Here is a 139,509-nt window from a genome sequence, read left to right on the forward strand (position 1 = left end):
TTTTAATGAGGTTTTCTTCCAGGGAGCCTCATCTTAGTGGATTGTGTGACTTCATACATAATTATTGTGGTAACTACATGATAACAGCTGTGAGAGGAAAGTGAAACCTCATCAAATCACTTTGATGAATCATCTGTGAACCTATTGACACGAAAGTGGAAGAGTGTCAGCCGAGAAGGACGTGAAACTCCAGGATTTCAGGAGGTGTTTACGTCCAGTTGTGTTTGTTGGAGGAAGGGTAGATGTCCTCGTATGCAGGTGGACGTGAACGGGTAGAGCCTCTGTCGTCGCCACGTTGTCTTTCCTCTTCTGTCCTCTCAGTCCTACAAGGAATCAAACAAGGTGTCTCAGGCAGGATGGATTTAAAGGAAAAGTTTGTGCAAAGATCAAAATTCAGTCTTTATCTGTGCATCAGCAGGACAGTGGAAAGCAACATAGCGTTGCAGCATTCTCCTAAACAACTGAAGTAGATGGGAACAAGTCTCTGAAAGCCATCAAAGTCCCAAACTGACTTGAAAAGATATTATTCACACCCTCCACGTGCGGTCGAGCTTGTGCACCCACTTCAGACAGTGCGGTAATGCTTGAAGCTTAGCCGCTACAATGAAGATTTCAGCTTAAAAAATAAATAACATCTTTAAAAATCACTTTGGCATCTCAGGGCGACCGGAGACTCAGATTACACCGGACGAGCAGTTTGGAGCCATTTTATATATCTGTTTTTTTATTGTTTTTTACGTTTTTAAAACAAGTCCCCATCTACTTCAGTTCTTTAGGAGGTTGCCACAACGCTGTTTTTCTGCAAAGCTCCAGAAATGTTTCGCGGACTACCAAACATCACCTGACTTTCCTTCTGCGTGAGTCGATAACGGCTGAATCTTTCATTTTTGAGTGAACTTATCCTTTAACAGAACAGCTGGCTAACATCCAAATGTTTACAGGCCCAATTGGTTTTTGCTTAAAGCGAGCGTTAGGAAGCCGATTGCCCTTTAAAGGAAAACACTGAGGTTGAGCAATCTCTGCCTTGATCATTCCTCCTTTTGGCATTAACCACTGGAAACATACTGAAACAGGTCAGAAGTTGTGACAACATAAGTGAGAGCTGGTGAGCAGAGCATGTGTTCATGTGATCGGGGCAGCAGTTTATAGTTATCCTAGGTTAACTGTATTATTCCTGCTGTCTGCTTTTATTAAAGCGAATTACTTTCCTGGAAACCTGCTGGGAGTCATCGTCTAAAAACAATAAAAGAAAGTGAAAACTTGTAACTTTCCACTAATGGAATGCAGCTTTGTGTTCAGGCAGGACGTCGGTCCAAGGATATTTGATTGGATTTCAAATAAATCCTGCAATTATTGGAAAGAAACTGTTTTTTAAGACGATACATTGTGTTATGTTTCCCTCGGCATTTCGGTTCAAGGAACAGGTGGGAAAATATGAAAAACTCTCGCCACAATTTGCTTTTCCTTTGCTAAGCACATATACACTGTGAAATGTCTTTGATATGACGCTACACTGCCAGTTCCACATTTCGATGATACGGCTGAGCTACAAAAAAGGCTGCAGTGAATTTCAACACAGCACAGGTGGATTAAATGAGAAGGTGGGCAGCTATCATGGTCCTAATTGTGCTCATTCCAATGGCACAGGCTTATTTAAGTCATTTTTATTTGAAAAACGTTTATTTTGGTAGTGCGACAATAATCAGTACACGGTAATCAAAATACGCTAATTTATGTGAATCAGCCAAGAACACTTTGAGCCAAGCGGAAAGGAATCTTGTGGTTAATAAGAAGTTAACTGCGGCACACTGTCTGTTAGTGAGCGCTGCGAGGACCTGTGATGTTTTAACTCTCAAATCGGATTGAAGATTAACCATCTACCTCTGCTGGCTTTACTTACGGCAGTGTCAACAAATGGCATGCTGGGTAAAAACCAAGCCCCGGCCTCACTGGGATCCGCTGCGTGTGGATAACCTGTGGTAACAGCATGTTTGAGTAATGGAGGAACCCAGCAGGAATAAAACAGTGTTTCTGAGAGGTTCCTCAAAAAGTTTGACAAATGTCTGTCATGTAAGAGCTGCTCCCCGGTGGAGGAAGAAGTACTCAGATCTTTTACTTAAAGGGGAAGACTTGAAGGATTCATTCTCAGTGGAAGTTTTGGAATAAGTCTGACTGATTGCCTCAGCTGGCAGCCACGACAAGGCTGCAATGGCTGCAATGAAATCCTTCGGGGCAACTGCAACAGTCAAAGTAACGCCCACTTAAAGTGCTTGTTTATGCCACTGACATGCTGAGGTTGTTATTCTAAGTCTGACAACATTTCAGAAACACTTCCTACAGAGACAGGCCTTTTCTGTCTCCAACATCTCTCAAAGTCAAGAGGTTCAGCTGCTAACCGAGTAGCACAAAGCACACAGCCCCTGAGCTGAACAGAACCACGGCAGCAGCAACACTTCTTCAGCAGCTAACGTACACCTTAAGCGACTAAAGCACTCCTTAAGCGGCTAGGGTTAGCAAGAAGCACACAGCAGCAGAGCCAAAGAACAGAGGCGCTGCAGCAGCAACAGCCTCATTCGGCAGCTAGCGTTAGCACAAAGCACACACCCACAGCAGTGAGGACTAACTGTCGTGATTTATACAGTGAAATCTGAAATGTTGTTTTCCTTACCTGCTTGTTCTGTGGCCTGTTCCTGTGTTGCGAGTGGAGCTTTCTTCTTCTGCGGTAAAAGCTGCGTTATCCACACAGCACACAGAATCATAAGAAGGAGCTGCTGCCGGGATCACAGACCTGCCAGGCTGGAAGTCAAAGGTCTGGCGTACTTCCTGGTTTGTAAAGTTATACACAGGTTGAACGCACAGCATTGTTGTGGTACCACTGAACATGACTTGCTGATTTATGCAACTTAACGTAAAAGTGCGTCCTGCTGAGGTTTCCTCCATCACGGGCACTTCTTCATCCCACTGTCTGAAGGGCCAACAGGAGTTCCCAAACTTGCAGACGCTGGTAACAATGAAAGCGCCTCCGATGGAGATAAGGATGGGGCCCAGGACTTGGGTCCACTTAAAGACGGGGTTGGTTCGGTAGTGTTCCCAGCCCGTGACAGTGAAAATAACACCCACAAGTTCTACGAAGAGTCCAGTGAAGAAGAGGGCAGCTCCAAACTTCACCCTATCCAGCAAAGTGTCAGGACTTTCAACCGCCATGTTAGACAAGAAGGTCTGGGGTGCTGGTGCTAGTTGGTCCATGAGTCCCCTGGGTGTCGTGTGTGTGAAGACACTCAAACTGAGCCACAGTGAGCGCCAAGTCAAACTGAATAAACACTGAGTTAAGAGGAGTTTAAAGGTTAACCTGCACTTGAGTTCTGTTTGCCATAAAATTATCCAAACGGCAACTTGAGATTTTCAGCACGCTTGGATGGAACAATTTTAATGAACATAGTACTGACATACAGTCAAATGACGGGACTATATATTTACAGTAAAACCTGTGTGGTTTGTTGTTTAAGGTCTGATGGGGTAGAAAAACAAGAAGAAAAGAAGATTCCCGCACGCAAAGAATGTGAAATCCAACTTGTCACATGTCATTTCTCACGGACACGTTTCCCGTCTGCCCTCTTATGCATAACTTATTAGCAACAGCTCATGCTGCAATAGCTGAACAATCAGTCCAGCATGTTAAGTGGAAAGGCTTAAAAACACATCACGCTATACGTGTTACAGTCAGAGGGGTAAATGAGCTGCACACAAAGTGAAAACCACACGTAGCACGCAGACTCAACACTTCACTGAGGGTGTCAGCGGAGCCCGCTAAAGCTGACTGCTCTCTCAACGTATGGCATGCCTTGCTCTCTCTGTTAGTTTTATGGTTGTGTGACAATTAGGGCAGAGTTTGCCTATCTATCCCTTCACTATAGTCTCATTTAGTCAGTGTATCTCCTCCATAGGCTGCAGCAGGGCTGTCTGTAACACAGCGAGACATGTGTCTGTGCGCTACAGTAGAAAAACACCTACGTTCATGAATGTTTAATACCGAATGCAAACACAGTGACATGCAAACATGTTTTTTCAGTTGCATTTCGTAGCAGTCTGCTCCTCTCCCGGCGGACAGCTTGCATTCGCCTGCATAAAAGCACATCCGCACTGCATTGCGTGTCTCGAGCCTGCCGATCAGAAAGCAGGATCATGCGCCCCTTATGGCAAAGCAAAACAAAAAGTTCTTCTGAGGGAAACAACCGACTATCAAACACAAAATGCCAGTGGCTGATCAAACCTAACCTGTGTGTGTCGGTGTCCTTGAATGCGTGTTTGTGTCTGTCTTTGTTTACCATAGCCACAGCTCATTTCACTTGGCACTAATGAACAAAGGGACAGATAACTATACAAAGAATCCATATGAGTGCCGTGTTTAAAAGAACCCCCCAGAATCGAAGCTGCACAGATTCTTTCAATTAGCAAACTCCAAATATTTATGGACTGAACATTTCCTCTCTGGAAGGAAGCAGAGTTCTGTGTGTTTCTCCTGTTGACTCACACCGGGGTGTATTGATCCCCTGGGCTTATGCTTCATTTCACTTGAGTTCTGCCACTATCCTTTAAACCACATATGTCCGACATCTATACGGCACTCTGTCTTTTTTTTATTTTCTTTTAATTAGGAATGGTCACAAAGTAGCTCCATGTCAAACGAGGACCACTAATCAGCATTAAATGATGACGCCAGTTCACAGATGATGTCCTTTAAAGGATAAGATGCTAACAGATATGGAGAAACCTAAACTCCACCCACATACCTCCATTTCCTTCATGCACCAAAGCATCAAATCTGCACGCTGTGGCCCCGGATTCACCCCAAATTCCACCTGGTTGAATCTGGAGCTTTTAAAAAAAAAAAAAGTGATACTTTCTAATCTTCCTCTGTGTGAATAGTGTCCTATTCTTTCTCGTTCTGTGTGAATGGCGTCTGTCTCACTCTCCTTCTGTGTGAATGGCGTTTGTGTCATTTGTCTTCTGTGTGAAATGTGTCCTTGAATCTTCTCCCTTTATGTGAATGGTGTCCATCTCGCTCTCCTCCTGTGTGAACGGTGTCCATCTCGCTCTCCTCCTGTGTGAACGGTGTACATATCTCTTCTCCCTCTGTGTGAATGGTGTCCACATATCTTATTCTCTTACTCTGTGTGATGGTTTTCCTGTCTCCGTCCTTCTGTGTGAATGGCGTACTCATCTCTTCTCCAGCTGTGTGAAAGGTGTCCTTGTCTCTCTCCATTTGTGTGAAAGGTGTCCTTGTCTCTCCTCCCTCTGTATAAATGGCGTCCTTGTGTCTTCTCCCTCAGTGTGAATGGTGTCCATTTCTGTTGCTCGTCCTACGTTTTCTCCCTCTCTGTCCTTTCCCATTAAAGGTTTTCTTCCTCTCTGTATCGAGGGTCTAAGGGTAACGGATGTCATATGATATACAGATTGTTAAGCCCCTTGCAGTCAAATGTGTTCTTGGAGATATTGGGACGATATAAACAGAATTAATATGACCTGACTAGAAAACAGCCAAGATGATGATCTTCCCATGAGGATGATTTTCCCCATATATGCTGTTTATAGTGTGCTCGCCTGAAATTATAAGGAGTGTTTCTCTATCATATTCACGGAGGGAGACAGGCAATTGCAGTGGTATATTCTGCTGGGCCAATAAAGAAGGGCAGAGGGATCACCACAGGAATTAAGATGTGACCATTTCTCAGTCATCCCCCTCCCCCAAACACACTCACACACACACACACATGCTTACCATGACAAATAGCCTGTGACGTGCCTCTGTGAACATGGCACGAAAGGGTCCACTCCCTCTCCCCAGGGCTGTGGAGTCTATCAGTGGACGGGACTCTGAGTGTCTCCTCACAGCATCTCAATTTTACCTCTGGTGAATCGTTTCATCTTTCTAGCAGCAGTCAGGAAGAAATCTGTGATGAAATCACAACAGTAGCATTTCTGTTTGTGTCTGTTAGCAGTTGCCGGGGAACAGCAATTACAACCACTGCAGTGCATCGTGTTTACTTAACCCCAGGCTGCACGAATCACCTGACTCAGCGTCCTGAATGTGCAAAAGAAGAAGAGGGTGAAGGGATATACAAACCAGTCAGCTTCCAGCTAAAATCTAAGTCTAGATAGCGTATTTTTAAACAAAAAGAAGACAGGAAGGCGCTCATTGTTAGATGACAGCTTCACAGGAGAGCAGTGTAAAAATGTAATTGCAAAGAACAAGTAATTAAGATTTAAGGTCCCATAGATATACCCGAAGGTTTCAACCCCAAATGGTCCTCAGGGAAAGGTGACACAGAGGTCTCACATACATTGTAAAGCCCATGTAGCAACAGTTGGAAAAGAGATAGCACTGTATAAGATTATTGTTCCCCAACAGCTGTAAAGATTTTATGAACGTGCGTCTGTCTCTAAAGCTTGAGGCCTCTGATGACTTACCTTAAGCCTAAAACAGGAACCTAATGAGACAGCCATCAGCTGTTCTGGTCCTTTGCTTGGATTTAAGGTAAGGCGACCAGATGTTTGACATTCTCGGTATTAAAGCCACAATGTCTCCTGTTCCAACATATCTGCAAAACATATCAACGAATGTCCCGTTTGTGAATACTGACGTGTCTATTGGAGGGTTACACAGTTACAGAATGAGCAGAGTTGATCATTCATTTTCTATTTGACGATTTTACTTTGGTGTGGGAACTTTAATGTCACCCGCTGGTTTGTGGACTACCTTTCTTGTGTTTGGCGTTAAAGCCGATGGCATCTTGGTTGTTGGAGCCAGGGGTGGCCATATTGGGTCAAGAGGGTGGAGCCTATGGATCTAATAAGGAAAAATGTGGATAAAGTGCCAGAGGCGGAGCCCCGAGGACACGTTGTGGTGGTTACCTGTCAATCACAAGGTAGCCACACCCTAAAGCATACCTTGCTTTCTGTATATTTTTTTACCTTAAATGGGATAATGATGAACAAAATGAACATCATGCTGTATTGAAGACTTGAAACTAGCGATTGAGACTATAAACTCAATAGGAAACTGACCTCTGACCAGTAAAAAGGTTTACTGAGGTAATAAATCAAGAGAGACTTAGGGAATTTTTTGCATAGGCTTACATAAAATTAGATTCTTCCTGAAACCAGTGGAGTTGCCTAATGCTGGCAGGTTGAAGACATCTCATCTTGGCTTTGCTTCTCAGACACAGGAACCGTCCATATTTTCTAAGGTAAATGGTGGAAAGAATACAGTAAACAGGCACAGTTTCATAATCAACCATAGTAATGTGCAAAAATCTGTTTTTTAAGGAATTTCATGGTAATGTGAGACTTTTAAAACATGGTATGGTGGCACACAGGTTAAGATGCATATCATGTTACTGCAGCATATCTGGTTCGATACTGGCCATACTATCAAATAAAGGCAGAAACTGTCTCTTAAAAATACATTCATCGATCGATTGATTGTAAAGCCGGTGTGATTTGCCAGATAACGGCAGCCTTCAGCAGTGATAAATTCCCTGTCAGTTTTGTTAACAGTGAATTGTGTTCATATTTGTATTGCCTGGGGGAAACGGTTGACGGAGTTCTGCTTGCCGAGTGGAAAATGTGACGGATGCCGTTGGATGCGAGCTTGACGTGTTCAGGGTTTGAGTTATTCTAAAGAGGTCTTCTGGGTTTTGGACTGAGCAAGAGAAGCAGAGGAGAGGAATCCATATTAATGCAATAAACTTACACCATCCTTGTTTGTCCAGATGGTTTTTCTCGTGGTGAAGAGGGAGATCAAATGGGCACATCAATTATAAATTGCCCATAAATGTTACTGATGTGGGGCTCGCTCTCTGGACTGTAGAATAACTCAACTCTATGGCTCCAGTGGGCCTTTGGACAAACACAAGTGTGATGGTGGACAACAAAGAGTAACTGCTCCCTCTGCTCCGACTGTTTCACGGACGTGATTCTGATGTTCGGACTAACTCAATCGACACCAGACACAGGCGGCTCAGCAACACAAAATTCCTTCTGTTTTTAGGACTAGTTTGTCATCCTCGTTTGCTTTCTGGCCAAGACTTAGAGGAGAAATTTGATGCTTGATGTCTGTATCCAATGTTAAGTATGTGGCTTTAGCGGCTGCTTAGCTTAGCTTAGCATACAGACTGGAAACAGAGGGAAACAGCAAGTCTGGCCAAATGTAAGAAAATGTCATTTTTTCAGTTTTTGTACAAATGCTTTGTACTAATGCTAAATGCTAAGCTAAGCTAACCAGCTGCATATTTGGCATGCACACATGAGAGTGGTATCAATCGTCTCATCCCTTCCCCAAAATGGTAAAACCTGGGTTCAGGAATGGTTGGGCTTTTACAGGGGGGTTATGTGCAGGGCTATTTCTTGGCAGCATTAACCTCCTGGAGTTATTTGATCACTGCACCCAGCCAAGAAATAGTTCCACACAAGGAGCTATTACGTTCTTGTCATTTTAACACTCCGGCTTATGTACAAACGGGATAAAACGTGTCAATTATTGAGCTTTAGTCGTGCTGATAGGCGGATTTTGACACCTTTGGACAAAGCTGGGCAAGGCTGTGTGCCCCTATCTCATGCTAAGATAAGCTAGCCAGCTGCTGACAGTGATATCAATCTAATCTTGACAAGAAAGTGAATAAGCGTATTTCCATTGTGGTTTCCATTGAGTGTTTAACTATTTTTTAAAAGAATAGTCCGACACATAAGCTAATGTCTTGTAAATCAGCTTATTCTGATTTTTGCACTTTAGGTTTTGTATGTAATAAACAAGATAAAACATGTTTATTGAACTTGAGAGGTGCTGGTAGGTGGATTTTAAAACATTTAAACTCAGCCAGGCTAGCTGTTTCCCCGTTCCCAACCTTTGTGCTAAGCTAACTGGCTGTAGCTTCATATTTAGCATGTGCTATACATATGAGAATGATATTGAACGTCTTGTCCAACTCTTGGAAAGAAAGTAAATACGCCCCAAAATGTCAAAGTATTCCTCTTTGTTAGTCTGCTACCTGCACACTCTCAAATACACACTCAAACTCCCTGATCCTCTTAAGATGTATAAAATGTCTGGCCACACACAAGAGTCTACATATGGACCAACGCAGTTTTTGGATGTGACTCCAGCTCACATATCTCACTTTGGCCTTTGAGAGAATAACATCATACACGAGAGACCCTAAGATCTCTTCCTCTCCGTCTGAGTGAGGCGGACAGGGAGAAGTAGAGTCAACACTGATGGCTCACACATGTGGCTGTGAAAAGGAAGCTCAGACTTTGTAATTCAAACAGCGAGGAGGAGGTCTTCAGGCGGAGGGGACACAAGGCATGACTGAGTGTGTAAATATGCACAAGGTGTTGATGTAGTGCTGAGCGTACACGCACCGTCATGCATACATCCTCCTCAGCGAAGCACTGCATGAGGCTCTCGCAGTGCAAACATTACATTAGTAACACATGTATGGTGGTGTCTTCAAGCTTTGTTTTCATGCTGTATCATCCTGCGTGTCCTTAGAGGGCTTAATACAAACCTTTTGACATGGATTACAGGAATAAAAAACTGACAATAGATTTAGTGTTTTTTTTATCTTTTGGTAGTTCAACTTTTGACTTTTCAGTTTACATCATTTCATCAGTAAAATCTGTATATTTTAAGGGGATTTAGGGGGCTTTAAAGGGCCAGTTCACCACGAGACGCCCTTTTTTTTTTTTTAACTCTATCCCCGAGTGCTGTATATGTCAATTCAGTCCATGTCCAACCTTCCCACTGAGCACAATTTTCTGCGAAAGCACATCCCCCATGTGTCTGCACACAAAAGCAATTGGGAAGTGTTCACACAACCTTTGTTGATTAGAGTGTGGGGTCATATTTTTTATCTGAGAGGGATGTTGCCGTTGAGTCATTCAAACGTGATTTTTGTTGCTTTGTGATACACTGTACTGCAGTGAAAGCAACACAAGTGCCTCTAACACTCATACAGTAGCCTACATTTAACCGTCTAAATGGAGAAATACTGGAACTTTCTGGGTTAAAGAAGAATACAATAAGTTTTATTTCCCTTTTTAGGGACGTATTGTGCATCCCATGATGACCTGACAATGCAGAGGAGCTACTCAGGTGGCATTATGGTCTCTGTGAGAGCTCTTCAGCTGCGTAATGTTTCAGGAAAACTGCTCTCCTGTCTTCACAGATTCATCTTTCAAGCTCAAGCATCAATATATTTGCTTATTTTCCATACAGCTTCTGGTGTTAACAAGACTTAAAGGGTAACTGCACCAAGTTACACATTAAAGCGTGTTTCCAGGTCTTGGGGAGTGCTACTGCATATATGAAAACAAAAAAGCAGTATAAAGCCTTTTATCGCTCCAGAAGAAGCTGCATGAAATCTGATAAAATGCCTCTAATGCTCTGTCAGTCAGTGGCTAAGTTGTATTATGGGTAATGTAGGCACCAGGTGATATCTCTGGTCCTGCTGTATCAATGTTGATCATTTCCAGCTAGACATTAAAAGAAAAGCACTGGATAAGCTCTGCTGGTGCCACTAAAGGAAAAGTCAGTCAATCACCAGGCTCCATTTCTGGGGACCCGTCCATGAATGTTTGTACAAAATGTCACAGCAATCCGTCAAACAGTTATCGAGACATTTCAGTCCCTATCATTATTGACGTTCTTACTTTTCTATCACGACGAGGCGTAAAAGAATCACACAGAACACATTTAGTCATTTTAATATATTTGTATATATTCATATATTACACATTTAATACAGGCACAATGAGAAATCATAAAGTAGAGACAAAAAGTGGCTGATATTGGTAAAAATGTACAATTTATGAGAATCATTTACACAATTTTTTGCTCTCTTTAAACTCTGTTTAATACAACATATAAAGACAGAAAGACAGAATGTGAAAGTGACTGAAAAAGAAGCCTTGTAAGTTTATTTTGAAAGATTTTTAAGGGACAGCAAGAACCAGCTTGCTTATACTGAATACAATTACAGAATCTGTGTACTCTTTTTTTTGTTTTTTTAAATGCTTTCGACTCATCTGACCAAAACCACTGATGTAATTAAACACTGTAAAAAAATGTCTGTTGCTACAATTTTAGGATTTCATGTAAACATGTTCATTTAAACTACCTCCAAACATTTGGCTGATTAAAGTTCAGAGTGAGATACAAAATTTAAAACAGACACGATTTAAATGGACATTTCCATCGTCTAGTTAAGATGTCTGCTTCTAAATTATTATCAAAGGCTTGAGTTAAACCAGGTATTGTACGAATCATACAAAACCTGGTTAGTACATATAATCACCCTGGTCAGATATGATGAATGAAATCAAAATAAATGATTAGTTTCCAAGAGATCAACTATGGATATGAGTTTAAATGCAAAACTACAATGAGCCCTGTTTCACAGCACAGCGGACTGTAAAAAATAAGCCTCGTGTGAGAAGTTATTTCCTAAAATCTTATCTGAGAGGTCATTTGGCCGTGTGATGCACAGTGTACGAAAACTCCTGCCCTGAAAGGTTTCATCAACTTTCAGTCACAGCTTCCAGGCAACTAATCGCATCTCCAGACATGTCACAAACCAACACAAGCTAAGGACCATTAACACGGCTGAGGTCAATGAAAAATGTCCTACACAACATAAAAATACTCCGTCAAGAAATCCAACAGCCTCTACAGCAGCAGCCTTCATTAGTATAAGACAAGAATGAAGCACCAAGAGTCAAACACGGCATTTTCAGCCCAGTCGCCAGGATAAGATGTTGGCGGTTAACGTTTCTGCAAACCAGGGATACGTTCAACATTTGTTAGCATGACTCCAATGGATGTTCCTCGAGACAATTTCCAGCTGTTTGTGGGGACAAAAACCTGATATCTATGACGGGGTGTCAGGCTATCTGCAGCTGTGTTTGTGGCAACAAAACCGGGTGTCTGAACAAGACCTCGGGACACCTCTGGCTGCTTTTGTGGCAACAAAACCAGATATTTTAGACGCAGAGTTGGGTCATCTTCAGCTGAGTTTGTGGGGACAAAACTGGGTGTTTTTAGACAAGACCTCGGGACACCTCCAACCGTGTTTGTGCCGACAAAACAGGTATTTTAAGCCCCATCCTTGCACAGCTTTGAATGTTGAATGTAAAGTTGAGACGTAACGACATGTTTAGTTTCAGCGTATCTGTGGTTTGCAAAAACGTTCATTACCAACAGTTATTCGGACGACCGGGTTGGGCATTTTCTCATCCATACATACATTTTCTGAACCAGCTTGTGCTGTTTATAGTTGCAAGAGTCTGTATCCCAGCATGCACTGGGAGAGAGGCATGGCAGGTCACTAATCTATCACAGGGCAATGGCAGTACTGTGTCACAATATCAAACCACGGTCAACAACACCGGATTACTCAGTGTCGAGTAGTTGTGATAAGGCATTTCCATCATTAATTTGGCCTTATTGTGCTACTGCTCACTCACATCGTCTGCTGCACAGTGAGCTGGCGAGAGGTGGAGGTCAACTGACGAGCGCTGAATAGAAAAAAGGCGCGATATAAAAGAGTTCGATGATCAAACTCAATCACAGAAGGCAAACATGACTCATTCATCGCTGGAAGACAGTTGGGTTGTATAAACAGTTTCCCTTCAACATCCAAATAAAGGTGTAAAAAACACAACTGGCACATTGTTGGTGCTATTCTCATTAACTGTGCTGTAGTATATATAAAAAAAAGATTAGAGAAAAGTTAACAATCAGGCACATTTCTCCATTAATAGAGCACAAAAGCTTGATTAAAAAAACACTGCCAGTTTCTTTAAAAAAAAAAAAAAGCTTCTTAAATTTGGGTTCACATCCTTTGATTTTTTGAAAGCATCTTACATTTGACACAATGTTTTACAGTCAAGAGTGCTGAATCTTTTTTTTTTTTTTGTGAAGACTAAAGATCAAAAGTTTAAAAGTGTAAAAAAAAGACGAGCCGTGACTGAAAAAGGGGAATTTACAAGTTCAATTCTAAAAAATTGATTGTTTAAAAACGTAGCTCAAAATCAGGAGACCCAAACTCAGGTTAGAAAAACATTGACGCACGTTTGTTGCCTAGTAAACCACAGTAGAAGAGGAGGCACTGAGGTCAGTATCTTTTCTTTTTTGCATTTGTTTGAAAGCACTTGAATGTTGTTTTAAAGGTCAAGCTTGTGCCACAGGTTCGTGAGTACTGTCTAAGACAGATTCTACCTTCATTGCTCCATTGCACATGATCAAAAAAGACAAATGGTGAAGAGGAGGAGAAAGGAAAAAATCAGTAAACCAAACTGATTTGAGAGTTGAGTCAGAGCAGAAGATTCAGTGTTAATATTTACAGTTCAGAGGGAGAAACCTTTTGATTTTTGTTTTAAATTCCTCGTAGGCTCTTGAGAAAATGAATATAAAGAGGAGAAAGAGCATCTGAAAGATTGTTAGTGCACTTTTTTTTCTTTCTTTTTTTTTTTCATGATTTCAAATACAATATAGATTTATATAAAATCCATAAATTGTTTCTGACTATACAAAAGTGAATTGATCAGAAAGCATTATTAAACTTCATATCTACACATTTCCTGAAAGCTCATCTTCTTTTTTTCTTTTATTTATTTCTTTAAACAGTGTTCAATACTCAGTGCTGTTTTATTGTAGTGAGATCCTCGCCTCCTGGGCAGAAGCCTGACTGTGCTCAGATGGATCCAGAGGTCCAGGAAGCCTCGCAAAGTTGCCAACCTTTGTTTGAGGCCAGATTTGTTTTTTTGTTTTCTGTTTGAGAACCAGAGTGGTGGGTCACCTCAGCAGTCTGCCATATAACGTCCTAAAGAAAACAGATGTGCACTTTGAGTCGTTGATGCATTAAATATACCAGTATCAGTTACGTTTGGATGTACTGCCTACCTGTGGCAAATCTCTTCTTGTTGAGAGAAAGTCTGTACCCGCTCCCCAGCAGCTCCATGTCCACCCCTGACAGGGTGCTCCCATCGCTCATAAACTGCACTGCCAGGGTGGAGGGGCTCGAGGGTCCGTTCGACAGCTCAAACTTGGCCCTCAGGGACCCGGCACCTGGGGTCAAACGCAAACAAACACACTCACTTGCCAGCAACTAATCGAAGTCTTCATTCGTTATGAGTAGGATTTCAAACACGCTGTCTCAAAGAAGAAAAAGGATGATTTACCTTCATTTTCAGACTTTTCTGAGATGTCACTCAGCTTCCACAGACATTTATTTTGCTCTGAATTCCTAAAATAAGAGGAAGAAATAACATCTTTAGCTGTTTTTGTTTAAAAGGTGCAATATGTAAGAATTAGCCACCTGTCGAAGGTCGCTCGGAACAAATAGGGGGCAGCATATCACCAGCGGCTAACTGCTGCTCACTAAACATCTTGCTGTAGCTACCGCTGTTAGCTAATTAACTCACTTAGCGTTACAGCTAGTAGCCCTATCAGCTGACCGAGTCAGCCTGGGCTAATAGTTAGATGCACCGGGAGTGTTTGCGTTTGCACCACAGGTAACAGAACTGGGCTCAGTGAACGCTGCAGGAGGGGGGCTGAGCACAACCTGAGGTCAGTTTGACGACAAGTAATAAAGCACAGAGGTGATTCACCAGGGTCTGAACAGGACTCTGACTCCAGAGATGATGAAGACACAGCAGGTGGGGAGAGTAGAAGTGTGAAGTAGGAGAGGACCAGAAGTCGGCAGAATATTTTCACATTTAACTCAGTAAATCAAGCATTTTTTTTGGACCAACAAGAGTTGGTGATTGTTGGAATAGGGGAAAGACAAACCAAAATTTTATGATGAGTTAATGAGGCAATTAAACTCGTCTTGGTTTGGTGAGAGAGAGAAACCTCAATTCAGAAGAAGTACAGCCGTATTTATTTATTTATTTGTCTAAATAAGATAAGAGAGCTTTTAAAACGTTGCATAAATCTCCATCTGAAACTACAGGGGGCTAAACCATCAGATTATCTCGAGGCATGAAGTGGTTATAGGAGACATGATGGTGAAGGCTAGCTGGACAGCATGCTAGCTACAGTAGATCTCCCTGCAACACAATACATACAGCTTTTTGACATAACATCAACGTTGTTATTTCTTTACGCTCTGTTGATAATGTTAGTTCAACTGAGATTAGAGAGAATATTTTCAGCATGTCACACTTTTTATCCTCCTGCCGATGTAAGAAGCGCCACATCTTACCAGATGGAGTTAGGAATAGACTGCATGCCGGTGACTCCTCCATCAACAGGCACTAAGATCTGCACATTGGTGAGCGGACCAGGGATGGCCATGGACTCTGGGTTGTATCGGTAGTCTACCCGCAGGTCTGATGTACTCTGTGAGCACTTCCAGTAAACGGTCAGGTTGAGAGGAGTGGAATGGATCCCATCAGACAGCACCTGAACGCAGCGCACAGAGTTTGCAGTCAAACTTTAAATATGAATGAAGCCGCTTTGAGTTGGAGCTATCAGAGTGATGTTCCCAGTATCCCTATGAGACCACGTTTGAAGTACAATACAGAAGTCTGACTCTCAGTTTCAACATAGTTTTGGCACAAACATGTTTCGTTGGTTTGCTGAAAGTGCAAAAGCAACTTAAAAACAAAACACTCATGTTCCTCCAGAGCTTCCTGGAAGGCTCAAAGACAGAAGCCAAAACAAAAACTGACTCTTCTTCTATCAACAAAAAAGTTGTTTGTTGATCTGAATTCACCGTTTGTTTTACACCTCGGTGAGCTTATATTTCATTATATACCTACATGTCTCGATCCACCACATGTAAACTAAAACTTTATTTGTCAAGAGAAAAAACAAAAAAGTGGGTCTGATTATGGGGTGGCAGGACGGCCTTTAGTGGTTTGTGAGGTTGTGTGCAGACTGGAGGGCCAAAGCTTGATGCTTGATGACAGTGAGGCCAAACCAGCTGAAGAATATTTAACCCTAACTTACTCCAGGATGAGAAATTATGGATCAATCTATATATAAATGAACACCAGTGACTAGTTTTTTATATCTCAGATCTTAACCATTATGAAGCCTTGAGTCTGTCATTACGACCTTGGCCATCTTGATTTTTTGGAGCCAGAAGTGACCATATTTGGATGAGAGGGTGGAGCTGGAGAGGATATCCTGATTGCCATGGTAGCAATCTGTCAATCACAAGGTAGCTACGCCTCTGATTGGCAGGCTCTCCTGGGTCAGAGCTCTCAGCCTGTATATGTAGTGTGCTGGCAAGTTGGATTTGCTGGCTAAAGCTTTCACAATACAGTCTTTATGTAGGAGGACACACAATATAAACTCATTTTATCGTGTAAATAAGCCAGTTCGAAGCTATAAAACAAGCTTTTTTAGGGTTTGTTTTAAAAATGATGTTATCTCGAGGTGGCATTTCACCTGTGTGTTTGTATGACATGAGGACTAAGCCTTCGATATATCGCTGTGAAGGTTTAAACCAGACGGGTGCAAGAGAAGAGAACAGGTTTTAGAATAGTAAATTCAATTATAAAGACTGGTGCAGAAAGATTGGGAGGCTGTGTGAAAACTTTTGGGATATTTCAAGAATTGCATTTCTTTCTTATTATCACTGATGTTGTTTAGGCTGCGATATCATTTCTTTATCTTTGGAACATCAAAAATAAAATAAAAAATAAATAAATAAAAATACATTCTGCTTATATTTCCACACTGCTCACTCCCTGACACTCATGTACACTTTTGCTTCTTTCTCAGACTCGTCTGGAGGGTGAAGCACTCTGGGAAAGCATTCTTTCAACTGCAGTTATTTTATCTGGATTAGGTTCTCGGCTCGACTTTGGCTGACTGACCTGGTATTTTAGGATGTCCACATTATAGTAGGAAGCTGATGGATTCTGATCTGAGGCTTTTCTGAGGTAGGACGTCAGTGCTTGCATGTTGAACCAGAAGTCCTTGGTATTAGAGTCACTTTGGGAAGGATCACTGGATAAAAGACAAACAGTCAGAAAGATACACACCCACACAATAATCAGAGGCTCAATTATTCATTGCTCTTCTTGGCTTTGTGTGTAAAGCTCCAATAGCTAGGAAAAAATGACCCTGTTATATCCAACCAGCTACTAAATCATGAATTCCTTTTGATTCAATTAGTACAGCCATGTGGTCTTCATGGTCATTAGAGACAAAACAGTGCACAACGCGTTAAAAACAGACAGAGATGTTATTTTTCTTGACTTTTTGGGACAGGATATAAACAGGCCACATCAAGATTTAAAATAGGACCAACACATTTAAATATGCATTCAACACATCTGACTAAAGAGGTGAGAGGTCCGTTAAACGAGGCAGCTGTTATATGGAGTTTGCTGTTCTTTGCTATTTTAGGGGCGTGAAGTGTTTCAGAAGAGACATGGGCTGTTGAGAACCTGGCTGTTAAAGTCTGGTGGAAAATACTTCCCCGACAGCCTAATGATAGGTTTATGTCAGATTACTAATTGAATTTCCTCTCACTGACGCAGACTACATTTCCTCGGTCCTCGCTCGCATCATCGGGTCCAAATCCCTCTTCCACTTAACCACGACTATGACAGGTTATCGACTCATCAGCTCTGCAGAGCTCTTCACTCGCAATGCGAACCGGCTTGTTTGTGTTCAAGCCGTTTGTGGGACGACGTCTCACCTGTATAGTAGCTGTTGGTTGGGTAGGATCTGCTCCAACCTGCTGGTGTTCTTCAGTTTGAAGGTGAGCACGGCTGGGGAGGGGTTGTTGGTGAACACCTTGATGATGCCCATGGGGAACGAAAAGGTCATGTCTCCCGTGATCTTCACAATGCACCTGGGGAAAGCAGCCAGACGAATGAGGGATGTCTCAGATAGCATTTGCTGGTTATGTTTTCTTCTTATTTGTCATGAAAAATGTTGATCAGTGTTTCCCAAAGCCTGAGATGACATCCTCAAATGTCCTCCGTCTTTTGCTACAAAGTACAAACTCATAATAATAATAACCCGATATGTGAAGATCCACCCGAGGCCCCTTTTTAGAGTAGACACATGGCTTTGTGTCACAGGTGTAAGACATCTCCACTTTTCTTAACATCAGAGCTGCACTGATTAATTGATAGAATAATAATGAATGTCTATTTTGTTAATCAATTTCTCCCTTCAGTCATTGTTCAAGAAAAAATAAGGATATAGGGATTTGCGGCCTTTCTTTGCCATTCATGAAAGCAAACGAAGAGTCTTTGGGTTTTGGTACATTGTTTGGACAAAAGATTGAAGACGTCACTTTTTGACATTCTATAGATTTAACAGTTAATCGTGAAAATAATCATTACTTGCAGCCCTACTTTATATACATCTGTGTGCTTCTATAGTCTAATATACATTTCTGACTAACTCCGGGGCAAGATGAGTCTTCCTCCAGTTGCGGTCGGCCTGTGCGGCGGTGGTTACGGCCCACAGCGGGTCTCAACCTGCATTGCTTATGAAATGTTCCATTTGCTAATCCCTGCAAAAATAAGCCTTTTGCACAGCAGCAATTTAGCAGCAGTTAACCAATAAAAGGCTGTATGTTTTCTCTGCCCCGGACTATAATCTGCCCCATGTAGGTTATCCACTCTGAAAGAATGGTGTCAGACTAACGCAAAACATTCCACACATGCAGGGCGAGACGGAGATCCACTCTGCAAAAAGGTCTACCGAGTGTAACGCACGTCAGGCTAGAGACAAGTACAACAGCGTGTTGTGTGCAGCTCATAATGTCATACGTGTTGTAGTTGAAGTTCAAATATGGACAAAAATGTGTATGCGTGCAGGTCCATGTCGGGGCCTTTGAGCAGCAAGGTCATGTGAGACTCACTTAGTGGGATCAGCTCCTTTGAAGTAAGCATTAACCGATTCTGTGAAGGCCACGGCAATGGGCAAAGCATCTTGGGATGCCAGGGTCACAGGGCTGGGACCGCGAGACGTCCCTGAGAACGAGAAAGGCACAGAGTTTGAGGTCTGTTGACTCAGCTGCAGATCAGACTTTTATAACAGCGGGGTCCGGAGCTCACATCAGAATCAGGAAGGTCTCATCATGCACAGATGCATTATATAATATACAATATCTTCATTATTGCATTTCATGTCGTCAGTCATTCACACGTTGCAAATCAGTACATTCTGTTATTTTTCAAACAGAAATAAAGTCTTTAAGAGTAGATCGTGCTACCGCTGCTTTTAGTTTAAACTGTTTTAGTTTAAAAGACAGCATATTAAAGGAACAGCACGACCGAAAATGAAAATTCTGTTATTATCGACTCACACCCATGACGATGAAAAGACAGGTGAAGTTTCGTATTCTGCAAAATGCTGCAACTCTCTTTTGCTTTGAAGCTCCGGAAATGTTTTGCGGACTACGAAATTTCATCAGACCTTCCACGTGCATCAGGGTGAGTAGATAATGACTTATTTCTCATTGTTGGGTGAACTGTTTCTTTAAATTAATTTTAAAAAAAATTATGCACTAGTCAAGTTATTCATTACTTCATTACTCTAACAATCAAACCTTTACAATGTTAGGAGTCGATGCTGTTGACAGTAAGACAGATGTGAGAAAAGGTGAACATGGAGAGGACACAAGACAGAGAAATGAAATCACTGCAAAGCAAGATATCCAGTTGTCCAATCCATCCCATCCAGCAGACTGGTGTTAGTTTGAGTTAAACACAGAGGAGAGTCCTCTTGTATGAACTTCAACTGTACCTGCTGGTGTTTCACACCGCTTCTCAAAGGTAGGCAGCTTCGCTATGAACAAATCATCCTCTTTACGCCAAAATTTACAGGCATAAAGAGGAAAAAGAGGAGAAAAAACAAACCCAGAGAGCACAAATGTGAGAGGGAGATGAAGCCAGTTTCCTAAATGTGCGAAGGCAGAAGTTGAGCCCTAAAGCTGACAACACTGATATGATTGCACAGAGATGAACGAAGAGCTAACACTCCCTAACAATGACATTTCTTAGCATCAGTGAAATGTATGCAGAGTAGAGATGACTGACACCACAGAAAGGAGGAGTCTCTTTTACGGAAACAAGAGTTTGGAGAGGCAGACTCACTTTGGCTTAGTAGAAAGAAAGGAGAGAGGGAGAGCAGCTCTGGCTCTGGGGAGGAGAGGGAGGGGGCAAAGGTGTGCTCGGCTCCTGTAAGGAGAGGAGTTAAGGAAAGGAAGGAGAGAGGAGTGAGAAAAGAGGGAAAAGGTATGTGGCAGGTTGGTGAAGAGCTGAAGAAAAGGAGAAGAAATAGTCAAAGAAAAGGGAGATTCTGTACAAATGCAGGAGGCAGAGGAAGCTTACCAACAGTGGGCGTGTTACCAGCGCTGAGCGAGGCATTCGAGGACAAGGAGGAGGAGCTCTCCGCCCGGGCGAGTGGTGCAGTAGGAGGAGGGCTGGCGTTGGATGTCTTGGGTGGGCTGAACGGCCGTACCTGAGCGAAGGGAGTCGATCAGAAAGGATGATGTTAGAAATATCAGATCAGTAATCAATGTTGTGCTTCACCTATAAGGATAATAACTCACAATCTCATTGATTCCTGTGAGCTTCCCAGTGGGGAGTTTGGGCCTGGACGAGGGTCGTGGCGGGGGCACCAGGGCTCCAGCTGTCAGCGGGGTTGTGGGTCGGTTTGGTACCGGCACTAAACGGAAAAACACATGAAAGTTTTACTGGTTAGTGGCAGAAAAACACCGTGGGAATCTGGAACAAATAAACATGTATACACGTGGTGCAAACTGCGCTACGTTCAAGTAGATGCAAAACAAACATGCATCGATACAAACAATATCAGCAGAACATTTTTACAAACATGAAAATCATAAAAAACGCATTCCAAAATTAAATTCACACAACTCAAAGACAAACATGTTGCAAACCAGGCAGAGTTAGATAAGCATCTGGAAAATAAAATAATGAAAAAATAAAATAAAAATGCAACTGTCAACTTCAAACAGAAAACAAATGCACGATATGAAAAAAGTTCAAATAAAACAAAATATAAAACCTCAAACCAAACCTCAGGCGTAACACACACGTCTCTAGCGTCAGTAATAATGTTACCAGTGAATATTTTGCTTGATGGAGCAGCAGCAGCCCTATCTGTAATCCCAGAGAAGACATCAGAGAAACAGCCGTCCTCTCTGCTGCTCGCCGCTTTGCAGTAGGCGTCAGCGGAGTCATCAGAGAGGAAGCGGCTCGACCTGCCGGAGCCGGACGGAGGCCTCTGGAGCTCCCTCACAGACGACCCGGAGCCCTGCCGGCGAGGCGGGGCAAAGTTATCACTGAAGGCGATCCACTGGCTCTGGGACCAGGACACGGAGGAGAAGGCATCGACGCTCTTTGGGGGGCTGGCGGCCGGCAAGCTTTTGATTGGGTCGACTGGCTCAGTTGGCAGGGTGATGGGGGCGCTCTGAGCCCTCGCTGGCACAGGCTTGAGTGCTTGGAAAGGGTTTTCTGGTGAGTCCCAGGGGGAGGATGTGGCGGAGGAGAAAGAGGAGACTTCTTTGGATTGGTGGCTCTCCACCAGGGGAGGAGAGCACTCCTGTCGTGGCACCGTCTCAGCTGAGGGGGGCGATGTGTTTGACGGAGGCGATAAACATGACAGAAAGTACAGTAGGTAAACTGATCTGACAACACAAGAAAAATACAAAAGCGACCACTCAACAGTAAGCGGCACCTTATCGGTATCACTATATCGAAATTAAGGCTTTACTGGGAAGAAAAGCCAACTTCACAATTCACATTGTGACACTTTTTAGACGTCTTTTCGACGTTCACTGGTGATGTCCAAGTGACATCCTTGCAGGATTCAAAATAAAGGTTTTACAATGTAATTTTAGACGACTTTTCAACTTCAGTTACAGACTTGTGGTTCAAATTTGACTCAATGCAGCAAAAGCTTCAGGGTCTAAACCTCAGTAGTCTGAATGAGGCATGCACTTTACCAGGTGAGCTATTCATCAGCTTTATTACATACCATGTTTTGGTCATCCAACCTTCATCAAGTAGGCTAATATTCCAACATTGGATCACCAAAGCATGGTATATAATAAAGCTGATAAATAGCTCACCTGGTAAAGTGCACGCCTCATGCAGATTGAGGAGGTTGAGACCAGGGTTCAAATCTCTCCCGTAGCTTTTGCTGCATGCAATAAATATTTGCTGTCATAAACACTTTCATTCTGACTCTCCGCTGGATTTCTTTCCAACGTTCAAGACCAAATTTCTGGGTTGGTACGTGGAGGCAAAAAATATCAAACGGTTCAGGAAAAAAAGAATGTGAGCCTTTAAGTAACTAATCCACCAGAGCACGAATTGGTACAAAGCCGGGTCATATAAGGTTTCATGCCAAAATGTTGACTCTATGTATATACTGCACCGTCTTGTGAGTGTTTTAATTGTTGTTCCTCTTTTTAATGCCGTTCACCGTGTTTAGTGTGTGCTGTCATGTCTAGGCTCATGAGGATACACACCAAACACAGTAGACAAATCAAATAATTCTGCAGTTTTTCTTCAGAAACTTCAGAATATAGAAGCAGCAGTAGTTACAATTTATCTAAGCTTTATAATATTACCATAAGTGGAAGTTTCACAGAATTAAATCTTTGTATAGGTTATTTAAGTTTCTAATTTACATTTGCCCTATTATTCATAAGTCAGTCTGATTATCATAGTGACATGCATTTGAGGTAAAGAAAATTCCAAGGTTTACATAAATCAAAACACAAACTCAAACATAAGTCTCATGCAAAACAGGAGTTGATGAATGCTTTCGCCGTTTCCAAACAAGTTTTCCTTGAAAGCACTGTCACACACATTTTACCTGATGCCTCTGGCAGAAAGACGTCTGAGTCATTCGTCAGAAAAGATGGAGATGGAGGGATTGAAAGGAAGATAGAGGCAAGGTCTAACGAGAGAAGTTCAAATAAAATAATGAATCAAACCAACAAAGCATCCAACAGGTAATTCAAACTCAGACAATGGCATTGAAATGAAACAAAAAGTAAACAAAAACATGTAAAACAGATGAAAATGCAGGAACAAAATAGAAAAGGAACATACAATAAATAAATACAATTTATGACTTACAATACATACAAAAATCAACACATTTTAGCACTCTGCTCCCTGTTCAGTGAGAGTTTAATCTTTTTAATTCCTCATGGACTAGACTTGTTTAATGTGCCATGTGTGCATTGGGGGCTGCTAATTCTGCTGCACTGTACACAGAGAGATTTAACAGGCGGTAAGCGGGCACTTAATTCCCATCACCGTATCTTAATCAGGACACTCTGAGCTGCTCTTTTGACTTTTAAGCCGAGACCTTTGACAGTAACGAGACACTGTTTGACAACATACGTGCCAGTGGGCTTTATAGCCGACCCTCTGACCTCCACTAGGTGCCAATTAACTGTGGATTACGCTTAACCTAGGCAATGGGTCAGCGCTAATGTCACTCTGTTTAAACACTGGTGTCATGCACGAAAAGCTATGAGAATCACACTATCAACACTTGGTGTGTTTAAGAAACATGGAAAGTAAAACAAACACTCAAAGGTCTCGTAGAGGAACGTGACTGGAAAGACTTCTAGAGGATTTATAAGGAACAAAGGGCATTTTTAGCTCACATATATAATACAGAACTGGAAATACTTTAAAATAAGGAAGCACCATTTAAGCTTAGAGAAAAAGTGAACAGTGGAGAGCTGTACAAAATAGGAAAATGATTGAAAAAAGCAAACTGAGGTAGAAAAAGTCTGGCATTTTAATTCCCTAAAGTCAGATACTCTGTTGACCCTCGGGGGTCAGTTTCTCCATCTGGGACGGCCCTGAGAGGAACGACCTCCAACTGAGCGGCTCGGAAAAAGAAAGGAGAGGGAAGGGGAGAGACTACATAGTCATAGAGAGATGGTGAGATCAAGGAACAGAGAGCAAAGAAGACAGGACCACTGGCTCTACAGAGTGAGTAAAACCAGAATGTTTGTAGTAAAGTTATAATTTCATGAAATCAAACTGCATTTCTGTTATTATCTACAGTCAGCATTTGTTCTGCAATCGCCATTCAATGTGTTTATATTCTGTAATTAACAGTGTTGGGGAGGAACTTGTTACATGTGACGCCGTTATTCAACGCAATAAAACATTCAGTCTGTTGCAATGCATCTTGTTGCCAAGAGCGTGGGTTAGCAAAGCCATTGAGACAATTTTTAGGGCACCACCATCAATGGTAGGATGGCTTACAAGGAGCAGCCTCTACGTCTAGACAGGCTCCATTCACCGGGCAGCAGGCGCTCAAACTCTGATTGGTTCCCTCTTTTAAATGTGCACCGCCTCTCGTGAGCCAATCAGATGTTTTTTTAGCTTCATTGCCCAGTCAAAAAATGTTTGTTAGAAAATAAATAAAAAGGTAATTAAATGTAATGCTTTGATTAAGTAATTAAAAGTTAAATTACTTTCATTTTTAACAGGGTTACTTTCTGCAGTATTGAAACTGGTAATAGCTGCGCTTTCTCGCTCTGTTGTCTCCAACAGCCACTCAACACAGACACACATTAGATTTAACGGGCCTGATCTAAAGAGGAAAAAACAAATGTTTCCTAAACGTGTTGTTCCGTAGTTCTCGATTTAAGAAATTCCAGTATTGTAACAAGTCTAACCGAGGCGAAATGAATGTATGTCATCCCGCACAATTTTATTTTATTGATATCAGCCTCACTGTTTACTGTTCACCCTCTTTACACCGCGTCAGAGTTGTATATCTATTTCTAATGCAAACCCAACATTTCCTGCTGCTTCACATTAAAAGTTTAACTGGCAAAACAGCGAAGCAGCCGAAGACGACGAGTGATGAGCAATAATCAAAAGTGTATCTACAAAACAACACATTTTTGGCATCCTTTCATCAGTGGATCATTTTTAACCTTCACTCAGCAGCATGGATGTAGATTGCTATTGGATTTATTACTGACTGACGTCTTCATGAAAACAATGTGAGTTTGTTTGGCTGCACTCTAAACAGATATACCACTCGCTCTTCTGTTGTATTTCCGACAGAGTAGCTGCTCAACACATGTTTGCTGCAGTTTAAATTTGTTGTTACCACCAGCAACCATGAGTGTCGCCAAACCAACCGAGGACTGAAATCGAAGAAGTACAACTTTAAAAAGGAATGACAGCAATCCCTTATTGGCGGTACACATTTTGTAAATGTAAAACCTTGAGTTGTGGAGAAACATCCAGGAATCAATGTGAAATTAGGTATTACCTGTCGATGAGGACACCGAGAGAGAAGAGCCTGCTGCCAGAGTCGGGCTGAACGGGTCCAGAGACAAAAGGTCGTTGTTGGCCAGTCTGACGCAGGACAGAGTGAGAGAGAGTCGAGTCAAACTTTATTACATGTCAAGCAAAAAGCAGCACAATCAGCTTCAGAGTCAAAATATGCACAAACATATATAAAACAGAAAGTAGTAGCAGTCATGAGTCGCTTTCATACATACTCGTATGACGTTGGCACTCTGCTTTTTGCCAGCTCATCACCTGCAGAGAGAGAAAAACAAACAGAGAGTTAGGACTCACAGGCCTGCACAGAGCGATGACAGCACATACTCTTTCAGAGCAACTTAAGAATAAAATAAAACCCAACAGAGGAGGGCCAGCATTCAGTGACATTTGCCAAAAGTCATGTTTTAACTACATCACACCTTAAACCAGAAACATAAACTGAGGTTTTGACTCAGCAAGTGAGAACCAGCATCTGCCATGAAAAGTCATAGAGATATATTTGCAGTAAGATTCAGGTTAGATACAATATTTTTCATATTTTTGCCTCAAGCAGTAAAACTTTAAAGGGACAGTTCACCACAAAATCAAAAATTCACATTTTATCTCCAACCTGTGGTTCTATTTATCCATCACAATTGTTTTGGTGTGAGTTTCTGAATTCTGTTGAGATGTCTGCCTTCTTTCTACTGAACCCACTAACTGTTTGGCAACGCAGATGGAACCATGCATTTACTCATCGACAAGAGGGTCGTTCCTGCTGATGGCGTCCTCCTTGGCTGAGCTGTAATGTGAGCTAGCCTAGTTAGCTTAGAAAGGTAGCTTCTTGTCCATGAGTACATGCACGCTTCCCTCTGCACATTGATACATTTGGCAGGTGCAGTAAAAAGAAAATAGTTCCTACATGAAACTGCTCACACAAAGGACTCAGGATTATTTTAAGTAACCGAGTCTGCAAAAACAAATTGTTGTTGAGTTTTTCAAATGTATTTTTTGGCGCTTTGAGCACTATAAGACGAATGTTGTCTAGTTACATAATTGGAGAAAAAGTAGAAATCGTTAGTTAGCTAGCTTTCAGTCATTGAGTAGTTGCTCACTTCCTTCTGTGCAGTGATACAATTGGCAGGTGTAGTTTGGTAGTAACTCAATGGACAAATAGCTCTACATGTAAGATGAAAAATATGTATTTTTGCTTTTGGGGTGAACTGTCCCTTTAATATCTTACCCAAATACTGCAAAGGGTTAACTTTAAAAGTGATTTTAATGTGATGGTAACACTTTACAACAGGGGATGGACTGATTTTGCATCCAACAATAAAATCCGGCATTGTTTTGTTATTTTGTGCCCCTTTTTTAAAGTGTTACAAAACATTGCAAAGATCCGTACAAGCATCCTGAAGCAGCACCAGAGATAACAGGACCCGAATATAAAAGAAAACAATAAATATAAATATCTCAAAATGAACTGAAAGATTGCAGTGAGAGAACACAGTGTCAGTGGTGTTAGCTTGTGTCAGCCGGCTGTGCGAAAGGCTCCAACGAGGGGACACAGATGAGGGCTGTGGCAGATATTATGAGGGGAGGGGAAGGCAGGGTTATAGGCTAACTACTGTAGTGAAAACATACTCACCAGGCCTCTGAGCCTTAGAGCTTAATGTAGATACTCCTGTGATCCCTAAGCGTATGTAGAGTATACATCTATCAATGCAATACCTTGTGTAAATCGATCTCAACTGTACCAGTGTTTCATGTGCAGAATGTGTGTATTATTACCATTTATTTACATATGAACATGGTATGTGAGAGCAGCTTTTGAAAAGAAGAAAAACATTCACTTTTAATGTACTTTTTCAAACCTGCACTAAGACCTCACGGAGCATGATACATGACCTGCATGTAGAAAGACTCTTAAAAGCATTTTCTCAAGCACTTGGGCAAGAAATCAAACTCTCAAAAACAAAACTTCCCTTCAACAAACTGTGCCAGTTTGCAGAATGGAAAAGATAATTTCTGACATGTCTAAACATCAGCAGCTAATTAAGCGGTTAATCTTATTTGTACCATTGGGAGGGAAATATCCCTCAAGCTCACATTTTACAGAAACGAACACTTATTTACTTTTTCTCGGGACGTGTTGGTTTTGGCTCGGTTGCTGGATTTTCCTTTTTTAAAAGACAACCTCTTTAAAAACAAGCCGTGCCAAGAAAAATGTAGTTGAGAAGTCGCAACAGTCGACCCCCCCTTTTTCACAGTCTTCCAGCAACACGCGGATACAGAGAGGTCAGACAGAGAAAATACTCACTGGATTGGTTCCTCCGCATCTGTCCCTGAAAACAAAAACAGACATTAGTTAATTAATCAGAGACGCGGGCGGCCCACCACGAATTTTCAACCTTTACTTGCCAGGGGTTTTGCTGGACTGACATGATTTTTGCAAAGTGAAACAAAGTATTTCGAGTCTTGAAACCTTAAGCCTTTGATTGTGTTAATATAACAATATATAAGATTTCAACCACAATGAAAACAGGACGGTTGAACTGTATTATTAATTATTCCCAGTGGCCGAGGGAATTTTCCACTTCAGAGTTGAAGACAGTAAATCACAGGACTACTCTCGACTCGCACATACCAGACGTTAAACCTAGGGTGAAAAATTCAGCGGCGCAAAACCGTGCATGGAAGCCCATACACCGATCAGTGAGGGACAACAGAGAGCGTGCCCCCGACACTTCACCAACTTCCTTTACAGAGCCGCCTTTTTTTTTTTCTTTTTCGGCACATAAATCTGCCGTGTCATGCTGCGTAACACAAGATATGCAAGATACACTCCTGAGGGTCACCAACCCGATGGAAACTTAGAGCATCAATTTCAATAAAGAATTTATCCGCACAAGGAGAAACGTTGGGGGAGGTTGTCAAAGCGAAGGGAGGGGGGAGAAAAAGAAACAAAATGGGTTTAAGGAACACAGCAAAAGCGTTTAACCACCGTAGAGCTGTGAGGCCAGGGTTTAGTCCCACAGGCGCTAAGCGGCAAATGGGTTCAATTACGGCTCTTGCTGGCCACACACACACGACTTCCATTGCTATTTCAATAAAGGGAACACCGCAGAGGGGGAACCGAACAGGAGGAGAAATGAAAAAGACAGAAAAATGAGCACGGAGGAGGGGAAAAAAAGAGAAAAAGAAAATCTCTCAATAATTCACACCAGATGATGCAACGTTCGTCATCACCTTGGATGTATGTTTTAACTTCCAGAACTTTTTTTCGGTAAATATGAAATCGGAAAAGGGTGCGAAGCAGAAATGTGAACAGACACGGAGGAAGGCAAATTTTATGTAATGACTATTCTGGTATTTAAATGCAAATCAGAGTCACAAACAGCGGTCGGTGTTTTTTTGTACTTTTTAGGATGAGAAAGTAATTGTGGGTTTGAGTCTCGACTACAAACCAAAAACCAAACAGCAATGAACAAACTCAAAGGTTTAAAAGAGAACATCTTTTCCTCCTGAATCTTGTTACATTAAAGAGAAAAAAACATCCTCTATAAACTTGTAACTTATCTTTGCCATTAATTCCAAGGGTGGAAAAAAAAAGAAAACATTTGTAAAAACTAGGCAACTAAGCCCATAAAGTATTCATAAATAACCACAACTGAGTCCTGTCTAGAACGAGTGGGCTCCTATAAAACACAAAGAGTGAAAGCAAACAAAGAAACGAGGAGAAAAAAAAAAAAAAAAAAGGAGTGAGGTACAACACAAACAGTGGTGAGAGCAGAGGAAGGGAGAGGCTGAGCTGAGAAGATGCCGTGACTTTCGTTTAATGTTGCAGCCGGTGAAACCCACTAGACCCCCTCCGCGACACCGAGCGTGCCCTCTCAGCCGCTCCACAACAACATTAACAACAACAGCGGCTCAGTGTGCATGTTTGCACACAAGCAGTAGTGGTTTGAAATTTTAATGGCAGCGGCTATTTTCATAGAGCAGCGGGCGGAGAGTGATTCAGAGATTGAGTGATGGTGCGGGACGGGGAGCTGAATGAAGGGCTCCATGACTTAGGTCACGGATCAGACTGGGTTCTGTGCGTGTGTGTGTGTGTGTGTGTGTGTGCTGCAAAGCTTTCCCTTAAGTGCCTACAAGGAGGACAGTGTGTGTGAGTCTGCAGTAAAGGCCAACAACATCAGAAACTTAACTCAGAAGTGATTGTTTCTGAGTTCATAATATTTTTTCTTCGAGCAGAAATGTTGTTTGACATGAAACTGAATTTGAAGCAAAAACAAAACATGAAGTGTGAGCAAACAGACATCTCACTGAATCAGAAGCCAATCTGCCGTTTGAAATAAATGAGACATAACACATATGCCTTTCCAATGTAAATAAAATAAGCTTCAAGAAAGAGTGACTAATGGAGGGATGGTACGGTTAAATGGCGTTTCCCATCCACCCTGACGAAGGTTAGACATTCTCCTGTTGCCCTCTAGTGTTGCAGAAGCAGAGCAGACTTCTCCTGCAGCAGAGCAACAGGTTTGTGTTTTGTCAGTTTTTGGTGTGTTAGAGCCGTACCGAGGTCGAAGGCGATAAGATGATGTTCCCAATGGAGGCTTTGAGCTCGTCGATGGTGGCTCGGTTCTGATGCGTGCCGTTGTTCGGCTGAACGGGCTTGATTTCTACGTGGAACTTCCTGGGTTCATCTTCGTCCTCTGAGTCGCTGGACGAATAGAAGGAATTTTCTTTGGCATGTGAGCAGAACAAAAGTTAAGGAGACAACAGGGACAGAACAGAAAAACTGAAAGAGAGATCGTCGACAGGCCATTTTTATTTAGTAACAAATAGTAACAATTCCTGGATGTCTTGTGAAGAGAGGGAACAGCATCAAAATTAGTGTAAAGGATATCGTTTTCATTGGCTTCTGGTCTGATACAGAAGCCCTCTGCATCAACTTGGGGAACATTCTGCAAAACACAAACAAAAAAAAAAGTTTAGAATCAAACTTTGTTCAATTAACACAAAGTTATTATAAATATATTGCATGTGTATCCTTTATAAATACATTTTAAAGTCACTAAATGATACCCAAATTGTATTTATCATTCTTACCATCTTGAAAAGGGATTTTATTTATTGTCAAACTACATTTAAAGTGATACGGTCAATTAGATTTTAGGCAAGAATTTTATTTCAAACTGATTTAAATTAGTAATAATTTAATTCAAAATACCGCTCATAATTAATTAATTCATTAACTGGCTAGCACATTTTATTCATTTATTTGTTGTTTTGTCAGGGACAATGCAAAAAATCATTATGACAAGTCACAGTAACATGATACAGATGTGCTGCATATTGGATTTATAGCCAAAGTTAATTTGCAGCCTCTGTCCCTGGTTGTGCTTTTCTCAACACAACATATCATTATCACCAAGAGTACATTAAATCGAAGTTGATTAAATCGAGCACCTAATAAATAATGACATTCTCATACATGTGGCTTGATAATCATAATATTTACATAACATTGCAATAAGTGTTATTTATATGTTTTAATGATTTTAACCAATTTGTTCTTTCTGAATATTAATCTTTCCCTTTAGACTAAAGTCAAAACTTTCAATTTAAAGTAAGTTTTTTATTTCAATTCAATTTAAATGTCACTTGTCATAAGTTCATAAGGTGTAGATCATGTTGGTGATAATAGATGGATAGCTCTTCTTTCAACTGGTGGCATTTTGTTCGTGAGGTTTTAAACAGACAAGAAGAAATCACTCCCTCATCTGTAGATTCATTCAAGTCTTTACCTCACTTACAGACTGCACGATCTGCTTTTGTATCTGTTTAGAAATGTATCTTCAACTTGCATTTAGTTTATATCATCCAGAGTAATAATTATTCCTGCACTGTTTTTTTCATTTACTTTTAAATCAGCTCACTTTTGCAATAACTGCACTGTTATTTAGCTCATGGAAGAGATTCAACTGCACTCCCATATGCACAGATTATTTTATTCTTTTGTGTCCTGGCATTTTTGTAATTGTTGTAGAAACTTCTGAATGCCTACATTTCCTTTAGGATCAATAATGTATCTTTCTATATATAGTGTCTAGAATTAAAATTCATCCGGTGTGTAAATAAGTAGTGACTGGCAAAATTTTTACAACTTTAAACCCACTGAAAATCATTTAATTCACAGATCTAATTCTGCAGCCACAAAGAGAAAGCACTGGAAATTGTCTAGATAAACTTCCACACATAATATTTGGCTGAAACACGTCTGAAAACAAGTCATCATGTGTAAAAAGAGAGCTTAGTGGTGCTAACATTTTTACAACTCCATTATACATTAAACATTTATATATGATACTTTAGAGGAGACATGGCAGTTAAAATAAGTTTGCACAAGGTATTGCATTGAAAGGAAATAACAACCCCTGTGTTTTTTTATTTCTGTATGTTTATAAAATTTAATTGCTTTTTTTTTAAATTATTTATTTAAAAAGTTTGTCTGTGTATGTGTTTCCATGTGTATCAGCTTGCTTACAGCATTCTGGATGTCTATGGCCCCGTAGTATCCAGGGGGAGCGCCATTGGCAGTGTTCTACAAGCACGAACAGAGAGAAATGAATGAATGAATGAATGAGCAAATCTACAAAACAAACAGGAAGCAACAGAGGGAGCGAAAGTGAAGAGAGTCACATGTTCAAGCTGCAGAATACAAAGCAGAATAACATGAACTAGGCACTTTTCCACTACCTCCTTCTGTTTGAACATAAAAAAGCTGAAATATAAACTCAAAGTTAATGAGAAACTGGTTGTTTTGATGAAAATTATACTCACAGCAGCTTCGACTTCTGTAGACTCCCTGGAATACAAAAGCATCATATCGTGATTAGAGATTATTTCATTTTTCAAACAAGAATATGTTGCATAGATTGTGTCAGTGGAAATCTTCACTCACGTAGAGTCTGTGTCCTTGTCTTTCCTACGACCAGGGATGCCAAATGGTTTTCTCTTTCTGGGTTTGGCACCTTAACACGAAAAACAAACCACCAAAATGACATTAAATCTGTTCTCGCTCCCGATATCTAAAGTATGAGATTTAAATCGCTTTAAAACATTCAAGATTCAAGGTTGCACGTGGGCCCAAAAATCTGTGAAGTTCCAAAAATATTATTTTACTATTAAAAAATGTAAGAAAGTATTAAACAAGCACCAGCTGGGTGTTTATACAGCTGCCTCTGAACAAATATTAACCTATAAACATGTTTTCAGTAGATTAGATTGCAAACTTTTATATCAATTAATGTTTTTTAGAATACCCCAATAAAGTTTGAGGTTGCCTGTGAGCTGTCATTTAAGTGAAGAAAAACATTTATCAACACCTCTATTTCCTATTTGCAATAATATACATATTAAGTTAAGAAATGTAATTAAAATCCATTAATGGGAGCACCTAAGTTATATGCTAGTGCACCTAAATGAAAAAGTTTGGCGCACTGTTGCAAACAGTGTTAAAAGTTAGCCAAATCTTTGGCTGGGATGTATAGAAAAAGTAAAATGTAAAATTGCTTTATACTTTTTATTATTTTTATATATTTAAACTTACTTAATTGAAATACCACGTGTTGTGTATTTGTTAAAATCTTAAATAAATGATAAGAATTACCTTCAGTAGCGATAGCTGCATTGCACTCCTCAAACTCAATGGGTCCTAATGAGACAAAGAAAAATTCATTTAGGTTCATTTGGCACAGAAAGGGTCAATGACCCACTGCTGCGAATGCTGTGAATGTACATCACGCAATAATCACACACACATACACACACACCACAAACACACTCTGGCAAATACACAACATGCAGTCTGGCGTGCCATACAGAGTGTGTGTGTACAAACAGGGCTGGGCTGGTCCCAGAGGGTAGACAGGGTCAATAGCGGAGTCAACTGTGTGTCTGGTGGCCCTCGCAGAGAATTGACACTCCCTCCTGGGAACACAGAGCGCTACTCTACGGCGAAGAGTCTTCCTCGCATATAGAAAACCCACCTGAGACAACGCAATCATCAAACAAATCTACATCAATGCGGGAGCTTTGGTATTCACAGAAAACAGCAGGTATTAAGACTAAACTCAGCTGAAACTAAACCTCCCCACATGGGACACGCAACAACTCGCTAACCCTATTACAATAAGACAAACAAGTCCAAGATTACACGCAGTGAAGTGTTTAAAGCCACATGGACAAATCTGCTCTCAGGCTTAAGAGATGCCCTTCTCCCCTTCCTCCTCTCTGGCATGCAAAAAATGACCAGAAAGAAAAAAAAACAGACAAACAAAAAAATACCACGGTGACCTCGATTATAAGATCACATTAACAAACTGTCATATCCGTACTCGCCCACGACCATAATATGACTCGGAGCAGAACCAGCCGTGGATTTGTTTGAACGAAAAATAACATTGCTTTTGGTTATACGGATGTGTCATTCAAATGACGGGAGAGTGGCGAAAAACAACTAAGTTTACACTTAATTTAATGCTCATCAATTATACACATTTACCTCCGAGGCCCCACACTTGGATTGTCACGCGTTCAAGTGTGCCTCCAGAAACCATTATGAAGGCCTTTCAAAGGGAACAGTGCCTTAACATACACTCGCACACACACTAAAAGCTGTAGGAAAACCAGAGGCAAGACATGCGATGTGTGTACATGTCAATCAGAGACATCCCGGAGGTTGGGCTGTTTGTGTTTGTGTGATCTTATCATCTTTTAGTCCATTAATCCATATGTTTTACTACAAAATTCAAACAGCAGTTGTGTGTCTCGAACTGGCTGTTTGACAGGAAACAACACCTCAAAGATCCAAAGATTTTTTCCCTAAAAATCCATGACCTAGAAGACATGCAGTCAGTGTCTGTTATTAGCTAGACAGATACACTGCATATAACTAGAAAGCTTAATAGCTTGCGAGATGAGCAGGAGGGAGAGAGATGGGGCAGGACCCTCTGGCAAGATTTCCGATACACTAACATGCCATGACCTGAAAACAACAAAGCTAATGATATTTTAACTGAAAACGTATACAGTAGCAGCGGTCCAATGCGCTCTCCCCAGAGGAGGCCAGTCGCGAGCAGAATTGACGCATTGTTTGGCGTGTGCAATGCCGAGTGAAGCGCAGGGAAGCGGCGAGTCACGAGAGGCATGCATCACGCCAAGTGAAGTGGATAAAGTACACCAATGACCGATCTACTCTACTGTGCAATATCGGGCCTCTTCACCGCCGGCGAATGCACAAAGACAGCACGAACGACTGCTTGTGTGTGTGTGCGGTTTTCATGCCAATCAAAACAAAATTGGCATGCTCATTCAAGAACTTGCTCTCATGGGAGGAAGCGGGAGAGACGGTAATTTCATCGCCGCTCAATTCGGTCACTGTACTGACATAAAACAGGTGAAGAATATCTGAACTCCTGAGGTTAGTCCTTTCCTGCAGAGGAAGCTCATAATCTTTATCCAATTTGACATCATCATTCATTAAATGCATCAGTTGTCAAACAAAAGAAGAAAAAAAAAAGGGGACCCAAAAGTGGGGAAATTACTGGAAAATTACGAATTGCATTCTTTATTCAAGCTCTGGGATGTTTAACAAATGCTGTCGATCTGAGTGAGGGCTCGGGCAGAGCAGGAACTCTTTGCCGCAAGCATCCGGCGATTGCATCTGACAATATTTATGCACCCCAACTGCAAAAAAAGTCCAAACACCAGACATGAGAATATTACCTAAATCTGGCCAGACATTAGGAACTGTTTAAACATCTCCTAAACAGACAGACGACTTTGTTTATACAGGGGAAGATGTTTCTTTTCTTTCTACTCTCTGTGAGGGAAGCATGCAGTCACGCATGAGCGGAGGATGGTTTTTTAAATTGCATATGCTTCACATGGCACTGGGAGTGGGAGGGGGGTTTGCGTGTCTGGCCCACCGCCAGTTGACAGCTCAGCTGGATATCGTTGAACACTCCGAACCCCCCTGCCTCGCAGCGTGTCACTTTGGGATTGTTTCCGCAATAGAAAGTTTATTCAACCTCTCTCTCTCTAAAGGCACTGGACCGGCCATCCGTTCAGCTATTTAATCAGGGGACAGACAGGTTATTTTTCTGACAGGGCCGGGGCTGCTGCGCAATCCCTAATGAACAGCTTGATACAAGAGGAATTTTCTGACCGTTTTTTTAGCCTCAATTAATTCTGCTGTCCAAACAAATGAAGGCCACCACTCCTCGGACGCAGCGTCTGGACACAGGGGTCACCGTTTGTGTACACACAAACACAGCAGAGGTGAACCCTTTGTGCCTGTGACCTGACGTAATATAGTACAAGTACATTGACGAGTGGAGTAATTGGATATTTACAACAGGGCTTTAAATTTGCTCACATGCATCAGGTTTCATGGACTGTTTACTATCAATAAATAGTGGACGGTGTAAAAAATCAAGCTTCAGAACTGCCCGAGTAAGTGACTAACTATCAATGAATGAGCTGTGTGTGCGTGTGTGAGAAAAAGAGGGAGGCGAGGGGGTAGAGCCGAAGGAGTCTGAGGAGTATTCCCTTGATTATTGTGGCATGGCAAAGTTTACACAAGAGTCATTGTTGAGCTCTGACCCCCTGAAAAGGTTGGTTCTGCCTGCTTAGTCTGCGAGCACAGCAAAGCCCCCCGTGTGTCACATGCTTACTGGAATGCCGAGCCTGCCTACCTTTACAGCAGATTACTATGATTGACTCTGATGGCCCTCTCCTACTTCTAATTGCCCCTCTCTATACACGCCTACCCTCCCCATGAGGCAAGAACAGGCAGAGGGGCCTGCTAATTTATTTAAACACGACACAGACACTAACATTTATCATTAGGATAAAACACATAAGGCTCCGGTGGCTTACCTGGTCTCTCCTTGCCCGTTCCTTTGCTCTCTGCCAGTTTCTGTATTAGGCTCTCCACCGAGGTGTTCTCGATGTTCCTCACGAATTCGTTGTGGACCTACGAAATACACAACAAAAAAACAAATGTAAATTTTAGTGATAGGAAACAACGTTGATTCACTGTAATATCCTTGTTTTTTTTTTATGATCCCTAAATGGACTTTATATAACTAGCGTTAAGTCCATTAGCTCGATGCTATCACATAATGGGAATTGCCATTAAAGTGCTAATGGCATATTTACTTTTTAGGATTTTTTTAACTATCCCTGAGTCGATTTTCTTTTTATAACTAGTCTAATTTTTGTGCTACTGTATTTCAAGTTAGTCAAATAAGCTGAAGAGTTCTGCTCTTCTGCTGCTCAACTGCACTAGAACTAATCTAAAATCCACATCCGTTTAGTGTTGAGATGAATAATTCACACAGTTAATTGCTGATCAGTTTATTCATTATTTGTATTTGCTGTAATCAACTAATGAAAAGGTTTATTATGGGCCATTTACTGGGCTCCAATTCTCTTACAGGTAATTTAATGATTGCATGTGCACTGACTGGACAGAGGTGTTTAACTGAGTGAGATTAAGTACATATCTCGGTACTGGCAGCACAGCCACATTCAAACTCACCAGCAAAGATAGATTGGCACGTAGTAAGTGTAGCCTGCATGAGGCATGCGCTTTAAGAAAGAAAGATCAACCTATAAGAAAGGTCAGAGCTGACTCCATCTGCTGAGGAAGCTCAGGTCCTTTGGAGTGCAGGGGGCACTCCTGAGGACTTTCTATGACTCTGTGGTGTCATCAGCCATTTTCTATGGAGTAGTCTGCTGGAGCAGATAGGAAGAGACTTGAAAAACTTATCAAGAAGGCCAGCTCCATCCTGGGATGCCCTCTTGACCCAGTGCAGGTGGTGGGAGAGAGCAGGATGATGGATAAGCTGTCATCGCTGCTGGTGAAGGAGTCCCACCCCCTGCAGGTCACTATCACCGCACTGGGCAGCTCCTTCAGCCATAGACTGATACACTCCAAGTGTGTCATGGAGAGGTACCCCAGGTCCTTCCTTCCTGCTGCTGTCAGACTCTATAATCAGCACTGCTCCCAGTAGATCTCACTGTGCACTGTGCAATAAAAACTCTATACATAACCCATTTCTCATTTTGGTTTGCACTAACTGGGCAATTTTCATACTCATATTTATTATTTGTTAATAACAATACACTGCCACACTTACACTGTTTGTATTTGTACATAGTATGTATATACGAGTCTACTTCTATTTCTTACCTTTTTATTATATTGTTTATTTTTTACTATTATTATTGTTCATTGTAATATTACTGTCCTTTGGCTGCTGTGACGCACAAATTTCCCCGTTTGCGGGACTAATAAAGGAATTCTGATTCTGATTTATCAGGCGAGCTGTTCAGGCTCGGGGTTCAAATTCACCATGTAGCCTTTGCTGCATGGAGTAAAAATATGGCTGTCATAAAAACTTTTATTTTGAACCACAAGAAGTTCTTTATTTTCTTTTTCTGATATTTTCTTAAATTTTTCTTTGTTCAAGAATTACGGACAACAAAATAATCTTCACTGCTTGAAGCAGTCTGTCTCATGTTGTGAGTTTTCACAACCAATAGAATAATAAACGCATCAGACTTTTTGTTGGATGACGGATTAAAAAAACGCATATGAAGGGTACGTGTCAAGAGTTCGGTGTGATTTGTTTTTGATAAACAGCGTATGAGACAAACGCAGTTTGTTCCCCGCTAACTCCCACCGCTTCGCCTTTAGTTGATATTTATAACATTTCTTTTTGTAATTGGCCTGTGGGAACACACTGTACTTTACTGTCATTCTATTATGTCAGGTTGAATCATTATTGTTGGCACAGAGGCCTGCTGTTACCCTTTGGGCAGTATCAGGGGAAAGATAGTGTTTGTTTGCTTGTTTGTTTTGGATGTGTATGTGTGTCTACTGAGGGGGAAGTGAGAGCAATGTATAGGCATGGGGATGAAGAACAGCAGCTCACTGCCATCTCACCAAACCATTTAGAGGTGCGTGATACTGTAAGCTCGGAGTGGCTCCACCATCAAACAAACACACACGCATACACACACATATGTGTCTGCCCCCCGGGCCCCTGTGGCGAGGTGGAGTGCATTAGCCTTCTGTGCCCAGGCAGGAGAGGATGTTGGGTGGGGGGGGTTGATGTGGGTGAAGGTGGGGGTGGGTGGTGAGGAAGTATGCTCAGTGCAGCACACGCGATCTGTCAGGTGCTGCTGCCACGACAGAGGTCATCAACCTGCGTGGCCTGCTCGCCTCTCAACATACACACTCACACGAACCTGGGCCCGCGGAGACTTTCGACCACATGCTCAAAACATGTATCTGCCTTCAAGGGATCCTCACACACACACACCAACAAACACACATACAAATGCTCACTTACAAAAACAAACACAGCACGCAAGGTAACAGACACACCTGCACCTCTGTGAGTTTAAAGCTCTCTGCACTTCTTTCAACTCTATTTGAACTTAATATACCGATATACTGTGTTTTCCTCTCTTCACACTGCTCACTTTTCCGCTCTCATCCTTTCATTCCAACCGTCTTATCCTTCATGCCCAATGAGCTGATACTGGCTGACCACTGACATGGTTACTTTTTTATTTTAGTGACACCTTCAGTTACAGGTACACTTCCTTGGAATCGCTCATCTCTGGTGGTTTACATGAACATCGACCCTCGATTGACAGCAGCTCTCGCACTGTACTCATTTAAGAGAAGTATAATTATTGCTGCTGCATTTCCATCCCTAAAATTCCCTCGTGTACTAGTCAAACTCCCAACTCCTCTGTTGAGCTGGTGGGGGTTTAAATGGCCATGTCTCCTCTGATAAACCTTCACACATGGAAACCCAAGCCATTCCTATTCATCTGTCCCTCACCATTTCCTAATAATGAACGGCATCAGTTTTGTTTGATGATAATAGTTTTTCCTCTCTTTGCCATAGAAGGAGCAATAAAATATATTTGAATGGCTTATAATAATGGTAAATGTTTATAGAGACACTAACAGTCGTAACTAAAAATGTTTTACTTCGATGGTATGTCAAGAAAAATTTTGATTTCTTAGCAAGTAATGTGATTAATAACATTTCTTCCTACCTAAAGACAGCTGCTAAGAAATGGCTGATTATAATTAACAGACCTAAATTGAGCATAATGAACTTGTGAAAAACATTTCAAGACATCTTCGATTGTCATACAAAGCTACTAAAGTTTGTTAGCATTGCCCTGCTGTAACACTGACAGACTCATGATGGACAGTTTATATAAAAAAGGGTCAATTCTGATGCAGCAGCACCGGAGTTAAAATATTGTTCTTCCTCACAGTCTTCCTCACATTACACTCAAATCCACTCAACCTCTGACAGTTTGATGGGAGATTCAGGTGTGTCATGGTAGTAGCGACCAATGTAGCCTGGAGCAGAGACGAGGAGCGGGCTACAGAGGTCGGGTGATCCCACTTCTATAGAACTCCTCACCCGCAGATTGTTTTCACTGTCAGACTTGCTGTCTTCAGACCCCAACTGATGTTACCTCAGGTGATATCGCTTGACCAGATTTTGTGCATCCTCCTCTGAAGACATGACTTTTTCACATGTGCAGCAGAACTCCACAAGGTTTCCCTTTGACCACTATCAAGGCTGCTTGTTTGTTTTTTCAGTTTTCTCAGTAAGTCACTACTGGCAAGAATCAATCAAATATTATGGGATTAATCTCAAATTGTTTAAATAAGTCATTAAAGCTAGACAACTTTACCCAGTTTACACAGCACAAAGGAAGCACTTGAAAAACACCACAGAGTTTCGTTATGTGCGTATTGTTATGTTAGCGTGGATTTAGAGAGATGATAGTTCAATGATCTCCTTTGATAAATGAATGTCCTTGTTTACCTTCAGCATATCTGCACTCCCTTAGCACATGTACAGAAGGGAACGTTTTGTTTACTTTCCTTTTTCTTTAGAGAGACAAAACTTGTGTTGTAATTCTTCACTCCACTCTAATCAGAGTACAATTAATGCATTTGTATATGTGCTTTTTCTAAGTAACTGTACAAGGTGTGTGTGTGGGGGTGTCACTCATTGCTCTGCTCTTTAAACTGTTGGAGCGGTTTTACTGAACAATCTAGTACCGTATGAATAATTCAGTTGGGCAAAATGCAAGAATAGTAACTGAGTTTCAGAGGTTAATATCGTTGCTCAAAGAAAATAAAGGCTGAAATGAAAGGTGGTGCAAACTTCAATAAAATGACTCCCGACAGCACAGCACAAGGGCTGTATGTCTTCAGTGTGTGGTTCAAAGTGTGTGTGGATGTCTAACTGTAACAGCCCCCACATTATTTTATATTTTGAATGCATATGTATGATTTAGTCAGACATTGTGTGTGTTTGTCAGTATGACATGTCTGTGGGCTTAGTGACGAAGCAAAATGTTGCAGAGCTGAAACTGGTCACAGCCTCCTTCGCCCTCCTCTCTCTCTTCCTTCTGCCTCACCCTTGTGATAAAAAATATTCTCAAGGTACCTCAGAACCTAGTTTGAAGATTTTTTTTTTTTAAATCACCAAATCATAGTTTCTTTGACTACTGCTGTTTTTTCGTGTTTGGAAGGCTGACCAGTCGGCCTTCGAGCAGTATCTTAATTTGGCTCAGCAACAGGCAGCAGCACTGCCCATCTCCTGCTCAGAAGCAGGAACTGTGAGGCTGAATAACCTGCGGTAGCCTGTCGCTCCGCATTCTTTCCAACTTGCCGCACGAGCTGCAGTCCGGACTGAGAGGCTGTTGGTGGAGCTGCGTCGCCCTCTATGGACAATAAGAGAACTGCAGCAGCACTGAGCAGCTTCAGATTAATGAGCAGGGCAGCAGAGGGTAGTTAGTCTTCAGTTATTCTATGTGGCACTGGTAAGTATGATTGCTGAATAAATAACTCTCTGGTTAACATTAAATGCTGATTAATCTAGCTGTGAACGATGTTTGAAAACCTTCACAAGTGGACCTGATCGAACTCCCATTTTCTCAAACCAAAACACTCTGTTACAGACACAAACAAGCCTGTGCCGCACTTTTAACTATCACACACAGTATTTGGCAAGTGTTTGGACTTCTGGAGGTGTTTTAGATAGGCTGAGAGGGAGTTTTGATCAGTTTTTAATTGCTTGGCATAAATGGCTGAATGGACCATTTCCTGGTTCTCAGTTAAACGATTAGTGAGATCAAAGACGACACTAATTGATATGACACACAGTGAACCCAATGAGCACAGCCTCAGGTCAACAAGACACCTACTCCACCCACAGGAATGCTTGGGAGTACGTATGTGCGCATGTGTGTGTTTGTGTGTACACACTCACCTCTCCTATTTGAACGTGCGTCTCGTCGACAGACTGCGAGTACGACTGAATGATCGTCTTCATGTGGAGGATGTGGTTTTCTTCAATGTCCTGGAATCTCTGCAACACATGGAGAGGAAGGTTATGGCACGGTGGTGCAACAAATCAAAGACTAAAATGGGACAGTTCACCCCAAAATCAAACACATATTTTACCTCTTACCTGTAGTGCTATTTATCAATCTGGATTGATTTATTTGAGTTGTCTAGTTTTATAGATATCGGCTGTAGAGATGTCTAGCCTCTTTTGAAGATAATGAAACTAGATGGCACTCAGCTTGTGGTGCGCAAAACGACAAAAAAAACAAAAACATTTTAAAACTAAAAGGTCATTTTCAAGATACTCCACAGGCCCTCATATCTGTATACATTACGATATATTTTTTTGCAAATTATGTTGTGTGGCCTGTCCTCCTTCAGGTCACCCCGGAGGAGAGGAGGTTGTGTGGGTCGGGCACCACTTGGCCTGCTCAGTCATCCTCCTGGATCCAAACTCTTCACACATATTTTAAAAATCTTCTCCTCTGTGGCTCTTCCTGAGGTTTCTTCCATTTTCCCTTCATTCTACTTGGGTTTTTTTGGAGGAGCTTTCCTTACTCGAACCGATGGTCTAAGGACAGCGGGTGTCATAGGTACACATTGTAAAGCCCACTGAGGCAACGTGATTTATGATTTTTGGCTAAAAAAAATTGTCTTGACTTGTTTTATGTAGGAACTATTTTCCTCTACCAACTACACCCACCAACTGTATCACCGCACAGAGGGAAGCTATATCTACTCATGGACTAGAGTCCATTGGAGTTTTTCAAATGTACTTTTTTGGTGCTTTGAGCATCTCAACCCCAGCGCCATCTAGTTCCATTTTAGTCGAGAGAAGGCATACATCTCTACAGCAGATATCTCCAAAATCAGCAACTCACACCAAATCAATCTAGATGGATAAATAGCACAAATAGCTACAGTTAAGATGAAAATCTTTTGGTGGTAACTGTTCCTGTAACTGAATGCTGACAGTTCTGAATCATCCTGTCAAATTGTTTTAACAGGCATGAAAACAAAAATAAGCATAAAGGACAAAATGCAGCTGAGGAATCTTCACTTCCTTATTCTGTCCCCGCTACTTCCTGTTTGTCTGTTTGGGTGGTCTATGGTTCTCACAGTCGCACACAAAGACACACACACACACAGACACACACACAGACACACCTCTTCCCGTAAGATGTAAATGGCTTTGAGCAGTAGTCTGGTGCACATCACAACCTTAAATGCTGGTATTTACTTCCATTTAAGTCTGACTCTGGGGTTGACCAAAGAGAATGAGTATAAATAATCATAAACTGGAAAATCACAGTGTGGCTGGAGAGGAAGACGAGCCTCTCTAACCGCAAAAACACACAGATGAAGAGCCACTCACTCCTGCATCTACACTACAGAGACACAAATAAAGACTAAGCTTTTGTCATTTCACCGCGATAACAGCTAGCATACGTTCACATGCAGACACACCCACCCACCCACAGACACACTCAGACAAAGAGAACACACATGTAGGAGTGATGTCAGAGAGCACATGTGTTCAGTGTTTATAACTCCACATGTGCAGCGTATTGAGATGAGCCGTAGACTGTGATCCCGGGGGGAAGCAGAGCTGCAACACTGCTTTCTCTGGGGGGAAAACAAAAAAAAAAAAAAAGAAAATGCTCGGCTAACTGGAACCATTTCTGGTGGCGGAGCCGCTGCGGTGCAGGAGGATATGGAGGCCAAATACTGTTGATCTGATTTTAATTTGGAGTTTATCTAATCAGTCGTTCAGATGGATCCAATCAGGGCTTTCCACTGCGATTCCGTTGCAGAGGAAAAAACACAATCTGGAGATGATACAGGGCACAAAACGTGGAACACACACTCGACGGAAAGATTACACAATGAAAGTGTTGCATACCACAGCGACAGAGTTTGAGAGCACATCTTTCATTAAAGGCGCACACAAACAGAGGGGAGGTTTAATCTGATATACCTGTGCAGTTTCTGCCATCTTCTGTTCAAACTCTGACTTCGCTGTGGCATATTTCTCCACATATGACTTGTAGGTCTCTGTGGCTTTTTTGGCTTTCACTCCAGCCTGCAAAATATAAACAGACAGATAAATGGCTATCATTAGTTTATACGCTTCACACAATGGGCCTCTGTTTTCCCAGATCAACTGAAGAAACAGCAAAGGAAAGCGAGCCCCGTTGTACATCTGAAGGCAAGAAGCTTTTGGGATTAAAGTTTCTGTATGGAGCGGAGCGTTACGGCACTTCATCATGCCTTATTACCATACGATGATTATGTGGGTGCGTGTATGTGCGAATGTGACCTCCCACCTTGTCCACATCTCTCTGGGTGGCCCCCTCTTTGCGGAGGCGCTCCTGCTCCACGGTTTTGGCATTGTAGATCTCCTTGGACTTCTGCAGAGCCTGAGAGGTGGTCTGGATGTTCTGAACGGCCTCCAGGGTGGACGCCACCTCCTCTTTTGTCTAGCAACACACAAATGTTTTGTGTAGTAACTCAGCTCACACCAGGCTGAATAATAAGTGTAAGTGTCACCCATTGCTCTGCTAACTATAGAGTTGAATCTTGCATAGTTTGACGTTTACATAATACAACACTTGTCCTGGAATCCCCCTTGTTTATTATGACAAAACAGACACAATTTCAGTGTAGACAGAGGTCTTTTATTACTCTGATAAAACACTAGTGCAGTTCCTCTGCGCGCAGTACAGCAGATGCAGTTAAAACGATATAGAGGCTATTAAAAAATGGATATGACTCTGCATTTGTTCCATCTGTATAGCTCTTTACATCGACTTACTGGAAGGACATAAAAAGAGAAATATAATCAAGGAATAATAACTTTAAATCTCAGTGGCCTCAGTAAGTCTGGTCGTTCGTTTAACTCATCATCATCATCATCATCATCACTGAACCCTCTTCGTTGCTCATTTTGACACAGTTACGGTATAATGTAAACATCACCACAGAGAGCAGAACTGAAATCCTAAATTATGTACTAATTTCGAGGCCCTCCTCCATGACGGGTGTTTATTTTTCATTATTCACACCGCTTAACTACAGTTTGCACTGCGTCTGCAAGCTAGCCAAGACAAACAGTGCAGGGAGGAAGCGGGGAGTGTAGGGAAGTGACAGAGAGAAAGTGTGACAGCCTTTTTGTCATGCTGAAAGCACAAACACGGCTCCACCAACCCCAAGCTCCTATTTTTTACTTGGTGTTCTGTGGCTTCATGCATGAGATACGAGCTGATGGTGTGCTTCAGCAGCAGGGAAGAAGAGGAAGAGGAGTGAGGTGAAAAAAAAAAAAAAAGTTATACAATAACACTGCACGCCACGATTTCATAGCATGGAATCAGCTATCGAATGATTTCCCTTTTTTTGTGGATGTCTGTACCGTTAACTTCTGCAAAACAACTCGACATAAAACAGGGAGGTTAGAATAGGTCTATATTTAAACAGTTAGTTTTCCTAAAGAAGACAATCTTGTGGCAACACTAGAGCATTAAACTACGTGTGATAATTGGGAGAAACACATTTCGAGGGACAAACACATGTGGGCAACTTTTATTAGAGCCGGGTATCAGATGTCAAGAGTTAGGGATGGGCGGCCGATAAGTCAATACTAACCATTATCAAGCGTATTTTCCAAATCTTTTCAATACTTTTGTGTAATGTTTGTGCCAAAACAGCCCTGACAGATTTAGCTTGCCTGTGTTACTTGACCGAGAAAAGCGTGCCGCGAGAACTCTGCATCAAACTTGTGAGAAAACAAAGGCAGAAAGGAGACATAGAGTGGTGTGTGGCTACTTTTCACCTGCAGATAAAAATACAGCAAGATGCACCGTTTGCGGCAAGAAAGTGCAACAGAGCAGCAACATGAGTGACGGCTTAAAACATTGAATAACAACACAACTGTAAAGTTATAAGGAAAAAATAAGAAAATGCTCAAGTGTCCTGCACCACCCTCAGTCAAAGCACGTCCAAGTACAGGCAGTACTGTTATAAGTTATTACCGTTATTACACCTTTATTTAATTGCACCTACATTTGCTTTTGTAATAGATCTGTTATGCCATATGTGTCATGTGATATGCATTTAAGTGTGATGATAAAGGAATGATTTTTTTTTATTCCTAAAAATGACCATTATTTTGAAAAATCACATCACCATGTTTAAAATGATCAGTATCTGTTCTGTTAGAAGTTTAACAGAAAAATATCAGCATCATAACAAATTAAAGAAGTTTTGTATCGGCCTTCACATTGGCCACCTAAAACAGTAAAGGCCCTCTCTAGAGTCAGTGTTTGGTTTGTCCATGCTGGGCTACAGTAGAAACATGGAGGACTCATTTTCAGTAAACAAAAACACAACAATTCTTAGTTTCAGGTGAATATACACTGATGAAAAGATAATTATATATATATTATTTTACATTTCTCCCGGTAGATCCTAAATCCTACATACTGGATCTTAAATAAATACTGTTCAAACTTTTGAGAACTTGAGCTAATGATAAAATATCGTATTCATACCAAAATTCAGTTACCAGTGGTATAAAAACTAATAATAAGCCACAGTTTTCCCGAATTCTTCACCCCCTTACCTTTTTGTGTGCTTTGGCCTGCTCTTCCACGTACTTCTGAACCTCTTTTATAAGTTCCTGTAGTTTCCTCACTAGCTCCATGTGACAGCTGGCCAGCTTCTCTGTCGAGCTCTTGAACACATCCCAGACTGGAGCAAAAGTCCTGGGATAAAGGATGACACTTCAGAGGCTGGAACGTGGCAAAGCCCTCTGACATGAATTCATACTGGTCTGTTCTTGTGAAAACTAGAACACGGGTTACTAAGGTTGGAATGATTCATTGATTCATCGTCATTGTATCACGGTACTACGATACGGACAAAAGAAGACACTTGAGGACCTCATTTTTCACCATTTTCTGATATTTTACTAATTATTGGAGAAAAAAAGACATTAATAGACAACGAAAACTGTCATTAGTTGCAGTTGTACTGTTTACACTCACCCGAGCTGAGAAAAGTTGCCGGCTGACTTGGCAAGTTTGGTCATGGACCTGGCATAGGCCTCTTCAATGGTGCTCCTGGGACAGAGCAAAAATCCAACACACATATTTATAAACCCTAATAAATTATGACAAACAACAGCTTGATTAACCCACAGTTGACAGTTTCATGGGTAAGTCAGTAAGGTCAAGATAACAATTCTTCCTTTAAAAAACCCTTTTAAAGTGTAGTATTACAAAGTTTTCCAAAGTTTTTGCAACTGGGTTATGGCTCAAACAGGGCACGCCACTGCACAAGCTGAAGATCTCAGCCAGAAAACACCCACTTAGAACTCCCAACATAAATGTTTGACCACACGCACCGTGTGTGGGCAAATAAGTGTGGCTTGGCATGTGATTTGTTCATAAACCTCATGTTGAAGCTGACAGAGTATGAGAGCTAGTGTTTGGATTCCCTGCTTCTCTCAATTTCCCTTTTTATTCCCTCATTCTGCAGCAAAGTGACAGGAGTTAGAAATAAAAACAAAACCGAACAAAAAAAAAAAAAACATGTGGCATAGTGAAAGCCTGAATTATGCATGTCTCATTTAGCCAGCCTCTCTCTCTCTCTCTCTCTCTCTCACTCCCCTCTGTACAGTTACTTCACAGGAATGAGGTCAGCCAGGGGGAAACAGGACAACCGTGCACACACACACACAAATCCATCATAAACACACTGGTACATATAGACAAACAAACAACCAAACAAACTCACACACACAGCGCAACAACACAGAGGATGGGAGAAGCTAGAAATGCATTTTTAGCCCTCCACATGTGCGTGTGAGCCCAGAACGGCAGGTTATTTTTATACTTTATCAGGTTGTAAATACTGCCAGGAGTAACATCTGCCAACATCTGAACCAGAGCTCACAAAAGTAGAAGTTTAAATTGTGTGTTGGGCACTGCAGGAAATTATTATTCTTCACAAGTCTACAGTTGTATTAGTCTCACACGTCCCTTTTGACCTCGTATACAGAAGACGGACGCACATGACCACACCGCTGCTCAAAGTGAACTTGACAGACTTGTTTCTAAATATTGCGTTCCTCTTTCATGCTTGCAGCTGGAGGGTGTTTTTCAGCTGCTCCACTAGATACAGTCCAGAGGAAAAGATTGTACTTCATCTGAAAACTTTATTTATTAAGTTACTCTGCAAATAAAGATTTGTGATGATGATGGGTTGTTTTATGACAGTTGCTATTGGGTTGGGCTTAAAATCCATAACCTAAATGGGACTTGAGGCAGAGATGGTCTTGACTTGATTACAACCCTGTGGTTTAAGATATGTTTAGCTATCTCTTTCATTCTATGTGGTCAGGACTAACAATTTTTTGACCACATATGGTCTCCTCTAGATGAAGAAAGTCGACCTTGTTTTAACTGCGGATAATCTGGAGTGTAAAGCTTCTACATGAGCTTGAAAACAATAGTTTGACTGAAAAATCCTTCAATAAATAAATATTAAGGGACTTTTAAGCAGGTTCTGAGTATGTAATGTGCTCACACTTGAACAGTCTCAAAATAAAGAATCCTCAAAAAGTAAACAGAACTGTAAATAATAAAGTAAATAAATAAAACAATAAATCAGCTGTTTCTTTTGTGGGCTGTTGATAGACGTTATTCTCCCATAATGCGATGCATAAAAGACATGCTGTGTGAATTACAGTTGAGAGATCGAGAAAAGGCCAGTATGTGAACCTCGAGTTAAGATTATTTTTAGTTTTCTTCAGAACACTTCGTCAAAACGTTTAGTCCACTTTGAATAAAAGAAGAACCGAGACGCAGACGGAGGCGTGTGGGTATTTTTCCCTCTCTTAGGACCTACAACAGGGTTTGTGGATGTCTGTGTGTTTCGTGGAGCTTGCTAATATTGTTCTAGCTTTAAAATGCTTTTAAGAGAATACAGTCTCTCAATCCAGTAGCAAAGATCCTGGGGATATATTAAGAGAGTGCACAGTGCTTCTTTCTCCACCAGAGGGAGCCACAGTGCAGTTTTTCAGAAGCATAAACATCACTCACAGGCCTGTGAACTGAGAAGCCCAAACTGGAAACTGGCACAGCGTGATCAGGGATATAATAACCCTGAGCAACATGAGCAAATGTTTAACAATGCAATAAATCAATCTCTACCTGAACGTCAGTTGCCTTCACGAATGATGTATTGATTTGTGTAGTATAAACAACAACATTCCTCCAGACTGCAAGAACGTTAATATTTAAGCAAAGTGAGAAGCTAAAAGCTGATTCATTACAACAAAATGAGTCTGAACAGTTTAAACAGTGGCGGTAAACTTAACAAATGGCGTACTGACAAATATAAGCGAAGTGTTCGCCAGGAATAGCTGCAGATGTGCTGAAGTCAGAGCTGATCGAGTCAATCACAACCAAGCGTTGTATTTAAGTATCTGAGTCAGGTAGACTGAGGAATCCACAACTGAATTCCAGTGGTAGACCATCTCTCATGTGGCAGCTTATAAACACACACCTCTGACAGGGTGAAGCTAATCTTTGTGGAGGTGGGAAGATTTTGAAAAGAGGCTGTTATTATGGCATTATCACGCTGCCAACACTGAAGGTGTGGAACATAATGCCAGGTTACAGGTGGGCTTAGATTTAAGCTTCTTGCACAAAAGGGATTACGTTTGCATAACATTCACACTCATCTACATCTACCTCCGGCCACAATGTCACACTCGCCGACTACATTCACTGCTTCATTTTCATGATAAATGAAGTGGCGCTTCATCTTGATGTTAGCATGAGAACAGAAGCGATTAACATTCTGTAGTTTCAGCTTCTTAAATGTGATGATTTGCAGCTTTTTATTGTCATATTTCACAGTGGAGAGTATGTTGTGTTTTGGAGTTTAAGGTATTAGACACTTACATTTAATGCCTTTTAAGGCTGTTTTAAGGCTGGATCATCTTTGTTTTATTCAAGCACTGCAGGTAAGTATAATAAAGATAAGTGTTCTTGTGCCATGTAGGTTTTATGTAGAAATAAGGTCATTAAAGTGAGTTAGGTTAATCCGCATTTTGCCAACATAACAAGTATAAAGTAAAAACACAGTTTTGGGTTCAGTGGTAGGTTTAAAGATTTGTAACATCAGAAATGTGAACTTTTGCAAAGAAGAGCTTGGATAATTTTGACAAAAAGGAATTAAAAGATGGAAAGAAATTAGATGAAATCTTTGTGTCAATTAAGACCTTTTGAATTTAAGACATGACATGATTTAAGACTGTTTAAGGACTTGCAGACGACCTGACAACATTTCAAGACATCACCAAGTTGCAGTGGACATATTTTTATGAGCTAAAAAGTAGGAAATTAACCAATAATCGGAAAAAATCAGTTGCCGCCCTAGTTAGTTAAATGTGTGACAATCAGAGTGGATTTTAGTTTTGGTCTCTGTGAAGCTTTTGGGTGTTGTCAAGCACATTACAAGTAAGTCTAACTGCAAGAGCCAACTTGGAAACAGATTTTAATTCCAAGAAAAACCACAAGACAGCTAAGACATGTATTGACGAGCCAGACACATTACAGCAGGTTAATGACTACTGTCTTGTATGTTCTACATTAACAACAGCAGCTGATGTGTATCAGACGTCTTACCTTTCTCTGATGAAGTCTGTCAGCTCCTTGGAGGAGATTTGGCCATGCTTCATGTTATGGTAGAGCACATCAAAGCCATTATTTTTTTCCCCCTGCAATCCAGAGACAAATAGATTAGTCAGCGAAACAAATCCAACAAACAAAGATACCTCAGTTATTGATCGGATGTGTTACCGTGAAGGCTTTCTCTACCAGCAGCATTCTCACTGTCTGTGCAGCTTCCAGGTGCATTTGCAGCAGCCTCTGGTCAACCATACTCATCTTTGCCATGTTTGAGACAAATAAATGTTAAAAAAGTTTAAAACTCTGGTAGATTGGTCTAAGGCGAGCGTATGATGGAAGAGATAGGCAAACAACTGTCTGTCTGTGTTGCCGTAACCATGCAACTGGGTAACAGTGTTCAGTTTCACTGAAGCTTTAAAGATGCAAATGTTGATCTAAATAATTAATATGACTGAAACTTGTTAGGCTAAGGTTTTTGACCCTTATAGTACGGATATAGTCACATCCTACTGACACTATAAATAATACTATGGACTTTCGTTCTGCTTGTTTAAATACTCAATAATGGTTTACATGCAGAAAAATTTAATAAAACAATGGAAAAAATTAGAAATAATAAATAGAAGTAAAACAATCGCAATGATTTCAAAGAACAATGAAAATAGGCTTACTCTATCATCAAGCTACTTCCTGTATTCGAGCTAGACTGATAAATACAGCCGGGCTGACATGTCTATATTAGCTTACTGCACATAAACAAAGAGTGTATGTCTCTGACGGCCAAAAAGTAAGAAGAATCTGCAGAACAGACAGGTCATACACTGTCACCTTTGCATAGTTTGTGCAACAGAAAGCACTGAGAGGTGGATATTTTTAGCTGTAAAACATTTTGCTCTCTGTGTATCTTGTAGTGGTGGGGAAAGAAAAAAATCTATTTTTAAATGCATCACAGTTCTCTCTTTAAAGCTTATGTCTTGATGCAGGAAAGTCCAAAATTGTAGAAATGTCCAGAAAAGTATTTCTGGACATTTTGATTGCCTGTAACAGTTTTCATAAGACTGAGCTGTACATTCTTTACAGCTGAACAAACTGGATGGTGAAACGTAACAGGAAAAAACATGCACTTTGTTCATGCCAAGCTAGGCTACATCTATGCGGGAGCAAATCACAATGCAATGAATGAATCTGAATCTAATCATGTAATCAGTCATCGTAAAATGCTGCTCTGGCTGCATTTTTCTGTCTGCAAGAGAGTAATGTAGCCCGACCCGAACTCGAAAAGTGTTGTTTTTAAGCCTGACTAGGACTAGAGCCCGACAATGTTAATGCAAACTGAATGAATGTTTGCTGACTGGAAAGTAACAAATAGCCTCTGTGTTGCACATAAATAGACACGTATCCCTTATTTTTTACACCGTATTTATTCATTTTTACACTATATTTTCACTAAAAGAACTTGAAAGCACCATGTCGATTGACGAGGCCGAACCTGACCCCAACCTGGACATCATTTCTTAATTTTTGTCAAACCCAAGCCCAGCCTGTCAGGACCCCATGCTCTTGCACACAGAGATAACAAGCAAACAAACAAAAAACAAAAAACAAATCTAAGTGATCCATATCAAGATTGTGTGTTTACAATGTTTTCTTTGTATATATATACATTTTTAAATTATAATAAGTATTGGCCTCAAATACCCAGCATCTGTCATCAAATGCTGGGAGTGATAAGAAAGGCAGCACATGTACACTAGACTGTAATCCATAAATCAATCTGACACCTGGAGAAGCAGATAACAAACTTCATTATTAACTTCACCATTCGAACGACCTCAGGTGACCTTTGCTGGCATGATGGCGTGATGGTGCTGGTTTGTGTTCAAGATAAGAGCAATAATAATCTGGATGAACCTCAATAGCTCGCTGTCTACAATAGTACAGTTGACAGGTCAGGTTTATTGGTCATCACACCATGTTCACACTAATAAGTCGTCTTCTACACACTACACTTCTCAAAACAACAACATTCTTGGCACACTTTCAATTCAAAGCTTTCTTGTCACTTATGTGAAGAGAAGAAGAATCACTTAACTTCCTCATCGCCCTCCCCGAGGTTGTTTCTTCACCGAGTGAGGAAACATACAAATCATGGCTTAAAGCTCAGGGAGTGGCCTTTTTTTAAAGACACAGATTATTCTAGAGAACAGCAACTGCTGTCCAACATATGACAATACCAGTCACTGAATTAACGGTTCTGATTGTGACAGCTTTGTTAGGATAATGGCAAATCATCACAAATTCTGCTAATCGGCATCTTTTCAAAAGGAAAGAAATAATGAAACTCACACTGTCAGAACAACATTAGCTGAAGTCAGCTGCAGTTCATCCTCATTCTTGTCTAAATCAGAGGCCAACTTTGTTTCACCTCGACCCGAGACTGTCACAGATATTTCCTGGTTCCTGAGGCCATCCACTGTCAGCAGTTTGGCGCACAGGCTACAAAATCTGTCAGTGCAGCTTTAACACATGGATTTCTGGCCCTGTTATTCCACACTGACAAAGATTAAAGGTCAGCAAGTTTGTGTTAAAATGAAGATCGGACTAGCTCCAATAGGGCTGTATTTACAGAGCAAATATCGGTCTCAAAGGCTACGGCTCACTGGCCTACATTCTACCCCAGTGATCAGACCACTGAGATGTGCTTCCTGTTCCTGTGAGAACTATTAAAAAATGTACACGTTTAGCAGATAAGCCGCCTGTGGCACACCGCACGATATGTAAACTAGTGCACACAGTAGACGTCAAACCTGGAGGGCGAGAACGCACACTAACCATTTTTTTTTTTTTACTTGTGTACGTAACACTCACATTACACTGCAGAAAGTATAAGGAACAAAACGTGGGAGACACATCGACTATTGGCCAATCCGTGACAAAACAGGGAAGTGACAAGTGAGTGAAAACACACAGAGTAGAAAAGCAACAGGAAGCGAGTCCATTCTGTGCAACAACTGCGCTCATGTGGAATGTGATATCAATGAATACAAAGAAAAATAAAAACAAACACAGGAAACAGCTCAGGGCGTTTTTGACTTTTCTGCAGGTTACGAAAAATAACCCTAAACAAAGCAGTAGCCGAGAACATAAACACGTGGCCTCTGAGGTTAATAAGTTAACTTCTAATCTCTGTACAACTGATTCTCCACGAGCACCAGCAGGAGGAAGTGCTACTAGAGTGCTGCACAGTTTCTCAGTATCCTCGTCTGGACACTCATTGATGAAAGCCCTCGTACTTGCTGGGTGTTTAATATTCCAACCACACATTGTCAAATTCAGAAGTGCTCATTATGCTCGGATTTAGATGGAGAGGTTTTTAAACTCTCTGCCCCACCCCAGAGGGAGGATAGCGTGCTGAGAGGTTAGCACACATGTCAATCACAGTTTGTTTGAACAACAGCTTGCAGCTGAGACAGCTGATGAAAAGGGAAGGGAGAGATTCAGTGTGTGCCAATAGTATCACCGACAGAGACAGATCCCGGTGGCTGTGGCACACTGCGCCGTGTCTGCACTGCACAGACTACAACTGAACCCAGTGTCTTTGTACGCTTTCGGCAGACCAAAAAAAATGTAGGTAACAGTCCGGCGACTAGACAGCTTACGTCATGGCTGAATGTGCACTAATGCTTTTGCTGGGAAGAGTACTTTCACTCACACGCATGAAGAAGGCAAGCATCGATGGAAAAAGCAGCAACCTCGCTATACTGTTAAATGCACAGTTTAATATGAAGCTATAAAAGTAGTACTTCAGGTTATAAAGTGGTATTAAGACTGGAAGTGGTTTGTTCTGTTCCCAGAAAATAACCCTCCATCATGAATCAGGTTCTGGAACACTGTATGAGAACTGCTGAGGGTTCACTGAACTCTCAACTAAAGTTATAATTATTATGTTATTATTACAACAAAAGCTTAACATGAGTGAAATAGCTTTGGCTCTTCATTCTGCCACCTGTCTCCTGAAGACAACTTCACCATTTACTGAAATGCAGTTACTTTAGTGTGACTACAGGAGAGTTTATGGAAATTTGTATCTGGTTTCTTTGGAGTGGGCTACATGAAGATAAAATAAACACACTGTAAATGAGCTCATCAGACGACATAAACGCACAAAACTAAAAAAGTCTGGCATTAACGCTGCAGTAGTTAGTTGGTTAGTCTTTTAGTCAGTTGTCAATCTCCAGAATAAGTAAGGGCAATATGTTGAAACTTGACATTTATTCATGTTTCAACTGTCTGTTCTTTAGGTTCATTATAAATTTCATGTTGTGACAAAGCTGTGCTTATGCTCTGGTTAGGTTTAAGCACACAAACCACATATTACGGTTAGGACAAGATTTTTAGCTTTAGTTTTCGTCGCCACAAAACAATCATCCTGAGGCCTCCTTAAAAATATCACCTATGTTGAAACGCTGTGGTCCCTCATCAAAAATACCCAGTGGTTAACCCTCTTACAAATGTTGAACAGTGGTCACACTGTCTTGGCAGCCTTCTCTCCTGTAGCTCCACCACCACCGCCACCACCTCTACTGATATGACAATCAGGTCATAACCATGTAATGTGAACGCGATACGACACATTTTGTAGAAATGGCAATATAGTGTGTGCCTATGACATGTGATTGTATCAGTGGGTTACAGAAACCCAACTGCCACCATTTTATCCTGGCTCTGTGAAGTGATGGTAAACCAGAATATATTTGAGTTGTAGACTACTAATCGGTAGCAATTAGTAGTATCAGTAACTAATTTTAAATAAAGAAAGTGTGAGATACAGGCAGTGGCATAATCAAATGGTGGCTCTGCTCAGTCTATGCACAATGAAGCCATGCCACTGCTTTTAAATATAAACTGTATTGTGTTTTCACACACGACAATAACATCGATGTAATTACAGAGTAAAATCAACACGAAAAGAAACTGTTACAATGCTGCCACCCTTAATCTTACATACCACCTTAAAGATAAACAAAACCACACTGCAACAGTTTATCATGTAACATCTGCCGGGCAGAAGCGAAAAGGAATCCACGCTGCAAGTGCAGCAACAGACAGTTTCAATATCCTGTGTGTAGGGGAATCAAGTGTTTACTGCTTGACAGACAGTAATGAAACCCATGACACGGAAAGGTTATCTCTCAATATCACACTGCCTTCTTCTTCTATCAACAAGAGAACCAAGATGAACTAAGCTTGAGAGTCTCAAAACGAACACTAACTTCAGTATGCTGAAGGAAGTCTGCATGGAGGGCTGCCCATTAGTCAATTAAGCCATATGCCATTTGCCATATGTCTTATAGCAAAGACAGCATGTAGTCTCATTCAAATCCCTTGGCTCGCCATTTTCTTCTGCTTTAAACCCAAAATATTGCCAAACTGGGCAAGCTGCCATTCTTAGAAAATAAGTCCTCCATGTGTGTATGTTGAAGCACTGTGTGCATGCTGCTACATCAGGCCAATTAACCTGCACTAACCTCCACCAGCCCGTCCTATTCCCACCTTGTTAAATATTGATGCACGTTTCCTCTGCTGCCACAACAGCTCAGCGTGCATTTCTTTTTCCAAAATAAAAGCCCGAAGATGCCATACAGCTGTAACGATATTCAACATTGTGAAAAATATTGCATATGAGGACAAATATAGCGATATTGGACAATATCTGATATTAGCCCTAGCTGAATACAATGTCAAAACATTTTGACAAATGGCTAATCACAATTTCCAGGAGCCCAAAGTTAAGTTTTGTCCAACTAACAGTCCAAAACCCAAAGATTCTTCATTTACCATCATAAATGACAGAGACGAGCACAGATCTTTACATTTGAGATGCTGGGCCGAGCTTATTTTGGACAATTTTGCTTGAAAAATGACTGAAAGGATTAATTGATTTCACCTCTACCCGCTGCAGTTAGAAATTGTGCGAATAGGATTAGGGAAATAATTGCAGAAAGTAAAATATTACACACACTTCTTCAGAACAGAGTGAGATCTACGTCATTGTTAAATAGAACACATTGGCAGGCAGACTGTGAAGAGGAACTGCTTTGCAAACAACTTGTAAGTGGAAACAAAATGTCTTTAACATGGCTGTTTAAAGTCACAGCTGTGGTGTATATAGTATGTGCATTCATTGCATAGCAGTGTGCAATATATCATAAAGTAAATGTGCTTTATAAGGTCTTAGTATGCGTAAACAAGAAAATATCAGTCTGAGCTGACATGACTCCTTTTCAGGTTGTAAATGTATGTTCAGGTGGAAGCAGTGGAAAGAAGTGTGACTGCACACTTTCACTTAGGAATTTAGGATTAGCTAAACAAGACTGACTCCCTCCAGACAGACTATAAATGATGGCCCTGTAGACCCCAGAGCCTCCAGCACAGAGCGGGTAGACGGCAGGATGACATCAGACAGAGTGTCTGCCCCAGAGTCATGTGACCAGACAGGCCTGGGAGTGGTGCAGCGAGCTGTCAGATCAACAGCAACACATGCAGTGTATGTAGTATGAGGTGGGTCGGGCTTTGTTTGTGGTGCAAACATTAATATGAGAGCCTGACAACTACTTTAATCTTAAGGATATGACATCATGTGCATGGCTACTGGAAAAAGGCACGGAGCAGGTGAGGTTGTCACAAATTCAAACACCTCTAAACCCATTTTCCTGTAGGAGTTTGAGACGACGCGTAAAAGAAAAGACAACAAGCACTTTAAGGCAGGAACAAAACTAAAAGTCAATGTTACAGGCCTTCAGCTGATTCTCATGGCTCTTTGCTATAACCTCACTGTCACTGCTCAAATACAACATAGCTGGTAGTCACGGCTACACGAGTCCAACTGACAGCTTTACAATCATCCACTCAACACTTTTGTTATTTGGGAAAAACCCAAATAACTTTTATTCCACACACGTGTCACAGGCGGGTCCAATAATATACAACTAACGTGATGCTAGGCCTGGCATGATAACGACATTGTTAGCAGTTAAAGTTTCTGCAAACCAAAGATATGTCCAAGGTTGACATTTGTAGCAAACAGGACATAACATGTCCATGTGGCCGCAGTTCGAGTCACACCACTGGATTTTTAAAGGATACCCGACATTTCCAACCGTTTCTGTGGCGACAAAAATTGGCTATTTTTCACAGGAAGCCGGACCATCTCCACCCGTGATTGGGGCGACCAAAACAGATATTTTAAGCCAAGCAATGATCTTTGTCTAACCCTAACCAAGTGTTTTTTGTGCCTAAACCTAAGCAGAGCATAAGCACAATGTTGTGACAAGAAAGAAACAGAAAATTCAACCTAAACGGACGTAAAATTGAAACATAAAGAAACTTTCAGTTTGAACTTGGTTATTCTGGTGATTGGGTTGATGACAGTAAATTGAATATCTTTGGGCTGACGACAAAACCAGACATCTGACCTGAGGATGTAATCTTGGGTTTTGGGAAACCCCGATCGACTTTTTCCACCATTTTACAGACTAGTGGTGTTAAAAATATTGAGTAAAAGCTGCATCTAGTTGTCGTTAACTAAAAGACAAAATAATCTACAAATTATTCAACAATGAAAACAGTCGTTTGTTGCAGTCCTATAAAATATCCTAAATAAATAAAACATAAATAGAATAAAACTACACTACCAAAACAATCAAGACAATACTAATAAATGCTTAGGCGCTGTGCCCAGGTTTTATAACGATGGGGAAAACCCTGCTCGTGAGTCTGGCATTATGTTGGCTTCAGTGACATTTTTATGAAAACAAAATACGCAAACACTACAGTGCCGAGGTCAGCAAAAATGATTGAGGTCATGTAAGCTGATAAGATATGTCCGGTAATTCTATAACTATCACAACAGACCCACATGACACTGACATTGCAAAATCTCAACAACAAATACTTCTAAAAACAAACAATGGAAGGCAACATGGTGGCCTGTGATAGAGTATTTGAGGCTCGGTTGGAGAAAAGTGCCAGCTGGAAGGGAATGTGTCACCATTGTCCATCTCTTCTTCTTACTTCAGTCTTTGCTGCATTATTATGCATTATTGCAACACTTCAGACGTCTGACAGTAACTTGTGGGAGTGTAACTGACTGTGAAACTTGCTCACAGTGAGTGAGTTGTGTGTGAACCATTTAGACCACACACACAATCACAATACAGACAGCAGGGAGAAAGAGGGCCATCCCCGGGGCTGTTGGCTGTATCAGCACTGTTTGCTTATCACACTGCCATCTTATTTTCCCATGACATGCTGGAGGCTAGCAGACTCTACAATACACATAAGCTCATCATAGATATAGAGCTAAAACTCGAGAATTAGGCCAACTACTGTTGCCTTTACTAATGTGACATACTAATCCAATGCCTGAGACTTTTTTTTTTTTTTAGCAGATTTGGGGATATCCACATGTTCAAACTTTCATCAACAGGCCACAGTGAATTACTAGCTCACTCACACACATGAAGAAGAAAAAGGAAATGGCCATTTGTTGTGAAATAGCCGATCCAGTGCTGCAGCTTTGACATGGCAGTAACATGTCTGGCTCCTAATTCCTAAAGCACTTGTTTATTCAGCTGAGGGGAGGTTTTTGTCTGCATCAGAGATTCAAGCCAAGATTACATTCAAGGAAAAGAACGAGTAAAAATGTCTCTACAAAGACTATAGAGCCAAACAGCCCAGGATGGAGAGACGTGAGCTAAAGTTTCAAATCTGACAGCCAAATATGTGTATGTGTGTGTGTGTGTGTGTGTCTGCTTGCGGTGATGATTTGTAGTCAAGTCAAAGAGAAATGGATGCATCTCTAAATGCCAAGTGTGAGTGTGTGTGTGTCCTGCATGTTAAACACACAGCTGATCTTTGCCATCACTGGATTCTCTTGTGGCTCCACTGCAGGGCACAAAGGGCAGATTGAAGAATCAGGAGTGACTCGACTCTCCTCTTTACCATTCAGTTAATGATGAAGAAGTCTCCCTTGGAAAAAGACTTCGGAGGTTGACAGTACTGTACTTTCTTCGTTACTTTATTCATTTAAACCCTCAATATACTTTTCAGTTGCTACGGCCATACTACCAGCTTCAGAAGATTCCCACATTAGGCTTCACCACCTGGAGCAAAAATGTTGGCACTTAACTTTTCTGCAAACAACCGATGTGTTCAACATTTGGACATGTCATAGGCTACATGGCATATTGCCTTTAACAAATATTTTCATATCACGTTCACGACACAAGTTCATCAACTGATTTTCATGTCTGGAGGTGGAGGAAATAGTGGTGGAGTTACAAAGCTGTGTTTGTGGCACTCAAAGCAGGTATTTTAAGCCAAAACATGACCTTGTTCTAAATCTAACCAGGTTGTCTTCATGCCTAACCCTAGCCGAGCATAAGCGCAATGTTGTCACAAGATAAAATTGAAAACCGGACCTAAAGAGAGGTTGTGCGTTGCAGAAGTTGCACGATAAACCTGGATAAAAACTGCGACACAATATTTTCCTGAAAATCGTCAAAAATATTCTTGCATCACAGATCCCGTCCCCATAACATATGGACACGTTGAACATATCAGTGGGTTTGCAGAAATGTACACTGCCAACATTTATTCTGGGTATTGGGTTGACTGAGATCAACTGAGGCTACAAAATAAAGCTGTATTTCCGGCCTTGGGGAAAACAGGAATATGAATGGAGGTCATTTCAAGCTGAGGAACTGGTTTACAACTGCATGACGATACTGCAGCAGCATACAAACTAGACATCTATGAAATTCTTTTTCAAAATAAAAGCCCTGCAGCAATACATTTCCAATAACTTTAGGTACACCTGATCGTTGAAAAACAACAGAGCATAATACATTTATTAACATATACCATCTCCCATATTGACTCATCTCATTTGCTTATGGTTAGTATCCAAACCAAACCAAAGAGACCAGAGCATTTCTAACCGTTCAGATGAGTCAATATAAGACATAACATGCAAAACATGACCTATACTTGCTGCATAGCCTTAGCTTAGAGCATTAGCCCGAATGAAGTTACTGTTTTCAGTTCTAATAACACTTCCTTTAAGGCTTTAGTGGTGTGGAAAAGGCAACACAAGACAAGGAAGGTCGGTGAAGGAAGAACTGAGGATGACAATAATGCCAGTAATGGATACGTTTACGTTCAACCTGCTATAACACAGCCACGTCAAAACGGAAGAGAAATGACCTTTCGGCAATAAATGGACAACAGTGTACACAGTGTAATAGTACTGCACGTAACACAACATTGGCTATTTAAAAATGTGATCTAATTATCTAGAACAGTGAGGGCATGTTTTGTGTTTCTTTTAAAGCTGTTCTCTAACTTATTAAACATCTGGCCTCTCACCGAAACTTCGTGACGGAAGAAAATGACGCGCACGGCCAAGAGCTGTGACTGACAGCCGCAGCGTCCAATCGCATTCCAGGAACTGACCATAAACATTCCAAGCAAGCCTGAGTTGGCCAATTAGCCGGAGCAGGGGAGGATTCATTGGGCTTTCAAGTTAGTTAGCTTTACAGAGGCCCAAAACCCCGGGGTGGCAAAATAATAATCGCCGAGGAAAATTAACGATGGCCGGCGGGCTGCTGACCATTAAGTGTGGCGGCTACCGGACACCGCCGACAAGCGACAGTACACCTACGAACCAAACGGCTACCTCTGCAACGTCATTAATAGCTGATTTACTGGCTGACATGAACATGATAGGGAGGGAACACAGCAAGAGAATAATAAGGCATAGCACCGGTGTAAACACCGCGAGTGAAAAGCAGCACCTACCCAGAAATTCTCTAGGAAGTACGGCGTTATCATCTTGTTTTAATCCTCTTCGCCGCAACTCTTCGGTTTGTTGTACTGCAACTTTTAAAGCGTAAATCATCCGCCGTCCTCCCCCCGTTTCTGTTGTATCTGCCTTTCCCCGTTTTCCTCCTCTCCCCTTTCTTCTCCCTCCCCACCTTCAGACTCCACCTCCAGTCCAGTCGGCTCTCTGTCGAGTCTCTCCCCGACGGTTTCTTCCCCCTACAAACTCACAGTTTGGGTGGGCGAAACAGCGCTGCCAGTGGCGGTTGATAACAGCAGCGCCGACGACGAGCATGAGCCGTCTCTGGGTAAAATGCTGCCTTCACGTGCTCCACGTAAAAAATGAATTGGGTGAGTTTTTAACTTTTATTTTTGGATCAATTGATGCATTTAGTACATTTTGGCAAAGGTGTTGTGTTTATACTTTTTCTTTTAAATTTCAACCTCAGCTCATATAATATGTCTATAATACACAGTTGATGTTACAGACAGCTGAAACTGATACATGAAGTATATGGAAAATAACAATTTTTTGCGTTTTCATTTTAAAGAAACAGTGGCAGGGTCAGTGACAAATAAGGGTTTGCATTATGAGCAATTCAAAAATGTTTTAAAAATAAATAAATAGACTTTATTAGGATTATTTCAAAATTAAAATTGTATGCATTTTTGTAATATAGAGCAGGGCAAATGCTAAAAACATCTATTATTATTTTCTAAATAATATTTGACAAATTATGTATAAACTGTTAACAAACATGTTAGTACACTGCAATAGAGCATTACATCTTGTTCCACATGAATTTTCCTGTATATTATACAGGGCAGAAAACGGACAAAACGGAGTCAACTGTCTCCTCTGGTCTCAGGGCATAAGTTGTTTTGTAGGATTTTCCTCATGGCTGTTTAGTCTCATCTGGTCCCAGGGCAGACACCATTGTTGTCTCAGGGCAGAAGTTGTCTGAGGGCAGGTGAATCCCTCCTGGTCTCAGGTCAGTAGTTGTCTGAGGGCAGGTGAAGCCCTCCTGGTCTCAGGGCAGAAGTTGTCTGAGGGCAGGTGAATCCCTCCTGGTCTCAGGGCAGAAGTTGTCTGAGGGCAGGTGAATCCCTCCTGGTCTCAGGTCAGTAGTTGTCTGAGGGCAGGTGAATCCCTCCTGGTCTCAGGGCAGAAGTTGTCTGAGGGCAGGTGAATCCCTCCTGGTCTCAGGGCAGAAGTTGTCTGAGGGCAGGTGAATCCCTCCTGGTCTCAGGTCAGTAGTTGTCTGAGGGCAGGTGAAGCCCTCCTGGTCTCAGGGCAGAAGTTGTCTGAGGGCAGGTGAATCCCTCCTGGTCTCAGGTCAGTAGTTGTCTGAGGGCAGGTGAATCCCTCCTGGTCTCAGGGCAGAAGTTGTCTGAGGGCAGGTGAATCCCTCCTGGTCTCAGGGCAGAAGTCGTATTTTTCTGTTTTAAGGCAACGTGGTTAGACAAAACGGAGTCAACTGTCTCCTCTGGTCTCAAGGCAGAAGTTGTTTTGTAGGATTTTCCTCATGGCTGTTTAGTCTCATCTGGTCCCAGGGCAGAGACCATTGTTTCCCACTTTTTTGTCTGAGGGCAGGTGAATCCCTCCTGGTCTCAGGTCAGTAGTTGTCTGAGGGCAGGTGAATCCCTCCTGGTCTCAGGGCAGAAGTTGTCTGAGGGCAGGTGAATCCCTCCTGGTCTCAGGGCAGAAGTTGTCTGAGGGCAGGTGAATCCCTCCTGGTCTCAGGGCAGAAGTCGTATTTTTCTGTTTTAAGGCAACGTGGTTGGACAAAACGGAGTCAACTGTCTCCTCTGGTCTCAGGGCAGAAGTTGTTTTGTAGGATTTTCCTCATGGCTGTTTAGTCTCATCTGGTCCCAGGGCAGAGACCATTATTTCCCACTTTTTTGTCTGAGGGCAGGTGAATCCCTCCTGGTCTCAGGGCAGAAGTCGTATTTTTCTGTTTTAAGGCAATGTAGTTGGAAAAAAGAGAGCCAACTGTCTCCTCTGGTCTCAGGGCAGAAGTTTTATTAGAGCAGGTGAATCCCTCCTAGTCTCAGGGCAGAAGTTGTCTGAGGGCAGGTGAATCCCTCCTGGTCTCAGGTCAGTAGTTGTCTGAGGGCAGGTGAATCCCTCCTGGTCTCAGGGCAGAAGTTGTCTGAGGGCAGGTGAATCCCTCCTGGTCTCAGGTCAGTAGTTGTCTGAGGGCAGGTGAATCCCTCCTGATCTCAGGGCAGAAGTTGTCTGAGGGCAGGTGAATCCCTCCTGGTCTCAGGGCAGAAGTTGTCTGAGGGCAGGTGAATCCCTCCTGGTCTCAAGGCAGAAGTTGTCTGAGGGCAGGTGAATCCCTCCTGGTCTCAGGTCAGTAGTTGTCTGAGGGCAGGTGAATCCCTCCTGGTCTCAGGGCAGAAGTCGTATTTTTCTGTTTTAAGGCAACGTAGTTGGAAAAAAGAGAGCCAACTGTCTCCTCTGGTCTCAGGGCAGAAGTTTTATTAGGGCAGGTGAATCCCTCCTGGTCTCAGGGCAGAAGTCGTGTTTTTCTGTTCTCAGGGCAACATGGTTGGACAAAACGGAGTCAACTGTCTCCTCTGGTCTCAGGGCAGAAGTTGTCTGAGGGCAGGTGAATCCCTCCTGGTCTCAGGGCAGAAGTTGTCTGAGGGCAGGTGAATCCCTCCTGGTCTCAGGGCAGAAGTTGTCTGAGGGCAGGTCAATCCCTCCTGGTCTCAGGTCAGTAGTTGTCTGAGGGCAGGTGAGTCCCTCCTGGTCTCAGGGCAGAAGTTGTCTGAGGGCAGGTGAATCCCTCCTGGTCTCAGGGCAGAAGTTGTCTGAGGGCAGGTGAATCCCTCCTGGTCTCAGGGCAGAAGTCGTGTTTTTCTGTTCTCAGGGCAACATGGTTGGACAAAACGGAGTCAACTGTCTCCTCTGGTCTCAAGTCAGTAGTTGTCTGAGGGCAGGTGAATCCCTCCTGGTCTCAGGGCAGAAGTTGTCTGAGGGCAGGTCAATCCCTCCTGGTCTCAGGGCAGAAGTTTTATTAGGGGGCAGGTGAATCCCTCCTGGTCTCAGGGCAGAAGTCGTGTTTTTCTGTTCTCAGGGCAACATGGTTGGACAAAACGGAGTCAACTGTCTCCTCTGGTCTCAGGTCAGTAGTTGTCTGAGGGCAGGTGAATCCCTCCTGGTCTCAGGGCAGAAGTTGTCTGAGGGCAGGTGAATCCCTCCTGGTCTCAGGGCAGAAGTTGTCTGAGGGCAGGTGAATCCCTCCTGGTCTCAGGGCAGAAGTTGTCTGAGGGCAGGTGAATCCCTCCTGGTCTCAGGTCAGTAGTTGTCTGAGGGCAGGTGAATCCCTCCTGGTCTCAGGGCAGAAGTTGTCTGAGGGCAGGTGAATCCCTCCTGGTCTCAGGGCAGAAGTCGTGTTTTTCTGTTCTCAGGGCAACATGGTTGGACAAAACGGAGTCAACTGTCTCCTCTGGTCTCAGGTCAGTAGTTGTCTGAGGGCAGGTGAATCCCTCCTGGTCTCAGGGCAGAAGTTGTTTTGTAGGATTTTCCTCATGGCTGTTTAGTCTCATCTGGTCCCAGGGCAGAGACCATTATTTCCCACTTTTTTGTCTGAGGGCAGGTGAATCCCTCCTGGTCTCAGGGCAGAAGTCGTATTTTTCTGTTTTAAGGCAATGTAGTTGGAAAAAAGAGAGCCAACTGTCTCCTCTGGTCTCAGGGCAGAAGTTTTATTAGAGCAGGTGAATCCCTCCTAGTCTCAGGGCAGAAGTTGTCTGAGGGCAGGTGAATCCCTCCTGGTCTCAGGGCAGAAGTTGTCTGAGGGCAGGTGAATCCCTCCTGGTCTCAGGTCAGTAGTTGTCTGAGGGCAGGTGAATCCCTCCTGGTCTCAGGGCAGAAGTTGTCTGAGGGCAGGTGAATCCCTCCTGGTCTCAGGTCAGTAGTTGTCTGAGGGCAGGTGAATCCCTCCTGATCTCAGGGCAGAAGTTGTCTGAGAGCAGGTGAATCCCTCCTGGTCTCAGGGCAGAAGTCGTGTTTTTCTGTTCTCAGGGCAACATGGTTGGACAAAACGGAGTCAACTGTCTCCTCTGGTGTCAGGTCAGTAGTTGTCTGAGGGCAGGTGAATCCCTCCTGGTCTCAGGGCAGAAGTTGTCTGAGGGCAGGTGAATCCCTCCTGGTCTCAGGGCAGAAGTTGTCTGAGGGCAGGTGAATCCCTCCTGGTCTCAGGGCAGATGTCGTATTTTTCTGTTTTAAGGCAACGTGGTTGGACAAAACGGAGTCAACTGTCTCCTCTGGTCTCAGGGCAGAAGTTGTTTTGTAGGATTTTCCTCATGGCTGTTTAGTCTCATCTGGTCCCAGGGCAGAGACCATTGTTTCCCACTTTTTTGTCTGAGGGCAGGTGAATCCCTCCTGGTCTCAGGGCAGAAGTTGTCTGAGGGCAGGTGAATCCCTCCTGGTCTCAGGGCAGAAGTTGTCTGAGGGCAGGTGAATCCCTCCTGGTCTCAGGGCAGAAGTTTTATTAGGGGGCAGGTGAATCCCTCCTGGTCTCAGGGCAGAAGTCGTGTTTTTCTGTTCTCAGGGCAACATGGTTGGACAAAACGGAGTCAACTGTCTCCTCTGGTCTCAGGTCAGTAGTTGTCTGAGGGCAGGTGAATCCCTCCTGGTCTCAGGGCAGAAGTTGTCTGAGGGCAGGTGAATCCCTCCTGGTCTCAGGGCAGAAGTTGTCTGAGGGCAGGTGAATCCCTCCTGGTCTCAGGGCAGAAGTTGTCTGAGGGCAGGTGAACCCCTCCTGGTCTCAGGGCAGAAGTTGTCTGAGGGCAGGTGAATCCCTCCTGGTCTCAGGTCAGTAGTTGTCTGAGGGCAGGTGAATCCCTCCTGGTCTCAGGGCAGAAGTTGTCTGAGGGCAGGTGAATCCCTCCTGGTCTCAGGGCAGAAGTCGTATTTTTCTGTTTTAAGGCAACGTGGTTAGACAAAACGGAGTCAACTGTCTCCTCTGGTCTCAAGGCAGAAGTTGTTTTGTAGGATTTTCCTCATGGCTGTTTAGTCTCATCTGGTCCCAGGGCAGAGACCATTGTTTCCCACTTTTTTGTCTGAGGGCAGGTGAATCCCTCCTGGTCTCAGGTCAGTAGTTGTCTGAGGGCAGGTGAATCCCTCCTGGTCTCAGGGCAGAAGTTGTCTGAGGGCAGGTGAATCCCTCCTGGTCTCAGGGCAGAAGTTGTCTGAGGGCAGGTGAATCCCTCCTGGTCTCAGGGCAGAAGTCGTATTTTTCTGTTTTAAGGCAACGTGGTTGGACAAAACGGAGTCAACTGTCTCCTCTGGTCTCAGGGCAGAAGTTGTTTTGTAGGATTTTCCTCATGGCTGTTTAGTCTCATCTGGTCCCAGGGCAGAGACCATTATTTCCCACTTTTTTGTCTGAGGGCAGGTGAATCCCTCCTGGTCTCAGGGCAGAAGTCGTATTTTTCTGTTTTAAGGCAATGTAGTTGGAAAAAAGAGAGCCAACTGTCTCCTCTGGTCTCAGGGCAGAAGTTTTATTAGAGCAGGTGAATCCCTCCTAGTCTCAGGGCAGAAGTTGTCTGAGGGCAGGTGAATCCCTCCTGGTCTCAGGTCAGTAGTTGTCTGAGGGCAGGTGAATCCCTCCTGGTCTCAGGGCAGAAGTTGTCTGAGGGCAGGTGAATCCCTCCTGGTCTCAGGTCAGTAGTTGTCTGAGGGCAGGTGAATCCCTCCTGATCTCAGGGCAGAAGTTGTCTGAGGGCAGGTGAATCCCTCCTGGTCTCAGGGCAGAAGTTGTCTGAGAGCAGGTGAATCCCTCCTGGTCTCAGGGCAGAAGTCGTGTTTTTCTGTTCTCAGGGCAACATGGTTGGACAAAACGGAGTCAACTGTCTCCTCTGGTGTCAGGTCAGTAGTTGTCTGAGGGCAGGTGAATCCCTCCTGGTCTCAGGGCAGAAGTTGTCTGAGGGCAGGTGAATCCCTCCTGGTCTCAGGGCAGAAGTTGTCTGAGGGCAGGTGAATCCCTCCTGGTCTCAAGGCAGAAGTTGTCTGAGGGCAGGTGAATCCCTCCTGGTCTCAGGTCAGTAGTTGTCTGAGGGCAGGTGAATCCCTCCTGGTCTCAGGGCAGAAGTCGTATTTTTCTGTTTTAAGGCAACGTAGTTGGAAAAAAGAGAGCCAACTGTCTCCTCTGGTCTCAGGGCAGAAGTTTTATTAGGGCAGGTGAATCCCTCCTGGTCTCAGGGCAGAAGTCGTGTTTTTCTGTTCTCAGGGCAACATGGTTGGACAAAACGGAGTCAACTGTCTCCTCTGGTCTCAGGGCAGAAGTTGTATGAGGGCCGGTGAATCCCTCCTGGTCTCAGGGCAGAAGTTGTCTGAGGGCAGGTGAATCCCTCCTGGTCTCAGGGCAGAAGTTGTCTGAGGGCAGGTCAATCCCTCCTGGTCTCAGGTCAGTAGTTGTCTGAGGGCAGGTGAGTCCCTCCTGGTCTCAGGGCAGAAGTTGTCTGAGGGCAGGTGAATCCCTCCTGGTCTCAGGTCAGTAGTTGTCTGAGGGCAGGTGAATCCCTCCTGGTCTCAGGGCAGAAGTTGTCTGAGGGCAGGTGAATCCCTCCTGGTCTCAGGGCAGAAGTCGTGTTTTTCTGTTCTCAGGGCAACATGGTTGGACAAAACGGAGTCAACTGTCTCCTCTGGTCTCAAGTCAGTAGTTGTCTGAGGGCAGGTGAATCCCTCCTGGTCTCAGGGCAGAAGTTGTCTGAGGGCAGGTCAATCCCTCCTGGTCTCAGGGCAGAAGTTGTCTGAGGGCAGGTCAATCCCTCCTGGTCTCAGGGCAGAAGCTGTCTGAGGGCAGGTGAATCCCTCCTGGTCTCAGGGCAGAAGTTGTCTGAGGGCAGGTGAATCCCTCCTGGTCTCAGGGCAGAAGTTTTATTAGGGGGCAGGTGAATCCCTCCTGGTCTCAGGGCAGAAGTCGTGTTTTTCTGTTCTCAGGGCAACATGGTTGGACAAAACGGAGTCAACTGTCTCCTCTGGTCTCAGGTCAGTAGTTGTCTGAGGGCAGGTGAATCCCTCCTGGTCTCAGGTCAGTAGTTGTCTGAGGGCAGGTGAATCCCTCCTGGTCTCAGGGCAGAAGTTGTCTGAGGGCAGGTGAATCCCTCCTGGTCTCAGGGCAGAAGTTGTCTGAGGGCAGGTGAATCCCTCCTGGTCTCAGGTCAGTAGTTGTCTGAGGGCAGGTGAATCCCTCCTGGTCTCAGGGCAGAAGTTGTCTGAGGGCAGGTGAATCCCTCCTGGTCTCAGGGCAGAAGTCGTGTTTTTCTGTTCTCAGGGCAACATGGTTGGACAAAACGGAGTCAACTGTCTCCTCTGGTCTCAGGTCAGTAGTTGTCTGAGGGCAGGTGAATCCCTCCTGGTCTCAGGGCAGAAGTTGTCTGAGGGCAGGTGAATCCCTCCTGGTCTCAGGGCAGAAGTTGTTTTGTAGGATTTTCCTCATGGCTGTTTAGTCTCATCTGGTCCCAGGGCAGAGACCATTATTTCCCACTTTTTTGTCTGAGGGCAGGTGAATCCCTCCTGGTCTCAGGGCAGAAGTTTTATTAGAGCAGGTGAATCCCTCCTAGTCTCAGGGCAGAAGTTGTCTGAGGGCAGGTGAATCCCTCCTGGTCTCAGGGCAGAAGTTGTCTGAGGGCAGGTGAATCCCTCCTGGTCTCAGGTCAGTAGTTGTCTGAGGGCAGGTGAATCCCTCCTGGTCTCAGGGCAGAAGTTGTCTGAGGGCAGGTGAATCCCTCCTGGTCTCAGGTCAGTAGTTGTCTGAGGGCAGGTGAATCCCTCCTGATCTCAGGGCAGAAGTTGTCTGAGAGCAGGTGAATCCCTCCTGGTCTCAGGGCAGAAGTCGTGTTTTTCTGTTCTCAGGGCAACATGGTTGGACAAAACGGAGTCAACTGTCTCCTCTGGTGTCAGGTCAGTAGTTGTCTGAGGGCAGGTGAATCCCTCCTGGTCTCAGGGCAGAAGTTGTCTGAGGGCAGGTGAATCCCTCCTGGTCTCAGGGCAGAAGTTGTCTGAGGGCAGGTGAATCCCTCCTGGTCTCAGGGCAGAAGTTGTCTGAGGGCAGGTGAATCCCTCCTGGTCTCAGGGCAGAAGTTGTCTGAGGGCAGGTGAATCCCTCCTGGCCTCAGGGCAGATGTCGTATTTTTCTGTTTTAAGGCAACGTGGTTGGACAAAACGGAGTCAACTGTCTCCTCTGGTCTCAGGGCAGAAGTTGTTTTGTAGGATTTTCCTCATGGCTGTTTAGTCTCATCTGGTCCCAGGGCAGAGACCATTGTTTCCCACTTTTTTGTCTGAGGGCAGGTGAATCCCTCCTGGTCTCAGGGCAGAAGTTGTCTGAGGGCAGGTGAATCCCTCCTGGTCTCAGGGCAGAAGTTGTCTGAGGGCAGGTGAATCCCTCCTGGTCTCAGGGCAGAAGTTGTCTGAGGGCAGGTCAATCCCTCCTGGTCTCAGGGCAGAAGTTGTCTGAGGGCAGGTCAATCCCTCCTGGTCTCAGGGCAGAAGCTGTCTGAGGGCAGGTGAATCCCTCCTGGTCTCAGGGCAGAAGTTGTCTGAGGGCAGGTGAATCCCTCCTGGTCTCAGGGCAGAAGTTTTATTAGGGGGCAGGTGAATCCCTCCTGGTCTCAGGGCAGAAGTCGTGTTTTTCTGTTCTCAGGGCAACATGGTTGGACAAAACGGAGTCAACTGTCTCCTCTGGTCTCAGGTCAGTAGTTGTCTGAGGGCAGGTGAATCCCTCCTGGTCTCAGGTCAGTAGTTGTCTGAGGGCAGGTGAATCCCTCCTGGTCTCAGGGCAGAAGTTGTCTGAGGGCAGGTGAATCCCTCCTGGTCTCAGGGCAGAAGTTGTCTGAGGGCAGGTGAATCCCTCCTGGTCTCAGGTCAGTAGTTGTCTGAGGGCAGGTGAATCCCTCCTGGTCTCAGGGCAGAAGTTGTCTGAGGGCAGGTGAATCCCTCCTGGTCTCAGGGCAGAAGTCGTGTTTTTCTGTTCTCAGGGCAACATGGTTGGACAAAACGGAGTCAACTGTCTCCTCTGGTCTCAGGTCAGTAGTTGTCTGAGGGCAGGTGAATCCCTCCTGGTCTCAGGGCAGAAGTTGTCTGAGGGCAGGTGAATCCCTCCTGGTCTCAGGGCAGAAGTTGTTTTGTAGGATTTTCCTCATGGCTGTTTAGTCTCATCTGGTCCCAGGGCAGAGACCATTATTTCCCACTTTTTTGTCTGAGGGCAGGTGAATCCCTCCTGGTCTCAGGGCAGAAGTTTTATTAGAGCAGGTGAATCCCTCCTAGTCTCAGGGCAGAAGTTGTCTGAGGGCAGGTGAATCCCTCCTGGTCTCAGGGCAGAAGTTGTCTGAGGGCAGGTGAATCCCTCCTGGTCTCAGGTCAGTAGTTGTCTGAGGGCAGGTGAATCCCTCCTGGTCTCAGGGCAGAAGTTGTCTGAGGGCAGGTGAATCCCTCCTGGTCTCAGGTCAGTAGTTGTCTGAGGGCAGGTGAATCCCTCCTGATCTCAGGGCAGAAGTTGTCTGAGAGCAGGTGAATCCCTCCTGGTCTCAGGGCAGAAGTCGTGTTTTTCTGTTCTCAGGGCAACATGGTTGGACAAAACGGAGTCAACTGTCTCCTCTGGTGTCAGGTCAGTAGTTGTCTGAGGGCAGGTGAATCCCTCCTGGTCTCAGGGCAGAAGTTGTCTGAGGGCAGGTGAATCCCTCCTGGTCTCAGGGCAGAAGTTGTCTGAGGGCAGGTGAATCCCTCCTGGTCTCAGGGCAGAAGTTGTCTGAGGGCAGGTGAATCCCTCCTGGTCTCAGGGCAGAAGTTGTCTGAGGGCAGGTGAATCCCTCCTGGCCTCAGGGCAGATGTCGTATTTTTCTGTTTTAAGGCAACGTGGTTGGACAAAACGGAGTCAACTGTCTCCTCTGGTCTCAGGGCAGAAGTTGTTTTGTAGGATTTTCCTCATGGCTGTTTAGTCTCATCTGGTCCCAGGGCAGAGACCATTGTTTCCCACTTTTTTGTCTGAGGGCAGGTGAATCCCTCCTGGTCTCAGGGCAGAAGTTGTCTGAGGGCAGGTGAATCCCTCCTGGTCTCAGGGCAGAAGTTGTCTGAGGGCAGGTGAATCCCTCCTGGTCTCAGGGCAGAAGTTTTATTAGGGGGCAGGTGAATCCCTCCTGGTCTCAGGGCAGAAGTCGTGTTTTTCTGTTCTCAGGGCAACATGGTTGGACAAAACGGAGTCAACTGTCTCCTCTGGTCTCAGGTCAGTAGTTGTCTGAGGGCAGGTGAATCCCTCCTGGTCTCAGGGCAGAAGTTGTCTGAGGGCAGGTGAATCCCTCCTGGTCTCAGGGCAGAAGTTGTCTGAGGGCAGGTGAATCCCTCCTGGTCTCAGGGCAGAAGTTGTCTGAGGGCAGGTGAACCCCTCCTGGTCTCAGGGCAGAAGTTGTCTGAGGGCAGGTGAATCCCTCCTGGTCTCAGGTCAGTAGTTGTCTGAGGGCAGGTGAATCCCTCCTGGTCTCAGGGCAGAAGTCGTGTTTTTCTGTTCTCAGGGCAACATGGTTGGACAAAACGGAGTCAACTGTCTCCTCTGGTCTCAGGTCAGTAGTTGTCTGAGGGCAGGTGAATCCCTCCTGGTCTCAGGGCAGAAGTTGTCTGAGGGCAGGTGAATCCCTCCTGGTCTCAGGGCAGAAGTTGTCTGAGGGCAGGTCAATCCCTCCTGGTCTCAGGTCAGTAGTTGTCTGAGGGCAGGTGAGTCCCTCCTGGTCTCAGGGCAGAAGTTGTCTGAGGGCAGGTGAATCCCTCCTGGTCTCAGGTCAGTAGTTGTCTGAGGGCAGGTGAATCCCTCCTGGTCTCAGGGCAGAAGTTGTCTGAGGGCAGGTGAATCCCTCCTGGTCTCAGGGCAGAAGTCGTGTTTTTCTGTTCTCAGGGCAACATGGTTGGACAAAACGGAGTCAACTGTCTCCTCTGGTCTCAAGTCAGTAGTTGTCTGAGGGCAGGTGAATCCCTCCTGGTCTCAGGGCAGAAGTTGTCTGAGGGCAGGTCAATCCCTCCTGGTCTCAGGGCAGAAGTTGTCTGAGGGCAGGTCAATCCCTCCTGGTCTCAGGGCAGAAGCTGTCTGAGGGCAGGTGAATCCCTCCTGGTCTCAGGGCAGAAGTTGTCTGAGGGCAGGTGAATCCCTCCTGGTCTCAGGGCAGAAGTTTTATTAGGGGGCAGGTGAATCCCTCCTGGTCTCAGGGCAGAAGTCGTGTTTTTCTGTTCTCAGGGCAACATGGTTGGACAAAACGGAGTCAACTGTCTCCTCTGGTCTCAGGTCAGTAGTTGTCTGAGGGCAGGTGAATCCCTCCTGGTCTCAGGTCAGTAGTTGTCTGAGGGCAGGTGAATCCCTCCTGGTCTCAGGGCAGAAGTTGTCTGAGGGCAGGTGAATCCCTCCTGGTCTCAGGGCAGAAGTTGTCTGAGGGCAGGTGAATCCCTCCTGGTCTCAGGTCAGTAGTTGTCTGAGGGCAGGTGAATCCCTCCTGGTCTCAGGGCAGAAGTTGTCTGAGGGCAGGTGAATCCCTCCTGGTCTCAGGGCAGAAGTCGTGTTTTTCTGTTCTCAGGGCAACATGGTTGGACAAAACGGAGTCAACTGTCTCCTCTGGTCTCAGGTCAGTAGTTGTCTGAGGGCAGGTGAATCCCTCCTGGTCTCAGGGCAGAAGTTGTCTGAGGGCAGGTGAATCCCTCCTGGTCTCAGGGCAGAAGTTGTTTTGTAGGATTTTCCTCATGGCTGTTTAGTCTCATCTGGTCCCAGGGCAGAGACCATTATTTCCCACTTTTTTGTCTGAGGGCAGGTGAATCCCTCCTGGTCTCAGGGCAGAAGTCGTATTTTTCTGTTTTAAGGCAATGTAGTTGGAAAAAAGAGAGCCAACTGTCTCCTCTGGTCTCAGGGCAGAAGTTTTATTAGAGCAGGTGAATCCCTCCTAGTCTCAGGGCAGAAGTTGTCTGAGGGCAGGTGAATCCCTCCTGGTCTCAGGGCAGAAGTTGTCTGAGGGCAGGTGAATCCCTCCTGGTCTCAGGTCAGTAGTTGTCTGAGGGCAGGTGAATCCCTCCTGGTCTCAGGGCAGAAGTTGTCTGAGGGCAGGTGAATCCCTCCTGGTCTCAGGTCAGTAGTTGTCTGAGGGCAGGTGAATCCCTCCTGATCTCAGGGCAGAAGTTGTCTGAGAGCAGGTGAATCCCTCCTGGTCTCAGGGCAGAAGTCGTGTTTTTCTGTTCTCAGGGCAACATGGTTGGACAAAACGGAGTCAACTGTCTCCTCTGGTGTCAGGTCAGTAGTTGTCTGAGGGCAGGTGAATCCCTCCTGGTCTCAGGGCAGAAGTTGTCTGAGGGCAGGTGAATCCCTCCTGGTCTCAGGGCAGAAGTTGTCTGAGGGCAGGTGAATCCCTCCTGGCCTCAGGGCAGATGTCGTATTTTTCTGTTTTAAGGCAACGTGGTTGGACAAAACGGAGTCAACTGTCTCCTCTGGTCTCAGGGCAGAAGTTGTTTTGTAGGATTTTCCTCATGGCTGTTTAGTCTCATCTGGTCCCAGGGCAGAGACCATTGTTTCCCACTTTTTTGTCTGAGGGCAGGTGAATCCCTCCTGGTCTCAGGGCAGAAGTTGTCTGAGGGCAGGTGAATCCCTCCTGGTCTCAGGGCAGAAGTTGTCTGAGGGCAGGTGAATCCCTCCTGGTCTCAGGGCAGAAGTTTTATTAGGGGGCAGGTGAATCCCTCCTGGTCTCAGGGCAGAAGTCGTGTTTTTCTGTTCTCAGGGCAACATGGTTGGACAAAACGGAGTCAACTGTCTCCTCTGGTCTCAGGTCAGTAGTTGTCTGAGGGCAGGTGAATCCCTCCTGGTCTCAGGGCAGAAGTTGTCTGAGGGCAGGTGAATCCCTCCTGGTCTCAGGGCAGAAGTTGTCTGAGGGCAGGTGAATCCCTCCTGGTCTCAGGGCAGAAGTTGTCTGAGGGCAGGTGAACCCCTCCTGGTCTCAGGGCAGAAGTTGTCTGAGGGCAGGTGAATCCCTCCTGGTCTCAGGTCAGTAGTTGTCTGAGGGCAGGTGAATCCCTCCTGGTCTCAGGGCAGAAGTTGTCTGAGGGCAGGTGAATCCCTCCTGGTCTCAGGGCAGAAGTCGTATTTTTCTGTTTTAAGGCAACGTGGTTAGACAAAACGGAGTCAACTGTCTCCTCTGGTCTCAAGGCAGAAGTTGTTTTGTAGGATTTTCCTCATGGCTGTTTAGTCTCATCTGGTCCCAGGGCAGAGACCATTGTTTCCCACTTTTTTGTCTGAGGGCAGGTGAATCCCTCCTGGTCTCAGGTCAGTAGTTGTCTGAGGGCAGGTGAATCCCTCCTGGTCTCAGGGCAGAAGTTGTCTGAGGGCAGGTGAATCCCTCCTGGTCTCAGGGCAGAAGTCGTATTTTTCTGTTTTAAGGCAACGTGGTTGGACAAAACGGAGTCAACTGTCTCCTCTGGTCTCAGGGCAGAAGTTGTTTTGTAGGATTTTCCTCATGGCTGTTTAGTCTCATCTGGTCCCAGGGCAGAGACCATTATTTCCCACTTTTTTGTCTGAGGGCAGGTGAATCCCTCCTGGTCTCAGGGCAGAAGTCGTATTTTTCTGTTTTAAGGCAATGTAGTTGGAAAAAAGAGAGCCAACTGTCTCCTCTGGTCTCAGGGCAGAAGTTTTATTAGAGCAGGTGAATCCCTCCTAGTCTCAGGGCAGAAGTTGTCTGAGGGCAGGTGAATCCCTCCTGGTCTCAGGTCAGTAGTTGTCTGAGGGCAGGTGAATCCCTCCTGATCTCAGGGCAGAAGTTGTCTGAGAGCAGGTGAATCCCTCCTGGTCTCAGGGCAGAAGTCGTGTTTTTCTGTTCTCAGGGCAACATGGTTGGACAAAACGGAGTCAACTGTCTCCTCTGGTGTCAGGTCAGTAGTTGTCTGAGGGCAGGTGAATCCCTCCTGGTCTCAGGGCAGAAGTTGTCTGAGGGCAGGTGAATCCCTCCTGGTCTCAGGGCAGAAGTTGTCTGAGGGCAGGTGAATCCCTCCTGGTCTCAGGGCAGAAGTTTTATTAGGGGGCAGGTGAATCCCTCCTGGTCTCAGGGCAGAAGTCGTGTTTTTCTGTTCTCAGGGCAACATGGTTGGACAAAACGGAGTCAACTGTCTCCTCTGGTCTCAGGTCAGTAGTTGTCTGAGGGCAGGTGAATCCCTCCTGGTCTCAGGGCAGAAGTTGTCTGAGGGCAGGTGAATCCCTCCTGGTCTCAGGGCAGAAGTTGTCTGAGGGCAGGTGAATCCCTCCTGGTCTCAGGGCAGAAGTTGTCTGAGGGCAGGTGAACCCCTCCTGGTCTCAGGGCAGAAGTGGCCGAGGGCAGGTGAATCCCTCCTGGTCTCAGGTCAGTAGTTGTCTGAGGGCAGGTGAATCCCTCCTGGTCTCAGGGCAGAAGTTGTCTGAGGGCAGGTGAATCCCTCCTGGTCTCAGGGCAGAAGTCGTATTTTTCTGTTTTAAGGCAACGTGGTTAGACAAAACGGAGTCAACTGTCTCCTCTGGTCTCAAGGCAGAAGTTGTTTTGTAGGATTTTCCTCATGGCTGTTTAGTCTCATCTGGTCCCAGGGCAGAGACCATTGTTTCCCACTTTTTTGTCTGAGGGCAGGTGAATCCCTCCTGGTCTCAGGTCAGTAGTTGTCTGAGGGCAGGTGAATCCCTCCTGGTCTCAGGGCAGAAGTTGTCTGAGGGCAGGTGAATCCCTCCTGGTCTCAGGGCAGAAGTCGTATTTTTCTGTTTTAAGGCAACGTGGTTGGACAAAACGGAGTCAACTGTCTCCTCTGGTCTCAGGGCAGAAGTTGTTTTGTAGGATTTTCCTCATGGCTGTTTAGTCTCATCTGGTCCCAGGGCAGAGACCATTATTTCCCACTTTTTTGTCTGAGGGCAGGTGAATCCCTCCTGGTCTCAGGGCAGAAGTCGTATTTTTCTGTTTTAAGGCAATGTAGTTGGAAAAAAGAGAGCCAACTGTCTCCTCTGGTCTCAGGGCAGAAGTTTTATTAGAGCAGGTGAATCCCTCCTAGTCTCAGGGCAGAAGTTGTCTGAGGGCAGGTGAATCCCTCCTGGTCTCAGGTCAGTAGTTGTCTGAGGGCAGGTGAATCCCTCCTGGTCTCAGGGCAGAAGTTGTCTGAGGGCAGGTGAATCCCTCCTGGTCTCAGGTCAGTAGTTGTCTGAGGGCAGGTGAATCCCTCCTGATCTCAGGGCAGAAGTTGTCTGAGGGCAGGTGAATCCCTCCTGGTCTCAGGGCAGAAGTTGTCTGAGAGCAGGTGAATCCCTCCTGGTCTCAGGGCAGAAGTCGTGTTTTTCTGTTCTCAGGGCAACATGGTTGGACAAAACGGAGTCAACTGTCTCCTCTGGTGTCAGGTCAGTAGTTGTCTGAGGGCAGGTGAATCCCTCCTGGTCTCAGGGCAGAAGTTGTCTGAGGGCAGGTGAATCCCTCCTGGTCTCAGGGCAGAAGTTGTCTGAGGGCAGGTGAATCCCTCCTGGTCTCAAGGCAGAAGTTGTCTGAGGGCAGGTGAATCCCTCCTGGTCTCAGGTCAGTAGTTGTCTGAGGGCAGGTGAATCCCTCCTGGTCTCAGGGCAGAAGTCGTATTTTTCTGTTTTAAGGCAACGTAGTTGGAAAAAAGAGAGCCAACTGTCTCCTCTGGTCTCAGGGCAGAAGTTTTATTAGGGCAGGTGAATCCCTCCTGGTCTCAGGGCAGAAGTCGTGTTTTTCTGTTCTCAGGGCAACATGGTTGGACAAAACGGAGTCAACTGTCTCCTCTGGTCTCAGGGCAGAAGTTGTCTGAGGGCAGGTGAATCCCTCCTGGTCTCAGGGCAGAAGTTGTCTGAGGGCAGGTGAATCCCTCCTGGTCTCAGGGCAGAAGTTGTCTGAGGGCAGGTCAATCCCTCCTGGTCTCAGGTCAGTAGTTGTCTGAGGGCAGGTGAGTCCCTCCTGGTCTCAGGGCAGAAGTTGTCTGAGGGCAGGTGAATCCCTCCTGGTCTCAGGTCAGTAGTTGTCTGAGGGCAGGTGAATCCCTCCTGGTCTCAGGGCAGAAGTTGTCTGAGGGCAGGTGAATCCCTCCTGGTCTCAGGGCAGAAGTCGTGTTTTTCTGTTCTCAGGGCAACATGGTTGGACAAAACGGAGTCAACTGTCTCCTCTGGTCTCAAGTCAGTAGTTGTCTGAGGGCAGGTGAATCCCTCCTGGTCTCAGGGCAGAAGTTGTCTGAGGGCAGGTCAATCCCTCCTGGTCTCAGGGCAGAAGTTGTCTGAGGGCAGGTCAATCCCTCCTGGTCTCAGGGCAGAAGCTGTCTGAGGGCAGGTGAATCCCTCCTGGTCTCAGGGCAGAAGTTGTCTGAGGGCAGGTGAATCCCTCCTGGTCTCAGGGCAGAAGTTTTATTAGGGGGCAGGTGAATCCCTCCTGGTCTCAGGGCAGAAGTCGTGTTTTTCTGTTCTCAGGGCAACATGGTTGGACAAAACGGAGTCAACTGTCTCCTCTGGTCTCAGGTCAGTAGTTGTCTGAGGGCAGGTGAATCCCTCCTGGTCTCAGGGCAGAAGTTGTCTGAGGGCAGGTGAATCCCTCCTGGTCTCAGGGCAGAAGTTGTCTGAGGGCAGGTGAATCCCTCCTGGTCTCAGGGCAGAAGTTGTCTGAGGGCAGGTGAATCCCTCCTGGTCTCAGGGCAGAAGTCGTGTTTTTCTGTTCTCAGGGCAACATGGTTGGACAAAACGGAGTCAACTGTCTCCTCTGGTCTCAGGTCAGTAGTTGTCTGAGGGCAGGTGAATCCCTCCTGGTCTCAGGGCAGAAGTTGTCTGAGGGCAGGTGAATCCCTCCTGGTCTCAGGGCAGAAGTTGTTTTGTAGGATTTTCCTCATGGCTGTTTAGTCTCATCTGGTCCCAGGGCAGAGACCATTATTTCCCACTTTTTTGTCTGAGGGCAGGTGAATCCCTCCTGGTCTCAGGGCAGAAGTCGTATTTTTCTGTTTTAAGGCAATGTAGTTGGAAAAAAGAGAGCCAACTGTCTCCTCTGGTCTCAGGGCAGAAGTTTTATTAGAGCAGGTGAATCCCTCCTAGTCTCAGGGCAGAAGTTGTCTGAGGGCAGGTGAATCCCTCCTGGTCTCAGGGCAGAAGTTGTCTGAGGGCAGGTGAATCCCTCCTGGTCTCAGGTCAGTAGTTGTCTGAGGGCAGGTGAATCCCTCCTGGTCTCAGGGCAGAAGTTGTCTGAGGGCAGGTGAATCCCTCCTGGTCTCAGGTCAGTAGTTGTCTGAGGGCAGGTGAATCCCTCCTGATCTCAGGGCAGAAGTTGTCTGAGAGCAGGTGAATCCCTCCTGGTCTCAGGGCAGAAGTCGTGTTTTTCTGTTCTCAGGGCAACATGGTTGGACAAAACGGAGTCAACTGTCTCCTCTGGTGTCAGGTCAGTAGTTGTCTGAGGGCAGGTGAATCCCTCCTGGTCTCAGGGCAGAAGTTGTCTGAGGGCAGGTGAATCCCTCCTGGTCTCAGGGCAGAAGTTGTCTGAGGGCAGGTGAATCCCTCCTGGTCTCAGGGCAGAAGTTGTCTGAGGGCAGGTGAATCCCTCCTGGTCTCAGGGCAGAAGTTGTCTGAGGGCAGGTGAATCCCTCCTGGCCTCAGGGCAGATGTCGTATTTTTCTGTTTTAAGGCAACGTGGTTGGACAAAACGGAGTCAACTGTCTCCTCTGGTCTCAGGGCAGAAGTTGTTTTGTAGGATTTTCCTCATGGCTGTTTAGTCTCATCTGGTCCCAGGGCAGAGACCATTGTTTCCCACTTTTTTGTCTGAGGGCAGGTGAATCCCTCCTGGTCTCAGGGCAGAAGTTGTCTGAGGGCAGGTGAATCCCTCCTGGTCTCAGGGCAGAAGTTGTCTGAGGGCAGGTGAATCCCTCCTGGTCTCAGGGCAGAAGTTTTATTAGGGGGCAGGTGAATCCCTCCTGGTCTCAGGGCAGAAGTCGTGTTTTTCTGTTCTCAGGGCAACATGGTTGGACAAAACGGAGTCAACTGTCTCCTCTGGTCTCAGGTCAGTAGTTGTCTGAGGGCAGGTGAATCCCTCCTGGTCTCAGGGCAGAAGTTGTCTGAGGGCAGGTGAATCCCTCCTGGTCTCAGGGCAGAAGTTGTCTGAGGGCAGGTGAATCCCTCCTGGTCTCAGGGCAGAAGTTGTCTGAGGGCAGGTGAACCCCTCCTGGTCTCAGGGCAGAAGTTGTCTGAGGGCAGGTGAATCCCTCCTGGTCTCAGGGCAGATGTCGTATTTTTCTGTTTTAAGGCAACGTGGTTGGACAAAACGGAGTCAACTGTCTCCTCTGGTCTCAGGGCAGAAGTTGTCTGAGGGCAGGTGAATCCCTCCTGGTCTCAGGGCAGAAGTTGTCTGAGGGCAGGTGAATCCCTCCTGGTCTCAGGGCAGAAGTTGTCTGAGGGCAGGTGAATCCCTCCTGGTCTCAGGGCAGAAGTTTTATTAGGGGGCAGGTGAATCCCTCCTGGTCTCAGGGCAGAAGTCGTGTTTTTCTGTTCTCAGGGCAACATGGTTGGACAAAACGGAGTCAACTGTCTCCTCTGGTCTCAGGGCAGAAGTTGTCTGAGGGCAGGTGAATCCCTCCTGGTCTCAGGGCAGAAGTTGTCTGAGGGCAGGTGAATCCCTCCTGGTCTCAGGGCAGAAGTTGTCTGAGGGCAGGTGAATCCCTCCTGGTCTCAGGGCAGAAGTTGTCTGAGGGCAGGTCAATCCCTCCTGGTCTCAGGTCAGTAGTTGTCTGAGGGCAGGTGAGTCCCTCCTGGTCTCAGGGCAGAAGTTGTCTGAGGGCAGGTGAATCCCTCCTGGTCTCAGGGCAGAAGTTGTCTGAGGGCAGGTGAACCCCTCCTGGTCTCAGGGCAGAAGTTGTCTGAGGGCAGGTGAATCCCTCCTGGTCTCAGGTCAGTAGTTGTCTGAGGGCAGGTGAATCCCTCCTGGTCTCAGGGCAGAAGTTGTCTGAGGGCAGGTGAATCCCTCCTGGTCTCAGGGCAGAAGTCGTGTTTTTCTGTTCTCAGGGCAACATGGTTGGACAAAACGGAGTCAACTGTCTCCTCTGGTCTCAAGTCAGTAGTTGTCTGAGGGCAGGTGAATCCCTCCTGGTCTCAGGGCAGAAGTTGTCTGAGGGCAGGTCAATCCCTCCTGGTCTCAGGGCAGAAGTTGTCTGAGGGCAGGTCAATCCCTCCTGGTCTCAGGGCAGAAGTTGTCTGAGGGCAGGTGAATCCCTCCTGGTCTCAGGGCAGAAGTTGTCTGAGGGCAGGTGAATCCCTCCTGGTCTCAGGGCAGAAGTCGTGTTTTTCTGTTCTCAGGGCAACATGGTTGGACAAAACGGAGTCAACTGTCTCCTCTGGTCTCAGGTCAGTAGTTGTCTGAGGGCAGGTGAATCCCTCCTGGTCTCAGGGCAGAAGTTGTCTGAGGGCAGGTGAATCCCTCCTGGTCTCAGGGCAGAAGTTGTCTGAGGGCAGGTGAATCCCTCCTGGTCTCAGGGCAGAAGTCGTATTTTTCTGTTTTAAGGCAACGTGGTTGGACAAAACGGAGTCAACTGTCTCCTCTGGTCTCAGGGCAGAAGTTGTTTTGTAGGATTTTCCTCATGGCTGTTTAGTCTCATCTGGTCCCAGGGCAGAGACCATTGTTTCCCACTTTTTTGTCTGAGGGCAGGTGAATCCCTCCTGGTCTCAGGTCAGTAGTTGTCTGAGGGCAGGTGAATCCCTCCTGGTCTCAGGGCAGAAGTTGTCTGAGGGCAGGTGAATCCCTCCTGGTCTCAGGGCAGAAGTCGTGTTTTTCTGTTCTCAGGGCAACATGGTTGGACAAAACGGAGTCAACTGTCTCCTCTGGTCTCAGGTCAGTAGTTGTCTGAGGGCAGGTGAATCCCTCCTGGTCTCAGGGCAGAAGTTGTCTGAGGGCAGGTGAATCCCTCCTGGTCTCAGGGCAGAAGTTGTGTTAGGGCAGGTGAATCCCTCCTGGTCTCAGGGCAGAAGTTGTCTGAGGGCAGGTGAATCCCTCCTGGTCTCAGGGCAGAAGTTGTCTGAGGGCAGGTGAATCCCTCCTGGTCTCAGGTCAGTAGTTGTCTGAGGGCAGGTGAATCCCTCCTGGTCTCAGGGCAGAAGTTGTCTGAGGGCAGGTGAATCCCTCCTGGTCTCAGGGCAGAAGTCGTATTTTTCTGTTTTAAGGCAACGTAGTTGGAAAAAAGAGAGCCAACTGTCTCCTCTGGTCTCAGGGCAGAAGTTTTATTAGGGCAGGTGAATCCCTCCTGGTCTCAGGGCAGAAGTCGTATTTTTCTGTTTTAAGGCAATGTAGTTGGAAAAAAGAGAGCCAACTGTCTCCTCTGGTCTCAGGGCAGAAGTTTTATTAGAGCAGGTGAATCCCTCCTAGTCTCAGGGCAGAAGTTGTCTGAGGGCAGGTGAATCCCTCCTGGTCTCAGGGCAGAAGTTGTCTGAGGGCAGGTGAATCCCTCCTGGTCTCAGGTCAGTAGTTGTCTGAGGGCAGGTGAATCCCTCCTGGTCTCAGGGCAGAAGTTGTCTGAGGGCAGGTGAATCCCTCCTGGTCTCAGGTCAGTAGTTGTCTGAGGGCAGGTGAATCCCTCCTGATCTCAGGGCAGAAGTTGTCTGAGAGCAGGTGAATCCCTCCTGGTCTCAGGGCAGAAGTCGTGTTTTTCTGTTCTCAGGGCAACATGGTTGGACAAAACGGAGTCAACTGTCTCCTCTGGTGTCAGGTCAGTAGTTGTCTGAGGGCAGGTGAATCCCTCCTGGTCTCAGGGCAGAAGTTGTCTGAGGGCAGGTGAATCCCTCCTGGTCTCAGGGCAGAAGTTGTCTGAGGGCAGGTGAATCCCTCCTGGTCTCAGGGCAGAAGTTGTCTGAGGGCAGGTGAATCCCTCCTGGCCTCAGGGCAGATGTCGTATTTTTCTGTTTTAAGGCAACGTGGTTGGACAAAACGGAGTCAACTGTCTCCTCTGGTCTCAGGGCAGAAGTTGTTTTGTAGGATTTTCCTCATGGCTGTTTAGTCTCATCTGGTCCCAGGGCAGAGACCATTGTTTCCCACTTTTTTGTCTGAGGGCAGGTGAATCCCTCCTGGTCTCAGGGCAGAAGTTGTCTGAGGGCAGGTGAATCCCTCCTGGTCTCAGGGCAGAAGTTGTCTGAGGGCAGGTGAATCCCTCCTGGTCTCAGGGCAGAAGTTTTATTAGGGGGCAGGTGAATCCCTCCTGGTCTCAGGGCAGAAGTCGTGTTTTTCTGTTCTCAGGGCAACATGGTTGGACAAAACGGAGTCAACTGTCTCCTCTGGTCTCAGGTCAGTAGTTGTCTGAGGGCAGGTGAATCCCTCCTGGTCTCAGGGCAGAAGTTGTCTGAGGGCAGGTGAATCCCTCCTGGTCTCAGGGCAGAAGTTGTCTGAGGGCAGGTGAATCCCTCCTGGTCTCAGGGCAGAAGTTGTCTGAGGGCAGGTGAACCCCTCCTGGTCTCAGGGCAGAAGTTGTCTGAGGGCAGGTGAATCCCTCCTGGTCTCAGGTCAGTAGTTGTCTGAGGGCAGGTGAATCCCTCCTGGTCTCAGGGCAGAAGTTGTCTGAGGGCAGGTGAATCCCTCCTGGTCTCAGGGCAGAAGTCGTATTTTTCTGTTTTAAGGCAACGTGGTTAGACAAAACGGAGTCAACTGTCTCCTCTGGTCTCAAGGCAGAAGTTGTTTTGTAGGATTTTCCTCATGGCTGTTTAGTCTCATCTGGTCCCAGGGCAGAGACCATTGTTTCCCACTTTTTTGTCTGAGGGCAGGTGAATCCCTCCTGGTCTCAGGTCAGTAGTTGTCTGAGGGCAGGTGAATCCCTCCTGGTCTCAGGGCAGAAGTTGTCTGAGGGCAGGTGAATCCCTCCTGGTCTCAGGGCAGAAGTTGTCTGAGGGCAGGTGAATCCCTCCTGGTCTCAGGGCAGAAGTCGTATTTTTCTGTTTTAAGGCAACGTGGTTGGACAAAACGGAGTCAACTGTCTCCTCTGGTCTCAGGGCAGAAGTTGTTTTGTAGGATTTTCCTCATGGCTGTTTAGTCTCATCTGGTCCCAGGGCAGAGACCATTATTTCCCACTTTTTTGTCTGAGGGCAGGTGAATCCCTCCTGGTCTCAGGGCAGAAGTCGTATTTTTCTGTTTTAAGGCAATGTAGTTGGAAAAAAGAGAGCCAACTGTCTCCTCTGGTCTCAGGGCAGAAGTTTTATTAGAGCAGGTGAATCCCTCCTAGTCTCAGGGCAGAAGTTGTCTGAGGGCAGGTGAATCCCTCCTGGTCTCAGGTCAGTAGTTGTCTGAGGGCAGGTGAATCCCTCCTGGTCTCAGGGCAGAAGTTGTCTGAGGGCAGGTGAATCCCTCCTGGTCTCAGGTCAGTAGTTGTCTGAGGGCAGGTGAATCCCTCCTGATCTCAGGGCAGAAGTTGTCTGAGGGCAGGTGAATCCCTCCTGGTCTCAGGGCAGAAGTTGTCTGAGAGCAGGTGAATCCCTCCTGGTCTCAGGGCAGAAGTCGTGTTTTTCTGTTCTCAGGGCAACATGGTTGGACAAAACGGAGTCAACTGTCTCCTCTGGTGTCAGGTCAGTAGTTGTCTGAGGGCAGGTGAATCCCTCCTGGTCTCAGGGCAGAAGTTGTCTGAGGGCAGGTGAATCCCTCCTGGTCTCAGGGCAGAAGTTGTCTGAGGGCAGGTGAATCCCTCCTGGTCTCAAGGCAGAAGTTGTCTGAGGGCAGGTGAATCCCTCCTGGTCTCAGGTCAGTAGTTGTCTGAGGGCAGGTGAATCCCTCCTGGTCTCAGGGCAGAAGTCGTATTTTTCTGTTTTAAGGCAACGTAGTTGGAAAAAAGAGAGCCAACTGTCTCCTCTGGTCTCAGGGCAGAAGTTTTATTAGGGCAGGTGAATCCCTCCTGGTCTCAGGGCAGAAGTCGTGTTTTTCTGTTCTCAGGGCAACATGGTTGGACAAAACGGAGTCAACTGTCTCCTCTGGTCTCAGGGCAGAAGTTGTCTGAGGGCAGGTGAATCCCTCCTGGTCTCAGGGCAGAAGTTGTCTGAGGGCAGGTGAATCCCTCCTGGTCTCAGGTCAGTAGTTGTCTGAGGGCAGGTGAGTCCCTCCTGGGTCTCAGGGCAGAAGTTGTCTGAGGGCAGGTGAATCCCTCCTGGTCTCAGGTCAGTAGTTGTCTGAGGGCAGGTGAATCCCTCCTGGTCTCAGGGCAGAAGTTGTCTGAGGGCAGGTGAATCCCTCCTGGTCTCAGGGCAGAAGTCGTGTTTTTCTGTTCTCAGGGCAACATGGTTGGACAAAACGGAGTCAACTGTCTCCTCTGGTCTCAAGTCAGTAGTTGTCTGAGGGCAGGTGAATCCCTCCTGGTCTCAGGGCAGAAGTTGTCTGAGGGCAGGTCAATCCCTCCTGGTCTCAGGGCAGAAGTTGTCTGAGGGCAGGTCAATCCCTCCTGGTTTCAGGGCAGAAGCTGTCTGAGGGCAGGTGAATCCCTCTGGGTCTCAGGGCAGAAGTTGTCTGAGGGCAGGTGAATCCCTCCTGGTCTCAGGGCAGAAGTTTTATTAGGGGCAGGTGAATCCCTCCTGGTCTCAGGGCAGAAGTCGTGTTTTTCTGTTCTCAGGGCAACATGGTTGGACAAAACGGAGTCAACTGTCTCCTCTGGTCTCAGGTCAGTAGTTGTCTGAGGGCAGGTGAATCCCTCCTGGTCTCAGGGCAGAAGTTGTCTGAGGGCAGGTGAATCCCTCCTGGTCTCAGGGCAGAAGTTGTCTGAGGGCAGGTGAATCCCTCCTGGTCTCAGGGCAGAAGTTGTCTGAGGGCAGGTGAATCCCTCCTGGTCTCAGGGCAGAAGTTGTCTGAGGGCAGGTGAATCCCTCCTGGTCTCAGGTCAGTAGTTGTCTGAGGGCAGGTGAATCCCTCCTGGTCTCAGGGCAGAAGTTGTCTGAGGGCAGGTGAATCCCTCCTGGTCTCAGGGCAGAAGTCGTGTTTTTCTGTTCTCAGGGCAACATGGTTGGACAAAACGGAGTCAACTGTCTCCTCTGGTCTCAGGTCAGTAGTTGTCTGAGGGCAGGTGAATCCCTCCTGGTCTCAGGGCAGAAGTTGTCTGAGGGCAGGTGAATCCCTCCTGGTCTCAGGGCAGAAGTTGTTTTGTAGGATTTTCCTCATGGCTGTTTAGTCTCATCTGGTCCCAGGGCAGAGACCATTATTTCCCACTTTTTTGTCTGAGGGCAGGTGAATCCCTCCTGGTCTCAGGCAGAAGTCGTATTTTTCTGTTTTAAGGCAATGTAGTTGGAAAAAAGAGAGCCAACTGTCTCCTCTGGTCTCAGGGCAGAAGTTTTATTAGAGCAGGTGAATCCCTCCTAGTCTCAGGGCAGAAGTTGTCTGAGGGCAGGTGAATCCCTCCTGGTCTCAGGGCAGAAGTTGTCTGAGGGCAGGTGAATCCCTCCTGGTCTCAGGTCAGTAGTTGTCTGAGGGCAGGTGAATCCCTCCTGGTCTCAGGGCAGAAGTTGTCTGAGGGCAGGTGAATCCCTCCTGGTCTCAGGTCAGTAGTTGTCTGAGGGCAGGTGAATCCCTCCTGATCTCAGGGCAGAAGTTGTCTGAGAGCAGGTGAATCCCTCCTGGTCTCAGGGCAGAAGTCGTGTTTTTCTGTTCTCAGGGCAACATGGTTGGACAAAACGGAGTCAACTGTCTCCTCTGGTGTCAGGTCAGTAGTTGTCTGAGGGCAGGTGAATCCCTCCTGGTCTCAGGGCAGAAGTTGTCTGAGGGCAGGTGAATCCCTCCTGGTCTCAGGGCAGAAGTTGTCTGAGGGCAGGTGAATCCCTCCTGGCCGCAGGGCAGATGTCGTATTTTTCTGTTTTAAGGCAACGTGGTTGGACAAAACGGAGTCAACTGTCTCCTCTGGTCTCAGGGCAGAAGTTGTTTTGTAGGATTTTCCTCATGGCTGTTTAGTCTCATCTGGTCCCAGGGCAGAGACCATTGTTTCCCACTTTTTTGTCTGAGGGCAGGTGAATCCCTCCTGGTCTCAGGGCAGAAGTTGTCTGAGGGCAGGTGAATCTCTCCTGGTCTCAGGGCAGAAGTTGTCTGAGGGCAGGTGAATCCCTCCTGGTCTCAGGGCAGAAGTTTTATTAGGGGGCAGGTGAATCCCTCCTGGTCTCAGGGCAGAAGTCGTGTTTTTCTGTTCTCAGGGCAACATGGTTGGACAAAACGGAGTCAACTGTCTCCTCTGGTCTCAGGTCAGTAGTTGTCTGAGGGCAGGTGAATCCCTCCTGGTCTCAGGGCAGAAGTTGTCTGAGGGCAGGTGAATCCCTCCTGGTCTCAGGGCAGAAGTTGTCTGAGGGCAGGTGAATCCCTCCTGGTCTCAGGGCAGAAGTTGTCTGAGGGCAGGTGAACCCCTCCTGGTCTCAGGGCAGAAGTTGTCTGAGGGCAGGTGAATCCCTCCTGGTCTCAGGGCAGATGTCGTATTTTTCTGTTTTAAGGCAACGTGGTTGGACAAAACGGAGTCAACTGTCTCCTCTGGTCTCAGGGCAGAAGTTGTCTGAGGGCAGGTGAATCCCTCCTGGTCTCAGGGCAGAAGTTGTCTGAGGGCAGGTGAATCCCTCCTGGTCTCAGGGCAGAAGTTGTCTGAGGGCAGGTGAATCCCTCCTGGTCTCAGGGCAGAAGTTTTATTAGGGGGCAGGTGAATCCCTCCTGGTCTCAGGGCAGAAGTCGTGTTTTTCTGTTCTCAGGGCAACATGGTTGGACAAAACGGAGTCAACTGTCTCCTCTGGTCTCAGGGCAGAAGTTGTCTGAGGGCAGGTGAATCCCTCCTGGTCTCAGGGCAGAAGTTGTCTGAGGGCAGGTGAATCCCTCCTGGTCTCAGGGCAGAAGTTGTCTGAGGGCAGGTCAATCCCTCCTGGTCTCAGGTCAGTAGTTGTCTGAGGGCAGGTGAGTCCCTCCTGGTCTCAGGGCAGAAGTTGTCTGAGGGCAGGTGAATCCCTCCTGGTCTCAGGGCAGAAGTTGTCTGAGGGCAGGTGAACCCCTCCTGGTCTCAGGGCAGAAGTTGTCTGAGGGCAGGTGAATCCCTCCTGGTCTCAGGTCAGTAGTTGTCTGAGGGCAGGTGAATCCCTCCTGGTCTCAGGGCAGAAGTTGTCTGAGGGCAGGTGAATCCCTCCTGGTCTCAGGGCAGAAGTCGTGTTTTTCTGTTCTCAGGGCAACATGGTTGGACAAAACGGAGTCAACTGTCTCCTCTGGTCTCAAGTCAGTAGTTGTCTGAGGGCAGGTGAATCCCTCCTGGTCTCAGGGCAGAAGTTGTCTGAGGGCAGGTCAATCCCTCCTGGTCTCAGGGCAGAAGTTGTCTGAGGGCAGGTGAATCCCTCCTGGTCTCAGGGCAGAAGTTGTCTGAGGGCAGGTGAATCCCTCCTGGTCTCAGGGCAGAAGTCGTGTTTTTCTGTTCTCAGGGCAACATGGTTGGACAAAACGGAGTCAACTGTCTCCTCTGGTCTCAGGTCAGTAGTTGTCTGAGGGCAGGTGAATCCCTCCTGGTCTCAGGGCAGAAGTTGTCTGAGGGCAGGTGAATCCCTCCTGGTCTCAGGGCAGAAGTTGTCTGAGGGCAGGTGAATCCCTCCTGGTCTCAGGGCAGAAGTCGTATTTTTCTGTTTTAAGGCAACGTGGTTGGACAAAACGGAGTCAACTGTCTCCTCTGGTCTCAGGGCAGAAGTTGTTTTGTAGGATTTTCCTCATGGCTGTTTAGTCTCATCTGGTCCCAGGGCAGAGACCATTGTTTCCCACTTTTTTGTCTGAGGGCAGGTGAATCCCTCCTGGTCTCAGGTCAGTAGTTGTCTGAGGGCAGGTGAATCCCTCCTGGTCTCAGGGCAGAAGTTGTCTGAGGGCAGGTGAATCCCTCCTGGTCTCAGGGCAGAAGTCGTGTTTTTCTGTTCTCAGGGCAACATGGTTGGACAAAACGGAGTCAACTGTCTCCTCTGGTCTCAGGTCAGTAGTTGTCTGAGGGCAGGTGAATCCCTCCTGGTCTCATGGCAGAAGTTGTCTGAGGGCAGGTGAATCCCTCCTGGTCTCAGGGCAGAAGTTGTCTGAGGGCAGGTGAATCCCTCCTGGTCTCAGGTCAGTAGTTGTCTGAGGGCAGGTGAGTCCCTCCTGGTCTCAGGGCAGAAGTTGTCTGAGGGCAGGTGAATCCCTCCTGGTCTCAGGGCAGAAGTTGTCTGAGGGCAGGTGAATCCCTCCTGGTCTCAGGTCAGTAGTTGTCTGAGGGCAGGTGAATCCCTCCTGGTCTCAGGGCAGAAGTTGTCTGAGGGCAGGTGAATCCCTCCTGGTCTCAGGGCAGAAGTTGTCTGAGGGCAGGTGAACCCCTCCTGGTCTCAGGGCAGAAGTTGTCTGAGGGCAGGTGAATCCCTCCTGGTCTCAGGTCAGTAGTTGTCTGAGGGCAGGTGAATCCCTCCTGGTCTCAGGGCAGAAGTTGTCTGAGGGCAGGTGAATCCCTCCTGGTCTCAGGGCAGAAGTTGTCTGAGGGCAGGTGAACCACTCCTGGTCTCAGGGCAGAAGTTGTCTGAGGGCAGGTGAATCCCTCCTGGTCTCAGGGCAGATGTCGTATTTTTCTGTTTTAAGGCAACGTGGTTGGACAAAACGGAGTCAACTGTCTCCTCTGGTCTCAGGGCAGAAGTTGTCTGAGGGCAGGTGAATCCCTCCTGGTCTCAGGGCAGAAGTTGTCTGAGGGCAGGTGAATCCCTCCTGGTCTCAGGGCAGAATTTGTCTGAGGGCAGGTGAATCCCTCCTGGTCTCAGGGCAGAAGTTTTATTAGGGGGCAGGTGAATCCCTCCTGGTCTCAGGGCAGAAGTCGTGTTTTTCTGTTCTCAGGGCAACATGGTTGGACAAAACGGAGTCAACTGTCTCCTCTGGTCTCAGGGCAGAAGTTGTCTGAGGGCAGGTGAATCCCTCCTGGTCTCAGGGCAGAAGTTGTCTGAGGGCAGGTGAATCCCTCCTGGTCTCAGGGCAGAAGTTGTCTGAGGGCAGGTCAATCCCTCCTGGTCTCAGGTCAGTAGTTGTCTGAGGGCAGGTGAGTCCCTCCTGGTCTCAGGGCAGAAGTTGTCTGAGGGCAGGTGAATCCCTCCTGGTCTCAGGGCAGAAGTTGTCTGAGGGCAGGTGAACCCCTCCTGGTCTCAGGGCAGAAGTTGTCTGAGGGCAGGTGAATCCCTCCTGGTCTCAGGTCAGTAGTTGTCTGAGGGCAGGTGAATCCCTCCTGGTCTCAGGGCAGAAGTTGTCTGAGGGCAGGTGAATCCCTCCTGGTCTCAGGGCAGAAGTCGTGTTTTTCTGTTCTCAGGGCAACATGGTTGGACAAAACGGAGTCAACTGTCTCCTCTGGTCTCAAGTCAGTAGTTGTCTGAGGGCAGGTGAATCCCTCCTGGTCTCAGGGCAGAAGTTGTCTGAGGGCAGGTCAATCCCTCCTGGTCTCAGGGCAGAAGTTGTCTGAGGGCAGGTCAATCCCTCCTGGTCTCAGGGCAGAAGTTGTCTGAGGGCAGGTGAATCCCTCCTGGTCTCAGGGCAGAAGTTGTCTGAGGGCAGGTGAATCCCTCCTGGTCTCAGGGCAGAAGTCGTGTTTTTCTGTTCTCAGGGCAACATGGTTGGACAAAACGGAGTCAACTGTCTCCTCTGGTCTCAGGTCAGTAGTTGTCTGAGGGCAGGTGAATCCCTCCTGGTCTCAGGGCAGAAGTTGTCTGAGGGCAGGTGAATCCCTCCTGGTCTCAGGGCAGAAGTTGTCTGAGGGCAGGTGAATCCCTCCTGGTCTCAGGGCAGAAGCCGTATTTTTCTGTTTTAAGGCAACGTGGTTGGACAAAACGGAGTCAACTGTCTCCTCTGGTCTCAGGGCAGAAGTTGTTTTGTAGGATTTTCCTCATGGCTGTTTAGTCTCATCTGGTCCCAGGGCAGAGACCATTGTTTCCCACTTTTTTGTCTGAGGGCAGGTGAATCCCTCCTGGTCTCAGGTCAGTAGTTGTCTGAGGGCAGGTGAATCCCTCCTGGTCTCAGGGCAGAAGTTGTCTGAGGGCAGGTGAATCCCTCCTGGTCTCAGGGCAGAAGTCGTGTTTTTCTGTTCTCAGGGCAACATGGTTGGACAAAACGGAGTCAACTGTCTCCTCTGGTCTCAGGTCAGTAGTTGTCTGAGGGCAGGTGAATCCCTCCTGGTCTCAGGGCAGAAGTTGTCTGAGGGCAGGTGAATCCCTCCTGGTCTCAGGGCAGAAGTTGTCTGAGGGCAGGTGAATCCCTCCTGGTCTCAGGTCAGTAGTTGTCTGAGGGCAGGTGAGTCCCTCCTGGTCTCAGGGCAGAAGTTGTCTGAGGGCAGGTGAATCCCTCCTGGTCTCAGGGCAGAAGTTGTCTGAGGGCAGGTGAATCCCTCCTGGTCTCAGGTCAGTAGTTGTCTGAGGGCAGGTGAATCCCTCCTGGTCTCAGGGCAGAAGTTGTCTGAGGGCAGGTGAATCCCTCCTGGTCTCAGGGCAGAAGTTGTCTGAGGGCAGGTGAACCCCTCCTGGTCTCAGGGCAGAAGTTGTCTGAGGGCAGGTGAATCCCTCCTGGTCTCAGGTCAGTAGTTGTCTGAGGGCAGGTGAATCCCTCCTGGTCTCAGGGCAGAAGTTGTCTGAGGGCAGGTGAATCCCTCCTGGTCTCAGGGCAGAAGTCGTGTTTTTCTGTTTTAAGGCAACGTAGTTGGAAAAAAGAGAGTCAACTGTCTCCTCTGGTCTCAGGGCAGAAGTTTTCTTAGGGCAGGTTAAACCCCTCCTGGTTTCAGGGCAGAAGTCGTGTTTTTCTGTTCTCAGGGCAACATGGTTGGACAAAACGGAGTCAACTGTCTCCTCTGGTCTCAGGTCAGTAGTTGTCTGAGGGCAGGTGAATCCCTCCTGGTCTCAGGTCAGTAGTTGTCTGAGGGCAGGTGAATCCCTCCTGGTCTCAGGGCAGAAGTTGTCTGAGGGCAGGTGAATCCCTCCTGGTCTCAGGGCAGAAGTTGTCTGAGGGCAGGTGAATCCCTCCTGGTCTCAGGTCAGTAGTTGTCTGAGGGCAGGTGAAGCCCTCCTGGTCTCAGGGCAGAAGTTGTCTGAGGGCAGGTGAATCCCTCCTGGTCTCAGCGCAGAAGTTGTCTGAGGGCAGGTGAATCCCTCCTGGTCTCAGGGCAGAAGTCGTATTTTTCTGTTTTAAGGCAACGTACTTGGAAAAAAGAGAGCCAACTGTCTCCTCTGGTCTCAGGGCAGAAGTTTTATTAGGGCAGGTGAATCCCTCCTGGTCTCAGGGCAGAAGTCATGTTTTTCTGTTCTCAGGGCAACATGGTTGGACAAAACGGAGTCAACTGTCTCCTCTGGTCTCAGGTCAGTAGTTGTCTGAGGGCAGGTGAATCCCTCCTGATCTCAGGTCAGTAGTTGTCTGAGGGCAGGTGAATCCCTCCTGGTCTCAGAGCAGAAGTTGTCTGAGGGCAGGTGAATCCCTCCTGGTCTCAGGTCAGTAGTTGTCTGAGGGCAGGTGAATCCCTCCTGGTCTCAGGGCAGAAGTTGTCTGAGGGCAGGTGAATCCCTCCTGGTCTCAGGTCAGTAGTTGTCTGAGGGCAGGTGAATCCCTCCTGGTCTCAGGGCAGAAGTTGTCTGAGGGCAGGTGAATCCCTCCTGGTCTCAGGGCAGAAGTCGTATTTTTCTGTTTTAAGGCATCGTGGTTAGACAAAACGGAGTCAACTGTCTCCTCTGGTCTCAAGGCAGAAGTTGTTTTGTAGGATTTTCCTCATGGCTGTTTAGTCTCATCTGGTCCCAGGGCAGAGACCATTGTTTCCCACTTTTTTGTCTGAGGGCAGGTGAATCCCTCCTGGTCTCAGGTCAGTAGTTGTCTGAGGGCAGGTTAATCCCTCCTGGTCTCAGGGCAGAAGTTGTCTGAGGGCAGGTGAATCCCTCCTGGTCTCAGGGCAGAAGTCGTATTTTTCTGTTTTAAGGCAACGTGGTTGGACAAAACGGAGTCAACTGTCTCCTCTGGTCTCAGGGCAGAAGTTGTTTTGTAGGATTTTCCTCATGGCTGTTTTGTCTCATCTGGTTCCAGGGCAGAGACCATTATTTCCCACTTTTTTGTCTGAGGGCAGGTGAATCCCTCCTGGTCTCAGGGCAGAAGTCGTATTTTTCTGTTTTAAGGCAATGTAGTTGGAAAAAAGAGAGCCAACTGTCTCCTCTGGTCTCAGGGCAGAAGTTTTATTAGAGCAGGTGAATCCCTCCTAGTCTCAGGGCAGAAGTTGTCTGAGGGCAGGTGAATCCCTCCTGGTCTCAGGGCAGAAGTTGTCTGAGGGCAGGTGAATCCCTCCTGGTCTCAGGTCAGTAGTTGTCTGAGGGAAGGGGGAATCCCTCCTGGTCTCAGGGCAGAAGTTGTCTGAGGGCAGGTGAATCCCTCCTGGTCTCAGGTCAGTAGTTGTCTGAGGGCAGGTGAATCCCTCCTGATCTCAGGGCAGAAGTTGTCTGAGGGCAGGTGAATCCCTCCTGGTCTCAGGGCAGAAGTTGTCTGAGAGCAGGTGAATCCCTCCTGGTCTCAGAGCAGAAGTCGTGTTTTTCTGTTCTCAGGGCAACATGGTTGGACAAAACGGAGTCAACTGTCTCCTCTGGTGTCAGGTCAGTAGTTGTCTGAGGGCAGGTGAATCCCTCCTGGTCTCAGGGCAGAAGTTGTCTGAGGGCAGGTGAATCCCTCCTGGTCTCAGGGCAGAAGTTGTCTGAGGGCAGGTGAATCCCTCCTGGTCTCAGGGCAGAAGTTGTCTGAGGGCAGGTGAATCCCTCCTGGTCTCAGGTCAGTAGTTGTCTGAGGGCAGGTGAATCCCTCCTGGTCTCAGGGCAGAAGTCGTATTTTTCTGTTTTAAGGCAACGTGGTTGGACAAAACGGAGTCAACTGTCTCCTCTGGTCTCAGGGCAGAAGTTGTTTTGTAGGATTTTCCTCATGGCTGTTTAGTCTCATCTGGTCCCAGGGCAGAGACCATTGTTTCCCACTTTTTTGTCTGAGGGCAGGTGAATCCCTCCTGGTCTCAGGGCAGAAGTTGTCTGAGGGCAGGTGAATCCCTCCTGGTCTCAGGGCAGAAGTTGTCTGAGGGCAGGTGAACCACTCCTGGTCTCAGGGCAGAAGTTGTCTGAGGGCAGGTGAATCCCTCCTGGTCTCAGGGCAGATGTCGTATTTTTCTGTTTTAAGGCAACGTGGTTGGACAAAACGGAGTCAACTGTCTCCTCTGGTCTCAGGTCAGTAGTTGTCTGAGGGCAGGTGAATCCCTCCTGGTCTCAGGGCAGAAGTTGTCTGAGGGCAGGTGAATCCCTCCTGGTCTCAGGGCAGAAGTTGTTTTGTAGGATTTTCCTCATGGCTGTTTAGTCTCATCTGGTCCCAGGGCAGAGACCATTATTTCCCACTTTTTTGTCTGAGGGCAGGTGAATCCCTCCTGGTCTCAGGGCAGAAGTCGTATTTTTCTGTTTTAAGGCAATGTAGTTGGAAAAAAGAGAGCCAACTGTCTCCTCTGGTCTCAGGGCAGAAGTTTTATTAGAGCAGGTGAATCCCTCCTAGTCTCAGGGCAGAAGTTGTCTGAGGGCAGGTGAATCCCTCCTGGTCTCAGGGCAGAAGTTGTCTGAGGGCAGGTGAATCCCTCCTGGTCTCAGGTCAGTAGTTGTCTGAGGGCAGGTGAATCCCTCCTGGTCTCAGGGCAGAAGTTGTCTGAGGGCAGGTGAATCCCTCCTGGTCTCAGGTCAGTAGTTGTCTGAGGGCAGGTGAATCCCTCCTGATCTCAGGGCAGAAGTTGTCTGAGAGCAGGTGAATCCCTCCTGGTCTCAGGGCAGAAGTCGTGTTTTTCTGTTCTCAGGGCAACATGGTTGGACAAAACGGAGTCAACTGTCTCCTCTGGTGTCAGGTCAGTAGTTGTCTGAGGGCAGGTGAATCCCTCCTGGTCTCAGGGCAGAAGTTGTCTGAGGGCAGGTGAATCCCTCCTGGTCTCAGGGCAGAAGTTGTCTGAGGGCAGGTGAATCCCTCCTGGTCTCAGGGCAGAAGTTGTCTGAGGGCAGGTGAATCCCTCCTGGTCTCAGGGCAGAAGTTGTCTGAGGGCAGGTGAATCCCTCCTGGCCTCAGGGCAGATGTCGTATTTTTCTGTTTTAAGGCAACGTGGTTGGACAAAACGGAGTCAACTGTCTCCTCTGGTCTCAGGGCAGAAGTTGTTTTGTAGGATTTTCCTCATGGCTGTTTAGTCTCATCTGGTCCCAGGGCAGAGACCATTGTTTCCCACTTTTTTGTCTGAGGGCAGGTGAATCCCTCCTGGTCTCAGGGCAGAAGTTGTCTGAGGGCAGGTGAATCCCTCCTGGTCTCAGGGCAGAAGTTGTCTGAGGGCAGGTGAATCCCTCCTGGTCTCAGGGCAGAAGTTTTATTAGGGGGCAGGTGAATCCCTCCTGGTCTCAGGGCAGAAGTCGTGTTTTTCTGTTCTCAGGGCAACATGGTTGGACAAAACGGAGTCAACTGTCTCCTCTGGTCTCAGGTCAGTAGTTGTCTGAGGGCAGGTGAATCCCTCCTGGTCTCAGGGCAGAAGTTGTCTGAGGGCAGGTGAATCCCTCCTGGTCTCAGGGCAGAAGTTGTCTGAGGGCAGGTGAATCCCTCCTGGTCTCAGGGCAGAAGTTGTCTGAGGGCAGGTGAACCCCTCCTGGTCTCAGGGCAGAAGTTGTCTGAGGGCAGGTGAATCCCTCCTGGTCTCAGGGCAGATGTCGTATTTTTCTGTTTTAAGGCAACGTGGTTGGACAAAACGGAGTCAACTGTCTCCTCTGGTCTCAGGGCAGAAGTTGTCTGAGGGCAGGTGAATCCCTCCTGGTCTCAGGGCAGAAGTTGTCTGAGGGCAGGTGAATCCCTCCTGGTCTCAGGGCAGAAGTTGTCTGAGGGCAGGTGAATCCCTCCTGGTCTCAGGGCAGAAGTTTTATTAGGGGGCAGGTGAATCCCTCCTGGTCTCAGGGCAGAAGTCGTGTTTTTCTGTTCTCAGGGCAACATGGTTGGACAAAACGGAGTCAACTGTCTCCTCTGGTCTCAGGGCAGAAGTTGTCTGAGGGCAGGTGAATCCCTCCTGGTCTCAGGGCAGAAGTTGTCTGAGGGCAGGTGAATCCCTCCTGGTCTCAGGGCAGAAGTTGTCTGAGGGCAGGTGAATCCCTCCTGGTCTCAGGGCAGAAGTTGTCTGAGGGCAGGTCAATCCCTCCTGGTCTCAGGTCAGTAGTTGTCTGAGGGCAGGTGAGTCCCTCCTGGTCTCAGGGCAGAAGTTGTCTGAGGGCAGGTGAATCCCTCCTGGTCTCAGGGCAGAAGTTGTCTGAGGGCAGGTGAACCCCTCCTGGTCTCAGGGCAGAAGTTGTCTGAGGGCAGGTGAATCCCTCCTGGTCTCAGGTCAGTAGTTGTCTGAGGGCAGGTGAATCCCTCCTGGTCTCAGGGCAGAAGTTGTCTGAGGGCAGGTGAATCCCTCCTGGTCTCAGGGCAGAAGTCGTGTTTTTCTGTTCTCAGGGCAACATGGTTGGACAAAACGGAGTCAACTGTCTCCTCTGGTCTCAAGTCAGTAGTTGTCTGAGGGCAGGTGAATCCCTCCTGGTCTCAGGGCAGAAGTTGTCTGAGGGCAGGTCAATCCCTCCTGGTCTCAGGGCAGAAGTTGTCTGAGGGCAGGTCAATCCCTCCTGGTCTCAGGGCAGAAGTTGTCTGAGGGCAGGTGAATCCCTCCTGGTCTCAGGGCAGAAGTTGTCTGAGGGCAGGTGAATCCCTCCTGGTCTCAGGGCAGAAGTCGTGTTTTTCTGTTCTCAGGGCAACATGGTTGGACAAAACGGAGTCAACTGTCTCCTCTGGTCTCAGGTCAGTAGTTGTCTGAGGGCAGGTGAATCCCTCCTGGTCTCAGGGCAGAAGTTGTCTGAGGGCAGGTGAATCCCTCCTGGTCTCAGGGCAGAAGTTGTCTGAGGGCAGGTGAATCCCTCCTGGTCTCAGGGCAGAAGTCGTATTTTTCTGTTTTAAGGCAACGTGGTTGGACAAAACGGAGTCAACTGTCTCCTCTGGTCTCAGGGCAGAAGTTGTTTTGTAGGATTTTCCTCATGGCTGTTTAGTCTCATCTGGTCCCAGGGCAGAGACCATTGTTTCCCACTTTTTTGTCTGAGGGCAGGTGAATCCCTCCTGGTCTCAGGTCAGTAGTTGTCTGAGGGCAGGTGAATCCCTCCTGGTCTCAGGGCAGAAGTTGTCTGAGGGCAGGTGAATCCCTCCTGGTCTCAGGGCAGAAGTCGTGTTTTTCTGTTCTCAGGGCAACATGGTTGGACAAAACGGAGTCAACTGTCTCCTCTGGTCTCAGGTCAGTAGTTGTCTGAGGGCAGGTGAATCCCTCCTGGTCTCAGGGCAGAAGTTGTCTGAGGGCAGGTGAATCCCTCCTGGTCTCAGGGCAGAAGTTGTGTTAGGGCAGGTGAATCCCTCCTGGTCTCAGGGCAGAAGTTGTCTGAGGGCAGGTGAATCCCTCCTGGTCTCAGGGCAGAAGTTGTCTGAGGGCAGGTGAATCCCTCCTGGTCTCAGGTCAGTAGTTGTCTGAGGGCAGGTGAATCCCTCCTGGTCTCAGGGCAGAAGTTGTCTGAGGGCAGGTGAATCCCTCCTGGTCTCAGGGCAGAAGTCGTATTTTTCTGTTTTAAGGCAACGTAGTTGGAAAAAAGAGAGCCAACTGTCTCCTCTGGTCTCAGGGCAGAAGTTTTATTAGGGCAGGTGAATCCCTCCTGGTCTCAGGGCAGAAGTCGTATTTTTCTGTTTTAAGGCAATGTAGTTGGAAAAAAGAGAGCCAACTGTCTCCTCTGGTCTCAGGGCAGAAGTTTTATTAGAGCAGGTGAATCCCTCCTAGTCTCAGGGCAGAAGTTGTCTGAGGGCAGGTGAATCCCTCCTGGTCTCAGGGCAGAAGTTGTCTGAGGGCAGGTGAATCCCTCCTGGTCTCAGGTCAGTAGTTGTCTGAGGGCAGGTGAATCCCTCCTGGTCTCAGGGCAGAAGTTGTCTGAGGGCAGGTGAATCCCTCCTGGTCTCAGGTCAGTAGTTGTCTGAGGGCAGGTGAATCCCTCCTGATCTCAGGGCAGAAGTTGTCTGAGAGCAGGTGAATCCCTCCTGGTCTCAGGGCAGAAGTCGTGTTTTTCTGTTCTCAGGGCAACATGGTTGGACAAAACGGAGTCAACTGTCTCCTCTGGTGTCAGGTCAGTAGTTGTCTGAGGGCAGGTGAATCCCTCCTGGTCTCAGGGCAGAAGTTGTCTGAGGGCAGGTGAATCCCTCCTGGTCTCAGGGCAGAAGTTGTCTGAGGGCAGGTGAATCCCTCCTGGTCTCAGGGCAGAAGTTGTCTGAGGGCAGGTGAATCCCTCCTGGCCTCAGGGCAGATGTCGTATTTTTCTGTTTTAAGGCAACGTGGTTGGACAAAACGGAGTCAACTGTCTCCTCTGGTCTCAGGGCAGAAGTTGTTTTGTAGGATTTTCCTCATGGCTGTTTAGTCTCATCTGGTCCCAGGGCAGAGACCATTGTTTCCCACTTTTTTGTCTGAGGGCAGGTGAATCCCTCCTGGTCTCAGGGCAGAAGTTGTCTGAGGGCAGGTGAATCCCTCCTGGTCTCAGGGCAGAAGTTGTCTGAGGGCAGGTGAATCCCTCCTGGTCTCAGGGCAGAAGTTTTATTAGGGGGCAGGTGAATCCCTCCTGGTCTCAGGGCAGAAGTCGTGTTTTTCTGTTCTCAGGGCAACATGGTTGGACAAAACGGAGTCAACTGTCTCCTCTGGTCTCAGGTCAGTAGTTGTCTGAGGGCAGGTGAATCCCTCCTGGTCTCAGGGCAGAAGTTGTCTGAGGGCAGGTGAATCCCTCCTGGTCTCAGGGCAGAAGTTGTCTGAGGGCAGGTGAATCCCTCCTGGTCTCAGGGCAGAAGTTGTCTGAGGGCAGGTGAACCCCTCCTGGTCTCAGGGCAGAAGTTGTCTGAGGGCAGGTGAATCCCTCCTGGTCTCAGGTCAGTAGTTGTCTGAGGGCAGGTGAATCCCTCCTGGTCTCAGGGCAGAAGTTGTCTGAGGGCAGGTGAATCCCTCCTGGTCTCAGGGCAGAAGTCGTATTTTTCTGTTTTAAGGCAACGTGGTTAGACAAAACGGAGTCAACTGTCTCCTCTGGTCTCAAGGCAGAAGTTGTTTTGTAGGATTTTCCTCATGGCTGTTTAGTCTCATCTGGTCCCAGGGCAGAGACCATTGTTTCCCACTTTTTTGTCTGAGGGCAGGTGAATCCCTCCTGGTCTCAGGTCAGTAGTTGTCTGAGGGCAGGTGAATCCCTCCTGGTCTCAGGGCAGAAGTTGTCTGAGGGCAGGTGAATCCCTCCTGGTCTCAGGGCAGAAGTTGTCTGAGGGCAGGTGAATCCCTCCTGGTCTCAGGGCAGAAGTCGTATTTTTCTGTTTTAAGGCAACGTGGTTGGACAAAACGGAGTCAACTGTCTCCTCTGGTCTCAGGGCAGAAGTTGTTTTGTAGGATTTTCCTCATGGCTGTTTAGTCTCATCTGGTCCCAGGGCAGAGACCATTATTTCCCACTTTTTTGTCTGAGGGCAGGTGAATCCCTCCTGGTCTCAGGGCAGAAGTCGTATTTTTCTGTTTTAAGGCAATGTAGTTGGAAAAAAGAGAGCCAACTGTCTCCTCTGGTCTCAGGGCAGAAGTTTTATTAGAGCAGGTGAATCCCTCCTAGTCTCAGGGCAGAAGTTGTCTGAGGGCAGGTGAATCCCTCCTGGTCTCAGGTCAGTAGTTGTCTGAGGGCAGGTGAATCCCTCCTGGTCTCAGGGCAGAAGTTGTCTGAGGGCAGGTGAATCCCTCCTGGTCTCAGGTCAGTAGTTGTCTGAGGGCAGGTGAATCCCTCCTGATCTCAGGGCAGAAGTTGTCTGAGGGCAGGTGAATCCCTCCTGGTCTCAGGGCAGAAGTTGTCTGAGAGCAGGTGAATCCCTCCTGGTCTCAGGGCAGAAGTCGTGTTTTTCTGTTCTCAGGGCAACATGGTTGGACAAAACGGAGTCAACTGTCTCCTCTGGTGTCAGGTCAGTAGTTGTCTGAGGGCAGGTGAATCCCTCCTGGTCTCAGGGCAGAAGTTGTCTGAGGGCAGGTGAATCCCTCCTGGTCTCAGGGCAGAAGTTGTCTGAGGGCAGGTGAATCCCTCCTGGTCTCAAGGCAGAAGTTGTCTGAGGGCAGGTGAATCCCTCCTGGTCTCAGGTCAGTAGTTGTCTGAGGGCAGGTGAATCCCTCCTGGTCTCAGGGCAGAAGTCGTATTTTTCTGTTTTAAGGCAACGTAGTTGGAAAAAAGAGAGCCAACTGTCTCCTCTGGTCTCAGGGCAGAAGTTTTATTAGGGCAGGTGAATCCCTCCTGGTCTCAGGGCAGAAGTCGTGTTTTTCTGTTCTCAGGGCAACATGGTTGGACAAAACGGAGTCAACTGTCTCCTCTGGTCTCAGGGCAGAAGTTGTCTGAGGGCAGGTGAATCCCTCCTGGTCTCAGGGCAGAAGTTGTCTGAGGGCAGGTGAATCCCTCCTGGTCTCAGGTCAGTAGTTGTCTGAGGGCAGGTGAGTCCCTCCTGGTCTCAGGGCAGAAGTTGTCTGAGGGCAGGTGAATCCCTCCTGGTCTCAGGTCAGTAGTTGTCTGAGGGCAGGTGAATCCCTCCTGGTCTCAGGGCAGAAGTTGTCTGAGGGCAGGTGAATCCCTCCTGGTCTCAGGGCAGAAGTCGTGTTTTTCTGTTCTCAGGGCAACATGGTTGGACAAAACGGAGTCAACTGTCTCCTCTGGTCTCAAGTCAGTAGTTGTCTGAGGGCAGGTGAATCCCTCCTGGTCTCAGGGCAGAAGTTGTCTGAGGGCAGGTCAATCCCTCCTGGTCTCAGGGCAGAAGTTGTCTGAGGGCAGGTCAATCCCTCCTGGTCTCAGGGCAGAAGCTGTCTGAGGGCAGGTGAATCCCTCCTGGTCTCAGGGCAGAAGTTGTCTGAGGGCAGGTGAATCCCTCCTGGTCTCAGGGCAGAAGTTTTATTAGGGGGCAGGTGAATCCCTCCTGGTCTCAGGGCAGAAGTCGTGTTTTTCTGTTCTCAGGGCAACATGGTTGGACAAAACGGAGTCAACTGTCTCCTCTGGTCTCAGGTCAGTAGTTGTCTGAGGGCAGGTGAATCCCTCCTGGTCTCAGGGCAGAAGTTGTCTGAGGGCAGGTGAATCCCTCCTGGTCTCAGGGCAGAAGTTGTCTGAGGGCAGGTGAATCCCTCCTGGTCTCAGGGCAGAAGTTGTCTGAGGGCAGGTGAATCCCTCCTGGTCTCAGGGCAGAAGTTGTCTGAGGGCAGGTGAATCCCTCCTGGTCTCAGGTCAGTAGTTGTCTGAGGGCAGGTGAATCCCTCCTGGTCTCAGGGCAGAAGTTGTCTGAGGGCAGGTGAATCCCTCCTGGTCTCAGGGCAGAAGTCGTGTTTTTCTGTTCTCAGGGCAACATGGTTGGACAAAACGGAGTCAACTGTCTCCTCTGGTCTCAGGTCAGTAGTTGTCTGAGGGCAGGTGAATCCCTCCTGGTCTCAGGGCAGAAGTTGTCTGAGGGCAGGTGAATCCCTCCTGGTCTCAGGGCAGAAGTTGTTTTGTAGGATTTTCCTCATGGCTGTTTAGTCTCATCTGGTCCCAGGGCAGAGACCATTATTTCCCACTTTTTTGTCTGAGGGCAGGTGAATCCCTCCTGGTCTCAGGGCAGAAGTCGTATTTTTCTGTTTTAAGGCAATGTAGTTGGAAAAAAGAGAGCCAACTGTCTCCTCTGGTCTCAGGGCAGAAGTTTTATTAGAGCAGGTGAATCCCTCCTAGTCTCAGGGCAGAAGTTGTCTGAGGGCAGGTGAATCCCTCCTGGTCTCAGGGCAGAAGTTGTCTGAGGGCAGGTGAATCCCTCCTGGTCTCAGGTCAGTAGTTGTCTGAGGGCAGGTGAATCCCTCCTGGTCTCAGGGCAGAAGTTGTCTGAGGGCAGGTGAATCCCTCCTGGTCTCAGGTCAGTAGTTGTCTGAGGGCAGGTGAATCCCTCCTGATCTCAGGGCAGAAGTTGTCTGAGAGCAGGTGAATCCCTCCTGGTCTCAGGGCAGAAGTCGTGTTTTTCTGTTCTCAGGGCAACATGGTTGGACAAAACGGAGTCAACTGTCTCCTCTGGTGTCAGGTCAGTAGTTGTCTGAGGGCAGGTGAATCCCTCCTGGTCTCAGGGCAGAAGTTGTCTGAGGGCAGGTGAATCCCTCCTGGTCTCAGGGCAGAAGTTGTCTGAGGGCAGGTGAATCCCTCCTGGCCGCAGGGCAGATGTCGTATTTTTCTGTTTTAAGGCAACGTGGTTGGACAAAACGGAGTCAACTGTCTCCTCTGGTCTCAGGGCAGAAGTTGTTTTGTAGGATTTTCCTCATGGCTGTTTAGTCTCATCTGGTCCCAGGGCAGAGACCATTGTTTCCCACTTTTTTGTCTGAGGGCAGGTGAATCCCTCCTGGTCTCAGGGCAGAAGTTGTCTGAGGGCAGGTGAATCTCTCCTGGTCTCAGGGCAGAAGTTGTCTGAGGGCAGGTGAATCCCTCCTGGTCTCAGGGCAGAAGTTTTATTAGGGGGCAGGTGAATCCCTCCTGGTCTCAGGGCAGAAGTCGTGTTTTTCTGTTCTCAGGGCAACATGGTTGGACAAAACGGAGTCAACTGTCTCCTCTGGTCTCAGGTCAGTAGTTGTCTGAGGGCAGGTGAATCCCTCCTGGTCTCAGGGCAGAAGTTGTCTGAGGGCAGGTGAATCCCTCCTGGTCTCAGGGCAGAAGTTGTCTGAGGGCAGGTGAATCCCTCCTGGTCTCAGGGCAGAAGTTGTCTGAGGGCAGGTGAACCCCTCCTGGTCTCAGGGCAGAAGTTGTCTGAGGGCAGGTGAATCCCTCCTGGTCTCAGGGCAGATGTCGTATTTTTCTGTTTTAAGGCAACGTGGTTGGACAAAACGGAGTCAACTGTCTCCTCTGGTCTCAGGGCAGAAGTTGTCTGAGGGCAGGTGAATCCCTCCTGGTCTCAGGGCAGAAGTTGTCTGAGGGCAGGTGAATCCCTCCTGGTCTCAGGGCAGAAGTTGTCTGAGGGCAGGTGAATCCCTCCTGGTCTCAGGGCAGAAGTTTTATTAGGGGGCAGGTGAATCCCTCCTGGTCTCAGGGCAGAAGTCGTGTTTTTCTGTTCTCAGGGCAACATGGTTGGACAAAACGGAGTCAACTGTCTCCTCTGGTCTCAGGGCAGAAGTTGTCTGAGGGCAGGTGAATCCCTCCTGGTCTCAGGGCAGAAGTTGTCTGAGGGCAGGTGAATCCCTCCTGGTCTCAGGGCAGAAGTTGTCTGAGGGCAGGTCAATCCCTCCTGGTCTCAGGTCAGTAGTTGTCTGAGGGCAGGTGAGTCCCTCCTGGTCTCAGGGCAGAAGTTGTCTGAGGGCAGGTGAATCCCTCCTGGTCTCAGGGCAGAAGTTGTCTGAGGGCAGGTGAACCCCTCCTGGTCTCAGGGCAGAAGTTGTCTGAGGGCAGGTGAATCCCTCCTGGTCTCAGGTCAGTAGTTGTCTGAGGGCAGGTGAATCCCTCCTGGTCTCAGGGCAGAAGTTGTCTGAGGGCAGGTGAATCCCTCCTGGTCTCAGGGCAGAAGTCGTGTTTTTCTGTTCTCAGGGCAACATGGTTGGACAAAACGGAGTCAACTGTCTCCTCTGGTCTCAAGTCAGTAGTTGTCTGAGGGCAGGTGAATCCCTCCTGGTCTCAGGGCAGAAGTTGTCTGAGGGCAGGTCAATCCCTCCTGGTCTCAGGGCAGAAGTTGTCTGAGGGCAGGTGAATCCCTCCTGGTCTCAGGGCAGAAGTTGTCTGAGGGCAGGTGAATCCCTCCTGGTCTCAGGGCAGAAGTCGTGTTTTTCTGTTCTCAGGGCAACATGGTTGGACAAAACGGAGTCAACTGTCTCCTCTGGTCTCAGGTCAGTAGTTGTCTGAGGGCAGGTGAATCCCTCCTGGTCTCAGGGCAGAAGTTGTCTGAGGGCAGGTGAATCCCTCCTGGTCTCAGGGCAGAAGTTGTCTGAGGGCAGGTGAATCCCTCCTGGTCTCAGGGCAGAAGTCGTATTTTTCTGTTTTAAGGCAACGTGGTTGGACAAAACGGAGTCAACTGTCTCCTCTGGTCTCAGGGCAGAAGTTGTTTTGTAGGATTTTCCTCATGGCTGTTTAGTCTCATCTGGTCCCAGGGCAGAGACCATTGTTTCCCACTTTTTTGTCTGAGGGCAGGTGAATCCCTCCTGGTCTCAGGTCAGTAGTTGTCTGAGGGCAGGTGAATCCCTCCTGGTCTCAGGGCAGAAGTTGTCTGAGGGCAGGTGAATCCCTCCTGGTCTCAGGGCAGAAGTCGTGTTTTTCTGTTCTCAGGGCAACATGGTTGGACAAAACGGAGTCAACTGTCTCCTCTGGTCTCAGGTCAGTAGTTGTCTGAGGGCAGGTGAATCCCTCCTGGTCTCATGGCAGAAGTTGTCTGAGGGCAGGTGAATCCCTCCTGGTCTCAGGGCAGAAGTTGTCTGAGGGCAGGTGAATCCCTCCTGGTCTCAGGTCAGTAGTTGTCTGAGGGCAGGTGAGTCCCTCCTGGTCTCAGGGCAGAAGTTGTCTGAGGGCAGGTGAATCCCTCCTGGTCTCAGGGCAGAAGTTGTCTGAGGGCAGGTGAATCCCTCCTGGTCTCAGGTCAGTAGTTGTCTGAGGGCAGGTGAATCCCTCCTGGTCTCAGGGCAGAAGTTGTCTGAGGGCAGGTGAATCCCTCCTGGTCTCAGGGCAGAAGTTGTCTGAGGGCAGGTGAACCCCTCCTGGTCTCAGGGCAGAAGTTGTCTGAGGGCAGGTGAATCCCTCCTGGTCTCAGGTCAGTAGTTGTCTGAGGGCAGGTGAATCCCTCCTGGTCTCAGGGCAGAAGTTGTCTGAGGGCAGGTGAATCCCTCCTGGTCTCAGGGCAGAAGTTGTCTGAGGGCAGGTGAACCACTCCTGGTCTCAGGGCAGAAGTTGTCTGAGGGCAGGTGAATCCCTCCTGGTCTCAGGGCAGATGTCGTATTTTTCTGTTTTAAGGCAACGTGGTTGGACAAAACGGAGTCAACTGTCTCCTCTGGTCTCAGGGCAGAAGTTGTCTGAGGGCAGGTGAATCCCTCCTGGTCTCAGGGCAGAAGTTGTCTGAGGGCAGGTGAATCCCTCCTGGTCTCAGGGCAGAATTTGTCTGAGGGCAGGTGAATCCCTCCTGGTCTCAGGGCAGAAGTTTTATTAGGGGGCAGGTGAATCCCTCCTGGTCTCAGGGCAGAAGTCGTGTTTTTCTGTTCTCAGGGCAACATGGTTGGACAAAACGGAGTCAACTGTCTCCTCTGGTCTCAGGGCAGAAGTTGTCTGAGGGCAGGTGAATCCCTCCTGGTCTCAGGGCAGAAGTTGTCTGAGGGCAGGTGAATCCCTCCTGGTCTCAGGGCAGAAGTTGTCTGAGGGCAGGTCAATCCCTCCTGGTCTCAGGTCAGTAGTTGTCTGAGGGCAGGTGAGTCCCTCCTGGTCTCAGGGCAGAAGTTGTCTGAGGGCAGGTGAATCCCTCCTGGTCTCAGGGCAGAAGTTGTCTGAGGGCAGGTGAACCCCTCCTGGTCTCAGGGCAGAAGTTGTCTGAGGGCAGGTGAATCCCTCCTGGTCTCAGGTCAGTAGTTGTCTGAGGGCAGGTGAATCCCTCCTGGTCTCAGGGCAGAAGTTGTCTGAGGGCAGGTGAATCCCTCCTGGTCTCAGGGCAGAAGTCGTGTTTTTCTGTTCTCAGGGCAACATGGTTGGACAAAACGGAGTCAACTGTCTCCTCTGGTCTCAAGTCAGTAGTTGTCTGAGGGCAGGTGAATCCCTCCTGGTCTCAGGGCAGAAGTTGTCTGAGGGCAGGTCAATCCCTCCTGGTCTCAGGGCAGAAGTTGTCTGAGGGCAGGTCAATCCCTCCTGGTCTCAGGGCAGAAGTTGTCTGAGGGCAGGTGAATCCCTCCTGGTCTCAGGGCAGAAGTTGTCTGAGGGCAGGTGAATCCCTCCTGGTCTCAGGGCAGAAGTCGTGTTTTTCTGTTCTCAGGGCAACATGGTTGGACAAAACGGAGTCAACTGTCTCCTCTGGTCTCAGGTCAGTAGTTGTCTGAGGGCAGGTGAATCCCTCCTGGTCTCAGGGCAGAAGTTGTCTGAGGGCAGGTGAATCCCTCCTGGTCTCAGGGCAGAAGTTGTCTGAGGGCAGGTGAATCCCTCCTGGTCTCAGGGCAGAAGCCGTATTTTTCTGTTTTAAGGCAACGTGGTTGGACAAAACGGAGTCAACTGTCTCCTCTGGTCTCAGGGCAGAAGTTGTTTTGTAGGATTTTCCTCATGGCTGTTTAGTCTCATCTGGTCCCAGGGCAGAGACCATTGTTTCCCACTTTTTTGTCTGAGGGCAGGTGAATCCCTCCTGGTCTCAGGTCAGTAGTTGTCTGAGGGCAGGTGAATCCCTCCTGGTCTCAGGGCAGAAGTTGTCTGAGGGCAGGTGAATCCCTCCTGGTCTCAGGGCAGAAGTCGTGTTTTTCTGTTCTCAGGGCAACATGGTTGGACAAAACGGAGTCAACTGTCTCCTCTGGTCTCAGGTCAGTAGTTGTCTGAGGGCAGGTGAATCCCTCCTGGTCTCAGGGCAGAAGTTGTCTGAGGGCAGGTGAATCCCTCCTGGTCTCAGGGCAGAAGTTGTCTGAGGGCAGGTGAATCCCTCCTGGTCTCAGGTCAGTAGTTGTCTGAGGGCAGGTGAGTCCCTCCTGGTCTCAGGGCAGAAGTTGTCTGAGGGCAGGTGAATCCCTCCTGGTCTCAGGGCAGAAGTTGTCTGAGGGCAGGTGAATCCCTCCTGGTCTCAGGTCAGTAGTTGTCTGAGGGCAGGTGAATCCCTCCTGGTCTCAGGGCAGAAGTTGTCTGAGGGCAGGTGAATCCCTCCTGGTCTCAGGGCAGAAGTTGTCTGAGGGCAGGTGAACCCCTCCTGGTCTCAGGGCAGAAGTTGTCTGAGGGCAGGTGAATCCCTCCTGGTCTCAGGTCAGTAGTTGTCTGAGGGCAGGTGAATCCCTCCTGGTCTCAGGGCAGAAGTTGTCTGAGGGCAGGTGAATCCCTCCTGGTCTCAGGGCAGAAGTCGTGTTTTTCTGTTTTAAGGCAACGTAGTTGGAAAAAAGAGAGTCAACTGTCTCCTCTGGTCTCAGGGCAGAAGTTTTCTTAGGGCAGGTTAAACCCCTCCTGGTTTCAGGGCAGAAGTCGTGTTTTTCTGTTCTCAGGGCAACATGGTTGGACAAAACGGAGTCAACTGTCTCCTCTGGTCTCAGGTCAGTAGTTGTCTGAGGGCAGGTGAATCCCTCCTGGTCTCAGGTCAGTAGTTGTCTGAGGGCAGGTGAATCCCTCCTGGTCTCAGGGCAGAAGTTGTCTGAGGGCAGGTGAATCCCTCCTGGTCTCAGGGCAGAAGTTGTCTGAGGGCAGGTGAATCCCTCCTGGTCTCAGGTCAGTAGTTGTCTGAGGGCAGGTGAAGCCCTCCTGGTCTCAGGGCAGAAGTTGTCTGAGGGCAGGTGAATCCCTCCTGGTCTCAGCGCAGAAGTTGTCTGAGGGCAGGTGAATCCCTCCTGGTCTCAGGGCAGAAGTCGTATTTTTCTGTTTTAAGGCAACGTACTTGGAAAAAAGAGAGCCAACTGTCTCCTCTGGTCTCAGGGCAGAAGTTTTATTAGGGCAGGTGAATCCCTCCTGGTCTCAGGGCAGAAGTCATGTTTTTCTGTTCTCAGGGCAACATGGTTGGACAAAACGGAGTCAACTGTCTCCTCTGGTCTCAGGTCAGTAGTTGTCTGAGGGCAGGTGAATCCCTCCTGATCTCAGGTCAGTAGTTGTCTGAGGGCAGGTGAATCCCTCCTGGTCTCAGAGCAGAAGTTGTCTGAGGGCAGGTGAATCCCTCCTGGTCTCAGGTCAGTAGTTGTCTGAGGGCAGGTGAATCCCTCCTGGTCTCAGGGCAGAAGTTGTCTGAGGGCAGGTGAATCCCTCCTGGTCTCAGGTCAGTAGTTGTCTGAGGGCAGGTGAATCCCTCCTGGTCTCAGGGCAGAAGTTGTCTGAGGGCAGGTGAATCCCTCCTGGTCTCAGGGCAGAAGTCGTATTTTTCTGTTTTAAGGCATCGTGGTTAGACAAAACGGAGTCAACTGTCTCCTCTGGTCTCAAGGCAGAAGTTGTTTTGTAGGATTTTCCTCATGGCTGTTTAGTCTCATCTGGTCCCAGGGCAGAGACCATTGTTTCCCACTTTTTTGTCTGAGGGCAGGTGAATCCCTCCTGGTCTCAGGTCAGTAGTTGTCTGAGGGCAGGTTAATCCCTCCTGGTCTCAGGGCAGAAGTTGTCTGAGGGCAGGTGAATCCCTCCTGGTCTCAGGGCAGAAGTCGTATTTTTCTGTTTTAAGGCAACGTGGTTGGACAAAACGGAGTCAACTGTCTCCTCTGGTCTCAGGGCAGAAGTTGTTTTGTAGGATTTTCCTCATGGCTGTTTTGTCTCATCTGGTTCCAGGGCAGAGACCATTATTTCCCACTTTTTTGTCTGAGGGCAGGTGAATCCCTCCTGGTCTCAGGGCAGAAGTCGTATTTTTCTGTTTTAAGGCAATGTAGTTGGAAAAAAGAGAGCCAACTGTCTCCTCTGGTCTCAGGGCAGAAGTTTTATTAGAGCAGGTGAATCCCTCCTAGTCTCAGGGCAGAAGTTGTCTGAGGGCAGGTGAATCCCTCCTGGTCTCAGGGCAGAAGTTGTCTGAGGGCAGGTGAATCCCTCCTGGTCTCAGGTCAGTAGTTGTCTGAGGGAAGGGGGAATCCCTCCTGGTCTCAGGGCAGAAGTTGTCTGAGGGCAGGTGAATCCCTCCTGGTCTCAGGTCAGTAGTTGTCTGAGGGCAGGTGAATCCCTCCTGATCTCAGGGCAGAAGTTGTCTGAGGGCAGGTGAATCCCTCCTGGTCTCAGGGCAGAAGTTGTCTGAGAGCAGGTGAATCCCTCCTGGTCTCAGAGCAGAAGTCGTGTTTTTCTGTTCTCAGGGCAACATGGTTGGACAAAACGGAGTCAACTGTCTCCTCTGGTGTCAGGTCAGTAGTTGTCTGAGGGCAGGTGAATCCCTCCTGGTCTCAGGGCAGAAGTTGTCTGAGGGCAGGTGAATCCCTCCTGGTCTCAGGGCAGAAGTTGTCTGAGGGCAGGTGAATCCCTCCTGGTCTCAGGGCAGAAGTTGTCTGAGGGCAGGTGAATCCCTCCTGGTCTCAGGTCAGTAGTTGTCTGAGGGCAGGTGAATCCCTCCTGGTCTCAGGGCAGAAGTCGTATTTTTCTGTTTTAAGGCAACGTGGTTGGACAAAACGGAGTCAACTGTCTCCTCTGGTCTCAGGGCAGAAGTTGTTTTGTAGGATTTTCCTCATGGCTGTTTAGTCTCATCTGGTCCCAGGGCAGAGACCATTGTTTCCCACTTTTTTGTCTGAGGGCAGGTGAATCCCTCCTGGTCTCAGGGCAGAAGTTGTCTGAGGGCAGGTGAATCCCTCCTGGTCTCAGGGCAGAAGTTGTCTGAGGGCAGGTGAACCACTCCTGGTCTCAGGGCAGAAGTTGTCTGAGGGCAGGTGAATCCCTCCTGGTCTCAGGGCAGATGTCGTATTTTTCTGTTTTAAGGCAACGTGGTTGGACAAAACGGAGTCAACTGTCTCCTCTGGTCTCAGGGCAGAAGTTGTCTGAGGGCAGGTGAATCCCTCCTGGTCTCAGGGCAGAAGTTGTCTGAGGGCAGGTGAATCCCTCCTGGTCTCAGGGCAGAATTTGTCTGAGGGCAGGTGAATCCCTCCTGGTCTCAGGGCAGAAGTTTTATTAGGGGGCAGGTGAATCCCTCCTGGTCTCAGGGCAGAAGTCGTGTTTTTCTGTTCTCAGGGCAACATGGTTGGACAAAACGGAGTCAACTGTCTCCTCTGGTCTCAGGGCAGAAGTTGTCTGAGGGCAGGTGAATCCCTCCTGGTCTCAGGGCAGAAGTTGTCTGAGGGCAGGTGAATCCCTCCTGGTCTCAGGGCAGAAGTTGTCTGAGGGCAGGTCAATCCCTCCTGGTCTCAGGTCAGTAGTTGTCTGAGGGCAGGTGAGTCCCTCCTGGTCTCAGGGCAGAAGTTGTCTGAGGGCAGGTGAATCCCTCCTGGTCTCAGGGCAGAAGTTGTCTGAGGGCAGGTGAACCCCTCCTGGTCTCAGGGCAGAAGTTGTCTGAGGGCAGGTGAATCCCTCCTGGTCTCAGGTCAGTAGTTGTCTGAGGGCAGGTGAATCCCTCCTGGTCTCAGGGCAGAAGTTGTCTGAGGGCAGGTGAATCCCTCCTGGTCTCAGGGCAGAAGTCGTGTTTTTCTGTTCTCAGGGCAACATGGTTGGACAAAACGGAGTCAACTGTCTCCTCTGGTCTCAAGTCAGTAGTTGTCTGAGGGCAGGTGAATCCCTCCTGGTCTCAGGGCAGAAGTTGTCTGAGGGCAGGTCAATCCCTCCTGGTCTCAGGGCAGAAGTTGTCTGAGGGCAGGTCAATCCCTCCTGGTCTCAGGGCAGAAGTTGTCTGAGGGCAGGTGAATCCCTCCTGGTCTCAGGGCAGAAGTTGTCTGAGGGCAGGTGAATCCCTCCTGGTCTCAGGGCAGAAGTCGTGTTTTTCTGTTCTCAGGGCAACATGGTTGGACAAAACGGAGTCAACTGTCTCCTCTGGTCTCAGGTCAGTAGTTGTCTGAGGGCAGGTGAATCCCTCCTGGTCTCAGGGCAGAAGTTGTCTGAGGGCAGGTGAATCCCTCCTGGTCTCAGGGCAGAAGTTGTCTGAGGGCAGGTGAATCCCTCCTGGTCTCAGGGCAGAAGCCGTATTTTTCTGTTTTAAGGCAACGTGGTTGGACAAAACGGAGTCAACTGTCTCCTCTGGTCTCAGGGCAGAAGTTGTTTTGTAGGATTTTCCTCATGGCTGTTTAGTCTCATCTGGTCCCAGGGCAGAGACCATTGTTTCCCACTTTTTTGTCTGAGGGCAGGTGAATCCCTCCTGGTCTCAGGTCAGTAGTTGTCTGAGGGCAGGTGAATCCCTCCTGGTCTCAGGGCAGAAGTTGTCTGAGGGCAGGTGAATCCCTCCTGGTCTCAGGGCAGAAGTCGTGTTTTTCTGTTCTCAGGGCAACATGGTTGGACAAAACGGAGTCAACTGTCTCCTCTGGTCTCAGGTCAGTAGTTGTCTGAGGGCAGGTGAATCCCTCCTGGTCTCAGGGCAGAAGTTGTCTGAGGGCAGGTGAATCCCTCCTGGTCTCAGGGCAGAAGTTGTCTGAGGGCAGGTGAATCCCTCCTGGTCTCAGGTCAGTAGTTGTCTGAGGGCAGGTGAGTCCCTCCTGGTCTCAGGGCAGAAGTTGTCTGAGGGCAGGTGAATCCCTCCTGGTCTCAGGGCAGAAGTTGTCTGAGGGCAGGTGAATCCCTCCTGGTCTCAGGTCAGTAGTTGTCTGAGGGCAGGTGAATCCCTCCTGGTCTCAGGGCAGAAGTTGTCTGAGGGCAGGTGAATCCCTCCTGGTCTCAGGGCAGAAGTTGTCTGAGGGCAGGTGAACCCCTCCTGGTCTCAGGGCAGAAGTTGTCTGAGGGCAGGTGAATCCCTCCTGGTCTCAGGTCAGTAGTTGTCTGAGGGCAGGTGAATCCCTCCTGGTCTCAGGGCAGAAGTTGTCTGAGGGCAGGTGAATCCCTCCTGGTCTCAGGGCAGAAGTCGTGTTTTTCTGTTTTAAGGCAACGTAGTTGGAAAAAAGAGAGTCAACTGTCTCCTCTGGTCTCAGGGCAGAAGTTTTCTTAGGGCAGGTTAAACCCCTCCTGGTTTCAGGGCAGAAGTCGTGTTTTTCTGTTCTCAGGGCAACATGGTTGGACAAAACGGAGTCAACTGTCTCCTCTGGTCTCAGGTCAGTAGTTGTCTGAGGGCAGGTGAATCCCTCCTGGTCTCAGGTCAGTAGTTGTCTGAGGGCAGGTGAATCCCTCCTGGTCTCAGGGCAGAAGTTGTCTGAGGGCAGGTGAATCCCTCCTGGTCTCAGGGCAGAAGTTGTCTGAGGGCAGGTGAATCCCTCCTGGTCTCAGGTCAGTAGTTGTCTGAGGGCAGGTGAAGCCCTCCTGGTCTCAGGGCAGAAGTTGTCTGAGGGCAGGTGAATCCCTCCTGGTCTCAGCGCAGAAGTTGTCTGAGGGCAGGTGAATCCCTCCTGGTCTCAGGGCAGAAGTCGTATTTTTCTGTTTTAAGGCAACGTACTTGGAAAAAAGAGAGCCAACTGTCTCCTCTGGTCTCAGGGCAGAAGTTTTATTAGGGCAGGTGAATCCCTCCTGGTCTCAGGGCAGAAGTCATGTTTTTCTGTTCTCAGGGCAACATGGTTGGACAAAACGGAGTCAACTGTCTCCTCTGGTCTCAGGTCAGTAGTTGTCTGAGGGCAGGTGAATCCCTCCTGATCTCAGGTCAGTAGTTGTCTGAGGGCAGGTGAATCCCTCCTGGTCTCAGAGCAGAAGTTGTCTGAGGGCAGGTGAATCCCTCCTGGTCTCAGGTCAGTAGTTGTCTGAGGGCAGGTGAATCCCTCCTGGTCTCAGGGCAGAAGTTGTCTGAGGGCAGGTGAATCCCTCCTGGTCTCAGGTCAGTAGTTGTCTGAGGGCAGGTGAATCCCTCCTGGTCTCAGGGCAGAAGTTGTCTGAGGGCAGGTGAATCCCTCCTGGTCTCAGGGCAGAAGTCGTATTTTTCTGTTTTAAGGCATCGTGGTTAGACAAAACGGAGTCAACTGTCTCCTCTGGTCTCAAGGCAGAAGTTGTTTTGTAGGATTTTCCTCATGGCTGTTTAGTCTCATCTGGTCCCAGGGCAGAGACCATTGTTTCCCACTTTTTTGTCTGAGGGCAGGTGAATCCCTCCTGGTCTCAGGTCAGTAGTTGTCTGAGGGCAGGTTAATCCCTCCTGGTCTCAGGGCAGAAGTTGTCTGAGGGCAGGTGAATCCCTCCTGGTCTCAGGGCAGAAGTCGTATTTTTCTGTTTTAAGGCAACGTGGTTGGACAAAACGGAGTCAACTGTCTCCTCTGGTCTCAGGGCAGAAGTTGTTTTGTAGGATTTTCCTCATGGCTGTTTTGTCTCATCTGGTTCCAGGGCAGAGACCATTATTTCCCACTTTTTTGTCTGAGGGCAGGTGAATCCCTCCTGGTCTCAGGGCAGAAGTCGTATTTTTCTGTTTTAAGGCAATGTAGTTGGAAAAAAGAGAGCCAACTGTCTCCTCTGGTCTCAGGGCAGAAGTTTTATTAGAGCAGGTGAATCCCTCCTAGTCTCAGGGCAGAAGTTGTCTGAGGGCAGGTGAATCCCTCCTGGTCTCAGGGCAGAAGTTGTCTGAGGGCAGGTGAATCCCTCCTGGTCTCAGGTCAGTAGTTGTCTGAGGGAAGGGGGAATCCCTCCTGGTCTCAGGGCAGAAGTTGTCTGAGGGCAGGTGAATCCCTCCTGGTCTCAGGTCAGTAGTTGTCTGAGGGCAGGTGAATCCCTCCTGATCTCAGGGCAGAAGTTGTCTGAGGGCAGGTGAATCCCTCCTGGTCTCAGGGCAGAAGTTGTCTGAGAGCAGGTGAATCCCTCCTGGTCTCAGAGCAGAAGTCGTGTTTTTCTGTTCTCAGGGCAACATGGTTGGACAAAACGGAGTCAACTGTCTCCTCTGGTGTCAGGTCAGTAGTTGTCTGAGGGCAGGTGAATCCCTCCTGGTCTCAGGGCAGAAGTTGTCTGAGGGCAGGTGAATCCCTCCTGGTCTCAGGGCAGAAGTTGTCTGAGGGCAGGTGAATCCCTCCTGGTCTCAGGGCAGAAGTTGTCTGAGGGCAGGTGAATCCCTCCTGGTCTCAGGTCAGTAGTTGTCTGAGGGCAGGTGAATCCCTCCTGGTCTCAGGGCAGAAGTCGTATTTTTCTGTTTTAAGGCAACGTGGTTGGACAAAACGGAGTCAACTGTCTCCTCTGGTCTCAGGGCAGAAGTTGTTTTGTAGGATTTTCCTCATGGCTGTTTAGTCTCATCTGGTCCCAGGGCAGAGACCATTGTTTCCCACTTTTTTGTCTGAGGGCAGGTGAATCCCTCCTGGTCTCAGGGCAGAAGTTGTCTGAGGGCAGGTGAATCCCTCCTGGTCTCAGGGCAGAAGTCGTGTTTTTCTGTTCTCAGGGCAACATGGTTGGACAAAACGGAGTCAACTGTCTCCTCTGGTCTCAGGTCAGTAGTTGTCTGAGGGCAGGTGAATCCCTCCTGGTCTCAGGGCAGAAGTTGTCTGAGGGCAGGTGAATCCCTCCTGGTCTCAGGGCAGAAGTCGTGTTTTTCTGTTCTCAGGGCAACATGGTTGGACAAAACGGATTCAACTGTCTCCTCTGGTCTCAGGTCAGTAGTTGTCTGAGGGCAGGTGAATCCCTCCTGGTCTCAGGGCAGAAGTTGTCTGAGGGCAGGTGAATCCCTCCTGGTCTCAGGGCAGAAGTTGTCTGAGGGCAGGTGAATCCCTCCTGGTCTCAGGGCAGAAGTCATATTTTTCTGTTTTAAGGCAACGTGGTTGGACAAAACGGAGTCAACTGTCTCCTCTGGTCTCAGGGCAGAAGTTGTTTTGTAGGATTTTCCTCATGGCTGTTTAGTCTCATCTGGTCCCAGGGCAGAGACCATTGTTTCCCACTTTTTTGTCTGAGGGCAGGTGAATCCCTCCTGGTCTCAGGTCAGTAGTTGTCTGAGGGCAGGTGAATCCCTCCTGGTCTCAGGGCAGAAGTTGTCTGAGGGCAGGTGAATCCCTCCTGGTCTCAGGGCAGAAGTCGTGTTTTTCTGTTCTCAGGGCAACATGGTTGGACAAAACGGAGTCAACTGTCTCCTCTGGTCTCAGGTCAGTAGTTGTCTGAGGGCAGGTGAATCCCTCCTGGTCTCAGGGCAGAAGTTGTCTGAGGGCAGGTGAATCCCTCCTGGTCTCAGGGCAGAAGTTGTCTGAGGGCAGGTGAATCCCTCCTGGTCTCAGGGCAGAAGTTGTCTGAGGGCAGGTGAACCCCTCCTGGTCTCAGGTCAGTAGTTGTCTGAGGGCAGGTGAATCCCTCCTGGTCTCAGGGCAGAAGTTGTCTGAGGGCAGGTGAATCCCTCCTGGTCTCAGGGCAGAAGTCGTGTTTTTCTGTTCTCAGGGCAACATGGTTGGACAAAACGGAGTCAACTGTCTCCTCTGGTCTCAGGTCAGTAGTTGTCTGAGGGCAGGTGAATCCCTCCTGGTCTCAGGGCAGAAGTTGTCTGAGGGCAGGTGAATCCCTCCTGGTCTCAGGGCAGAAGTTGTCTGAGGGCAGGTGAGTCCCTCCTGGTCTCAGGGCAGAAGTTGTCTGAGGGCAGGTGAATCCCTCCTGGTCTCAGGGCAGAAGTTGTCTGAGGGCAGGTGAATCCCTCCTGGTCTCAGGTCAGTAGTTGTCTGAGGGCAGGTGAATCCCTCCTGGTCTCAGGGCAGAAGTTGTCTGAGGGCAGGTGAATCCCTCCTGGTCTCAGGGCAGAAGTTGTCTGAGGGCAGGTGAACCCCTCCTGGTCTCAGGGCAGAAGTTGTCTGAGGGCAGGTGAATCCCTCCTGGTCTCAGGTCAGTAGTTGTCTGAGGGCAGGTGAATCCCTCCTGGTCTCAGGTCAGTAGTTGTCTGAGGGCAGGTGAATCCCTCCTGGTCTCAGGGCAGAAGTTGTCTGAGGGCAGGTGAATCCCTCCTGGTCTCAGGGCAGAAGTCGTGTTTTTCTGTTCTCAGGGCAACATGGTTGGACAAAACGGAGTCAACTGTCTCCTCTGGTCTCAGGTCAGTAGTTGTCTGAGGGCAGGTGAATCCCTCCTGGTCTCAGGGCAGAAGTTGTCTGAGGGCAGGTGAATCCCTCCTGGTCTCAGGGCAGAAGTTGTGTTAGGGCAGGTGAATCCCTCCTGGTCTCAGGTCAGTAGTTGTCTGAGGGCAGGTGAATCCCTCCTGGTCTCAGGGCAGAAGTTGTCTGAGGGCAGGTGAATCCCTCCTGGTCTCAGGGCAGAAGTCGTATTTTTCTGTTTTAAGGCAACGTAGTTGGAAAAAAGAGAGCCAACTGTCTCCTCTGGTCTCAGGGCAGAAGTTTTATTAGGGCAGGTGAATCCCTCCTGGTCTCAGGGCAGAAGTCGTGTTTTTCTGTTCTCAGGGCAACAGGGTTGGACAAAACGGAGTCAACTGTCTCCTCTGGTCTCAGGTCAGTAGTTGTCTGAGGGCAGGTGAATCCCTCCTGGTCTCAGGGCAGAAGTTGTCTGAGGGCAGGTGAATCCCTCCTGGTCTCAGGTCAGTAGTTGTCTGAGGGCAGGTGAATCCCTCCTGGTCTCAGGGCAGAAGTTGTCTGAGGGCAGGTGAATCCCTCCTGGTCTCAGGGCAGAAGTCGTATTTTTCTGTTTTAAGGCAACGTAGTTGGAAAAAAGAGAGTCAACTGTCTCCTCTGGTCTCAGGGCAGAAGTTTTCTTAGGGCAGGTTAAACCCCTCCTGGTTTCAGGGCAGAAGTCGTGTTTTTCTGTTCTCAGGGCAACATGGTTGGACAAAACGGAGTCAACTGTCTCCTCTGGTCTCAGGTCAGTAGTTGTCTGAGGGCAGGTGAATCCCTCCTGGTCTCAGGTCAGTAGTTGTCTGAGGGCAGGTGAATCCCTCCTGGTCTCAGGGCAGAAGTCGTATTTTTCTGTTTTAAGGCAACGTGGTTGGACAAAACGGAGTCAACTGTCTCCTCTGGTCTCAGGGCAGAAGTTGTTTTGTAGGATTTTCCTCATGGCTGTTTAGTCTCATCTGGTCCCAGGGCAGAGACCATTGTTTCCCACTTTTTTGTCTGAGGGCAGGTGAATCCCTCCTGGTCTCAGGGCAGAAGTTGTCTGAGGGCAGGTGAATCCCTCCTGGTCTCAGGGCAGAAGTCGTGTTTTTCTGTTCTCAGGGCAACATGGTTGGACAAAACGGAGTCAACTGTCTCCTCTGGTCTCAGGTCAGTAGTTGTCTGAGGGCAGGTGAATCCCTCCTGGTCTCAGGGCAGAAGTTGTCTGAGGGCAGGTGAATCCCTCCTGGTCTCAGGGCAGAAGTCGTGTTTTTCTGTTCTCAGGGCAACATGGTTGGACAAAACGGATTCAACTGTCTCCTCTGGTCTCAGGTCAGTAGTTGTCTGAGGGCAGGTGAATCCCTCCTGGTCTCAGGGCAGAAGTTGTCTGAGGGCAGGTGAATCCCTCCTGGTCTCAGGGCAGAAGTTGTCTGAGGGCAGGTGAATCCCTCCTGGTCTCAGGGCAGAAGTCATATTTTTCTGTTTTAAGGCAACGTGGTTGGACAAAACGGAGTCAACTGTCTCCTCTGGTCTCAGGGCAGAAGTTGTTTTGTAGGATTTTCCTCATGGCTGTTTAGTCTCATCTGGTCCCAGGGCAGAGACCATTGTTTCCCACTTTTTTGTCTGAGGGCAGGTGAATCCCTCCTGGTCTCAGGTCAGTAGTTGTCTGAGGGCAGGTGAATCCCTCCTGGTCTCAGGGCAGAAGTTGTCTGAGGGCAGGTGAATCCCTCCTGGTCTCAGGGCAGAAGTCGTGTTTTTCTGTTCTCAGGGCAACATGGTTGGACAAAACGGAGTCAACTGTCTCCTCTGGTCTCAGGTCAGTAGTTGTCTGAGGGCAGGTGAATCCCTCCTGGTCTCAGGGCAGAAGTTGTCTGAGGGCAGGTGAATCCCTCCTGGTCTCAGGGCAGAATTTGTCTGAGGGCAGGTGAATCCCTCCTGGTCTCAGGTCAGTAGTTGTCTGAGGGCAGGTGAGTCCCTCCTGGTCTCAGGGCAGAAGTTGTCTGAGGGCAGGTGAATCCCTCCTGGTCTCAGGGCAGAAGTTGTCTGAGGGCAGGTGAATCCCTCCTGGTCTCAGGTCAGTAGTTGTCTGAGGGCAGGTGAATCCCTCCTGGTCTCAGGGCAGAAGTTGTCTGAGGGCAGGTGAATCCCTCCTGGTCTCAGGGCAGAAGTTGTCTGAGGGCAGGTGAACCCCTCCTGGTCTCAGGTCAGTAGTTGTCTGAGGGCAGGTGAATCCCTCCTGGTCTCAGGGCAGAAGTTGTCTGAGGGCAGGTGAATCCCTCCTGGTCTCAGGGCAGAAGTCGTGTTTTTCTGTTCTCAGGGCAACATGGTTGGACAAAACGGAGTCAACTGTCTCCTCTGGTCTCAGGTCAGTAGTTGTCTGAGGGCAGGTGAATCCCTCCTGGTCTCAGGGCAGAAGTTGTCTGAGGGCAGGTGAATCCCTCCTGGTCTCAGGGCAGAAGTTGTCTGAGGGCAGGTGAGTCCCTCCTGGTCTCAGGGCAGAAGTTGTCTGAGGGCAGGTGAATCCCTCCTGGTCTCAGGGCAGAAGTTGTCTGAGGGCAGGTGAATCCCTCCTGGTCTCAGGTCAGTAGTTGTCTGAGGGCAGGTGAATCCCTCCTGGTCTCAGGGCAGAAGTTGTCTGAGGGCAGGTGAATCCCTCCTGGTCTCAGGGCAGAAGTTGTCTGAGGGCAGGTGAACCCCTCCTGGTCTCAGGGCAGAAGTTGTCTGAGGGCAGGTGAATCCCTCCTGGTCTCAGGTCAGTAGTTGTCTGAGGGCAGGTGAATCCCTCCTGGTCTCAGGTCAGTAGTTGTCTGAGGGCAGGTGAATCCCTCCTGGTCTCAGGGCAGAAGTTGTCTGAGGGCAGGTGAATCCCTCCTGGTCTCAGGGCAGAAGTCGTGTTTTTCTGTTCTCAGGGCAACATGGTTGGACAAAACGGAGTCAACTGTCTCCTCTGGTCTCAGGTCAGTAGTTGTCTGAGGGCAGGTGAATCCCTCCTGGTCTCAGGGCAGAAGTTGTCTGAGGGCAGGTGAATCCCTCCTGGTCTCAGGGCAGAAGTTGTGTTAGGGCAGGTGAATCCCTCCTGGTCTCAGGTCAGTAGTTGTCTGAGGGCAGGTGAATCCCTCCTGGTCTCAGGGCAGAAGTTGTCTGAGGGCAGGTGAATCCCTCCTGGTCTCAGGGCAGAAGTCGTATTTTTCTGTTTTAAGGCAACGTAGTTGGAAAAAAGAGAGCCAACTGTCTCCTCTGGTCTCAGGGCAGAAGTTTTATTAGGGCAGGTGAATCCCTCCTGGTCTCAGGGCAGAAGTCGTGTTTTTCTGTTCTCAGGGCAACAGGGTTGGACAAAACGGAGTCAACTGTCTCCTCTGGTCTCAGGTCAGTAGTTGTCTGAGGGCAGGTGAATCCCTCCTGGTCTCAGGGCAGAAGTTGTCTGAGGGCAGGTGAATCCCTCCTGGTCTCAGGTCAGTAGTTGTCTGAGGGCAGGTGAATCCCTCCTGGTCTCAGGGCAGAAGTTGTCTGAGGGCAGGTGAATCCCTCCTGGTCTCAGGGCAGAAGTCGTATTTTTCTGTTTTAAGGCAACGTAGTTGGAAAAAAGAGAGTCAACTGTCTCCTCTGGTCTCAGGGCAGAAGTTTTCTTAGGGCAGGTTAAACCCCTCCTGGTTTCAGGGCAGAAGTCGTGTTTTTCTGTTCTCAGGGCAACATGGTTGGACAAAACGGAGTCAACTGTCTCCTCTGGTCTCAGGTCAGTAGTTGTCTGAGGGCAGGTGAATCCCTCCTGGTCTCAGGTCAGTAGTTGTCTGAGGGCAGGTGAATCCCTCCTGGTCTCAGGGCAGAAGTTGTCTGAGGGCAGGTGAATCCCTCCTGGTCTCAGGGCAGAAGTTGTCTGAGGGCAGGTGAATCCCTCCTGGTCTCAGGTCAGTAGTTGTCTGAGGGCAGGTGAAGCCCTCCTGGTCTCAGGGCAGAAGTTGTCTGAGGGCAGGTGAATCCCTCCTGGTCTCAGCGCAGAAGTTGTCTGAGGGCAGGTGAATCCCTCCTGGTCTCAGGGCAGAAGTCGTGTTTTTCTGTTTTAAGGCAACGTAGTTGGAAAAAAGAGAGCCAACTGTCTCCTCTGGTCTCAGGGCAGAAGTTTTATTAGGGCAGGTGAATCCCTCCTGGTCTCAGGGCAGAAGTCATGTTTTTCTGTTCTCAGGGCAACATGGTTGGACAAAACGGAGTCAACTGTCTCCTCTGGTCTCAGGTCAGTAGTTGTCTGAGGGCAGGTGAATCCCTCCTGATCTCAGGTCAGTAGTTGTCTGAGGGCAGGTGAATCCCTCCTGGTCTCAGAGCAGAAGTTGTCTGAGGGCAGGTGAATCCCTCCTGGTCTCAGGGCAGAAGTCGTGTTTTTCTGTTCTCAGGGCAACATGGTTGGACAAAACGGAGTCAACTGTCTCCTCTGGTGTCAGGTCAGTAGTTGTCTGAGGGCAGGTGAATTCCTCCTGGTCTCAGGGCAGAAGTTGTCTGAGGGCAGGTGAATCCCTCCTGGTCTCAGGTCAGTAGTTGTCTGAGGGCAGGTGAGTCCCTCCTGGTCTCAGGGCAGAAGTTGTCTGAGGGCAGGTGAATCCCTCCTGGTCTCAGGTCAGTAGTTGTCTGAGGGCAGGTGAATCCCTCCTGGTCTCAGGGCAGAAGTTGTCTGAGGGCAGGTGAATCCCTCCTGGTCTCAGGGCAGAAGTCGTGTTTTTCTGTTCTCAGGGCAACATGGTTGGACAAAACGGAGTCAACTGTCTCCTCTGGTCTCAAGTCAGTAGTTGTCTGAGGGCAGGTGAATCCCTCCTGGTCTCAGGGCAGAAGTTGTCTGAGGGCAGGTCAATCCCTCCTGGTCTCAGGGCAGAAGTTTTATTAGGGGGCAGGTGAATCCCTCCTGGTCTCAGGGCAGAAGTCGTGTTTTTCTGTTCTCAGGGCAACATGGTTGGACAAAACGGAGTCAACTGTCTCCTCTGGTCTCAGGTCAGTAGTTGTCTGAGGGCAGGTGAATCCCTCCTGGTCTCAGGGCAGAAGTTGTCTGAGGGCAGGTGAATCCCTCCTGGTCTCAGGGCAGAAGTTGTCTGAGGGCAGGTGAATCCCTCCTGGTCTCAGGGCAGAAGTTGTCTGAGGGCAGGTGAATCCCTCCTGGTCTCAGGGCAGAAGTTGTCTGAGGGCAGGTGAATCCCTCCTGGTCTCAGGTCAGTAGTTGTCTGAGGGCAGGTGAATCCCTCCTGGTCTCAGGGCAGAAGTTGTCTGAGGGCAGGTGAATCCCTCCTGGTCTCAGGGCAGAAGTCGTGTTTTTCTGTTCTCAGGGCAACATGGTTGGACAAAACGGAGTCAACTGTCTCCTCTGGTCTCAGGTCAGTAGTTGTCTGAGGGCAGGTGAATCCCTCCTGGTCTCAGGGCAGAAGTTGTCTGAGGGCAGGTGAATCCCTCCTGGTCTCAGGGCAGAAGTTGTTTTGTAGGATTTTCCTCATGGCTGTTTAGTCTCATCTGGTCCCAGGGCAGAGACCATTATTTCCCACTTTTTTGTCTGAGGGCAGGTGAATCCCTCCTGGTCTCAGGGCAGAAGTCGTATTTTTCTGTTTTAAGGCAATGTAGTTGGAAAAAAGAGAGCCAACTGTCTCCTCTGGTCTCAGGGCAGAAGTTTTATTAGAGCAGGTGAATCCCTCCTAGTCTCAGGGCAGAAGTTGTCTGAGGGCAGGTGAATCCCTCCTGGTCTCAGGGCAGAAGTTGTCTGAGGGCAGGTGAATCCCTCCTGGTCTCAGGTCAGTAGTTGTCTGAGGGCAGGTGAATCCCTCCTGGTCTCAGGGCAGAAGTTGTCTGAGGGCAGGTGAATCCCTCCTGGTCTCAGGTCAGTAGTTGTCTGAGGGCAGGTGAATCCCTCCTGATCTCAGGGCAGAAGTTGTCTGAGAGCAGGTGAATCCCTCCTGGTCTCAGGGCAGAAGTCGTGTTTTTCTGTTCTCAGGGCAACATGGTTGGACAAAACGGAGTCAACTGTCTCCTCTGGTGTCAGGTCAGTAGTTGTCTGAGGGCAGGTGAATCCCTCCTGGTCTCAGGGCAGAAGTTGTCTGAGGGCAGGTGAATCCCTCCTGGTCTCAGGGCAGAAGTTGTCTGAGGGCAGGTGAATCCCTCCTGGTCTCAGGGCAGAAGTTGTCTGAGGGCAGGTGAATCCCTCCTGGCCGCAGGGCAGATGTCGTATTTTTCTGTTTTAAGGCAACGTGGTTGGACAAAACGGAGTCAACTGTCTCCTCTGGTCTCAGGGCAGAAGTTGTTTTGTAGGATTTTCCTCATGGCTGTTTAGTCTCATCTGGTCCCAGGGCAGAGACCATTGTTTCCCACTTTTTTGTCTGAGGGCAGGTGAATCCCTCCTGGTCTCAGGGCAGAAGTTGTCTGAGGGCAGGTGAATCCCTCCTGGTCTCAGGGCAGAAGTTGTCTGAGGGCAGGTGAATCCCTCCTGGTCTCAGGGCAGAAGTTTTATTAGGGGGCAGGTGAATCCCTCCTGGTCTCAGGGCAGAAGTCGTGTTTTTCTGTTCTCAGGGCAACATGGTTGGACAAAACGGAGTCAACTGTCTCCTCTGGTCTCAGGTCAGTAGTTGTCTGAGGGCAGGTGAATCCCTCCTGGTCTCAGGGCAGAAGTTGTCTGAGGGCAGGTGAATCCCTCCTGGTCTCAGGGCAGAAGTTGTCTGAGGGCAGGTGAATCCCTCCTGGTCTCAGGGCAGAAGTTGTCTGAGGGCAGGTGAACCCCTCCTGGTCTCAGGGCAGAAGTTGTCTGAGGGCAGGTGAATCCCTCCTGGTCTCAGGGCAGATGTCGTATTTTTCTGTTTTAAGGCAACGTGGTTGGACAAAACGGAGTCAACTGTCTCCTCTGGTCTCAGGGCAGAAGTTGTCTGAGGGCAGGTGAATCCCTCCTGGTCTCAGGGCAGAAGTTGTCTGAGGGCAGGTGAATCCCTCCTGGTCTCAGGGCAGAAGTTGTCTGAGGGCAGGTGAATCCCTCCTGGTCTCAGGGCAGAAGTTTTATTAGGGGGCAGGTGAATCCCTCCTGGTCTCAGGGCAGAAGTCGTGTTTTTCTGTTCTCAGGGCAACATGGTTGGACAAAACGGAGTCAACTGTCTCCTCTGGTCTCAGGGCAGAAGTTGTCTGAGGGCAGGTGAATCCCTCCTGGTCTCAGGGCAGAAGTTGTCTGAGGGCAGGTGAATCCCTCCTGGTCTCAGGGCAGAAGTTGTCTGAGGGCAGGTCAATCCCTCCTGGTCTCAGGTCAGTAGTTGTCTGAGGGCAGGTGAGTCCCTCCTGGTCTCAGGGCAGAAGTTGTCTGAGGGCAGGTGAATCCCTCCTGGTCTCAGGGCAGAAGTTGTCTGAGGGCAGGTGAATCCCTCCTGGTCTCAGGTCAGTAGTTGTCTGAGGGCAGGTGAATCCCTCCTGGTCTCAGGGCAGAAGTTGTCTGAGGGCAGGTGAATCCCTCCTGGTCTCAGGGCAGAAGTCGTGTTTTTCTGTTCTCAGGCCAACATGGTTGGACAAAACGGAGTCAACTGTCTCCTCTGGTCTCAAGTCAGTAGTTGTCTGAGGGCAGGTGAATCCCTCCTGGTCTCAGGGCAGAAGTTGTCTGAGGGCAGGTCAATCCCTCCTGGTCTCAGGGCAGAAGTTGTCTGAGGGCAGGTCAATCCCTCCTGGTCTCAGGGCAGAAGTTGTCTGAGGGCAGGTGAATCCCTCCTGGTCTCAGGGCAGAAGTTGTCTGAGGGCAGGTGAATCCCTCCTGGTCTCAGGGCAGAAGTCGTGTTTTTCTGTTCTCAGGGCAACATGGTTGGACAAAACGGAGTCAACTGTCTCCTCTGGTCTCAGGTCAGTAGTTGTCTGAGGGCAGGTGAATCCCTCCTGGTCTCAGGGCAGAAGTTGTCTGAGGGCAGGTGAATCCCTCCTGGTCTCAGGGCAGAAGTTGTCTGAGGGCAGGTGAATCCCTCCTGGTCTCAGGGCAGAAGTCGTATTTTTCTGTTTTAAGGCAACGTGGTTGGACAAAACGGAGTCAACTGTCTCCTCTGGTCTCAGGGCAGAAGTTGTTTTGTAGGATTTTCCTCATGGCTGTTTAGTCTCATCTGGTCCCAGGGCAGAGACCATTGTTTCCCACTTTTTTGTCTGAGGGCAGGTGAATCCCTCCTGGTCTCAGGTCAGTAGTTGTCTGAGGGCAGGTGAATCCCTCCTGGTCTCAGGGCAGAAGTTGTCTGAGGGCAGGTGAATCCCTCCTGGTCTCAGGGCAGAAGTCGTGTTTTTCTGTTCTCAGGGCAACATGGTTGGACAAAACGGAGTCAACTGTCTCCTCTGGTCTCAGGTCAGTAGTTGTCTGAGGGCAGGTGAATCCCTCCTGGTCTCAGGGCAGAAGTTGTCTGAGGGCAGGTGAATCCCTCCTGGTCTCAGGGCAGAAGTTGTCTGAGGGCAGGTGAATCCCTCCTGGTCTCAGGTCAGTAGTTGTCTGAGGGCAGGTGAGTCCCTCCTGGTCTCAGGGCAGAAGTTGTCTGAGGGCAGGTGAATCCCTCCTGGTCTCAGGGCAGAAGTTGTCTGAGGGCAGGTGAATCCCTCCTGGTCTCAGGTCAGTAGTTGTCTGAGGGCAGGTGAATCCCTCCTGGTCTCAGGGCAGAAGTTGTCTGAGGGCAGGTGAATCCCTCCTGGTCTCAGGGCAGAAGTTGTCTGAGGGCAGGTGAACCCCTCCTGGTCTCAGGGCAGAAGTTGTCTGAGGGCAGGTGAATCCCTCCTGGTCTCAGGTCAGTAGTTGTCTGAGGGCAGGTGAATCCCTCCTGGTCTCAGGGCAGAAGTTGTCTGAGGGCAGGTGAATCCCTCCTGGTCTCAGGGCAGAAGTTGTCTGAGGGCAGGTGAACCCCTCCTGGTCTCAGGGCAGAAGTTGTCTGAGGGCAGGTGAATCCCTCCTGGTCTCAGGGCAGATGTCGTATTTTTCTGTTTTAAGGCAACGTGGTTGGACAAAACGGAGTCAACTGTCTCCTCTGGTCTCAGGGCAGAAGTTGTCTGAGGGCAGGTGAATCCCTCCTGGTCTCAGGGCAGAAGTTGTCTGAGGGCAGGTGAATCCCTCCTGGTCTCAGGGCAGAAGTTGTCTGAGGGCAGGTGAATCCCTCCTGGTCTCAGGGCAGAAGTTTTATTAGGGGGCAGGTGAATCCCTCCTGGTCTCAGGGCAGAAGTCGTGTTTTTCTGTTCTCAGGGCAACATGGTTGGACAAAACGGAGTCAACTGTCTCCTCTGGTCTCAGGGCAGAAGTTGTCTGAGGGCAGGTGAATCCCTCCTGGTCTCAGGGCAGAAGTTGTCTGAGGGCAGGTGAATCCCTCCTGGTCTCAGGGCAGAAGTTGTCTGAGGGCAGGTCAATCCCTCCTGGTCTCAGGTCAGTAGTTGTCTGAGGGCAGGTGAGTCCCTCCTGGTCTCAGGGCAAACCGTGTCTGAGGGCAGGTGAATCCCTCCTGGTCTCAGGGCAGAAGTTGTCTGAGGGCAGGTGAACCCCTCCTGGTCTCAGGGCAGAAGTTGTCTGAGGGCAGGTGAATCCCTCCTGGTCTCAGGTCAGTAGTTGTCTGAGGGCAGGTGAATCCCTCCTGGTCTCAGGGCAGAAGTTGTCTGAGGGCAGGTGAATCCCTCCTGGTCTCAGGTCAGTAGTTGTCTGAGGGCAGGTGAATCCCTCCTGGTCTCAGGGCAGAAGTTGTCTGAGGGCAGGTGAATCCCTCCTGGTCTCAGGGCAGAAGTCGTGTTTTTCTGTTCTCAGGGCAACATGGTTGGACAAAACGGAGTCAACTGTCTCCTCTGGTCTCAAGTCAGTAGTTGTCTGAGGGCAGGTGAATCCCTCCTGGTCTCAGGGCAGAAGTTGTCTGAGGGCAGGTCAATCCCTCCTGGTCTCAGGGCAGAAGTTGTCTGAGGGCAGGTCAATCCCTCCTGGTCTCAGGGCAGAAGTTGTCTGAGGGCAGGTGAATCCCTCCTGGTCTCAGGGCAGAAGTTGTCTGAGGGCAGGTGAATCCCTCCTGGTCTCAGGGCAGAAGTCGTGTTTTTCTGTTCTCAGGGCAACATGGTTGGACAAAACGGAGTCAACTGTCTCCTCTGGTCTCAGGTCAGTAGTTGTCTGAGGGCAGGTGAATCCCTCCTGGTCTCAGGGCAGAAGTTGTCTGAGGGCAGGTGAATCCCTCCTGGTCTCAGGGCAGAAGTTGTCTGAGGGCAGGTGAATCCCTCCTGGTCTCAGGGCAGAAGTCGTATTTTTCTGTTTTAAGGCAACGTGGTTGGACAAAACGGAGTCAACTGTCTCCTCTGGTCTCAGGGCAGAAGTTGTTTTGTAGGATTTTCCTCATGGCTGTTTAGTCTCATCTGGTCCCAGGGCAGAGACCATTGTTTCCCACTTTTTTGTCTGAGGGCAGGTGAATCCCTCCTGGTCTCAGGTCAGTAGTTGTCTGAGGGCAGGTGAATCCCTCCTGGTCTCAGGGCAGAAGTTGTCTGAGGGCAGGTGAATCCCTCCTGGTCTCAGGGCAGAAGTCGTGTTTTTCTGTTCTCAGGGCAACATGGTTGGACAAAACGGAGTCAACTGTCTCCTCTGGTCTCAGGTCAGTAGTTGTCTGAGGGCAGGTGAATCCCTCCTGGTCTCAGGGCAGAAGTTGTCTGAGGGCAGGTGAATCCCTCCTGGTCTCAGGGCAGAAGTTGTCTGAGGGCAGGTGAATCCCTCCTGGTCTCAGGTCAGTAGTTGTCTGAGGGCAGGTGAGTCCCTCCTGGTCTCAGGGCAGAAGTTGTCTGAGGGCAGGTGAATCCCTCCTGGTCTCAGGGCAGAAGTTGTCTGAGGGCAGGTGAATCCCTCCTGGTCTCAGGTCAGTAGTTGTCTGAGGGCAGGTGAATCCCTCCTGGTCTCAGGGCAGAAGTTGTCTGAGGGCAGGTGAATCCCTCCTGGTCTCAGGGCAGAAGTTGTCTGAGGGCAGGTGAACCCCTCCTGGTCTCAGGGCAGAAGTTGTCTGAGGGCAGGTGAATCCCTCCTGGTCTCAGGTCAGTAGTTGTCTGAGGGCAGGTGAATCCCTCCTGGTCTCAGGGCAGAAGTTGTCTGAGGGCAGGTGAATCCCTCCTGGTCTCAGGGCAGAAGTCGTGTTTTTCTGTTCTCAGGGCAACATGGTTGGACAAAACGGAGTCAACTGTCTCCTCTGGTCTCAGGTCAGTAGTTGTCTGAGGGCAGGTGAATCCCTCCTGGTCTCAGGGCAGAAGTTGTCTGAGGGCAGGTGAATCCCTCCTGGTCTCAGGGCAGAAGTTGTGTTAGGGCAGGTGAATCCCTCCTGGTCTCAGGTCAGTAGTTGTCTGAGGGCAGGTGAATCCCTCCTGGTCTCAGGGCAGAAGTTGTCTGAGGGCAGGTGAATCCCTCCTGGTCTCAGGGCAGAAGTTGTCTGAGGGCAGGTGAATCCCTCCTGGTCTCAGGTCAGTAGTTGTCTGAGGGCAGGTGAATCCCTCCTGGTCTCAGGGCAGAAGTTGTCTGAGGGCAGGTGAATCCCTCCTGGTCTCAGGGCAGAAGTCGTATTTTTCTGTTTTAAGGCAACGTAGTTGGAAAAAAGAGAGCCAACTGTCTCCTCTGGTCTCAGGGCAGAAGTTTTATTAGGGCAGGTGAATCCCTCCTGGTCTCAGGGCAGAAGTCGTGTTTTTCTGTTCTCAGGGCAACAGGGTTGGACAAAACGGAGTCAACTGTCTCCTCTGGTCTCAGGTCAGTAGTTGTCTGAGGGCAGGTGAATCCCTCCTGGTCTCAGGGCAGAAGTTGTCTGAGGGCAGGTGAATCCCTCCTGGTCTCAGGTCAGTAGTTGTCTGAGGGCAGGTGAATCCCTCCTGGTCTCAGGGCAGAAGTTGTCTGAGGGCAGGTGAATCCCTCCTGGTCTCAGGGCAGAAGTCGTATTTTTCTGTTTTAAGGCAACGTAGTTGGAAAAAAGAGAGTCAACTGTCTCCTCTGGTCTCAGGGCAGAAGTTTTCTTAGGGCAGGTTAAACCCCTCCTGGTTTCAGGGCAGAAGTCGTGTTTTTCTGTTCTCAGGGCAACATGGTTGGACAAAACGGAGTCAACTGTCTCCTCTGGTCTCAGGTCAGTAGTTGTCTGAGGGCAGGTGAATCCCTCCTGGTCTCAGGTCAGTAGTTGTCTGAGGGCAGGTGAATCCCTCCTGGTCTCAGGGCAGAAGTTGTCTGAGGGCAGGTGAATCCCTCCTGGTCTCAGGGCAGAAGTTGTCTGAGGGCAGGTGAATCCCTCCTGGTCTCAGGTCAGTAGTTGTCTGAGGGCAGGTGAAGCCCTCCTGGTCTCAGGGCAGAAGTTGTCTGAGGGCAGGTGAATCCCTCCTGGTCTCAGCGCAGAAGTTGTCTGAGGGCAGGTGAATCCCTCCTGGTCTCAGGGCAGAAGTCGTATTTTTCTGTTTTAAGGCAACGTACTTGGAAAAAAGAGAGCCAACTGTCTCCTCTGGTCTCAGGGCAGAAGTTTTATTAGGGCAGGTGAATCCCTCCTGGTCTCAGGGCAGAAGTCATGTTTTTCTGTTCTCAGGGCAACATGGTTGGACAAAACGGAGTCAACTGTCTCCTCTGGTCTCAGGTCAGTAGTTGTCTGAGGGCAGGTGAATCCCTCCTGATCTCAGGTCAGTAGTTGTCTGAGGGCAGGTGAATCCCTCCTGGTCTCAGAGCAGAAGTTGTCTGAGGGCAGGTGAATCCCTCCTGGTCTCAGGTCAGTAGTTGTCTGAGGGCAGGTGAATCCCTCCTGGTCTCAGGGCAGAAGTTGTCTGAGGGCAGGTGAATCCCTCCTGGTCTCAGGTCAGTAGTTGTCTGAGGGCAGGTGAATCCCTCCTGGTCTCAGGGCAGAAGTTGTCTGAGGGCAGGTGAATCCCTCCTGGTCTCAGGGCAGAAGTCGTATTTTTCTGTTTTAAGGCATCGTGGTTAGACAAAACGGAGTCAACTGTCTCCTCTGGTCTCAAGGCAGAAGTTGTTTTGTAGGATTTTCCTCATGGCTGTTTAGTCTCATCTGGTCCCAGGGCAGAGACCATTGTTTCCCACTTTTTTGTCTGAGGGCAGGTGAATCCCTCCTGGTCTCAGGTCAGTAGTTGTCTGAGGGCAGGTTAATCCCTCCTGGTCTCAGGGCAGAAGTTGTCTGAGGGCAGGTGAATCCCTCCTGGTCTCAGGGCAGAAGTCGTATTTTTCTGTTTTAAGGCAACGTGGTTGGACAAAACGGAGTCAACTGTCTCCTCTGGTCTCAGGGCAGAAGTTGTTTTGTAGGATTTTCCTCATGGCTGTTTTGTCTCATCTGGTTCCAGGGCAGAGACCATTATTTCCCACTTTTTTGTCTGAGGGCAGGTGAATCCCTCCTGGTCTCAGGGCAGAAGTCGTATTTTTCTGTTTTAAGGCAATGTAGTTGGAAAAAAGAGAGCCAACTGTCTCCTCTGGTCTCAGGGCAGAAGTTTTATTAGAGCAGGTGAATCCCTCCTAGTCTCAGGGCAGAAGTTGTCTGAGGGCAGGTGAATCCCTCCTGGTCTCAGGGCAGAAGTTGTCTGAGGGCAGGTGAATCCCTCCTGGTCTCAGGTCAGTAGTTGTCTGAGGGAAGGGGGAATCCCTCCTGGTCTCAGGGCAGAAGTTGTCTGAGGGCAGGTGAATCCCTCCTGGTCTCAGGTCAGTAGTTGTCTGAGGGCAGGTGAATCCCTCCTGATCTCAGGGCAGAAGTTGTCTGAGGGCAGGTGAATCCCTCCTGGTCTCAGGGCAGAAGTTGTCTGAGAGCAGGTGAATCCCTCCTGGTCTCAGAGCAGAAGTCGTGTTTTTCTGTTCTCAGGGCAACATGGTTGGACAAAACGGAGTCAACTGTCTCCTCTGGTGTCAGGTCAGTAGTTGTCTGAGGGCAGGTGAATCCCTCCTGGTCTCAGGGCAGAAGTTGTCTGAGGGCAGGTGAATCCCTCCTGGTCTCAGGGCAGAAGTTGTCTGAGGGCAGGTGAATCCCTCCTGGTCTCAGGGCAGAAGTTGTCTGAGGGCAGGTGAATCCCTCCTGGTCTCAGGTCAGTAGTTGTCTGAGGGCAGGTGAATCCCTCCTGGTCTCAGGGCAGAAGTCGTATTTTTCTGTTTTAAGGCAACGTGGTTGGACAAAACGGAGTCAACTGTCTCCTCTGGTCTCAGGGCAGAAGTTGTTTTGTAGGATTTTCCTCATGGCTGTTTAGTCTCATCTGGTCCCAGGGCAGAGACCATTGTTTCCCACTTTTTTGTCTGAGGGCAGGTGAATCCCTCCTGGTCTCAGGGCAGAAGTTGTCTGAGGGCAGGTGAATCCCTCCTGGTCTCAGGGCAGAAGTCGTGTTTTTCTGTTCTCAGGGCAACATGGTTGGACAAAACGGAGTCAACTGTCTCCTCTGGTCTCAGGTCAGTAGTTGTCTGAGGGCAGGTGAATCCCTCCTGGTCTCAGGGCAGAAGTTGTCTGAGGGCAGGTGAATCCCTCCTGGTCTCAGGGCAGAAGTCGTGTTTTTCTGTTCTCAGGGCAACATGGTTGGACAAAACGGATTCAACTGTCTCCTCTGGTCTCAGGTCAGTAGTTGTCTGAGGGCAGGTGAATCCCTCCTGGTCTCAGGGCAGAAGTTGTCTGAGGGCAGGTGAATCCCTCCTGGTCTCAGGGCAGAAGTTGTCTGAGGGCAGGTGAATCCCTCCTGGTCTCAGGGCAGAAGTCATATTTTTCTGTTTTAAGGCAACGTGGTTGGACAAAACGGAGTCAACTGTCTCCTCTGGTCTCAGGGCAGAAGTTGTTTTGTAGGATTTTCCTCATGGCTGTTTAGTCTCATCTGGTCCCAGGGCAGAGACCATTGTTTCCCACTTTTTTGTCTGAGGGCAGGTGAATCCCTCCTGGTCTCAGGTCAGTAGTTGTCTGAGGGCAGGTGAATCCCTCCTGGTCTCAGGGCAGAAGTTGTCTGAGGGCAGGTGAATCCCTCCTGGTCTCAGGGCAGAAGTCGTGTTTTTCTGTTCTCAGGGCAACATGGTTGGACAAAACGGAGTCAACTGTCTCCTCTGGTCTCAGGTCAGTAGTTGTCTGAGGGCAGGTGAATCCCTCCTGGTCTCAGGGCAGAAGTTGTCTGAGGGCAGGTGAATCCCTCCTGGTCTCAGGGCAGAAGTTGTCTGAGGGCAGGTGAATCCCTCCTGGTCTCAGGTCAGTAGTTGTCTGAGGGCAGGTGAGTCCCTCCTGGTCTCAGGGCAGAAGTTGTCTGAGGGCAGGTGAATCCCTCCTGGTCTCAGGGCAGAAGTTGTCTGAGGGCAGGTGAATCCCTCCTGGTCTCAGGTCAGTAGTTGTCTGAGGGCAGGTGAATCCCTCCTGGTCTCAGGGCAGAAGTTGTCTGAGGGCAGATGAATCCCTCCTCGTCTCAGGGCAGAAGTTGTCTGAGGGCAGGTGAACCCCTCCTGGTCTCAGGTCAGTAGTTGTCTGAGGGCAGGTGAATCCCTCCTGGTCTCAGGGCAGAAGTTGTCTGAGGGCAGGTGAATCCCTCCTGGTCTCAGGGCAGAAGTCGTGTTTTTCTGTTCTCAGGGCAACATGGTTGGACAAAACGGAGTCAACTGTCTCCTCTGGTCTCAGGTCAGTAGTTGTCTGAGGGCAGGTGAATCCCTCCTGGTCTCAGGGCAGAAGTTGTCTGAGGGCAGGTGAATCCCTCCTGGTCTCAGGGCAGAAGTTGTCTGAGGGCAGGTGAGTCCCTCCTGGTCTCAGGGCAGAAGTTGTCTGAGGGCAGGTGAATCCCTCCTGGTCTCAGGGCAGAAGTTGTCTGAGGGCAGGTGAATCCCTCCTGGTCTCAGGTCAGTAGTTGTCTGAGGGCAGGTGAATCCCTCCTGGTCTCAGGGCAGAAGTTGTCTGAGGGCAGGTGAATCCCTCCTGGTCTCAGGGCAGAAGTTGTCTGAGGGCAGGTGAACCCCTCCTGGTCTCAGGGCAGAAGTTGTCTGAGGGCAGGTGAATCCCTCCTGGTCTCAGGTCAGTAGTTGTCTGAGGGCAGGTGAATCCCTCCTGGTCTCAGGTCAGTAGTTGTCTGAGGGCAGGTGAATCCCTCCTGGTCTCAGGGCAGAAGTTGTCTGAGGGCAGGTGAATCCCTCCTGGTCTCAGGGCAGAAGTCGTGTTTTTCTGTTCTCAGGGCAACATGGTTGGACAAAACGGAGTCAACTGTCTCCTCTGGTCTCAGGTCAGTAGTTGTCTGAGGGCAGGTGAATCCCTCCTGGTCTCAGGGCAGAAGTTGTCTGAGGGCAGGTGAATCCCTCCTGGTCTCAGGGCAGAAGTTGTGTTAGGGCAGGTGAATCCCTCCTGGTCTCAGGTCAGTAGTTGTCTGAGGGCAGGTGAATCCCTCCTGGTCTCAGGGCAGAAGTTGTCTGAGGGCAGGTGAATCCCTCCTGGTCTCAGGGCAGAAGTCGTATTTTTCTGTTTTAAGGCAACGTAGTTGGAAAAAAGAGAGCCAACTGTCTCCTCTGGTCTCAGGGCAGAAGTTTTATTAGGGCAGGTGAATCCCTCCTGGTCTCAGGGCAGAAGTCGTGTTTTTCTGTTCTCAGGGCAACAGGGTTGGACAAAACGGAGTCAACTGTCTCCTCTGGTCTCAGGTCAGTAGTTGTCTGAGGGCAGGTGAATCCCTCCTGGTCTCAGGGCAGAAGTTGTCTGAGGGCAGGTGAATCCCTCCTGGTCTCAGGTCAGTAGTTGTCTGAGGGCAGGTGAATCCCTCCTGGTCTCAGGGCAGAAGTTGTCTGAGGGCAGGTGAATCCCTCCTGGTCTCAGGGCAGAAGTCGTATTTTTCTGTTTTAAGGCAACGTAGTTGGAAAAAAGAGAGTCAACTGTCTCCTCTGGTCTCAGGGCAGAAGTTTTCTTAGGGCAGGTTAAACCCCTCCTGGTTTCAGGGCAGAAGTCGTGTTTTTCTGTTCTCAGGGCAACATGGTTGGACAAAACGGAGTCAACTGTCTCCTCTGGTCTCAGGTCAGTAGTTGTCTGAGGGCAGGTGAATCCCTCCTGGTCTCAGGTCAGTAGTTGTCTGAGGGCAGGTGAATCCCTCCTGGTCTCAGGGCAGAAGTTGTCTGAGGGCAGGTGAATCCCTCCTGGTCTCAGGGCAGAAGTTGTCTGAGGGCAGGTGAATCCCTCCTGGTCTCAGGTCAGTAGTTGTCTGAGGGCAGGTGAAGCCCTCCTGGTCTCAGGGCAGAAGTTGTCTGAGGGCAGGTGAATCCCTCCTGGTCTCAGCGCAGAAGTTGTCTGAGGGCAGGTGAATCCCTCCTGGTCTCAGGGCAGAAGTCGTGTTTTTCTGTTTTAAGGCAACGTAGTTGGAAAAAAGAGAGCCAACTGTCTCCTCTGGTCTCAGGGCAGAAGTTTTATTAGGGCAGGTGAATCCCTCCTGGTCTCAGGGCAGAAGTCATGTTTTTCTGTTCTCAGGGCAACATGGTTGGACAAAACGGAGTCAACTGTCTCCTCTGGTCTCAGGTCAGTAGTTGTCTGAGGGCAGGTGAATCCCTCCTGATCTCAGGTCAGTAGTTGTCTGAGGGCAGGTGAATCCCTCCTGGTCTCAGAGCAGAAGTTGTCTGAGGGCAGGTGAATCCCTCCTGGTCTCAGGTCAGTAGTTGTCTGAGGGCAGGTGAATCCCTCCTGGTCTCAGGGCAGAAGTTGTCTGAGGGCAGGTGAATCCCTCCTGGTCTCAGGTCAGTAGTTGTCTGAGGGCAGGTGAATCCCTCCTGGTCTCAGGGCAGAAGTTGTCTGAGGGCAGGTGAATCCCTCCTGGTCTCAGGTCAGTAGTTGTCTGAGGGCAGGTGAATCCCTCCTGGTCTCAGGGCAGAAGTCGTATTTTTCTGTTTTAAGGCATCGTGGTTAGACAAAACGGAGTCAACTGTCTCCTCTGGTCTCAAGGCAGAAGTTGTTTTGTAGGATTTTCCTCATGGCTGTTTAGTCTCATCTGGTCCCAGGGCAGAGACCATTGTTTCCCACTTTTTTGTCTGAGGGCAGGTGAATCCCTCCTGGTCTCAGGTCAGTAGTTGTCTGAGGGCAGGTTAATCCCTCCTGGTCTCAGGGCAGAAGTTGTCTGAGGGCAGGTGAATCCCTCCTGGTCTCAGGGCAGAAGTCGTATTTTTCTGTTTTAAGGCAACGTGGTTGGACAAAACGGAGTCAACTGTCTCCTCTGGTCTCAGGGCAGAAGTTGTTTTGTAGGATTTTCCTCATGGCTGTTTTGTCTCATCTGGTTCCAGGGCAGAGACCATTATTTCCCACTTTTTTGTCTGAGGGCAGGTGAATCCCTCCTGGTCTCAGGGCAGAAGTCGTATTTTTCTGTTTTAAGGCAATGTAGTTGGAAAAAAGAGAGCCAACTGTCTCCTCTGGTCTCAGGGCAGAAGTTTTATTAGAGCAGGTGAATCCCTCCTAGTCTCAGGGCAGAAGTTGTCTGAGGGCAGGTGAATCCCTCCTGGTCTCAGGGCAGAAGTTGTCTGAGGGCAGGTGAATCCCTCCTGGTCTCAGGTCAGTAGTTGTCTGAGGGAAGGGGGAATCCCTCCTGGTCTCAGGGCAGAAGTTGTCTGAGGGCAGGTGAATCCCTCCTGGTCTCAGGTCAGTAGTTGTCTGAGGGCAGGTGAATCCCTCCTGATCTCAGGGCAGAAGTTGTCTGAGGGCAGGTGAATCCCTCCTGGTCTCAGGGCAGAAGTTGTCTGAGAGCAGGTGAATCCCTCCTGGTCTCAGAGCAGAAGTCGTGTTTTTCTGTTCTCAGGGCAACATGGTTGGACAAAACGGAGTCAACTGTCTCCTCTGGTGTCAGGTCAGTAGTTGTCTGAGGGCAGGTGAATCCCTCCTGGTCTCAGGGCAGAAGTTGTCTGAGGGCAGGTGAATCCCTCCTGGTCTCAGGGCAGAAGTTGTCTGAGGGCAGGTGAATCCCTCCTGGTCTCAGGGCAGAAGTTGTCTGAGGGCAGGTGAATCCCTCCTGGTCTCAGGTCAGTAGTTGTCTGAGGGCAGGTGAATCCCTCCTGGTCTCAGGGCAGAAGTCGTATTTTTCTGTTTTAAGGCAACGTGGTTGGACAAAACGGAGTCAACTGTCTCCTCTGGTCTCAGGGCAGAAGTTGTTTTGTAGGATTTTCCTCATGGCTGTTTAGTCTCATCTGGTCCCAGGGCAGAGACCATTGTTTCCCACTTTTTTGTCTGAGGGCAGGTGAATCCCTCCTGGTCTCAGGGCAGAAGTTGTCTGAGGGCAGGTGAATCCCTCCTGGTCTCAGGGCAGAAGTCGTGTTTTTCTGTTCTCAGGGCAACATGGTTGGACAAAACGGAGTCAACTGTCTCCTCTGGTCTCAGGTCAGTAGTTGTCTGAGGGCAGGTGAATCCCTCCTGGTCTCAGGGCAGAAGTTGTCTGAGGGCAGGTGAATCCCTCCTGGTCTCAGGGCAGAAGTCGTGTTTTTCTGTTCTCAGGGCAACATGGTTGGACAAAACGGATTCAACTGTCTCCTCTGGTCTCAGGTCAGTAGTTGTCTGAGGGCAGGTGAATCCCTCCTGGTCTCAGGGCAGAAGTTGTCTGAGGGCAGGTGAATCCCTCCTGGTCTCAGGGCAGAAGTTGTCTGAGGGCAGGTGAATCCCTCCTGGTCTCAGGGCAGAAGTCATATTTTTCTGTTTTAAGGCAACGTGGTTGGACAAAACGGAGTCAACTGTCTCCTCTGGTCTCAGGGCAGAAGTTGTTTTGTAGGATTTTCCTCATGGCTGTTTAGTCTCATCTGGTCCCAGGGCAGAGACCATTGTTTCCCACTTTTTTGTCTGAGGGCAGGTGAATCCCTCCTGGTCTCAGGTCAGTAGTTGTCTGAGGGCAGGTGAATCCCTCCTGGTCTCAGGGCAGAAGTTGTCTGAGGGCAGGTGAATCCCTCCTGGTCTCAGGGCAGAAGTCGTGTTTTTCTGTTCTCAGGGCAACATGGTTGGACAAAACGGAGTCAACTGTCTCCTCTGGTCTCAGGTCAGTAGTTGTCTGAGGGCAGGTGAATCCCTCCTGGTCTCAGGGCAGAAGTTGTCTGAGGGCAGGTGAATCCCTCCTGGTCTCAGGGCAGAAGTTGTCTGAGGGCAGGTGAATCCCTCCTGGTCTCAGGTCAGTAGTTGTCTGAGGGCAGGTGAGTCCCTCCTGGTCTCAGGGCAGAAGTTGTCTGAGGGCAGGTGAATCCCTCCTGGTCTCAGGGCAGAAGTTGTCTGAGGGCAGGTGAATCCCTCCTGGTCTCAGGTCAGTAGTTGTCTGAGGGCAGGTGAATCCCTCCTGGTCTCAGGGCAGAAGTTGTCTGAGGGCAGGTGAATCCCTCCTGGTCTCAGGTCAGTAGTTGTCTGAGGGCAGGTGAATCCCTCCTGGTCTCAGGGCAGAAGTTGTCTGAGGGCAGGTGAATCCCTCCTGGTCTCAGGTCAGTAGTTGTCTGAGGGCAGGTGAATCCCTCCTGGTCTCAGGTCAGAAGTTGTCTGAGGGCAGGTGAATCCCTCCTGGTCTCAGGGCAGAAGTCGTGTTTTTCTGTTCTCAGGGCAACATGGTTGGACAAAACGGAGTCAACTGTCTCCTCTGGTCTCAGGTCAGTAGTTGTCTGAGGGCAGGTGAATCCCTCCTGGTCTCAGGGCAGAAGTTGTCTGAGGGCAGGTGAATCCCTCCTGGTCTCAGGGCAGAAGTTGTGTTAGGGCAGGTGAATCCCTCCTGGTCTCAGGTCAGTAGTTGTCTGAGGGCAGGTGAATCCCTCCTGGTCTCAGGGCAGAAGTTGTCTGAGGGCAGGTGAATCCCTCCTGGTCTCAGGGCAGAAGTTGTCTGAAGGCAGGTGAATCCCTCCTGGTCTCAGGTCAGTAGTTGTCTGAGGGCAGGTGAATCCCTCCTGGTCTCAGGGCAGAAGTTGTCTGAGGGCAGGTGAATCCCTCCTGGTCTCAGGGCAGAAGTCGTATTTTTCTGTTTTAAGGCAACGTAGTTGGAAAAAAGAGAGCCAACTGTCTCCTCTGGTCTCAGGGCAGAAGTTTTATTAGGGCAGGTGAATCCCTCCTGGTCTCAGGGCAGAAGTCGTGTTTTTCTGTTCTCAGGGCAACAGGGTTGGACAAAACGGAGTCAACTGTCTCCTCTGGTCTCAGGTCAGTAGTTGTCTGAGGGCAGGTGAATCCCTCCTGGTCTCAGGGCAGAAGTTGTCTGAGGGCAGGTGAATCCCTCCTGGTCTCAGGTCAGTAGTTGTCTGAGGGCAGGTGAATCCCTCCTGGTCTCAGGGCAGAAGTTGTCTGAGGGCAGGTGAATCCCTCCTGGTCTCAGGGCAGAAGTCGTATTTTTCTGTTTTAAGGCAACGTAGTTGGAAAAAAGAGAGTCAACTGTCTCCTCTGGTCTCAGGGCAGAAGTTTTCTTAGGGCAGGTTAAACCCCTCCTGGTTTCAGGGCAGAAGTCGTGTTTTTCTGTTCTCAGGGCAACATGGTTGGACAAAACGGAGTCAACTGTCTCCTCTGGTCTCAGGTCAGTAGTTGTCTGAGGGCAGGTGAATCCCTCCTGGTCTCAGGTCAGTAGTTGTCTGAGGGCAGGTGAATCCCTCCTGGTCTCAGGGCAGAAGTTGTCTGAGGGCAGGTGAATCCCTCCTGGTCTCAGGGCAGAAGTTGTCTGAGGGCAGGTGAATCCCTCCTGGTCTCAGGTCAGTAGTTGTCTGAGGGCAGGTGAAGCCCTCCTGGTCTCAGGGCAGAAGTTGTCTGAGGGCAGGTGAATCCCTCCTGGTCTCAGCGCAGAAGTTGTCTGAGGGCAGGTGAATCCCTCCTGGTCTCAGGGCAGAAGTCGTATTTTTCTGTTTTAAGGCAACGTAGTTGGAAAAAAGAGAGCCAACTGTCTCCTCTGGTCTCAGGGCAGAAGTTTTATTAGGGCAGGTGAATCCCTCCTGGTCTCAGGGCAGAAGTCGTGTTTTTCTGTTCTCAGGGCAACATGGTTGGACAAAACGGAGTCAACTGTCTCCTCTGGTCTCAGGTCAGTATTGTCTGAGGGCAGGTGAATCCCTCCTGATCTCAGGTCAGTAGTTGTCTGAGGGCAGGTGAATCCCTCCTGGTCTCAGAGCAGAAGTTGTCTGAGGGCAGGTGAATCCCTCCTGGTCTCAGGTCAGTAGTTGTCTGAGGGCAGGTGAATCCCTCCTGGTCTCAGGGCAGAAGTTGTCTGAGGGCAGGTGAATCCCTCCTGGTCTCAGGTCAGTAGTTGTCTGAGGGCAGGTGAATCCCTCCTGGTCTCAGGGCAGAAGTTGTCTGAGGGCAGGTGAATCCCTCCTGGTCTCAGGGCAGAAGTCGTATTTTTCTGTTTTAAGGCAACGTGGTTAGACAAAACGGAGTCAACTGTCTCCTCTGGTCTCAAGGCAGAAGTTGTTTTGTAGGATTTTCCTCATGGCTGTTTAGTCTCATCTGGTCCCAGGGCAGAGACCATTGTTTCCCACTTTTTTGTCTGAGGGCAGGTGAATCCCTCCTGGTCTCAGGTCAGTAGTTGTCTGAGGGCAGGTTAATCCCTCCTGGTCTCAGGGCAGAAGTTGTCTGAGGGCAGGTGAATCCCTCCTGGTCTCAGGGCAGAAGTCGTATTTTTCTGTTTTAAGGCAACGTGGTTGGACAAAACGGAGTCAACTGTCTCCTCTGGTCTCAGGGCAGAAGTTGTTTTGTAGGATTTTCCTCATGGCTGTTTTGTCTCATCTGGTTCCAGGGCAGAGACCATTATTTCCCACTTTTTTGTCTGAGGGCAGGTGAATCCCTCCTGGTCTCAGGGCAGAAGTCGTATTTTTCTGTTTTAAGGCAATGTAGTTGGAAAAAAGAGAGCCAACTGTCTCCTCTGGTCTCAGGGCAGAAGTTTTATTAGAGCAGGTGAATCCCTCCTAGTCTCAGGGCAGAAGTTGTCTGAGGGCAGGTGAATCCCTCCTGGTCTCAGGGCAGAAGTTGTCTGAGGGCAGGTGAATCCCTCCTGGTCTCAGGTCAGTAGTTGTCTGAGGGAAGGGGGAATCCCTCCTGGTCTCAGGGCAGAAGTTGTCTGAGGGCAGGTGAATCCCTCCTGGTCTCAGGGCAGAAGTTGTCTGAGAGCAGGTGAATCCCTCCTGGTCTCAGAGCAGAAGTCGTGTTTTTCTGTTCTCAGGGCAACATGGTTGGACAAAACGGAGTCAACTGTCTCCTCTGGTGTCAGGTCAGTAGTTGTCTGAGGGCAGGTGAATCCCTCCTGGTCTCAGGGCAGAAGTTGTCTGAGGGCAGGTGAATCCCTCCTGGTCTCAGGGCAGAAGTTGTCTGAGGGCAGGTGAATCCCTCCTGGTCTCAGGGCAGAAGTTGTCTGAGGGCAGGTGAATCCCTCCTGGTCTCAGGTCAGTAGTTGTCTGAGGGCAGGTGAATCCCTCCTGGTCTCAGGGCAGAAGTTGTCTGAGGGCAGGTGAATCCCTCCTGGTCTCAGGGCAGAAGTCGTATTTTTCTGTTTTAAGGCAACGTGGTTGGACAAAACGGAGTCAACTGTCTCCTCTGGTCTCAGGGCAGAAGTTGTTTTGTAGGATTTTCCTCATGGCTGTTTAGTCTCATCTGGTCCCAGGGCAGAGACCATTGTTTCCCACTTTTTTGTCTGAGGGCAGGTGAATCCCTCCTGGTCTCAGGGCAGAAGTTGTCTGAGGGCAGGTGAATCCCTCCTGGTCTCAGGGCAGAAGTCGTGTTTTTCTGTTCTCAGGGCAACATGGTTGGACAAAACGGAGTCAACTGTCTCCTCTGGTCTCAGGTCAGTAGTTGTCTGAGGGCAGGTGAATCCCTCCTGGTCTCAGGGCAGAAGTTGTCTGAGGGCAGGTGAATCCCTCCTGGTCTCAGGGCAGAAGTTGTATTTTTCTGTTTTAAGGCAACGTGGTTGGACAAAACGGAGTCAACTGTCTCCTCTGGTCTCAGGGCAGAAGTTGTTTTGTAGGATTTTCCTCATGGCTGTTTAGTCTCATCTGGTCCCAGGGCAGAGACCATTGTTTCCCACTTTTTTGTCTGAGGGCAGGTGAATCCCTCCTGGTCTCAGGTCAGTAGTTGTCTGAGGGCAGGTGAATCCCTCCTGGTCTCAGGGCAGAAGCTGTCTGAGGGCAGGTGAATCCCTCCTGGTCTCAGGTCAGTAGTTGTCTGAGGGCAGGTGAATCCCTCCTGGTCTCAGGGCAGAAGTTGTCTGAGGGCAGGTGAATCCCTCCTGGTCTCAGGTCAGTAGTTGTCTGAGGGCAGGTGAAGCCCTCCTGGTCTCAGGGCAGAAGTTGTCTGAGGGCAGGTGAATCCCTCCTGGTCTCAGCGCAGAAGTTGTCTGAGGGCAGGTGAATCCCTCCTGGTCTCAGGGCAGAAGTCGTATTTTTCTGTTTTAAGGCAACGTACTTGGAAAAAAGAGAGCCAACTGTCTCCTCTGGTCTCAGGGCAGAAGTTTTATTAGGGCAGGTGAATCCCTCCTGGTCTCAGGGCAGAAGTCATGTTTTTCTGTTCTCAGGGCAACATGGTTGGACAAAACGGAGTCAACTGTCTCCTCTGGTCTCAGGTCAGTAGTTGTCTGAGGGCAGGTGAATCCCTCCTGATCTCAGGTCAGTAGTT

General features: G+C 48.2%; 1 protein-coding gene across 5 annotated transcripts; it reads right to left on the bottom strand.

The window, feature by feature from the left end:
- Positions 1–10,748: 10,748 nt before the first annotated feature.
- fcho2 (FCH and mu domain containing endocytic adaptor 2) lies at positions 10,749–61,669 on the bottom strand (the record flags this gene model as incomplete). Of its 5 annotated transcripts, none has more annotated exons than XM_084382356.1 (30): positions 10,749–13,880; positions 13,961–14,125; positions 14,239–14,303; positions 15,264–15,463; positions 16,888–17,020; positions 17,718–17,873; positions 18,897–19,008; positions 19,784–19,843; positions 20,134–20,217; positions 20,371–20,500; positions 20,592–20,707; positions 21,127–21,627; positions 22,889–22,972; positions 25,331–25,416; positions 25,563–25,602; positions 27,647–27,671; positions 29,905–30,078; positions 30,234–30,293; positions 31,877–31,933; positions 32,173–32,197; positions 32,294–32,363; positions 33,002–33,046; positions 36,274–36,370; positions 41,724–41,822; positions 43,779–43,883; positions 44,128–44,280; positions 46,419–46,560; positions 46,843–46,917; positions 50,494–50,585; positions 61,357–61,669. In XM_084382356.1, the coding sequence occupies 30 exons, from the start codon at positions 61,387–61,389 to the stop codon at positions 13,858–13,860; spliced, it is 3,207 nt and encodes a 1,068-aa protein (XP_084238482.1). In that variant the 3' UTR covers positions 10,749–13,857. The 5 variants fall into 5 exon arrangements, with proteins under 5 accessions (XP_084238482.1, XP_084238481.1, XP_084238484.1 ...); XM_084382355.1 differs by lacking the exon at positions 61,357–61,669 and adding an exon at positions 50,668–50,763; XM_084382358.1 differs by lacking the exons at positions 21,127–21,627; positions 22,889–22,972.
- Between the last annotated feature and the right edge of the window lie 77,840 nt (positions 61,670–139,509).

This window comes from Pagrus pagrus (genome assembly GCF_965226575.1).
Source record: "Pagrus pagrus genome assembly, chromosome: 19".
NCBI classification, from domain to species: Eukaryota; Metazoa; Chordata; class Actinopteri; order Spariformes; family Sparidae; genus Pagrus; species Pagrus pagrus.